At 37.4% G+C, this 144179-nt stretch overlaps 11 protein-coding genes, 1 non-coding gene and 3 pseudogenes across 16 annotated transcripts; 6 read left to right on the top strand and 9 right to left on the bottom strand.

Annotated features, from left to right (window-relative positions):
- Positions 1–852: 852 nt before the first annotated feature.
- On the bottom strand, positions 853–12649 carry LOC116146765 (thioredoxin reductase NTRC). The gene is made up of 10 exons (XM_031432204.1): positions 12377–12649; positions 11418–11625; positions 11207–11312; positions 10244–10509; positions 9390–9669; positions 8394–8501; positions 1932–2018; positions 1669–1773; positions 1454–1584; positions 853–1156 (listed from the first exon to the last, which is right to left on the bottom strand). Exons 1-10 carry the CDS (start codon positions 12630–12632, stop codon positions 1096–1098), a joined length of 1608 nt encoding a protein of 535 aa, XP_031288064.1. The 5' UTR covers positions 12633–12649; the 3' UTR covers positions 853–1095.
- A 19844-nt stretch (positions 12650–32493) lies between these two features.
- Positions 32494–38100, bottom strand: LOC116146845 (annotated as a pseudogene).
- A 573-nt stretch (positions 38101–38673) lies between these two features.
- On the bottom strand, positions 38674–41661 carry LOC116146764 (cyclase-like protein 2). The gene is made up of 7 exons (XM_031432203.1): positions 41166–41661; positions 40816–40860; positions 40078–40150; positions 39717–39814; positions 39488–39558; positions 38963–39099; positions 38674–38862 (listed from the first exon to the last, which is right to left on the bottom strand). The coding sequence occupies exons 1-6, from the start codon at positions 41572–41574 to the stop codon at positions 38974–38976; spliced, it is 822 nt and encodes a 273-aa protein (XP_031288063.1). The 5' UTR covers positions 41575–41661; the 3' UTR covers positions 38674–38862; positions 38963–38973.
- On the bottom strand, positions 40549–40620 carry TRNAW-CCA. The gene has a single exon. It is a non-coding gene; the product is annotated as a tRNA-Trp (tRNA).
- A 15205-nt stretch (positions 41662–56866) lies between the features above and the next one.
- LOC116146842 (cyclase-like protein 2) lies at positions 56867–89778 on the bottom strand. Its single transcript, XM_031432297.1, has 7 exons — positions 89271–89778; positions 89141–89185; positions 88602–88674; positions 59504–59601; positions 58100–58170; positions 57300–57438; positions 56867–57089 (listed from the first exon to the last, which is right to left on the bottom strand). Exons 1-6 carry the CDS (start codon positions 89665–89667, stop codon positions 57313–57315), a joined length of 810 nt encoding a protein of 269 aa, XP_031288157.1. The 5' UTR covers positions 89668–89778; the 3' UTR covers positions 56867–57089; positions 57300–57312.
- LOC116146840 (leucine-rich repeat receptor-like serine/threonine-protein kinase BAM1) lies at positions 66747–67948 on the top strand. Its single transcript, XM_031432295.1, has one exon. The coding sequence runs from the start codon at positions 66757–66759 to the stop codon at positions 67909–67911; it is 1155 nt and encodes a 384-aa protein (XP_031288155.1). The 5' UTR covers positions 66747–66756; the 3' UTR covers positions 67912–67948.
- Positions 72132–74164, bottom strand: LOC116146843 (actin-related protein 2/3 complex subunit 5A). Of its 2 annotated transcripts, none has more exons than XM_031432299.1 (5): positions 74001–74164; positions 73690–73816; positions 73525–73597; positions 73327–73427; positions 72132–72450 (listed from the first exon to the last, which is right to left on the bottom strand). In XM_031432299.1, exons 2-5 carry the CDS (start codon positions 73785–73787, stop codon positions 72315–72317), a joined length of 408 nt encoding a protein of 135 aa, XP_031288159.1. In that variant the 5' UTR covers positions 73788–73816; positions 74001–74164; the 3' UTR covers positions 72132–72314. The 2 variants fall into 2 exon arrangements, with proteins under 2 accessions (XP_031288159.1, XP_031288158.1); XM_031432298.1 differs by having other exon boundaries at positions 72133–72450; positions 73690–73796.
- On the top strand, positions 84835–86610 carry LOC116146841 (receptor-like protein 53). The gene has a single exon (XM_031432296.1). It carries the CDS (start codon positions 84946–84948, stop codon positions 86098–86100), a length of 1155 nt encoding a protein of 384 aa, XP_031288156.1. The 5' UTR covers positions 84835–84945; the 3' UTR covers positions 86101–86610.
- A 5066-nt stretch (positions 89779–94844) lies between the features above and the next one.
- Positions 94845–95963, top strand: LOC116146844 (annotated as a pseudogene).
- Positions 95964–101289: 5326 nt separating this feature from the next.
- LOC116146827 lies at positions 101290–102626 on the top strand. Of its 2 annotated transcripts, none has more exons than XM_031432281.1 (2): positions 101290–102178; positions 102274–102626. In XM_031432281.1, exons 1-2 carry the CDS (start codon positions 101988–101990, stop codon positions 102476–102478), a joined length of 396 nt encoding a protein of 131 aa, XP_031288141.1. In that variant the 5' UTR covers positions 101290–101987; the 3' UTR covers positions 102479–102626. The 2 variants fall into 2 exon arrangements, with proteins under 2 accessions (XP_031288141.1, XP_031288140.1); XM_031432280.1 differs by having other exon boundaries at positions 101290–102205.
- A 1894-nt stretch (positions 102627–104520) lies between these two features.
- LOC116146798 (actin-related protein 2/3 complex subunit 5A) lies at positions 104521–106590 on the bottom strand. Of its 2 annotated transcripts, none has more exons than XM_031432244.1 (5): positions 106396–106590; positions 106085–106211; positions 105920–105992; positions 105722–105822; positions 104521–104845 (listed from the first exon to the last, which is right to left on the bottom strand). In XM_031432244.1, exons 2-5 carry the CDS (start codon positions 106180–106182, stop codon positions 104710–104712), a joined length of 408 nt encoding a protein of 135 aa, XP_031288104.1. In that variant the 5' UTR covers positions 106183–106211; positions 106396–106590; the 3' UTR covers positions 104521–104709. The 2 variants fall into 2 exon arrangements, with proteins under 2 accessions (XP_031288104.1, XP_031288103.1); XM_031432243.1 differs by having other exon boundaries at positions 104522–104845; positions 106085–106191; positions 106396–106589.
- A 230-nt stretch (positions 106591–106820) lies between these two features.
- Positions 106821–134213, top strand: LOC116146776 (annotated as a pseudogene).
- On the top strand, positions 108421–109563 carry LOC116146774. Its single transcript, XM_031432215.1, has one exon. It carries the CDS (start codon positions 108439–108441, stop codon positions 109144–109146), a length of 708 nt encoding a protein of 235 aa, XP_031288075.1. The 5' UTR covers positions 108421–108438; the 3' UTR covers positions 109147–109563.
- On the bottom strand, positions 114950–117275 carry LOC116146775 (probable ADP-ribosylation factor At2g15310). Its single transcript, XM_031432216.1, has 4 exons — positions 116972–117275; positions 116152–116222; positions 115625–115744; positions 114950–115390 (listed from the first exon to the last, which is right to left on the bottom strand). The coding sequence occupies exons 1-4, from the start codon at positions 117117–117119 to the stop codon at positions 115268–115270; spliced, it is 462 nt and encodes a 153-aa protein (XP_031288076.1). The 5' UTR covers positions 117120–117275; the 3' UTR covers positions 114950–115267.
- A 2611-nt stretch (positions 134214–136824) lies between the features above and the next one.
- LOC116146761 (ADP-ribosylation factor 1-like) lies at positions 136825–139600 on the bottom strand. 2 transcript variants are annotated; one of them, XM_031432198.1, is made up of 6 exons: positions 139562–139600; positions 139247–139364; positions 138427–138497; positions 137900–138019; positions 137546–137664; positions 136825–137134 (listed from the first exon to the last, which is right to left on the bottom strand). In XM_031432198.1, exons 2-6 carry the CDS (start codon positions 139329–139331, stop codon positions 137044–137046), a joined length of 486 nt encoding a protein of 161 aa, XP_031288058.1. In that variant the 5' UTR covers positions 139332–139364; positions 139562–139600; the 3' UTR covers positions 136825–137043. The 2 variants fall into 2 exon arrangements, with proteins under 2 accessions (XP_031288058.1, XP_031288057.1); XM_031432197.1 differs by lacking the exon at positions 139562–139600 and having other exon boundaries at positions 139247–139417.
- Positions 139601–144179: the final 4579 nt, after the last annotated feature.

Raw genomic sequence — 144179 nt, 5'->3', positions numbered from 1 at the left:
TGATCACTGAAGGTCAAATATGTAATTTTCCCTCCTTGGATATATTTTCGAAAGCTCTTAAACTCTTAAGAAGAGGTTTCACGAAACCTTGGGAGATATGTATAATAATTCTATAATATTTGTGGATATATAGGTATTTATTATGATAATCTTTAGAGTTTAGACCACTTTCTGATCTTCCCCGATGTCCTACATTAGCTTTGCATCATGGGAAATACAGGTGCACCAGTCATGCATGGCTTGTAGACCAAGAGTGTATATCATCATCTTTTTACATACGATTCTGATATTGTTATTTCTAGGGTCAATACAAGAACAACATGTTAGGCCTTGCGTTTGATTCTCCCTTTCCTGGTGACACCAAGCTAAAGGGTGACCAAGTTCTCCACAAAGTACTTGCAATTCAGCTCCATCATTCCAAATGGTGGGACTTGGTTTGGTTGCTCTATCATGCTTGTTATTACTTCGACGCACTACTCAAGTACAAGGGGCGGGGCGACCATCATCACTATTACGCAAACTTTTTGCCTATCCATTATCATTAATCTCTAGTCTCCAAACCTCAACTTTTTACGTAATCCATTATCCACAACGTCGTATATCCATTCAGTTATAATTTTTTTCTGAAAAATAAGTTATTTGTCTCCTTTATTTTTTGTTCAATAAGTCCTGGCATGGGCACTGTGTGTATCATCCAACTTAATGCTTTCTTCCATTTGCTTAAAGTTATTCGTTCATCAATTGGAATTGGTTACTAACGGAGAGGTTAAGTAATCCAAAAGAATCCGACGCACAGGATTTTAATTAGGCAAAAAGGCAAACAATATATCTGTCAGTAGAATCAATGTGCTCTTATGTGAATCAAATCCCGTAGCTGAACTGAACTCGGCCAAATATACAGGTTGATAGAAATACAAGATCTTACCGTAACAATGCATTCACAACTCTGCATGTGTAATCTACAGTGTAACTGATCGATAGTCGATACAACAAATCTTCTTAAAAATACAAGGCATTATTCAACTATCAATTATGGAAGGAACAAAATTGAATGACAAAGTGATACCATCAGTTAAAATTGAATCTGAATTTCTCTCATTTATTTGCTTCAATGAATTCTCTGTATTCTTTCTTCATTTTGACCCCTGTTACAGACCTGCATCACCAAGCATAGAATGGTCGGCGAAGCTACCATATGTGTCAAAAACATATAAATATTCGACTTATTTCTTATTACTGAAAAGGCAACTGAGCTGATGATATCCATTTCAATCAAGTTTGAAGCAAATATTTTTTATGCTAATTATTAATTAAATCAAGGAATCCTAACGGGCAACAGGTACAGAATGCCCCTCGATCATCAAAGCTATTTGATTTATCGAGTTTACATGGAGCAAAGAAGCAGAAAACAAGCACGGTTAACGAAATAAGAAAGAACAAAAGTTTGGCTAACCTGATCATCTCTTTGTCCTTAAAGAACTGCACACATGGTGTACCCATAATTCCAGCGGCTTCTGCTATCTCCGGATCTTCCTCAATATCGATTTCAACAAAATGTACACTCTGATCAAATTCATCTATCACCTGCCATCCATGAAAGATGGAGCAAAAGTTATGCAAATTTCTTAGTCATTTAACAAAAGAATAATTACAACCATCTTAACGTACCTTGCTAAGAATTGGCTTTAATGTCCTACATGGACCACAAGTTGGTGCAGTATAGAGTACACATATAAGCCTTGGACTTTCATGGTACAATTTTCGTAGTGCATACTGAGGGAGAGAAGAAAAAGAAAACGATTAAAATATATAAGCTTTGAACTAGTCTTAAACAAAAAACCAAAATCAGGAGGATGCCACTTGAAAAGATGTGAAAAAAAGCTAAGAGCTCCTCATATTAGAGCTAGCATCTTGACAAAATGAACACATACCTGGCCCTTATGCTTTGTACGTGATATGTCAAAACCTTCTTGAACATCTCTGTCCGTGAGTTCCTTCTTAGGTTCTTCAGTTTGAGGCTGTCAAATATAAATAAACGAGAGGATTTAAAATAGGATTGGATTATGATACAAACCCCAACAGTACACATTACTATCTCTCCAAAGTCAAAATTTAACTCATAAAAAACTGCTGATTTACATTTCAACTTTCCAGAGCTGACTTCACCATCAGAGAACTAACATTTAACCAAAAGTCAAAATCTAGAATTTTACTCAGCAAAAGGTAAGCTAGAAAAACCTTTTTGTCGTGAATTACCATTTTTTTTTTCCTTTTTGGGATAAGAGACTTTTAATTTTTAACTCACAATTATTTTGAAGTGTCACTGACATAGAAAGAACCATCTTTCATGGACCACAAAAGTAATATGTAATAATTACTCATGCACACTTGATGCAACTGAAGGGCCTTTTTTTTTCTTTTCTTTACTAGTTTTACAATATTATCACAAGTCCCATTCCCAGTACCCTTACTACCCTATGTACAAAACATAATCTAATTTTCAAAGGTAGGTGAAAATTAGAGATTATTGAAGTCTGTCTCTGTTTATGGCATGCTAATTCCATTAAACACTGCACATATACCGCCATGAAACTTATTTCCCATTCATACTTCTAATTTACTCAAAAAAATAAGAAAGGCTCTCAACTTCAAAAATATTTTTTGGCTTTGTCATGCAACAAAGGCTTCTAACATACATCAGGAGTTCCTGTAGCATTCCTTCCCATCCTCAGTAAAGAAAGAACACAGGAACTTATATATCCAGCAATGTTGCCAAATTCATTGCAGTGACCAGTAGAAAGTAGTTAGATTTTACTTGCTGCAACAATATTAGATTTAAGACTCCAACAAATTAAACTTTTTAGATGTATTTATATGACCAATTATAGTCATTATGTCAATAGATTCTAAATGCTCCATGTAGAATATCAATCAATCATCAATGTTGTATTGTACAAGCAAATAAGCAATGCTAGACATTATCAGGCTCCCATTTCAAGGAGTTAGAAAATCAGTTAACTCAAAATCATATGACAATTTGCAAACATAACAATATATCATTAGGCTAACAAGAGCAGAGTTGGATAGTATTAGAAAGTTAGCTACCTGGTGAAACTCAATGAGGAGATTACTCCTCACAAGGTACCTCTCAACGGACAAAGCAGCAACACATCCTGATCCAGCAGCTGTTACGGCTTGTCTCCACTCATGATCCTACTTAGTAAGAAGGAAACTGAATTTATAGAAGGTCAATAAAAGACATGGGCTTTCCCCAAACATGCAGCTTATAAAAACCTTTCACTGAGCTTTCCAGAAGAATTCCCATAACCAGTATCATTTCTTATGACATTGCTCGCATGTAATCAATATCCCACAAAAATATTTTTGTTACTTGGAACCATGAAAAGTAAAAAGTTCCCCATGATTGTAATTCCAGTGCTTCACAGCTTAACCAATAATAATAGAGACGAAATATATTCCTCAAACTTTACTATCATGTAAATCCACCTCGGATGAAGCATGCACACAGAAACATATACAGCAAAAGGGATATATTTAATATTTGGAGAAATGACCATCTAATCTATTCAATTACGCCAATTCAAAATTTAAAGGAATTGAATATACCAAACTTTATTTCAAGGATATTAACTTATCATCACATATAAACAAGAATCAATAAACTAATGGAATTGTCCAAATATGCTAATTAACCCCAAAGTTACATGTGCCATCTGCAAACGACAAAGATAATTTATGTATTTTTCACAAGCATCATTTTTTCCCAAGTTTATGCTAAATACTTTTCAAATTGAAAAAATTTACTTCACTGAATGGCATATTTGTCATAAACTTTATCCGTTATAAACAAGAAATTCATTAAGAAAAATTCAGCCCATGATGCCAACAACATAGAATTCTAAAACACAGTTAATGAATCAAAATCAAATTATCATATTTCTAACATCAATTATGGTCACCAATAGGATTATGTCAATGCGAGACTGTAGGCCTGGATAAACCATTTGGAGCACACAATGGACCTGACAGCCCCAGATAAAAACTAATGGCCTTCATTAAATTAAGATTTGACATGATTACCTGCACATCTCCAGCAGCAAATACACCTTCAATAGAAGTTTTTGCATTACCCTCCTCAACAACTACATAACCTGCGCTATCCAGTTCAACTTGTCCTTCCAACAACTGGCTATTTGGTGAATGACCTATACCATAAAATAAGCCTTTTGCCTCAAGCACAGATTCTTCACCAGTATCAAGTTTTCTGAGTAAGATGCCAGACATTTGGCCTTTCGTATTGCTAACAACGTCAACAGTCTCAGTATTGAAGTGCACGGTGATATTTGGATTATTGAACACTCTGAAACATTCGCGATAATCAACCTGTTAAACAAACATTCAGGGAGTTGAAAACTCAACATACAAATTGTTCATTAGTATCTAATTCATCATTATCAAGGCCGTCACTGAGAAACAAAGAGGAGAAAATAAACACCATGAAACAAATTCAAAAAACAAATAAATAACACTAGTAATAAATGAAAAAATAAGTGAAAACACCACGAAGCCTATCATGTTTTGGTTCTTTTCCCTATAATATACACTTCCCTGTCCCAGCTGATGTAAGTATTTCTAACAGAGCAATCGTGTGGCAGATAAAGTTACTAATCTCTAATTTTGAGAAGATTATAGTCATGAAAATAAAGAACCATTCCAGCATGATACAGACAATTCAAGAAAGAGATTGCACATCAACAGCGCATGGGTAAGGAGAAAACAAATTAATGCATACAGGTGATATCATATAATCAAAGGGAAAATAAGTACTTTACAACAACAAATCTACAATCCTACGGTAAAAATGGAGCTTTAACAACTTCAAAAGAAAAAGATGAGAAAAAAGGAAGAAATAAATGAGTTACGTAATAACTAACCTATCTTGCATTGCTTTTGATGCCCTTAGTTGATCCCTACGTACTAGTAAATGAACATGACGAGCATATTTCGTCAAGTATATTGCTTCCTCTGTTGCTGTATCTCCTCCTCCAACCACAGCAAGAACTTGCCCCTTAAACAGTGGAGATGCTCCATCACATATCGCACAAGCACTGATCCCTCTACTCCAAAATTCATCCTCACGAGGCAACCTCAGCCTTTTTGCAGTGGCTCCTGTAGCATAAACGATGCTGTGGCACTGAACCTGAATGTGAATAAAATCAAAAAAAAAAAAAAAACTATTCATAACGCCATATGAACGAATTAAGTCATTTCAAAGACCAATTAACAACTGATTCCGACCATCAACATCACAAAAGACCCTAGTGCCAAGATTACATGAGATTTAAAACAGGGAAAAAGCAAACCCTCCTTTTATGTCTTTCTCATGAAATCTTAAAAACTAATCAAATAAAGGTATAATTAAAGATATAATGACAAACAAAGTTGGGTTCTACTTGTAATATAAGCAAGAAAATAAAGATTACTAATGACACTTGTGTGTCAGACAACCATGCACACAGTGGTGCCACATATCATCAAAAGGCCCTACCCATGCATTTTGTCACATGGAAGTGTAACGAATGATGGAGTGTCACAAATGTCACTAGCATGACCCTAAAATAAAAGGGAAGTCTATAATTCAGGTAACTCATATCCTAAGCAAGATAAAAGCAATGCTCATTGAAGAATTTGCATCAAAGAAATAGTCAGTAACTTGGTGTCTAGTTCCACTAGCAAATCAAATAAGCTTCAACACTGGAAATGATAACAGTAGTCAGATTACGTGCAAAATTTCAAGCCAAATTGATTATATTTATATACTCAGTGTTTCAATATTATGCAACCACTCCATTATCTACATTGAGAAAAGAAGAAATTGCAGTAAAACAATGTATCACCTTACGTTCGCTACTTTTCACAGTGAAAGGACTGTTCTTAACGTCAATATACTCAACATCTTCTTGGAACAGTTCTGCACCCCAACGTTCAGCTTGCCGTCGCATCCTAGGTAGCAAAAAGGAGTCAACATTCTATCCCACAATCCTGGAAGCTACAAATAAATTTTACATATAAGAACAAGAGAGGAGAAAATTCTTTTTTATTCATTACCTGTCCATCAAATCTGGACCAGTTATACCATCTGGAAAACCTGGAAAGTTCTCTACTTCAGTGGTTGTCATCAACTGTCCACCTGGAACACCACCTACTTGATATCCCTCAAACACCACAGGCTTTAAATTGGCACGAGCTGCATATATTGCAGCTGTATATCCAGCAGGACCTGAACCTATTATTACTAAATTCTCAACACCTTTACCTGCAAGAAGATAAACAAAATAGATAAGAAAATTCTCAATAATACCTATAGTTTTACAACTATTACAAACAACATAAGCAAATTCATTCCTGCCAAGAGACGCTTGTAATCGACATAGGTGCCTAAAAGCATGTGTAGAGAATTAAAATGGATCCCATTGACACTAAAGATGTAACTGAACAAATTACAACCATACATACACGAAAGTTGATGTTACTTCGCCCAAAACAAAGGTAATAATATCCATTGATTAATTAATTTGTATTCTTCTTGATTCAAAATATCATAGAAGATAATAATTGACAGAATAAATCCTTAAACAATCTTCATTCAACTGTCCTGCTTAATAACCAAACTAGTGAAAGTTCCCTTTCAATTATAAAATCATCGTATATATCCTCTAAATTGACAAAAACCTTCTAGAAGTTCCATGAAATTTCTCATCTGTATTTTAACCAAACCTCATAGCATTCCAATTGTCACAACCCCCCTCCATTTTCATAAATTTTACTTATCCGTATACTAGATAAACCTCGCAAGCTCAATGAACTTATCCATAACTGAATAAAAAGTTTCTCAAATCTCGTAACTCCTCTTATTCTAAGTTCTATATTAAACTTTAAAGATTAAATAAGATACCTCTTTACATTATTAAATACAAAAAACAAAAAAACAAAAAGAATATTCACCTGCATTACTCAAACTAGTAAGCATATTCACAGAAATAGCTTATAAATGATTTGAGATAGACCTGGAGAGGAAGGAGCGTCGGTGTCGGCAGAGGAAGCTCTGAGACGGAGAGTCGGAGAGGAGAATGAGTTGAGACGGAGGGAGCGTCGGCGAGTGGAGAAGGAGTTGAGGAGAAGGATAAATGAAAAAATAAGTGAAACACCACGAAGCCTATCATGTTTTGGTTCTTTTCCCTATATATACACTTCCCTGTCCCAGCTGAGTAAGTATTTCTAACAGAGCAATCTGTGGCAGATAAAGTTACTAATCTCCAATTTGGAGATACAAACCCCAACAGTACACATTACTATCTCTCCAAAGTCAAAATTTAACTCATAAAAAACTGCTGATTTACATTTCAACTTTCCAGAGCTGACTTCACCATCAGAGAACTAACATTTAACCAAAAGGCAAAATCTAGAATTTTACTCAGCAAAAGGTAAGCTAGAAAAACCTTTTTGTCGTGAATTGCCATTTTTTTTTTTTTTTTCCTTTTTGGGATAAGAGACTTTTAATTTTTAACTCACAATTATTTTGAAGTGTCACTGACATAGAAAGAACCATCTTTCATGGACCACGAAAGTAATATGTAATAATTACTCATGCACACATGATGCAACTGAAGGGCCTTTTTTTTTCTTTTCTTTACTAGTTTTACAATATTATCACAAGTCCCATTCCCAGTACCCTTACTACCCTATGTACAAAACATAATCTAATTTTCAAAGGTAGGTGAAAATTAGAGATTATTGAAGTCTGTCTCTGTTTATGGCATGCTAATTCCATTAAACACTGCACATATACCGCCATGAAACTTATTTCCCATTCATACTTCTAATTTACTCAAAAAAATAAGAAAGGCTCTCAACTTCAAAAATATTTTTTGGCTTTGTCATGCAACAAAGGCTTCTAACATACATCAGGAGTTCCTGTAGCATTCCTTCCCATCCTCAGTAAAGAAAGAACACAGGAACTTATATATCCAGCAATGTTGCCAAATTCATTGCAGTGACCAGTAGAAAGTAGTTAGATTTTACTTGCTGCAACAATATTAGATTTAAGACTCCAACAAATTAAACTTTTTAGATGTATTTATATGACCAATTATAGTCATTATGTCAATAGATTCTAAATGCTCCATGTAGAATATCAATCAATCATCAATGTTGTATTGTACAAGCAAATAAGCAATGCTAGACATTATCAGGCTCCCATTTCAAGGAGTTAGAAAATCAGTTAACTCAAAATCATATGACAATTTGCAAACATAACAATATATCATTAGGCTAACAAGAGCAGAGTTGGATAGTATTAGAAAGTTAGCTACCTGGTGAAACTCAATGAGGAGATTACTCCTCACAAGGTACCTCTCAACGGACAAAGCAGCAACACATCCTGATCCAGCAGCTGTTACGGCTTGTCTCCACTCATGATCCTACTTAGTAAGAAGGAAACTGAATTTATAGAAGGTCAATAAAAGACATGGGCTTTCCCCAAACATGCAGCTTATAAAAACCTTTCACTGAGCTTTCCAGAAGAATTCCCATAACCAGTATCATTTCTTATGACATTGCTCGCATGTAATCAATATCCCACAAAAATATTTTTGTTACTTGGAACCATGAAAAGTAAAAAGTTCCCCATGATTGTAATTCCAGTGCTTCACAGCTTAACCAATAATAATAGAGACGAAATATATTCCTCAAACTTTACTATCATGTAAATCCACCTCGGATGAAGCATGCACACAGAAACATATACAGCAAAAGGGATATATTTAATATTTGGAGAAATGACCATCTAATCTATTCAATTACGCCAATTCAAAATTTAAAGGAATTGAATATACCAAACTTTATTTCAAGGATATTAACTTATCATCACATATAAACAAGAATCAATAAACTAATGGAATTGTCCAAATATGCTAATTAACCCCAAAGTTACATGTGCCATCTGCAAACGACAAAGATAATTTATGTATTTTTCACAAGCATCATTTTTTCCCAAGTTTATGCTAAATACTTTTCAAATTGAAAAAATTTACTTCACTGAATGGCATATTTGTCATAAACTTTATCCGTTATAAACAAGAAATTCATTAAGAAAAATTCAGCCCATGATGCCAACAACATAGAATTCTAAAACACAGTTAATGAATCAAAATCAAATTATCATATTTCTAACATCAATTATGGTCACCAATAGGATTATGTCAATGCGAGACTGTAGGCCTGGATAAACCATTTGGAGCACACAATGGACCTGACAGCCCCAGATAAAAACTAATGGCCTTCATTAAATGAAGATTTGACATGATTACCTGCACATCTCCAGCAGCAAATACACCTTCAATAGAAGTTTTTGCAGTACCCTCCTCAACAACTACATAACCTGCGCTATCCAGTTCAACTTGTCCTTCCAACAACTGGCTATTTGGTGAATGACCTATACCATAAAATAAGCCTTTTGCCTCAAGCACAGATTCTTCACCAGTATCAAGTTTTCTGAGTAAGATGCCAGACATTTGGCCTTTCGTATTGCTAACAACGTCAACAGTCTCAGTATTGAAGTGCACGGTGATATTTGGATTATTGAACACTCTGAAACATTCGCGATAATCAACCTGTTAAACAAACATTCAGGGAGTTGAAAACTCAACATACAAATTGTTCATTAGTATCTAATTCATCATTATCAAGGCCGTCACTGAGAAACAAAGAGGAGAAAATAAACACCATGAAACAAATTCAAAAAACAAATAAATAACACTAGTAATAAATGAAAAAATAAGTGAAAATACCACGAAGCCTATCATGTTTTGGTTCTTTTCCCTATAATATACACTTCCCTGTCCCAGCTGATGTAAGTATTTCTAACAGAGCAATCGTGTGGCAGATAAAGTTACTAATCTCCAATTTTGAGAAGATTATTGTCATGAAAATAAAGAACCATTACAGCATGATACAGACAATTCAAGAAAGAGATTGCACATCAACAGCGCATGGGTAAGGAGAAAACAAATTAATGCATACAGGTGATATCATATAATCAAAGGGAAAATAAGTACTTTACAACAACAAATCTACAATCCTACGGTAAAAATGGAGCTTTAACAACTTCAAAAGAAAAAGATGAGAAAAAAGGAAGAAATAAATGAGTTACGTAATAACTAACCTATCTTGCATTGCTTTTGATGCCCTTAGTTGATCCCTACGTACTAGTAAATGAACATGACGAGCATATTTCGTCAAGTATATTGCTTCCTCTGTTGCTGTATCTCCTCCTCCAACCACAGCAAGAACTTGCCCCTTAAACAGTGGAGATGCTCCATCACATATCGCACAAGCACTGATCCCTCTACTCCAAAATTCATCCTCACGAGGCAACCTCAGCCTTTTTGCAGTGGCTCCTGTAGCATAAACGATGCTGTGGCACTGAACCTGAATGTGAATAAAATCAAAAAAAAAAAAAAAACTATTCATAACGCCATATGAACGAATTAAGTCATTTCAAAGACCAATTAACAACTGATTCCGACCATCAACATCACAAAAGACCCTAGTGCCAAGATTACATGAGATTTAAAACAGGGAAAAAGCAAACCCTCCTTTTATGTCTTTCTCATGAAATCTTAAAAACTAATCAAATAAAGGTATAATTAAAGATATAATGACAAACAAAGTTGGGTTCTACTTGTAATATAAGCAAGAAAATAAAGATTACTAATGACACTTGTGTGTCAGACAACCATGCACACAGTGGTGCCACATATCATCAAAAGGCCCTACCCATGCATTTTGTCACATGGAAGTGTAACGAATGATGGAGTGTCACAAATGTCACTAGCATGACCCTAAAATAAAAGGGAAGTCTATAATTCAGGTAACTCATATCCTAAGCAAGATAAAAGCAATGCTCATTGAAGAATTTGCATCAAAGAAATAGTCAGTAACTTGGTGTCTAGTTCCACTAGCAAATCAAATAAGCTTCAACACTGGAAATGATAACAGTAGTCAGATTACGTGCAAAATTTCAAGCCAAATTGATTATATTTATATACTCAGTGTTTCAATATTATGCAACCACTCCATTATCTACATTGAGAAAAGAAGAAATTGCAGTAAAACAATGTATCACCTTACGTTCGCTACTTTTCACAGTGAAAGGACTGTTCTTAACGTCAATATACTCAACATCTTCTTGGAACAGTTCTGCACCCCAACGTTCAGCTTGCCGTCGCATCCTAGGTAGCAAAAAGGAGTCAACATTCTATCCCACAATCCTGGAAGCTACAAATAAATTTTACATATAAGAACAAGAGAGGAGAAAATTCTTTTTTATTCATTACCTGTCCATCAAATCTGGACCAGTTATACCATCTGGAAAACCTGGAAAGTTCTCTACTTCAGTGGTTGTCATCAACTGTCCACCTGGAACACCACCTACTTGATATCCCTCAAACACCACAGGCTTTAAATTGGCACGAGCTGCATATATTGCAGCTGTATATCCAGCAGGACCTGAACCTATTATTACTAAATTCTCAACACCTTTACCTGCAAGAAGATAAACAAAATAGATAAGAAAATTCTCAATAATACCTATAGTTTTACAACTATTACAAACAACATAAGCAAATTCATTCCTGCCAAGAGACGCTTGTAATCGACATAGGTGCCTAAAAGCATGTGTAGAGAATTAAAATGGATCCCATTGACACTAAAGATGTAACTGAACAAATTACAACCATACATACACGAAAGTTGATGTTACTTCGCCCAAAACAAAGGTAATAATATCCATTGATTAATTAATTTGTATTCTTCTTGATTCAAAATATCATAGAAGATAATAATTGACAGAATAAATCCTTAAACAATCTTCATTCAACTGTCCTGCTTAATAACCAAACTAGTGAAAGTTCCCTTTCAATTATAAAATCATCGTATATATCCTCTAAATTGACAAAAACCTTCTAGAAGTTCCATGAAATTTCTCATCTGTATTTTAACCAAACCTCATAGCATTCCAATTGTCACAACCCCCCTCCATTTTCATAAATTTTACTTATCCGTATACTAGATAAACCTCGCAAGCTCAATGAACTTATCCATAACTGAATAAAAAGTTTCTCAAATCTCGTGACTCCTCTTATTCTAAGTTCTATATTAAACTTTAAAGATTAAATAAGATACCTCTTTACATTATTAAATACAAAAAACAAAAAAACAAAAAGAATATTCACCTGCATTACTCAAACTAGTAAGCATATTCACAGAAATAGTTTATAAATGATTTGAGATAGACCTGGAGAGGAAGGAGCGTCGGTGTCGACAGAGGAAGCTCTGAGACGGAGAGTCGGAGAGGAGAATGAGTTGAGACGGAGGGAGCGTCGGCGAGTAGAGAAGGAGTTGAGGAGAAGGAGAGAGTGAGGAATATGAGGTGGAGAGAGAGTGAGTGTGGACATAGCAACTCGGTGGTAGTGGTGAGTGTGAGTCGGCACGGTCCCGATTCCGATGCCTATGCCTATCATTGTAGACGCAGCCATTTTGTTTGAGACCATACAATCTTTAAAGCTTGTCTGTTGTAGCACCAGTTAAATGCCTTTCAGGCTTTCAGTTTTTCCTTGAAGTTGTGCACACGCGCTTCTCGTTTATCCCTACTCGCTCGACTACCCATACTCAACAACTCGCTTGGAAAGTATTATTTATTACTCATATTTCTTGATTTTTTTTCTTTTTTTAACTTAAAACAAAATCTTACCATGTATTTATTGTTTTTCGTTTTTTATTTAAAACATAATTATTAAATTAAAATTTTATTATTCTTTATATATCCACAAAAATTAAGGGTTTAATTATAATTTCTTATAAATGTAAAACAAAAATGGGTTTAAATATTATTGTTTTAAAAATATTTATTATATCTCAAATTTACTATTAATTATTTTTTATAATTATTCTCTTTTTAATTTAATTAAACTCATCAATTTTCTTTCTTTTTTCTAATAGTTTGATTGTATTCTTAATTCATGATGCATCGCCATGTTTTAATAAATTATAATATATATATATATATATATATATATTCATGTGATATAATCTTTTAATTGACCTTTTATCCATCCACATTTATTAGAATTTATTGAACTAAGTTAAATACATTCATTTTATGTGTTAGGTAAGTCAATTTGTATATAAAGTTTGTACTAGAAATTTGTATGTATAGAATTTTTGTACTTTAATTACTATAAAATTTATCAATTACTACATTGAGGTCTTAAAAAAATACTAGATATAAACTATAAAAATGAAATTATGGTGCATATAAACTAATTAATTCAATAAATGAGAATAATTTATGTAACAATATAAGAGTAACACTTTTCTATACTCATTTTTTATTTGTAAGATTATATAAGATGAAAATTAATATTTATAGATTTCACATTTATTTTATTAGACTAATATGTAAATATTATTTATTTCAAAAGTTGAGAATATTTGTCTTCTAATTTACGAATGTTAGTATACGTCGTATTCGTATCTATAAAAAAGAAAAAACATTAATAATAGACAATATTCAATAACAATAATAATAAAATAGACTAAAATTAAAACCTGTCCAAATAAATTTATCTGAAAGGCGTACAACTAGAGCGAGTAAACTACCACACTATACACGAGAGAGTGAGCATTTGCCACGTCACAATATCTGTCCAGCCCTTTAGAACATGTACCTCGATTGTAGCGGAATCTGTAGGTACAGAGCCTCGATGAGTCCGAATCTTACACCGTTAGTTTAGGAGATTCATAGCTCATCAACGGTGATTAGCCCTTTACTGTTTGACCATGTAGTAAAAAGTCAAGAAGCCAGCTAAAAGGATAAGCAGGTATGGTTGAGCCACACCTAATTTTCTAACGAACTAGTGGTATTAAAACGGCATCGCTTCGGGAAGCAGTAAGTCTTCGCCACGTAGGACATGACCATTGTGTGAGAGTGAAATTCATGGTGACTTTTGTTAGTCATTTATAAGCCAATAAGGAAACAATTTATACAATTTTTTTAACTTTTTTTGGAAAAATATTATTTTAGGAAAATTATAAACGTGTTTTCTTTCAGTTATAATTCAATACTTAATTATATTAAAAAAATAAAATTAAGAAATTACAGTAAATTAATAAAAGTATTTTCTTTTTCTTTTTAATTTTGNCCTTTTTATAGATGTCCAAAATGAGACCCAAAATCCTAATAATTCGGATACTGATTTCAGAAAATTAAGTGAATGTTCTTATACAAGTCATCTTTCACATGGAGTTTCATCAAGTCAGCCTCATTTCCTTATAATTAATTCCTTGAAGTTTTATTTGCTTCCGCTGCTTACAACATGAACGTGGCATCACTTGGCCTTGAAGGGACGAGAGAACTTTAATGCAAATATCAGTCTTCTCATCTAAAAATTGTTCATCAATACTATTGGGCTATAACAAAATAGTCTTCACGGTTAAAGTATGAACTAAGAATTGAGTTATAAAGAAAGAGTAGCTTTCTGAAGAAGATTTTCCAAGTCTTTTAATATTTTCTCCATTGGATATCTGGGTTCCAATCTGTGAAGGTTAGGCAACGCGTTCACCTTTGACAACTGTACAATCTCTCATTGGCAGGAACCGCCACATATTAACCACCAAATTAAGGCAATGCTCATTTTCGTGTTTTGTGATACTTTGACCAATGTAAACAGCCAAATCTGGTCAATTGTGAACATGAAAGAATCAATAGAAAAACAAAGGCCGAACATGGGTGACGTAGTGAGTTAACTTAACAACAAGGTTAGCATTAGACTATATATCTCAGTTATAAAAACTTAGGTCATAAAGTTTGAAGAAAAATTTAAATAATCATTGAATATCTTCCAAAAACATTAGGCTCAAAATGAACTTTCCGTTGATATATTATGGTCTTATAACTCTTCCTGAATCAAAAGTTATGTTGTTTTAAGTTAGTCTTCCACGTTTGAGCTTCTGATGCTAGGCCCTCTCTAAGAATTCATCTGTTAGACGTTCTATCTATAGTTGAGCAACAAAAGAAATGCTGAAATGTAAGATGGTCATTGATTTTCTAACTGTGATTGAATTAATTACTTGATTTCATTGGGTTATTTAGTATAGAGTAAACGACATGTTCCCACCCGAGGTTTGACAAAATCCAAAAATAATACTACTAGTTTCATTTATTCCAGATTGTCACCCTTGAACTAACAGTGTTAGTCACTGTTGGATTCTGAAGAGGGCAATTACCAAACTACCCTCCCATCTTCGTCTTCTTCTTCATCTCCCCCTTCTTCTCTTCTGCCGCTTCTCTCTCCCTCCCACAACCACAGCCACAGCCACAACCACGCTCCTCTCTCCCTCCCGAAACCCCAAAGTCACCACCACCACCACCCACCGCCATTCCACCCATCTACCGCCATTGCAATCCCTCACCACCACCCGATTTCGGTCCCATTTGGCTCGATCTCGGTTCTGTTGGCCGTCCTCATCATCACCACAAACACCACCACCCTTCCACCTCCAAAACCTCCATTTTCCCCAGCAGTGTTAGAGGGGAAGCAGTTGGTGGAGAGAAGAGAAGAAGAAAGAGAGAAGAAAAAGAGGAGAAGAAAAAGAAGAAGAGGAAGAATCTGGTTGAGAGAAGAGAAGAAGAAAGAGAGAAGAAAAAAGGAGAAGAAGAAAAAGAGAGAATCTGGAAGAGAGGAGAAGAAGAAAAAGGAAAGGAAAAGGGAAAGAGGAGAAGAAGAAGGAAAGCAGTCAACGGTGGTGAGGTGAGAGAAATGGGTTTTAACACTTTTACCCTTAACCTTTTAAAATAAAAGAAACAGTGTTAGATTAAGAGTGGGTATCTGGAATAAATCAAACTAAGGGTATGAACCTAGGATTTCGGTAAATCTTAGGTGGGAACATGTCGTTTGCTCTTTAGTATAAAATAAATGGTACTATTAATAAGAAGGAATGCTTATAAAAATTGAATAGATCCTTTGTCTTTAATGAATTATTGCCGAACGGTAAATATTATTATGCTTTAACTGATCAATTAATTAATTATAAGGATAATTGAATTTGTGTAATTTGTAAGTCGTTAAGCAATTGTGTATATGTTTGATAAATTATAATAATCTAATCAAATTTATTTTTGGACTATGTATTATTATTTTGTGAAATTCACATGGTAATAATACATATATTTAATTATTAGACTCCCTCATTTAAATTATTTTTTCTACAAATTTAATACAAACATTAGAAAGTATTATAAAAGTAAATATTATAAATTTAGATACATTACTTAAAACTATGATTTAAATTCTAACTTTATATACAATCTTGCAAAGAAAAAAAAAACATAAAATTCTCAATAAAAGTAGACGGGGTGAGGGTCCACGGGAGCGGGGATTTTCTTAAGGATCGTCCCTAGCCTTATCCCCGATATTTTCGAGGATTTCCCACCCCATTTGGGCCAGGCCGGGCCGGGGCAAATGCCCATCCCTATATTATGGGATAGATGGGTGCAAGTGAGGAGTGTGAAGAGATCTTGTACTTGGTTCTTTTAAAATCTTTTCATTCTATTTATCAGGTTTCCATTACGGTTCAGATTCAAATGAAAAATTTATTTATATAATTTAGTTATGTAGATAAAGAGATGGTGCTAGAGTTTATTCTCAATTACAGAATTATTTTAAATTTAGAATTAACAGTTCCCTAACAGATAAAAAAATAATAAATAAAATCCGACTTCATGCTGGTGCCACCTCCCTGACTTGAAACGCTATTTTTAAGTTAAATAATGGAGTCTTTCTCTTACTCTGCAATAATTTGAGAATATTTCAATGTCAAACTTATAATTCCATGGATTTAATAAGGCTATAGACATGAATACAGTCGTTTTAGATGAGCTTAATGAAGTTATAATATATGAGCCTGTTTTTTCAGGGTATCCCTCCATAAAAATCCTGTGTTGAAGTTGACAACCACTTCAACAATGAAGGTCGCAACTCGAGGTCGTAGCTCGACACCTCGAGGTCGCACCCCAAGATCGCAACTCAGGGTCATAGCTCATCTGTACAACGCACATGAAGGTGTTGCTATAGGATTCTCTAAGGATTAGAACGTCTAATAGGGTTGGGCTTAAGAATAAGGATCCTAGTTGTATTAAGTTTTTCTTCATAACATAGTATATAAAGACATTATTCTCTTGTATGAATGATAACAAATCATAGTAGATACATTCATTGTAATGAAAGAGGTGTAAAAATATTTCAACAATATTGATTCTGTTAAAAGTAGCTCGGTTTCTGGTGAACCAGGATAATTCGGACGTGTTTTCTTTCTCTTGACTAGTTTGATATTTGTGTGTGGTTATTTGTTTCTTTGATTCCAAAGACTCTTTAGTTCTTTCATCTTGGGACTACTATGGTAGGTATCCTGCGAGCATTTACATTAGTATACCTAACTTAAGAAAAGAAGCAAATGTAATTCAATTTAAATAGAATAAAAGTGTCAAGGAATTTGAAGAAGCAAAATGATTTATTATTATTGAATACATTTCTATATTTTACAGCAGATCACAAACCCACCCAACTTAGCCGGAGGATATGCAACTTGAAAATTAAAGACTTGCAGCAATACTGAAAGATAAGATAATTTGGGTACAACTAAAAGGAATTTACTCACCAGAAAAGGAATACTATTAGTTGAGAATGCATCTTGTTGGTGATCCATCTGAACGTACAAGTTTAATGTCTGTGTTTTCTACCAACCATTTTGCCCCATCTTTCATGAACCCCACATAGCTTGAGTCAAACTCCTTTTTCCCCATAAGCTGCCTGAAAATTAAATTAAAAAGTTCTAATTGATGAGGCAAAGAGGCCTAAGAGGCTTAGCTGACAAACATTGATGTATGAATGTTCATCTAATGCAGTTCCTAATTTGAAATATTACTAAATAAAGTCTGGCTTTTGTGTCTTGATTTAAGCTATTGCTACCTTATTTCCTGGGAGCCCATTATGGTTTAATTTTTACTTGTTCTTTTTTCGGGTGAAATTAAGGTAGTATAAACTATAAAGAAATAATCGGAACTAATTAAGCTCCTATTGCTATATTAAGTTAAAATAGGAAAAAATTATATATTAAATTAAGTGACTTTTGACGCTTTGATTTTATAAGGCTCTTTGTTTAATTAATATACATTAATTATAAAATCAATGAAATTTGATTAATCATTGATAGATAATTGCATCTATTTGTAAGTGTGAAACATCAACTGAAGTATTGGCAGTGGAGGGCGCTTGTGCATAAATATAACGACAATATTACATTTTCAACTCTATCTCACAAACTTTTTCTTACAATTATTCTTTAGAAAAAAAAAAAAAAAAAAAAAAAAAGCTATGAATATACAAAAAATTTAACATAACTGATGGATCATCATCTGATGATAAAATAAAGAAAATAAAAAGATCAAAATTATAAATTCAAGAATAATTCATGTATTGAGGTGAAATGACATCATGGCCACCGTATAAATATGCTATACATGATTTTGGATATATTCCTTTGATTAATATATATTTTTTGTTTGGTTGTTTGAACCAAATTTGCGCACTCAATTTAAAAGTATGATGATAAAACATGTATGAAACGAATCGTAGTGCACTGGACTTTCACCGGTCCCTTGAGCCTGTAATGTTTGGACGTTCCACTAGAATTACCTCAACATGATTCACTATTTTCTTATCAACTTTTTCCTGTAGTGTTACTGCTAACAAGTAATATTACATTTATAAAGAAATTTTACAAAGATTTTTATACAAAGTAATATGGTAAAAAATGAATAGAAGAATGAATTTAATGAGTTTCACTTTTCCATTCATTTTTTGCCATCTCACTTTGTATGAAATTTTTTATAAAATTTCTTTGTAATTATAATATTATTGTTAAATAATATATCTTTCCAGTGAAGTTAATATAGAAAGTAAGAAACCTTTTTCCGAATTTATAGTTTCAAAATCTAAGATTAATTAAATATCATGATGCCCATATTATGGGGACTCCTTTCCTTTGTGGGTTTTGCTTTTAACATGTGTTGCACGTATTTATGGGATATTCTGTCTTAGACGAGGTGTTGCCTGCAACTTGTAAGGCCATAGGAAGGAATGGAATTGCATGAGAAGAAGATTTTCATACAAGTTATGTTCTTATCCCTTGGAACATCAACTAACAAAGCAGGACATGTTGCAAATAAACATGTATAATCAATCAATCACCACTGTTGATGCTTGATTTTGACACCAACGACTCACACGTGCAAAGCGCTAAGCGAACTTAGAAATTACATGTGATATGAAAACATGAAATGAGAAGCGATTTTTAAAGTGGTTCGGATGCTCAAAAGTGAATCCTACGTCCACTGTTGTTGAATTAATAGATGGGTATAGTCAGGTCGTGTGTGGCTAGCTGAGTTACAATCTAGAGGGAAAACAGAGAAAGAGAGAGAGAGAGAGAGAGAGAGAGAGAGAGAGAGAGAGAGAGTGTGTGTGTGTGTGTGTATGCTGTTTTTAGACTAAGATAAGCCAATCCCGTAAATGAGAGGGGAGTCCTCTATTTATAGTAGGAGGACTCAAGAAAATGATTACCAGTCTACAAGTGGGTAGGTGTCATGCAAGTCCTTCCTTGCATCCCATTGGTTATCTGCACGAGAAATATCCTCAAATTGCGTAGGGCTTGGGCAGGTGGACAATCCCTGACCACTAGCAAGCCTGGCGTTCACCTGCTGCACTGACAAGAACCATACCTCTTCCGTCACTATGCAACATGGCAACGTTTGGACGGCATAAAACCTTCCTGAATCCTGATTGGTTCTTGCTGGCAAGGTTCCACGTCAGCCCTAACTTTTTAGGCATAACAGAAGTCCCCAAGTTTTTAAGGTTTAAGGATTGAATCTTGAGAACTTCATGATTATGCCGCGACTTGAATCGTCCCTAATGACGTTCGGTCGAGCTGATTTGAGCTGCAAGGAGGTTACAGCATACGCCTTTAAGGATAGCATAAGCGACCTGAGGTGGCCTTCTCCCACAAGTTCAACGACCTGAATTAAGCCCCACTCAGTGCCACACCGACATGCTTCGAATCTCATCCGCGGTTCATGACCTGAGAATACTTAGCACATTTTTACTGAGAGCAAGGAATCACATCGTCTCGAAACCGATACGCGGCGAAGAGTGTTTTGCCCAAACGACCTCTTTAGATGTTATTCGTTGCGCTTGACAGCTAATTTGTTCAATAAAATAATCTTTATTTTGACAGACATGTCTAGTGCGCAATAAGTGTCAGCCATGCGCATTAAATGCAAATCATGCTTAAACAACATTCTCTTTCCGAGAATTAAATACGGATAAGGGCGCATTTAATGTGGAGGAGATAATCGAGCCGTTACTTGGTTGCTCTAATGGAAGAAAGCGTTGATTAGCACTTTCAAGCGTGGTGGTTACTTCTTCTCGCGGATTGATGACACGTGGTCACAATCAATGGTGAGAAACATATCCCGCCCAAGCGTCGCTTGCCTAGGGAAATCAATTGTCGCTTCTTCCCCCTATAAAACCTCAGACTCGCCTTAGGCTTTGTCACAAAAGTAATACTTTCAGAGAAAGAACAAAGCTCTCACAAAATTAGTCTCCCCTTTTTTCTAGTTGATGCGCACCCTTTGTTACGACAGGAAGTCCATTCCCTGCAGCCAAGAGGTTAGAAGGATTTCTCCTTCTCCTTCGCTTTCTTTTACTATTTTGTTAATAGCTTGACTTGACGATAATGGTGGGTATAAACTGTTTGGTAAACTTTTGTGGTGCGTATTTACGGGCAGTTGTGAGAAGAAGGCTTTTTCTTTCGTAAAGAGTGAAAATTTAAGGCACGAATCCTTGAGGGTTGATTCCTAAGGGTTTTTAGGGTTTTTCTAGGGTTTAAGGAAGGTGCATTTGGGTTTCTTTTGCTCTTTCATGTCATCGTATGGAATACTGTACGAAGACTGAGTTATCTTTGTGTGTCGCCCCTTTTTCAAACCTTAGGAGCGATGGATGCCTCAGCGACCAAAGCAACCGAGGGGACGAGCTCGTAGGCGCCAGACGCCCCAGCAGGTCCCATGTAAGAGATTTTTTCAATGGCCACCCGAGATGAGATACAGAAGGTAGTGGACCAATACGCACTTAGCATGGATGTCTACCAGCACAGAACATATACAACTCAGAATCCCCTAGGGGGAATGGCCGCGATCTCGGAGGCGATCATCAAATGTGGGGCATTGATACCTTTTCACCCCTTCCTTAGATCGATCCTCGACCACTTCAAGATCGCGCCACTGTAATTGACGCCTAATGCATATATGATAGCTATTGTTATGTATATCCCATGTGGCGAGAATGGCCTCGGCCAGCTATCTTTTTACCTCTCGAAGCGATCTACGATCGAGGGAGGAATATTTGGTTACCTCAATAACATCGAGGCCTATGAAACCAAATTTTTCTTTTTTCAGTACGATGGAGTCTGCCAGTTTAGGGAACCCTTCTTTTACTTTACGAATTGTTCCTTTTCCTTCAGTCTTTACTTTCTAACGAACTTTTCTGTCTCATTGCAGGAAATAAGACGACCAGGTTGACGACTTTGACTGATTTCAACCGAATCGTAACATTTGGTAATCTCCCCGAGTAAAGTCACGACGCGAGATTGCTCGTGACTACCGCCAACATGAGAAAATACGGTTTCTTCAATCCCGAAGCGTCTCTAGAACCACCTTTAGTCCATAATTGTCCTCGCACTTAGGATTTCTTTCTTTTTCTTGTAGTGGCTTTTTTTGCTAATCATGCTTTCATGTAGCAACCATGCCGCCCATAGTTCTGAGGCCGATGACGAGGACTAGGGGGTTCATTTTTCCCCGGGTCACCCTAACTGAGCTAGCCGAGGCGATCCCTGGCGATAACCCCGCAAGAGGGATACAAATGGGTGCGCGAACACCCTCAGAACGACAAGGGGAAGCTTCTCGGCCCGTGGCTACTCACCTCCCCAAGCAGAAAACTATGGGCCGAAAAACTAAGAAAAAGAAGCAGTTGCAGGCTAAAGAATCAGAGTTTAAGCCAGGGGACTTAAGGGTGTAGCCCAGGAAGTCTCAACCTTACCAAGCTTTCCACTCGGGGGCGACTCTGAGGCCTGCACCTGGCATTTCGATGATCCCTCAGCACTCGTGAAGAAGACAAAAGGAGACTGTAATTGCCTGAAGGAGAGCAGACAAACCACCGGTCGGCGAGATGCCTGTTCATTTGGGGGCAGACACACCTGTGTTGGACTCCATGGGACAACTCCCATAACAGTTACAGTCGGTGGTGTATACCTTGTTAGAGTGCCAACTTGCCACGGCTTTTGAGGAGTTTGTGGCCTCCCAACCTGCGAACCTAATGGCTACAGTGCTCCAGCTACAAAGCCAGGTAAGACAGCTCGTTCTTATTGAGGACTTCCCAATATCGGTTGGTTTTCATACCCTTTATGATTTTTAGGAAAATGGAGGTTAACCTTTGTTTCTTTTCTCATGCAGTCTCTGCTCGCCCTGCATATGGCCCAATAGAAGACCAATCTGGACTTTACTAAGAGGCTCCACAAGCTAAAGGAAGAGAATGCAAAGCTGAAATAGGACTTCGTAGCTCTAGACAAAGAGGCAAAAACGTATCAAATCCAGGTGAATCAATACCTAGTAGAGATAAACTTTGCCCTTCGCACAATAGAGTTCCAGAAGGTTGAGTTTGAGAAGAGAGACGAAGAGAACAAAGAGCTCCAAAGGATAATGGCCAAACTCAACAAAGAGTGTGGCGAGAAAGAGCAGGAGCTGAAGGTAAACTTTGAATGAGCCATGAAGGAAAAGGAAGAGAGAGCTCGATTGTGGGAAAATTTTGAGAGGCAGAAGAGAGCACTAGAGACGGACCTCGAGTTTTCCCAAAGGCGGGTTGCTTCATTAACTGATCAAATGAAGCGGCAAAACCTTGAAATCGAGAGGAAGGCCGCTGACTGGGCGATTCAGACCATTTACAGGTTACGACTAAGGAACCCGGGGATGGACCTCTCCGACCTCCCGATCGAATATTAGAACATCCTTGCTTTCATGGCACAAGTTGATGATGATGCCGAGGAGGAAGAGAGACAAGAGCCTCCTCCAAAGGATGACCAGTCGGAGGAATATGTCCTAGAGGACCCAACAGCTGATCGGATGGTCGACGACCAACTAGGGGATACTGAGGTCGCACCCGCAGGGCCTGGAAGTGGAGACCAATGATCGTTTATCCTGTTTCTGCACAACTTTGCTTTTCACTCTATCTTTGTATTACTTAACTCTTTTTCTTTTGGCTGCTCACTGTACTTATTCTCATTACTTATATAAAAGGAATATTTTTAGCCATTTGTGATAGCACTTACAATTTCGAGTACTTCACAAGACTAATGTTACATATTCGAATAGGAAACTTGTAAAAACATTGCAATGAACAAGATCATACAAGACAAATTTGTTTAAGAGAATGATCTTATTTACAAAGGTTACAAGGAAAATTTTTACAAGTAAAGGAAATGAAAAATTAAGAGCAAGTTCGGAAATACTAGTAATAGGGGCGAAGATGCTCATCATTCCAAGCTCGCGGTACTTCGGAACCGTTAAGCCTTTTGAGGTAATACATTCTTGGTCATATTACCTTGGCGATGCGGTATGGACCTTCTCAGTTAGGTCCTAGTACCCCCGCACTTAGTTCACTTGTACAGAGAAGAACTTTTTTTAGAACCATGTCGCTGACCTAAAAGTCTTTTCTCCTGACCTTAAAATCGAAGAACCTTTTTGCATGCTGCTGGTAGGATGATATCCTTAACCGAGCCTTATCATGGTATTCTTCAACTAAGTCTAGACTTGCACGCAGAAGTGCATCATTGTCTATTTCATTGAATATGTAATGACTCTCTTTCTAGCTAGTATACTTCGTAAAATAACAGTAAAACTCACTATATATATATATATATAAGAAAATATACATATAAATGAGTATAAAATTATGGGCCCATATTAAATTTTTTTTATATACAAATCTTTACATAATATAATAAAGTATCAAAATAGTAACTCGATAGTTTTACCCAACCCTTCCGCTGCGTGATGTTCCAAGTGACCACATCTCACCTGTTACTTGCAAAAACATTAAAAACAACGGGGTGAGCACTAATTGCTCAGTAAGTAAACCTGCTATGCTACCCTTCTCTCACCATTGCTTAAATTATGAATTTCTTTCCTTACTTCACACTTCCCCATTCTTCTCTATTCTTTCTCTACTTTTACTCTATTTTTCTCTCTGTTCTTTTTCTGTTTTCCCTTTTGTTCTTTCTCTGTTCTTTCTCTATTCTTTTTCTATTCTAATTTCCCAATACTCAGATAATGGGCATGGTATTATGCATATATGATGCAAATGCACAAATGCATAAAATATGCATTTTCTTTTCTGTTCTTATTTTGTTTTTCTTTCTTTTCTATGCTTCTTTCTTTCTCTTCTTTAGAAATAGTATGGCCCAGAAATATCACTTGATCCAGCCAAAACTCACACTTAAAAAACTTGGCAAACAACTTCTTTTCTCTCAACCGCTGTAGCACAAATCTTAAGTGTTCCTCATGCTCCTCTCTTGACTTAGAATAAACCAAGATGTCATCAATAAACACCATTATAAATTGATCAAGACAATCGTGAAACACGCGGTTCATTAAATCCATAAAGACTGTTGGGCCATTGGTTAACCCAAAAGGCATCACCACAAACTCATAATGCCCATATCTCGTCCGAAAAGCAATCTTGGCAATATCTTGTTCTGCCACTTTTACTTGATGATAACCCGACCTCAAATCAATCTTTGAAAACATTGCTGCTCCTTTTTTACTGATCAAATAAGTCATCTATACGAGGCAACGGATACTTATTCTTCACTGTCACTTTATTCAACTCTCTATAATTTATACACATCCACAAGAATCCATCTTTCTTCTTCACAAGCAAAATTGGAGCTCCCCAGGGAGAATGACTGGGTCAAATAAAACCCTTATCTAGGAGTTCTTGGAGTTGCTTCTTCAATTCCTGATGCTCGGTTGGGGCCATTCGGTAAGGTGCTTTAGAAATTGGTGCGATCCCTGGTGCCAGTTAAATACTAAATTCTACTTCTCTTTCTGGAGGTAAACCCGACAAATCTTCCAGAAATACATCTAAAAACTCCCAGACTACTAGCACATTCTGAATCTCTAGTTGTGGGACATCATTATTGTGCACTACATGGGCAATGTACCCAAAACACCATTTTCTTAACATCTTTCTAGCCTTTATACTACTGATTAACATACTCAACTTATGGCCCTCTCCAAAACTAAATTTATCTCCGTCATCAAGATTAAATCTTGCTTTCTTCTTCCGACAATCAATTTCTACTCCATGCCTCCCTAGGAAATCCATGCCCAAAATAACATCAAAGTCAGGCATATCTAACACTATCAAATCAATTGGTAACTTCCTTCCATGGATCACTACGAACTCCCTGGAAGCATCTCATGGGCCACTACACTAACCCCATCAGGTAATTCTATCTTAATAGGCTGATCTACTACAACAGGTTTCAAACCTAATCTTTCTACCATTCCATGAGTAATAAAAAAATGTATAGCTCCAGAATCAATCAATGCATAAAGAGGAACTGCATGAAATAATAACTGACCAATAATTGCGGATGGACTGGCCTCTGCTTCACTCTATGCCACGGTAAACACCCGGACATTTGTACCTCTGGAATTATGTGTTGCGGGTGCTGGAGGGGCTTTACAATCTTTCATCAAGTGCCTCAGCTATCGACACCTATAGCATACATTTCGGCCTAATTCCCTTAAACACTCCCCCGGGTGCGTTCTCGCGCACTTAGGACATGGGGGGAATTCAGTAGTTCTTGGTCGTTTACTCTGCCAGTCTCTTCTGTTCTTCTTAGGTTGGAATCTCTTCTTGTTCCTCACTTCCTTGTTTCTTGAAACATCATTTCTCTCTCTCGGTAGAGCGAGAGATGGGTCACTTGGTACTGTTATTGATGGTCTCGCTGAGGTGAGCTTATTTACAAATATTTCTACCCTTAAAGCTCGCTCTAAAGCTTCACTATAAGTATGAGGGGGCTCAGCTCCTGCCATCACATCATGGGCTATTTCTGGTTTAAGCCTATGAACAAACTTATCTTTTCTCAACTCTGGTGTGTTTACTATACCGGGTGTGAATCGTACAAAAGAGTTAAATCTTACATAATACTCTTTTACTGTACTAGACCCTTGCTTCAAACTGATAAACTCTTAAATCTTCTCATGAACCCGATCCACTGTTCTATATTCAGCCTCAAACAATCTTCTGAACTCTTCACGTGTCATAGAAGCTAAATCGTGGGTATCTTCCATCAATTCCCACCGAATTCAGGCATCACCCCGAAATAGAAATCTTGCATACCGTATCTTTTCTCTATCCATCATGGGAAAAAGTGTTGTCGTGCATTCCACGGACGTAAACCATTCCTCTGCCTCTAATGGGTCCGTGGTACCCCTAAATTCGGATGGTTGGTGTTGGCTTGGCAGTCCATAAATAGGCTCAATACGGTTCTACACTGTCGGAGGTACCGGCCTTTCTCTTTCTTCCTTGGTGGTCAATACACGAATGGGGGTTTCACCTCTCCCTGGTATAGCTCTCCCCTGACTCTCTACTAACACTTGTTATACAATACTATGAATTCTTGCCTCATCGATGGTAGGAGGAGTAGGTTCTGGCGGGTTGGAAGTTTCCCCTGCAGTCATCGTATTCTTACTACCTGCTCAGGTTCTATGTCTCATCTACAAAACAACTACAGTTAAATCAACTCAAATAACTTACCTACTACTATATGTAATAAAAGAAATAATCTTACAATGGTCGGCTACCGAATGTCAGCGCGGCAGGAGGGGCACACTGTCAAATCCTAAAATCTTTGCTCTGATACCAAAAATGTAATGACTCTCTTTCTAGCTAGTATACTCGTAAAATAACAGTAAAACTCACTAAATATATATATAAGAAAATATACATATAAAAGAGTATAAAATTATGGGCCGATATTTAATTTTCTTTATATGCAAATCTTTAAATAATATAATAAAGTCTCAAAATAGTAACTCAACAGTTTTGCCCAACCCTTCCGCTGCGTGATGTTCCAAGTGACCGTATCTCACTTGTTACCTGCAAAAACATTAAAAACAACGGGGTGAGTACTAATTGCTCAGTAAGTAAACCCGCTATGCTACCCTTCTCTCTCCGTTGCTTAAATTCTAAATTTCTTTCCTTACTTCACACTTCCCCATTCTTCTCTATTATTTCTCTACTCTTACTCTGTTTTTCTCTCTGTTCTTTCTCTGTTTTTCCTTTTGTTCTTTCTCTATTCTTTCTCTCTCTGTTCTTTCTCTATTCTAATTTCCCACTACTCAGATAATGGGCATGGTATTATGCATATATATGATGCAAATGCACAAATGCATAAAATATGCATTTTCTTTTCTGTTTTTCTTTCTTTTCTGCTCTTATTCTGTTTTTCTTTCTTTTATGTGCATCTTTCTTTCTCTTCTTTCTTTTCTTTCGATTCTTTCGATTCTTTGTTTTCTTTCTATTCTTTCTTATTCTTTTCTTTTCTTTCTTATTCTTTTGCCGATCGGACTTGGTTGAGGCATGGATTCAGAACATTGGCCGTGTGAGTGTATTCTTCTTTCTTGGGTACAACCCTCATCCACATGTACTCTTATGGACCGTACCAATTCTTATTTCTTATTCTTAGGCCGCTCACTAAAGGCGACGTGCATGCGTGGAAAATTCTTCTTGTCACTCACGGGTTCCCCATCGCAACAACTTTTTCTTCTTTTTTTATCTTTTTACACTTCTTTAAATAAAAATTCAGATTTGAACTTCTTTAATATTCTCATTTCTTTCTATTTACTCTTTAACATTCTTTAGTGCTTTTTCATGCTCTTATGAGTATATATGCATGTAGATGGTTTCATGCTTATAATTCTTTCTAAATTCACATGTTTAAATGCAGTTATGCAATATGGAATGCAAACATTTCATTCGCTACCATCTAAAAACTCATCTCAATATAACACATAATCATACTTATACATGCACTTCTCTTTGACATTTCATCAAACAACTTATGTGCACAAAACAACTCTAATTTGGCTACACTTCTATCTCTTTTTTAAGCCACCAAAAATTTGGTATAACATCCTCCATATTTAACGCCAAACCTGTCCAAAATGTACACTCCAAGATTTTTACTTCTATTCTTCCAAATTTCATCCAAACTCACATCAAATATCAAATATACCAACACTACTTCTCATGGATAAGTTCTAATCATCATTCAACACCAAATCCATCAACAATTCTTCATATAAAACACATATATATGCATAAAAGGAATTCTCTACACTATATTACTTAAATCATACTTAGGGTAGGATTTACTTACCTTATATGTGAGCAATCCGACACTTTAAAAAATCTTCTTTGAACCAACTCTCTTTCTATTAAATCCTATAAACACAAATCATCAAAATTCAACACTTTAAAAATTAAAACTCACTTCTTGGTGCAAGGATCTTACCTAAGGATGCTTGGGATTGAAAATCCACTTAAAAGTACCCAAAATCTATGAATTTCCCTTGAAGAAGAATTGAAGAAATTGAGAGGATTTGAAGGTGAAGGTGGCGTGAAAATGGATGAAGAATGGCTAGGGTTTCATTCTTCAATTCTTGATATAACATATTATTATTGATAGTTTCTCATTTTGCCGTTGTACTTTCTATTAAATTCCATCTATGTCCCTTAGTCAATTACCAAAATATCCTTATTTTTATTAACTTCTCCATGTTATTCTATCTCTTTTCACTCCCAACTTTTTCAACTAATTATGAGTGAAAAGACCATTTTACCCCTAATGAAATTTTAAGGCATTTTCTTCACACTTTTTTTTCAAAATAACTTTAACAAAAATCAACTAAGGGTAAAAGGGCATAAGTAAAGCTACGTACCTCGATGTGGGCATTACAGAATAGGTCTCTTTAGAGTGAACCAGTCCCTACTTCCACTAGGATCATAGCCTCGCAGCCATACGCTAGCAAGAAGGGCGTTTCTGAAGTAGAGGTTCTCGGAGTTGTTCTATATGCCCATAGAACTTCTGGGAGGTCGTCGACCCAATTACCCTTGGCAGCACCAAGCTTAGCCTTCATAGTGTGCTTAATGGTCTTGTTGACAGCTTCAACCTGACCATTGGCTTGCGATCTTGCGAGTGAGGCGAACTTTTTATAGATCCCCAGCTCATCGCAAAACTACTTGAATTCCTCATTGTTGAACTGCTTCCCATTATCAGAGATGAGTGTATGAGGAACTCTGTAGTGGCACACTATGTTTTTGAAGATGAAGTCTTTGAGCTTCTTGGTAGTGATCGCGGCCAATGGTTCAGCCTCAACCCATTTGGTGAAGTAATCTACCGTGACCACAACATACTTGGCACCCCCCTTTCAGGCAGGCATGAGCCCAATAAGATCAATTTCCCATATGGAGAATGGCCAAGGGTTGGTTATTGTTGTCAGCTGGTGGGAAGGAGCTTGCGGTATGTTTGTGAACCGTTCGCACTTGTCAAACTTTTTTACAAAATTAAAAGTGTCTTCCTAAAGTAGAGGCCAATAGTATCCTTGACGGATAATTTTGTTGGCGAGGGATCGTGCAGTAGTGTGATTACTATCGCACCATCCCTTCATGTATCTCTCTCATGACATAGTCTGCTTCTTCGTCGGTTACACATCGGAGGAGAAGGGCGCTAAACCCTCGCTTGTACAACTGATCTCCTATAAGTGTGTAATGAGCAGCTCTGGTCTGCAAGATTTTTGCCTCAGTCTTGTCACTGGGCATAGTCCCATTTCGAAGATACTGAATGATTGGAGTCATCCAGAAAATTGACTTTGTTGTAGCTACGGTCTGCTCGGGCGAGCTGATACTAGGAATCTCTATGTACCGAACTAGAATACTTTCTGGAACATCTGAGTCTAGCGACAAGGCTATTCTTGCCAAGGTGTCTGCGACAGAGTTAATGTCTCTCGGAATCTACTTGATCATGAAGTGCTTGAAAGACTCGAGCGCAGCCTTAGCTTTCTTCAGATAGTTGATCATGTTCTCTTCCTTGACTTGATATTCTCCCAAGATCTGATTGACAACCAGCTGGGAATCGCTATGAATACTGATCGTGCTTGACCCTATTTCTCTCGCCAATCTCAAGCTAGCGAGCAGAGCTTCGTGTTCGGCCTTGTTGTTCGTAGCTTTGAACCCAAATTGAAGAATTCCATGGATACGAGTCCCTTCGGGACTGAGGAGGAGAATACCTACCCCGACTCTTTTCCTGTTCGAAGAACCATCGATATAGAGGCTCCAGGTTGATAAGTTTTGAACGATTTTCTGGGTGGCTTCACTGGCTCGTTGCTCGGATTCCTGATTTGGTTGGTACAAGAATTCTGAAAGGAAATCGGCAATAACCTGCCCTTTGATGGTTGCTTTTGGTTTATAATGCAGATCGAACCAACTCAGTTTCATTGCCTATTTGAGTAACTTACCCGAAGCTTCCAACTTATGAAGAACTAGCCTGAGCGGGTAGTTGGTCAAAACATGGATTGTGTGGGCATGGAAATAGGGTCACCGTTTTCTGGAGGCAATCAGTAGGGCATAAGCTAACCGCTCTATTTCTGGATACTGCATCTCGGCATCTAGTAGTCGCTTGCTTGCATAATACACTGGCCATTGAACTCTGCCCTCTTCCTGAATGAGAGTTGTGCTGATCTCACGCTGAGAGACGGACAAGTATAGGAGTAGAATTTCCTCAGGGAGACACTTGGATATGAGAAGTGGCTTTCCAAGGTGTTCTTTTATGTTCTAAAAGTCTACTCGCACTTTGGAGTCCATTCGAACTTTTTGTTGGCCTTGAGTATATTAAAAATGGCAAGCAATGATCTATTGCCCTTGATATGAAGCGACTGAGAGCCGCTATTCTCCCATTTAGACTCTAAACTTATTTTCAGTTGGTCAGACTTTTCATATCAAGGAGAGCTTAGATCTTCAAGGGGTTGATTTCTATTCCCCTCTAGTTAACCATATACCCCAGGAAATTTCCCGAGGATACTCTGAATGAGCATTTGAGAGGATTGAGCTTCATTCTGTACCTTCGGAGTACGCTGAACATCTCATCGAGTGTATTATGTGATTTGAAGCGACATGCGACTTAACCAGCATGTCATCAACATAGTCTTCCGTTGATTTTCTGATCTGCTCAGAAAACATACGGTTAACCAACTACTGGTAAGTTGCCCTAGCGTTTTTTAGGCTGAAGGGCATGACCTTGTAGCAATACAACCTCCGATTTGTAACGAACGAGGTATGCTCTTTGTCCGATATGTACATTAGAATCTAATTATATCCCAAGTAGGTATCCATAAAACTGAGCAGCTCGTGCTTGGAGGTAGCATCGACTAGCTGGTCGATTCTTGGCAAAGGAAAGTTGTCCTTCAGACAAGCTTTGTTGAGGTCGATGAAGTCAACGCAAGTTCGCCACTTGCCATTGGGCTTCTTTACTAAGACTAGATTTGCAACCCAGCTTGGGTAAAACGCCTCTCGAATAGACCCGTTCAAAAGGAGCTTATCTACCTCAATTTTCAAGGCAGCATAGTGCTCATGGTCCATTGTTCTTCGACCATACTGTCAATGTTTAGTGCATGACATATGACGTTCGGGCTGATCCTGATCATGTCAACATGAATCCATGCAAAAACGTCGACATTCTCTCTGAGGAAGCTTGTCAGGTCTTTAGCGAGCTGAGGGTTGAGATTACTCCCGATTCTCTACACTCAGGTTGGCTCGTTTTGATCGACTAATACCTCAGATAAGTCCTCGACTGGCCCACTATGAGGGCACTCTTGGATGCAAGGATACATGTTATCCTTTATTGGGTCGGGCTATGACTCGATCCTACTGATCGCCATTGCTTGTTCGGGGATGCCTATTGGCTTTCCTTTTCCCTTGCACTATTCTTATGTAGCAGTCGCAAGATTCACGTTGAGATACGTTTACTTCCCCTATCCCTGTCGGGGTAGGGAACTTCATTTTCAAATGGTAAATGGAGGTGACTGCCTTGAAATTTCTCAGTAGAGGTCGTCCCAAAATTCCATTGAAGGCGGAGGGATAGGCTACCACAAACAATTCCATCATTTTGGTCACTTCGTCGATTTCACTCAGTGTGACTGGGAGTAAGATCATTCCCCCAGGAATTTGATGATCCCCAGTAAAACCATAAAGAAGGATGGAGGTAGGCTTCAAGTCTGCCTCGTCTAGTTGCATTTTCTCGAAAGCTTACTGAAACAGGATATTCACGACGATTCCATTGTCCACCAACATTTTGTGGACCTCGTACCGGCCTATTTCAGGCACAATGACAAGATCATCCTCATGGGGATGATGCAATCACACCATATCTTTCTTAGAGAAGGTGATCTCCTCTTCCTTGCGAACTTTAACGGGTCGCGACGCCGTGCTCATTACACTCACAGGGTCATGACGGGCTTCCTAAGCATACCTCTCCTAGACACCTCAAGAATTCCTCGCGAGGTGTGGTTCTCTGAAGATGATCCCTACACAATAGAATTCCTACACAATAGAGTCACTTGCAACCACGACGCTTCTTTCTTGGTTCCTCTTGATCCTTCACTCGAACAGGAGTCGGGCCATCAACATACTTTTTGAAGTGCCTCTGCTTGATGAGGTCTTCGATTGCCTGCTTGAGAGCCCGACACTCATCAGTGTGATGCCTATTATCCCGATGATAGTGGCAATACTTTTTATTGCTTCTGGTTGAGGGGGGATTCTTCATGGGCTTTGGCTCTCCGAACAAGCTGGCCTCCTCTGACTTATCCAGGATAGCCAATACTGAAGAATTCATAGGAGTGTATTGATTCTTGTCGCGATCGCGATGAGGAATTGGGGCATAAGATTTCTTAGGCTCAAATCGTTGCTTATTTCCTTTCTGCTGATCGTCATTAGCCCATCTGCGATCAGTCCTCCTACTATTCTCCCCCTGGTTTGGAACACTGCTCGAGGGACCGAGGTCATGGCGATTGAGAACGGCCACGAACTTTTCAATTCTGAGGTATTTCTCAGTGAGGTTGTAGAAGCGAGTGAGGGAAACATCGTCCTCGGATTACAGTTCCTTCCACAAATCTATTTGCGGGAGAACTCCCATGATAATAATAGTCCGAACGGACTCTTCGGGAGTATGAGCCACTTTGTGGAGTTCCCTATGGAACCTGTCTATGTAAAACCAGAGAGATTCATCCCTCTCCTGCCGTATGTTGCTCAGATAGCTCAACAGCATTGAGAACTTTATGTTCGCCTAGAAGTGTCTTAGGAACGATGAGCTCATTTGATGCCATAAGCTGATTGATCCCGCGGGAAGCGACCTGAACCAACATTTGGCATGGGCAGTTAGGGTTACTACTAAGCAACGATATTTGGCCAAGTCGGAGACTTGATGGAGTTCCATGAGGTCATTGAACTTGTACAGGTGATCCTGTGGGTCTGAATTCTCATCGAATGCCCGCATGTCGGGCATTCTGATTCTCAATAGGAGAGGGACAACTAAAACTACTAGAGAAAAGGGAGACGCCTCTATGACCTTCCCACGCTCATTCTGTTGAGCCTTAAGCTGATCCAATGCTCGCTGTAGTTCCTCAATCTGAGGCAACTCTAAGGATCACTTTTCGCAATGTGGATTCGACCCTCATGGTTGCAGTTGAGGAAAGACCGCAAACTGGGCTCTTCCTCAACTCAGCCGGTAGCTCCGACAAACCTTGACACACGCTAGCTAGAGCTATGTGAAGGCATTGAATGATTTGGGAAATTTTCCCAATCTCCACAGTGGTCCAAACCAACCCGCAAACGATGGGGATTTCCCACATGACGACGATTGAGGTCATCATTTCGGCAATATTGGGAATCTCCCTGCCTTGCACTTTTATGGGAGTGCCCATGCGACGTGACATGGGACGGCTCATTTTGTGACATGTCATCGAGTCGTAGTGCCACAGGTATTCTACCCGTTGCACGATCGATATTCGCTGGTCCCTCGAAGCTCTTTGGTCCACTGTTTGTCACTTATTTTCCCCTTCTTTAGCGCACTATAGTGTACGTAGTACGGGCTACAGTAGTTTTTGGCCGTGGCACCACTTCATTGGATTCTGGTGGCACAACCTGATCCAAACGGTCTAGCCTTTGGCTAACTGTTTAGAGAGTATTATTGAACCTCTCCAGGTAACTCATTATGGCTGGATCGAGTCGTGAGCCTAAAGGAATATCTGTCATAATACTTTGTTGGACTGGCACACTTCGGGAGAAGTGTCCTCCTGTACCTAGGGGATTTCCTCATTGTCAAAGTCGGATCGCTCAGGTTCGAAACCGCGAGCCATTTGCTGATTGGTAGGACCGATTAGTCAAAGGTTTCTAATGAAGAGCATATACTAAATCGGGCCCTCCTTTTAGCGCCAAACTGTTGATGCTTGATTTTGACACCAAAGACTCACACGTGCAAAGTGCTAAGCAAACTTAGAAACTACACGTGATATGAAAACATGAAATGAGAGAATAAATGAGAAGCAATTTTTAAAATGGTTCGGATGCTCAAAAGCGAATCCTATGTCCACTGTTGTTGTATTAATAGATGGGTATAGTCAGGTCGCGTATGGTGAGCTGAGTTACAATCTAGAGGGAAAACAGAGAGAGAGAGAGAGTGTGTGTGTGTGTGTGTGTTTGTATGCTGTTTTTAGACTAAGATAAGCCAATCCCGTAAATGAAAGAGGAGTCCTTTATTTATAGTGGGAGGATTCAAGGTAATGATTACAAGTCTGCAAGTGGGTAGGTGTCGTGCAAGTCCTTCCTTGCATCCCATTGGTTATCTGCACGAGAAATATCCTCAAATTGTGTAGGGCTTGGGCAGGTGGACGATCCCTAACCATTCGCAAGCCTGGCATTCACCTGCTGCACTAACAAGAACCATACCTCTTCCGTCATTGCGCAACGTGACAATGTCTGGACAGCACAAAACCTTCATGAATCCTGATTGGTTCTTGCTGACGAGGTTCCACGTCAGCCCTAACTTTTTAGGCATAACAACCACCAACATACAAAGAAAGGAAATTGCATAAAGCAATAAGCTATACTAACAAAGATGATGCTTGAAATGCGTTTGTGGTTAAAAATTAAATACCATTAAGCACTTCAAGGTCAAGCGTATCAACATCAAAACCAGCGTTATAGTAATGATCAAACATGTGACTAGGCGCATTAACGTGAGTGCCAGTTTGCACAAACATTTCGATTCAGAAGCATTCGCAAGCGAGCCATTCTTGATGGTTGAAAGTGGCCATAGGAACTGGCCAAGACCCTCGGGAACATTTTGCCATCGGCATACACTTTTCTCCCCTCGGGAACCCGGACTGGATCACCTTCAGCAATTAGTATGCACACCCAGATGCTTAGTGGTAGGATTTTGTAATTTTTGTTCAATGCTGGTTTGAGTTAATTAAGAGTTGTTGCAGAGTAATGGAGCTTCATTTCATAGAGTGACTAGTGCCTTTTTCTTTAACTTACGTATTAACGATCAATCATAACGTTCAATCCGGATTCCCAATATTGCGTATTGGAAATCAGATAAGCATTTGTATTTTACTGATCCATCCCTATCAGCTCTATAAAGAACCAATCGCCGAAACTAGCGTTTATATCTTGAAGTATGTTTCGTCAAAGTAATCAGTGGCGGAGACTAGCCTTTGTTGAAGTGTGTTTCATTCTATTGATTAAATTTGGATAGAGGGCAAAAACAAGCATGCGTTTGGATTCACATGGAAAACTCTATCAGTAACATTGAGCTATTTACGAGTTTAATAATCAGAATTTTAAGTCCTTTAGTTGATGGTTACTCAACGAACAACAAAAAGAATTCAAAAACAGATGACCCCATATGAATTGAAATAAAAGAAAAAAACATTATTAAGAATAACAGCGGCTAGATGAAAAAGATGATACTAATAAAACAAAAAATTCTTTCACTAGGATGATCTCCTGAAGCATTTGCATTGACTTAGTGGTTAAGTATAGACAAAAAACTTCTCAGCTCAAAACCAAAATTAGTGAACCAAATTCTTTCAATGAATAACATGGAAAGCCCAACCAATCAAAGAAATTTGATTACCTTGCTGGCTAGGAATTCATGATGAGCTGAAGCTGCATCAACATAGGCTGCAACTGATAAGTAATCAAGTCCTACATTTCATGACAGACAAAATGCAAAAGTGCAACCGTTTAGTTTTCTGAAAAAACAATTCAAAGGAAAGAGAAAAGTGAAATAGAAAAGCAGTCCCAAATTCTCTCAAATGCATTCAATTGAAAAACTTCTAATATGCCGACGAGTATCCAACATAGACTCGATGCAACAACAAAAAGGAAAAACGCAAGTAATGTCTTTTACATGTTGCCCTGGATCAACTAAAGAGAAAATGTTTGACTTACCAACAAGTTTAATGTCTGTTTTCTACCAACCATTTTGCCCCATCCTTCATGAACCCCACATAGCTTGAGTCAAACTCCTTTTTCCACATAAGTTGCCTGAAAATTAGGCAAATTGATAAACCCAAACTCCTTTTGTTGAAATTAAAAATGTTCAAATTGATGAGGCAGAGGGGCTTTAGATTCCATCTCAGCTAGTGAAGGACATTGTCTTCCAGGTATCATATTGACCTACGCATAATCCAACTGTCTCAATACAGACAATGTAATTGACACATCAATATTGTCAATGTTGAAGACCATAGCAAATGTTGCTGCAAAATTTCAAACATAACAAACTGGAAGCGTACAAATTTATGACACAGAATTATTTCTTACATAAACTATACTTTTATATCATCCAACACATAGATGGTGAATCAACAAAAATATCACTTCTGTATTAGTTACTATCTGTATTAATGTTCTGAAAAGCAAGCGAATTTGGGAATGTTTAAGGACATCATAACTTCAGCTTGAGAGGAAAACATGTTATCACAAAATCTAACCAGAACTAGAAGATACAAGACAATATTTTATAACTGGTTTAGAAAGGAGATTTTGTTGAGGTGTACCTAGAAGCTGTAAATTTAAGCCTAGCCCTCTCCACAATAGCTTTATGTCGTTGAAATGCCACACAATAATAATCAACAAGTACAATGTTGAAGTTTAAACGCAAAGATCCATTCGAAATAAATACCAGTTATGTTCCTCCCTTGGAACATCAACTAACAAAACAGGACCTGTTGAAATAAAAATATATAATAAATCATCAATAACACATAAACAAGGATAAGCATAAAGAGCAAAAGATAACATCAAAATAAAAAAATCCAGGGATGAAATAATCAACGAAGAATATAATGCATAAAAGAACAAAACGAAAGGTGTTTGAGGTTATGATTTGTACCATTAAGCATTTCAAGGTCAAGAGTATCAACATCAAACCCAGCATCAGAGAGTTAACAAACATGTGGCTGGGCGATCAACATGCGTGCCAGTATGCACAGACATTTTCATTTCAAAGCATTGGCATTGAGGATTCTTGATGCTCGCAAGGGGCCATAAAAAATGGCCAATCCGTCCTTAGAGTCCCATGAAGGCAAGTCCTTGGTGACCCTATGGCTAGGCTAATATCAAACAGTCTCGCCATTAGCATATACTTCTCTCCGCCAGGAGCTGGAACTGGGTCGCCTTCAGCAGCCAGAGGCCGGCTAGTACAATGCAGATCATCTCGATGCATGATAGACAGCGCGCAGTAGCTGGATTTTCATGGTTACTTAAGAGTTGAGGTGAATTGTTGTCAGCATTTTTTTTTTTATTTTTTTTTATTTTTTTGAGTTATGATGATTTTGATAATAGTAAATTGGTTTTATAGAGTAGGGACAAGAGATTAATAATGAAGTATTGATCAACATTAAAAAGAACAGCAATCGCCAGTAGCAGCTCTATTTAATCGCCAGTTGTGAAAAACTGAAGATCAGTTTATTGCTAACACTAACTGTTAGGTGTCCGAAAATATTAATGGTACCCTTATTAACCAACTTAAAAATATCGGTATCATTTTAGGAGTCAATTTTTTCGCTTTGCCATACATGCGATGTTCAATTTAAAACTTGATCTTCGGTTCTGTTCCGTTTCCCCACGTTTTCTCCCTTGATGACTTTGAAAAATTTAGGATTATATGCAGCATGTCTTCCGTAGAGAAACTCGTTAATTGGGTCTTAAAATGAGAGAGAAGCTTGGGGAGAGAGACAGTAACCTTTACAGTAAAAGCAAATTATAAATATACCTTTTATTTATATATATAAGAGGGGCAGTTAGACACTAAAACTACAATTATTTAAGCCTAAAGTATACAGCACAACCATGGATTCGTAATTTACTCATCACAACAACGAAAACCCATTTCAAACAACTGAAATGTTGATTGTATCACACACTATACTGAACACAGAAACATGATCTTCTATAATGTCTTATCCCATGCTCCTCATTCTGATTTCTGCAACAAAATATTGATTGAAAGAAATACGTTATGAATAATAATTAACTTCCATTTCAAACACACTATAAATATATCAAATTATTTCTGAAAAACTCACAAGGGAAACTCTCATTTAATGAGAATGCATCTGATTGGTGATCCCTCAGCACCAAACAACCTTAGATGTAAGCAATGGACAGAATATAGTCCTGCTGGCACATCATCGAGTTTAAGCGCCTCCACCAGAATGATTTCCTGAAGAAGATGACTAATTTTAGTATCCGCAAATTTACGAGTCTTAAGTCTTAACCTTTGATCTATGTATGTGCTCTTCAGATTAAGGTCATTACTCAACAGTCAATTACCCTCAATCAAACCAAAAATGGACAAGAGAAAATACCCAATTCTCAAAAAACAGTATAAACAGGTTAAGAGCTGATTATATACTTCAAGCCCATGAAGTGGCGAAGCCATGGCCACCCCAGGCTCCAGAAATTTTTTAAAATTTAGCATTGAAAAAAACCATTTTACCCACCCCAACTTTCGAAAGGAACACTTTAGCCCCTTTAAGTGTAACTTCCTGCCAATGGGGACATTTGACATCAGTAAAAGAAGCCTAAAGCATCGGAAATGATTTTCTTACCCTGCTTTCCAGAAATTCATAATGAGCCGTAAGTAGATGATCAAAGGAAGCAACGGACAAGTAATCAATCCCTACAATATTTCACAATTGTAAAATGTGTTACTACTTTTGAACTCTTTCCCGACAACAATTCAATCATAAACTTTTCAAACACACATCTGCAAAATGTATTTAGACACATGGTTAACTGAAACTTGTTAACAGTTGAGAGGGTCCAGCGATATCTTACCAACAAGTTTGATGTCAGTGTTCTTTGCCAGCCATCTTGCCCCATCTTTTGTAAATCCCACATAGCTTGTGTCGAATGCTTTATTAAACATAAGCTGCCTGAAATTCAACTACATTTTGCTCAAATATATTTCAGTTATAACTAATGCTGTGATTCAGTGCTCTTTTATGCTTAAACTCGAGGAAAAGTAAGAACAATCCCAGAAACACATTTAATTGACAAATAAAAAAGAGCAGGGAATATAAACTCTTTTTCAAGCAAACTCATGGAGACATGTGATATCATATTCCAAATGTATTAACTGAAAGATGCTAATTAAAATGTTCCCCTAGAATTGCAATGTATTTATTGAAAAAAGTACCTGTCTGTGTTTAGCGTTCTGAAAAGGACGCGAGTTACTCCTTTGGGAATATTCAAGGATTCCATAACTTCAGCTGTAAGATCAAAAATGGATATAAATAACTGAAGAAAAGCAGAAGCTACAACATATTTTAGTTATTCAGCAGAGTACAAGGGAAACCACTGTAAATGCAAGTGAATATTCTGCACTTAAAAAATACTGTATACAAACTGATCTTACCCACAATGAGTAGAATGATGAAAATGAAAAGTCAATGCAATTAATAGTAACCCATGTAATGAAAATAACATTGATATGTATGCGCAAAATGAACACAGGTATGGAAATGTTGTCATCTAATGACTTCAATCAAGCTTTGAAGCAAACTTTAGACCAATTAAACCTACACTTTCCCCTCAAATATTACCACATATATAGGGAGGGCTCTGCAATTTAGTTTTTTTTTTTTTTTAGAAAAAAAAAAAAAGAGATTGAACCCGACTTGAATCGACCACGCAACCTTCTAATCTGGAGTCAGACGCGCTACCATTGCGCCACGGATCCACTTCCGTATTCTTCCCCTTTCATTTGTTATGTTCAGGATCTAATTGTTAGTGTGCTCATAGAAAGTAAAACTTCAATTTGCGGTAGCAATCTAATCTGTACCCAGTGAATGTAAGACAGATGCTACTTCGTTTAATCAATCAACAGACTGCTACCAGAAGCGAAATAAATAAAATAGGGTGTCAAAGAACCTACCAGTTATGTTCTTATCTCTTGGAACATCAACTAGTAGCGCAGGACCTATATTTATTCAAACAAGATTAACATCATCACCAAGACGATCAAAAATAAATAAATAACACTGATAAATAAAAAAGAAGGAAAAGGAAAAGGAAAAAAAAGGACAGTTAAGTGAGGCAGAGCTAAGAAAACTCTTTCACATGAAATTGCGGGTGGTTATGGCTTGATTAAGTTGTCACTACTTATATCATCACTTATTTTATTAGTTTTATAAACTTGAACTTATATAATAATCTGCTTATATCAAGAGTAAGCTTCAAAAGCAAAAACTCAATAAGTTGAACGAAGAACGCAAAATTTATTACCATTCAAGACATCCAAGTCAAGAGTATCAACATCATAACCAGCGTCAAAATAATTATCAAACACGTGGCCAGGAGCATCCACGTGTGTTCCGGAATGCGCCGTAATCTTCATCTCGGAGATGTTAACATCGGACCCGTTCTTCATGTTCACAGGCAGCCACAGAAACTGCCCCAGTTTCCCGTCTTTGGTGTCATACGACGGCAACTCGCTGGTGTAACGATGGCTTATGTCAAATATCCGGCCACCGCCATATACCTCTCGCCGAACCGGCTTCGGCACTTCGTTTGACGATAACGAGCACTCGGGAACTTTTGGGTATGCATCGCTCGTGGCGAAGGTGATTATGAGTTTGAATGAAAGTAAAGTGAAGAAGAAGAAGAAGAAGAGTTTGATGGTGGTTTTGGCCATTATTGGAGGTTGGTTTGTTGGTTTGTGAAGAGGATACTGCTAATTAATTTTCTTGTGAGAGATTAGTGGCACATAAGAATGAAGAAGGTAGTATATATTCTTTTCAAGTGAGAGAGAGAGTACTATGATAGTGATAGACTGATGATTCATAACCATAAGTTTTTAAAGTTAGCAGGACAGTGACAAAATTATTTAGAACACAGAAGAAGATGGATACTGAAATAAGTAAGGTGATAGTTTGATACTAATATGTCATTTACATCACATCTAAGTGGAGTAGTGGACAATTTTAAGATGTCATTTTGTGGAATTTAAGTGGATAAATTGGTAATTTAAAAAAAAAAAGCATTTTATATACATCCTATTATATAATTTAAGTGGATAAACTAGTAATTTAGTAAAAATTTTAAATTTTTATAATTTCATTGGATGAATTGCTAATATAGTTGTTGTGCGTGGTTTTTCTGCCAAGCTCGGGCCAACGCGAGGATATAACTCGACCTAGAACAACCTTAGTGACTATAATTGATTGACCCAGCATAAACTCGTTGAGCCGTAGCTCGACCGAGCATAAGCTCGTTGAGTTGTAGCTCGACTCAGCATAAGCTAGTCGCGAACAACCTGAATGATCATTCAATTGATTCCCAAATAACCTCAGATCCCAGATATTACAGGAATGACCAGATTAGCAGCAATCTTTACGCAATCATAGCGCCCAATCGCGAGAATATCGAAGTCGCAGTTCCAATCAATTGTAATCTCTTTATTTTCGCTCTTTCCTTTATGTAAATCTTGTATATATATATCTCCTAAAACGATGAGGAGGGGGATACAAAATCTAGATTAAAAACTGCATTGTAAGCTCTCACAGCATATAAACAAAACACAGTAGATGTAGGCCGTTAACTTCGCTGAACCACTTTAAAAGTTCTCTTTGTCACTTATTTTCGAGCATTATCATTCACCCATCGCTGATTACTCATAATCACGCACACATCAGTTCCGATCCTGACAAGGTCGATCGAATCTCGCTGGTTGGTGCAAATTTATGTATCAACATTTTGGTGCTAGAAGGAAGGCTTTCGCCACTATTTCAAAGATCCCAGCAAACGTTCACTGCAATTTACCTATCCTAAGACCAAAATGGTGTTCACCAGATCAAGAACTACCACCGTAAATCACGAGAACATGGAAGCTGCCCACCAGGAGGTGCAACAAGAGAACGCTGGACGTCAACCATTGGCGCGGCTCAGCACGCCGCGAACAATCAGAAAGCAAGGACATCAAATCCCAAGAACGGCCAGCTAATGGAGATGAATAGAACAATGGTTGCATAGGCGGTGCAACAGAACGTGGTTGTGTAACAGAACGTGGCTGAGCTGAGGAACCAACAACCAGTCATCCAAAACACCGACCAGCCGCGTTTCACAAATGTTACCCCAACAGGTATGAATTCTACAGGTCAACAATTCGTTTCGTCGCTGCTAAGGGGCGATCAACACTGCCAACCTCGCAGGAAACTACTCACGCATGAGCGAGAGTCTCGCGAGCAAACAAACCTCAGAAGGAGGCCGGGGAAACAATGGTTGAGGGAAAGTAAAGGCGACAGACACAATAGAGAAGCTCAGTTGTATCCCCAGCGTTAGCATACCGGTTTTAACCCACGCCCAAGGCGAGATCGCTCTTCGTAGGCTCACGAAGTGAGCCATGTGTGTTATTCTACCAATGACAGACGTTCTGGTTATGACTGACGTCGCAAACAACGCACTATGAGCATGATAACACCTACCAACCCAGCCATTATGACTCGACCTCGCGAATCCACGCACACATTGGAGAAGCTTCGCAAGCAACAGACTTGCGAACCCACTTGCTCAAGGTATAGCTTAACAAATCCAACCAAGGGAACCAAAATGAAGACCTAGATTGCATGCAAAAGATCCTCGACAATCTAAAAGCTCACCAAAATAACCTGACAGAAGAAATAGTAAGTTCCCCCTCTACGGAGGAAGTTCGCTAGGCCCCACTCCCACAAGGATTCAAGGCACCAAAAAGCAAGTTCAATAGGAAAGGGGACGCCAAAGATCACCTCGACAACTTTAATGACCTGATGGAGCTGCACCATGTCAATGACCTAGCGAAATGTCGGTGCTTCACAGTCACATTAGTCGGACATGCCAAGAGGTGGTACAAACGGCTCAAGGCGAACTCCATCAACTCTTGGTAATAATTCTCCACACTATATCTGTAACAGTTTCAGGTGAGGTGACAGTTCACAATGTTGCTTAACTACTTGAGCAACATTCGCCAAGAGCGCAATGAATCGCTAACCTCGTATTTGACGAGGTTTCCAAACGAGCAGGCAAAGGTCGTTGATGCCCCTGAAGAATCCATTCGGACTCTCCTAATCACAGGGATTAGGCCCAACACGGAGCTGCAGAAAGAGGTCCAAAGCGAAGACCATGTGAGCCGGGCCAAATTCTACCAAATGGCTGCAAAATTTGAACGAGTAGAAAGCTCGTTAGCGACATTAGCCAGAAGCTCGACACAAGGGGCCTCAGACAAGAGACAAGATCGCCCCTCGGATAAGTGTGGGGGCCAAGACTGCAGCGATAGGGATCGTAACAGATTCCCAAAGAAACAAAGAATAGATAACCACAGAAACAGACAGCCTTTCTGGCGATATGCAGAGTACACCCCCCTTACTCAAGACATCGTCCACATCTTTGAGGTATCCCAAGAGGTGAAAAGGTTGCCCGCTTTGGAAAAAATAAGGAGGGCTCCAAGAAGAAGAGATCGACAAAAACATTGCTGGTATCACAGGGATGTCGGGCACAATACAAATGATTTTTGGGCTCTAAAGGACGCCATCTAGGACCTCATAAGAAGAGGTTATTTGAAAGAATTTGTTAAGGCAGAACCACCTCGAGAGAATCCTAGCGAGCAAAATAACCTGGTCCCAAGCCAAATACGGACCTCGGATCAGTAGAATCTGCCAAACCCCAATGAGGTCTTTGTGAATATAATCTATGGAGGACTGGATACAGCAGGAAGCTCGAGGCAAGGCCGCAAGCAATACGCTCGGGAGGCTAGAATGAACTTGGTCCCTCGAGTAATGAGTTGCAAACAAAAGCCGCCCAAGCGGCCCAAACAAGAAAGCGAGGTAGTGGGGTTCACAGTCGATGAGTGCGAAACATCCCCTCGTCACAATCATGACGCAATTGTAATCGTAGCGAGGATTGGTAATGCTGTCAATAAACAGTCCCGTATACGCAGCGGAAACAAATAAAATAAAATACAAAGATCGTTTACATGAGCCAAGATCAAAGGTATAATTTTACAATTCATATTAAAGTAAGAATCTGCAGAAATTAATAATCTGTGTTTAGAAACCATACGCACGTTGGAGGCTCCTCCAAATTTGTCGACGAATGTTTTGCTACCGATCTAAGTGTATGATCGAACCTGCGTAGTCCACACGAAGACAATCTCAAAAAGAACTAAGGAAGGATTTGCTAGATCCTCCTTAGCCTTAAGAATCAAGAAGACAAATCAAATGAATTGATTTTGGGCAAAAATTGGATTCTGTCGTGGGACTGTAAAATGGGGCTGTGTGTTTTTGTTTTTCTAAGAAAAAATCTTAATAAAAAATCACACACTTTTCTTTTTATAATAAAAACATTTTGCCCTAATCCCATACGAAATAGGCTTGGGCTCCAACCCAAACGCCCCATGTTGCCAAACACTCCCAATTTGATTTATTTTATTTTCCATCATTATCTCAATTAAAATCAATTAATATATATTAACATTTAACAATAATGATAATATATTTAAATATGTGCGAACACACATTTAAACGTAATTTCACTTATTTAATTTTTCTAACAAATTAAATAAAGGCTACGACCTCAGCAAATTTAATTGCACTGTGAAATTACCAAAATACCCTTTCGCCTTAAAAGACGAAAACGCCCTTCTTTCTTCTTGCATCTTAAATTGTCTTCTATGTGTGTGACCCTTAGGCTCCTCATCATATCGGCAGTTTAGCTACGCGATTAACACCAATTAATCGTCTCACTAATACACAGACCAAGATTGGCCCTAGCAAGGTATCATGGCACCCGATAGATTCGAATTCAGCAAAGTACTACTTGTCACGATATGGTTACCGTGCAATTCGAACCTTTCATATACGTTATCTCGACGAGACGAAGGCATGAAATAGTGTCAACCTTCGGTTATCTTGATATTATTTATTAGTTTCTAGACCAATGACCCTATTATAAACTAATAGAGCAACAACTCAATCCCACTGTGGCCAAGTTTTAGTGTCATGCGCATATACTGAATTGCGCCGTGAGTAACTTTCTCCCATACCCGGGAGGGATGAATCCTCTGTCAATCCACCATAGTCTTGATACACTCCTTGATGCTGCTAATCACCACTGTATTGACAGCTCTGAAAAGAACTACGTTAGGCTAGTGTCAAACTACACCAATCGGTGCACAAGGTACTCCAGTGATCTCAAGCTAAGGATCACATGCACCACCATTCGTTAGAGGATTTGTTCATAGACACTAGGGTACCCTCCATATGGAATCCCGTGGGTCAGTCCAGTGAACTGCTACGGTGTAATCGTCTACAGCAAGCACCCATGTGTTGCACCAAGTTGTCACCCAAACAACCTTAACAAGTGAGATCAGTCACTGCCTTTCGACAGGGTTGTTCAACACATGATAGCCTTACCGTATTATCTGTGCCCTTACTTCAGAATAATACTAAGGTTACGGACGTTTCTAGAATGGCCACCATTGTGCTCATAAGGTTCTCACTATCAAGATTTGAAACACTTGATACCCTCGTCACGGTTTACCATTCTAAGGACATATATCAATACATATTGCAATAATAAGATTAAGCGATATAGAATAAAATATTTTATTGATTAATGAACATTATTACAAAGAGTCAATTTACAATAATTGATTGGCTCTTGGGCATCTACTCTAACAAATGCAAGAGTATTAAGGGTTATGGTTGACAACGGGAGCACGGCGCAATTATTTTTTGGGAGCCTTCCAGGGAATGGGATTCACAGAAAAGAATCTACGAGTATGCCCTTTGCCGCTCTATGGGTTTCGGGGATAGCCTGGTTCAAAGGTTCTATCACCTCCCCATAACTCTAGTGGCCGAAACAAAGGTCAGAAATATGATGTCTGAATTCTAGTGGTGGACGTCCGACCAACATATAAACGTCAGGCTTAAGGCCAATCCTGGATGATTCGAGCGTAGTCACATCAGTGCACTGCCAAGCAATGAGATTTTTTACTCCCAGGGGAGTCACGATAGTCAGGAGCTGCACTAAAGAATCACAAAAATGTTATAAACGCCGCACATAAATGGACACACCCAAAGACCATGATCATCGCAGAATTCAAGCCAAATCCCAGACCACTAGAAGACTCTATAGATCCTTTCAGTCACAAAGAGGAGTCTGCTGCAGGACCAACCGAGGAGCTGATAGGAGTAAGTCTTAGCGAGGAGGATCCAACTCGCATACTGAAGATCGACACCAGCTTAAGTAGAGTGATGGTCGATAATCTGGTTGAGTTCCTGAAAAAGAACCTCGATGTATTCTCGTGGATGCACGTTGATATGGTCGAGATTAACCCCGAAGTGATATGCCACAGGTTAAACCTCGACTTAGAGGCTCGACCAATAACAAAGAAAAGAATGGTCATGGATGCAAAGCACTCTCAAGTGCTCAAAGATGAAGTCGACAAGCTCTTAGAAATCAACTTCATCAGGGAAGTCAGGTACTCGGACTGGCTCGCCAACCCAGTCCTAGTCAAGAAGCCAAATGGCAAGTGGCAGACTTGTGTCAACTTCACGGATCTAAACAAAGCCTATCCAAAAGACAGCTTTATCGATCAGCTTGTAGATGCGACTGCGGGAAACACACTACTTAGCTTTATGGATGCGTACTCATGATATAACCAGATCCTGATGTACCAGCCCAACAAAGAGCATACTTCTTTTATTATTAACCGTGGACTTTATTGTTACAAGGTTATGCCATTTGACCTCAAGAACGCTAGCGCGACCTACCAACGCTTGGTGAACAATATGTTTGCCAATCAAATCGACCATTCCATGGAAGTATACATCGACGATATGCTCGTCAAATCAAAGGTCGTTGAAAGCTATATTGAGCACCTGGGGGAAATGTTCGACATCCTCAGAAAGTATCAAATAAAGCTTAATCCATTTAAATGTGCTTTCAGAGTGAGCTCTGGAAAATTCCTAGGCTTCCTCCTAAACCAACGAGGTATAGAAGCTAACCCGGAGAAGATTCAGGCTTTGGTCGACATGAAAATCCCAACTGGCATTAAACAGGTATAGAGTCTGACTGGATGTGTGATCGCACTCAGCAGGTTCGTTTCCCGAGCCACGAACACGTGTTTACCATTTTTTGAGACCTTGAAGGAGAAGAAGGGTTTCAAATGGACAAAGGAGTGTGAGAGAGCCTTCCAGGGGCTGAAAGAACACCTCAGGCAACCCCTTGTTGTTAAAGCCCATCCAGGGGAGCCACTACTATTGTATCTATTGGTATCCAAATCCGCTGTCAACGCGGCGTTGGTACGCGAAAAGGGAGGAATACAATGGCCCGTGTACTATGTGAGCAAGAGACTACTCGACGCAGAGACAAGATACCTAGAGATGGAAAAGCTCACCTACGCCCTTATTGTTGCCGCTAGGAAGTTGAGACCCTATTTCCAAGCACACTCCATCCATGTGCTGACGAATTTCCCTTTAAAGAAAATAATACAGAAGCCCGAGGCATCGGGCAGATTGATCCAGTGGACAATGGAGATGAGCCAACACGACATTAAGTACGTCCCAAGGACGTTGATCAAAGGCCAAGCCATGGTAGACTTTATATCTGAGTTCTCTTATCAACCAGACGTCGAGCCAAGCACACCAGAGATAGATACGTTGGAAGAGATTGAGCAACAAACACCTAAAGTGACGACTTATGGCTATGGACTCTGTATATAGATGGCTCCTCGAATGAGAGGGAAGCAGGAGCGGGCATCTTGCACGAAAGTCTGGAGGGAAATCCAATCAGGGCCGCAGTAAGGTTCGGGTTTGACGCCTCCAATAACGAAGCTGAATATGAGGCATTGCTAGCAGGTCTTCGTCTCGCCAGAGAAATAGGGGCAGAGTTCATCAAGATCTATAGTGACTCGCAGCTCGTCGTTCATCAAGTTACCGAGAAGTACCAGGCAAAGGGAGACATGATGGCATCCTACCTCCAGTAAGTTGAAACCGAGCTCGGACAGTTTAGATCCTTTACCATCCATCAGATCCCAAGGGAGAGAAACTCGTAGGCAGATGCATTAGCTTGTCTGGCCTCTGCAATGAAGAATGAGAAAGCCGATTCAATCCCAGTTAAATTCCTCTCGAAATCAAGCATCTCCACTTCACAAGATCTAATGTTAGCCATAAGTCAAAGGTATAGCTAGATGGATGCAATCATCGTCTACTTGAAGGATGTCACACTGCCAGAGGACACAACCAAAGCTAGAACACTCAACACAAAAGCAGCTCGGTACATGCTCGTCAACGATAAATTGTACAAGCGAGGCTTCAATGTACCATTGCTGTGATGTATTAACCATGAAGATGCAAATTATGTCCTAAGGGAGATACATTAGGGCATTTGTGGAAACCACATAGGGGGCAGATTCTCTAGCTTACAAGGTGCTTTGCCAAGGATACTATTAGCCGACGGTTTATGATGATGCGGCAGACTACATCCGCAGATGTGATAGATGCCAGAGATTTGTAAACATTCTGCGAGCTCCCCCGCAAGAATTTACCACTCTGACAAGCCCTTGGCCATTCATGATCTATGGCATCGACCTTATTGGCCCATTGCCTCAGGGAAAAGGGGGCGTCAATTCGTTGTCGTCACTGTAGACTACTTTAACAAGTGGGTGGAAGCCAAGCCATTGGCGACAATAACGTCGAACAGGCTGAAAGATTTTGTCTATAAGAGCATCATTTGTCAGTTTGGAATTCTCCACACAATAATAAACGATAATGGAAAACAGTTCGACAGTGAAGACTTCAAGACCTTCTGCGAGCGGCTCAGCATCAAAAAGAGTTTCACAGCCGTCTACCGACCTTAGGCCAATGGACAAGTAGAAGCTGTGAACAAAGTAATCAAGCACACCATAAAGAAAAAGCTCAACGACCTTAAAAGGAGGTGGGTCGACAAGCTGCCGGAGGCTTTGTGGTCTTATAGAACGATTGCCAGGAGCTCAATGGGTGAGACCCCGCTTTCTTTGTCTTATGGATGTGAAGCAATGGTCCTAGTTGAAGTGGAAATTAGTTCTTTCCGGAGAGAAATCTTTGAGGAAGAAGCTAACGAAGACCTGCTCCGCCTGAGGTTAGACCTGATCAAAGAACATCGGACTAAATCTTAGTTAAGGCTCGCCTCTTATCAGCAGCGGGCCAAGTGGTATTTTAACACCAAAGTTAGAAACAAAGACTTTGAAGTGGGCGACCCGGTTATGAGGAAGGTTGTCCAGGGTACCCAAAACCTGAACTTGGGGGCATTGGGACCTAGGTGGGAAGGTCCCTTCAGAATCTCTGAAAAGCTCGCCCTAGGATTTTTCCACCTGGAACGCCTCGACGACGAAGCAATAATGCGAGCTTGGAACACCGAGCACTTACAAAGGTATTACCAATAAGCAGTTCGGGTTCTATTTATTCTTGTCAACTACATTTGTTGTAAGGCTATTTACGACTAAAACACTTGATCAATAAGAGAGATATTATTCAGTACTTGCTTTGTTCATAATTTATATTTTTTAATTCGTCGACAATTAAGTACCGATCAATAAATCGTGACCTACACGATGAAATTCCAAAACAAGACTCGGAGTCAAGAGTCTTGGAAAGGCAGCTTACTTCAAAAAAGTCACGCCAAAATCCAACTCTTTAAGGATAAAATATCCTAAATCAACGAAGTTAAACTTGAGTTTTAAATCAAGGAAAAAACACGTCGAAGGAAATCGACTCTAGGCCAGCAACCAAAGAACTAGAAAGTGACAGTAAAGTCTAAAATCAAAGTTTATCATCGCATCAGATTTCCGTGCATAATTCGGGATTGAAAATCCTAGGTCAACGAAGTTAAACTTGGAAAATTCCAGGAAAAAGCTCATCAAAACAATCGTCCTTAAACCGGTGACAAAAGCCCAAAAAGGACGACGAGTCCGAAATCGATGCCAAACGTCACATAAAGATTTTTTTGAAAAAAAAATCTAAAAAGCTCCCAAAGAAGCGAACTACGCATGACTTGGAGCAAAATTCAGAAAGTCCGATTAGGACGAATTAAATGACTCCGTAGAAATGAAACAAGCATTGCTCAAACAAGAAACGTTAAAAAATGTTATTTCATTAATAGAAGTTTGGTTACATTCAAGCAATAAAAAAAAAAAAAAAAAAAAAAAGAACAACAACAAAACAAACAAAGAAAAGACTTAAGTTTCTTCAGGCTGATGGGGGAGTAGGGCGTTCGTCCTCAACCTTATGTCCAGGAACCTCACTCGAAAGGACTGTGGTCAGAGGGTCCGGGTCTTCGACCTCCAACTTGGGACCAACCTCCTCGCCACCTTTTCCTGGCCTTCGTCGACATTCCCAAAGTCATCTGAGTACACATAGGTTATCCCTTAGGCTTTGACCTTAATCCTTTTGACCTCCTTCTGATAAGCTCGCAAAAGGAAGGAAAAGTCGATCGACGGATGAGCCTCCCGTAATTTCTACACAAGGAAGACCGATGTCTCACAGGATCGGGTGGTGACGGCTTCGTCCAGCTCCTCAATCCTAAGCCTAAGTTGCTCGGCCTCAGCTTCGACATTTTGCCAACCTACCATTTCCTGGGTAAGATCGAGCGAAGCCTGCTGGAATTTGGCCTCCCAACTCACTCGCTGCTGCTTTCTGGGCCGAAGAAAGCTTAGAGTTTAGCTTGCTATTGGCTTCTCATTGTTGAGCCAAACTCTGATCGGCCTTCGCTGCCTTGGCTTCAGCCTTACTCCGAGTAGCCTCGTTCACCTTGAGTTTGTCAAGGAACTCCCTTTCCTTAACCCCAAAGGTCGCAACTTCCTCCCTAAGGCTCTCAAGCTCGACTTGCCTAGCCTTTTTCTCCTTCTCCGCTACCTCGGCCCTAGCCAAGACATCCTCATTTACCGTCTCCACGAGCAACCATCCTTTGTGAGTTCCCTCCAAGGTTTGGCCGCATTCTTCATACAGCAGTCGGCTTGTCATGGCAGCCTAAAAACGAAAAGGTGAGAAGCGAGCAAGAAACAAGAATAGCATTCAAAAAAAAGGGAAGCAAGCTATCAGTACCTTAGTCGCATAGCTGCAGGTTAACGCCAATATCTGGGAGGGAGTTGAGTCCCTAACAGCCTCGAATGTCCGTGGGGTGATGCAATCTCTGGCCACTGCAGCCCTAACACCGATATGGTTAGAGGGTTGGTCGATCAAAGCGTCAACTTCAGCCTCGTTCGCTCCACCTGTCCCCCCACCCTTTGGCTTGGACAGGTCAGGTCTACTCCCCCGTGGAGCAGCTACCACACCCGCATCTTTTTCCCGAGCCTTAGGGAGCCTGGTGGCGTTCTTCCTCGAGCCATCGTGCTGCTCGGGTGCTTTACCTTTTCTTGAGCCTACAGTTGGCTCAAACATCTTTTTTGCTGGCCCCTTAGGGTGCCTGGTGGCGCTCTTCTCACCAACCGCCTTAGAGGCAGTCGTGGATTTCTTCGTGCTTGGGCCCTCCGCCAGCTTGCCTCCAGCACACTTCGTGTCGATGACATCCGCGGGCTGTTTTGTCACCGAAGCAGCCAACGCCTTCTAAGCAGTCGTCAACGCTGTTGTTTCTTCTTAAAGCCCTTAGATTTTTCACCCCACATGTCTGCGAGGAAAAAGGAAAACAAGTTAACGATCAATTTGCGCAGGAAATCAAACGCAAGCATGCAACAACTTGCCTTTTTTCCAAGAGCGCTAACAATATGGCTTCGTCCCTACAAAAGCTATACGTCTTTAGATGAGAAAGCGTAAGAAGCTCATGGACGTTGCACGAACTATCGAGAAGATCGCTGAAACGATGCAGCCTTTGCAAGCTCATCGCAGGGAGATAGTTCTACTCAACGTTAACTGCAATAAAAAGAAATTTGGTTAAATAATGAAGCAAAGTTTGAAATTTGTCCTCACGTACACGAGCGACCAAAGTCTTACTCACTTTCAGAGCGAAGACACCGCTCGTCCCAGCTTCGTAAAAGAAGAATTGGGAGTCCTAGTGCGAGACCTTCTTCGGGACATCGATCAGCCCATTGAAACGTACCTTCCTCACCTTAGAAAGGTAGTATGACTGGCCTTGCCGCTTTTTGAGCCTGTATAGGTGTACAAGCTCTTCGACGGACAGCTCGCCTAGCTCAGCGATCATGTACACGATGTATACCCGGTAATGATCAAGTAGGAGTTGGCCGTTTGTTGGAGAGGAGCGATGTCGAATTTCCTCAACACTTTATCGATGAAAGGGTGCGGGGGAATGGATACCCCGCACTTAAGGAGACTCTCGGAAGTCGCCACCTATCCGGCTACAAGGTTCTTCCAAGAGTGTTCCCTCGAGGCCATCAGGTTGAGCTGCGGCGCATAGGCCGCTTTGATGTGTTCAAGATCCCCAAGGGTGATCAAGGATTGGAGCTCTTTCCATAGCCTGTGAATTGGAGACGGCAGGGATTGAGCCAGTTGGATCGAAGCATAATCGGACAAACCCGCAGCATCGGGGTCCGAGCTTCTAGCAACGAACTCTTCAGATATCTCGAGGGACACATCCCCTAATACTGCCAAGCCAACCAGTGAATCGAACATTCGATCTATTGTGCGACTGCTAGATGAGGACATGGTTATAGCTCGACTCTGGGTACCTGAAAAAAGAAGCGAACATGTGTTAGAGCTCGAACAACTCAGCGACCATACCACATTTGCTTCCATCTCAGGCACCCAAAATAACTCGCGCAACATGACAAAGTCACGCGACCTACCCAAGACACCGGCGACCATCGCGATTAAACTCCTTTAAAACCCGAGACCGCTAGAAACGCACCCCAAAAACCCTACTAAAATCTCAAAATGCCTAATATGGCAACTACAACAGCCACCCTTTAACACAAAAGTCAAAAAAATGAGTAAGGAAGAGAAAGAAATCTTACTGAATTAAAGAACCGCTTTGAGAACTCGTAGGAAAGACCACCGCGACGACGTAAGTGTGATGGCAAAGAAAAGGAAGAGGGTGGAAGAACTTTTAGAATGACTGTTCTGAATATTCGCCACCTTTTATAGTGATTTTTGCATGGAAGACGAAAGGGCGAAGTTCAATCTTGACCATCGACTCACAACCAATCCTAGCCCTTCATTCGTTGAGCAATCTCAGCCCTTGGACATGGCCATGTGTCGACCATCGACAAGGTGCGAAGAACCATCGTAAATGATAACCGTCACCGCACGACGTCTCAATTTCGCCCGTGAATAGTTGTCATTGACCACGCCCGACGTACCTTAATTGACAAAGGCTGGCGCATTTAATGCGACACAACCACGCGGAAATTACATGTATACCCTGACTTTTTATATTCTGAGTTTTGACAGGTGGCGCAGGTAATAATGTCTAAGTGTGAAGAACGTCAACCAGACGTAAAGTCAGCCGTGGAAGCTCGATCGAGCATGCTTTCAAAGACTCACTATTGAAGCCAAGCTAGGCATCAGATCAAGCGATAGTCTTCAAAACCCGTAATGAGCATCGAACACTGAGGGGTAGATGTTATGCGTGGTTTTTCTGCCAAGCTCGGGCCGACGTGAGGATATAGTTCAACTTAGAACGACCTCGGTGACTATGATTGATCAACCCAAGATAAGCTCATCGAGCCATAGCTTGACCCAGCACAAGCTAGTCACGGACAACCCAAATGATCATTTAATCGATTCCCATATAACTTCAGATCCTAGATATTACAGGAATGATCAAATTAACAACAATCTTTGCGCAATCATAGCGCCCAATCACAAGAATATCGGAGTCGCATTTCCAATCAATTGTAATCCCTTTATTTTCGCTCTTTTCTTTATATAAATCTTGTATATATATCCCCTAAAACGATGAGGAGGGGGATACGAATTCTAGATTAAAAACTACATTGTAAGCTTTCACAGCATATAAACAAAACACAGTGGACATAAGTCGTTAACTTCGCCTAACCACTTTAAATTTTCTCTTTGTCATTTATTTTCTTGCATTACCATTCACCCATCGCTGATTACTCGTAATCACGCATACATCAATTCCGATCCCAATAAAGTTGATCGGATCTCACTAGTTGGTGCAAATTTTTGTATCAACAATAATAAAAAAATTCAAAAATTTATAATTTAAGTGGATAAATTGGTAATTTGTAAAAAAATTAAAAAATTTACGAAGTCGAACTACCAAAAAGGCATAAAATAATGGATTTCACGCTCACCGTGTAGCTCAAAGCCTCAAAAGTCAAACCCACGGCTGCAAGGTTAAGAACTTGCGCTCTACCCACTGAATGTAAATGGGCTTATTGTTGATAGTAACATTTGTATTATATTGGACTTTATCAGTTTATCTACTTGGCCGTTTATGACAGTTTGAACTAAAAGACACCCACAAAATTTTTTTAAAATATTCTACCACCCTATATTATCTTCCTTTTTTTTTTTTTTTTTTTTTTTAAGGATGATCTAAGATATCCAAGCCAATTTACATGTGTTTCAACTATTCTCTCGAGGCTCTAAAACTACACTAGATTATCAATTACTCCAAGAAAAGCTTCAAAAACCATATATAATACTTTTCAAAAATCTTACGATTATACTTCAACCTTGTACGAGTGTATATAGTGAATCCCTAATCTAAGAGTGAGTGAGAAATTGATAAATATAGTCGAAGGTTCCATAATTGTGACTTTTTTTATTTTTATGATAAGATTTTTCCCTTATCATTGCAGTGTATAATGTAGATTTCTTCTTAGAATCATTGAAGGCGCCTTACATAACAGAATAATAACATAGCCATTCTAACATGTTTATCTTAATATACTTTTCACCNTTTCAACTATTCTCTCGAGGCTCTAAAACTACACTAGATTATCAATTACTCCAAGAAAAGCTTCAAAAACCTTATATAATACTTTTCAAAAATCTTACGATTATACTTCAACCTTGTACGAGTGTATATAGTGAATCCCTAATCTAAGAGTGAGTGAGAAATTGATAAATATAGTCGAAGGTTCCATAATTGTGACTTTTTTTATTTTTATGATAAGATTTTTCCCTTATCATTGCAGTGTATAATGTAGATTTCTTCTTAGAATCATTGAAGGCGCCTTACATAACAGAATAATAACATAGCCATTCTAACATGTTTATCTTAATATACTTTTCACCCTCCTTGTCTATACATAACTAATTGTTAATTTTTTTTTTATTTTTTTTTTCTTTTAATCTTCCCTATTGAAGATAATGTAATAACCATCACTAGTCTTCAACGTTATGACCCACTAATCACAATTAGTGGGGTTAGCCGAGCCGAGCCGAGCCACTATCGGCTCGATGAAAGTTCAAGCTCAGCTTGGCTCAGCTATAGTGTCAATCCAAATTCAAGCTCGCCAAAACTTGGCTCAAAGAGCTCAAGCTCATTGAAAATGTGGAAAAGTAAAGAGTCTTTTGGTAAGCTCGAACTCGAATTTACAATGTCGAACTCGAGCTCGACACTGTAGCAAACGAGTCGAGTTCGATTAGCCCAAAGCTTAGCTCGAGTCGGCTTGTTTACACCCACTTCACAATTAATTTCAATCTTACGTTCTATTTAAATAAAGATCAATCTTAAAAATATCTCCTCATCCAAAGAAATATTCTTCTATAATCAGGTAAGAACTCCTCTCTTAAAAGATCTCAAATTAGAAACTTCTCTCTTCCCAACACCCCTTGTCTTATTTCTTCTTGCTACTGAGAATTGACAAACCCACCAAAATAAAATATTGAAATGGCTCTAATAAACTTCTTCTGCACTGCCTTCACTCTTCATATTCTTAGGCTCTTGTTTTATGTTGGGCTTATGCCCCTTGTTTCACGAAAAATAAAAATAAAAATCCAGAGGCAATTAGAAGTTGGCCAAACATTGATATGAAGATAATGGTAAAATGGCCAATAAATAGTTAATGTACTAGTGACCAAATTAAAGCCACCTACAACAATCTACGAGCATGTCAAATAAGTTTAGTAAGTTAATTATAATAAACCTATCTACATATATTTATATTCGAAACTCTACTTCCCCATTTAAAAAGATGATCTACACTCAATTACACAACCATTTTTCACACCCACTTATTCCATCCAACGCCTCCTCATCCTGTCATTCTTCCTGCCACAATTTAATTAAAATGTCATTTTAGTTATTCCATTCCAAACACAATACACATCACATTACATGCAGATAGAGAGGTCAAGCAAAGCAGAAAGAAACAAGACTGTTAATGGTAGGAAACACTGGGTTTGTGTTGAATAGTAAAAGTAATTTCAGATAACGTGGCTATCAAGCATTTAAGACGAATCACAATGCTTGAAAACTCACCTGGAAAAGATTATCATTTAATGAGGATGCATCTGATTGGTGATCCCTCTGCACCAAGCAACCTTAGATGTAAGCAATGGACAGAATAAATTCCTGCCGGCACACCATCAAGTTTAAGGCCTTCCACGAGAATGATTTCCTGAAGAAGACTTGCATTATTGTTGATTGATGAACATTAATGCTAGTTTTTCCCCTTGAATCCGGAAAGTGGCTCTAAAACATTAACTTCAAATCATAGAATAATATAATATGGAAATAGTGGAAAATGGAAATCATATATCGAAAGTTTTGTCAGTAACAGTGTTCTTTCACAATTGTAGAATGTTCGGTAGCCCACGTCTGTGATGGCACTAATTCATCTTTCAATCATATATTTAAAAAATGTTTCTAAGGTCTTTAGGAATCAAAGTTGAAAGTTTTCCTACCAAAGATGCATTCTTACCAAGTTTTAGGGTTCAATTGTCTTCATCAGTAACCAGAACAAAGTTAATCCAAGATTCTCAGCATGAAATTGGTCAAATTAACCAAAATGAAAGCAACATATGTAATTCATGGCTAAATAAATCCAACTATTGAACACCACAAGTTACATCATGTTGGAGTTTGGTGCAAAAAAATTAACATTATATGATAGCACAAAGACAATAGCAAATTCAAGGGCTATAACCAATACTATATCTTATAAGTTATAACTATAAATAATTCGAATGTGATACAGAAATAGTTTAAAATATAAACAGCAAAATGGTCTCAAAAAAGTAAAAGAAAGAAGTCTATAGCATCAAAAGTGAATGTCTTACCCTGCCCTCCAGGAAGACATAATGAGATGGAAGTAGATCATCATAGGCAGCAACAGACAAGTAATCAATTCCTACAATTCACAATAGACAAGTTTCTGAGCCTTGCACATCACTGAAATGTAGATAACACAAACAGGGGAGGTTCCAGGGTTTTTCCTCACACCAATTCCAACAATACATGCTATAGACTGAAATGGTTGCACTTTAGAATAAATTTAAAGGGTTAGCATAAAATCATAAAGGAAAATCAGCATAAAGCACATCTAGGTTATGTATTATTTATCAAGATTCCATTAATGTAATATGTAATCTGAAGTAGTAATAAACTGAAAAGTAGAAGCCGAAAGTGCTTAAACATGAGAAGTAACAAAATTGCATATGCATCACAAGTCACAACTGAGAAGAAGTCAAGGGTTCAACTTCACATTTCTGGAAGATGAAGAGGTTCATGAGCAGAAGGAAAAATAAGATAGCAGCCATGGCCATGATTTTGCAAAATTATAAACCTTTTCCAGTAGAAATTTAATAACAAAATAAACCACTCACTCACATGCCTTCCTAGTAGAAACAAGTCAAAGCATCATGCCCAGCAGCTACTTGTTATACACACAAACAATGAGGATATATAAGAATCAAAATAGAACATCTTGAGAATCTTGAGATTGTCAGTTGACTTACAACAAACACCATTGGTTATGCTAATTCTAACATAATGGTACGAACAGATGGTACGAAAAGGACTGGGGTCATGCCAAACAAGATTGGACTGTGATACAAATGACATCTCAATATTAAAGAGAATACGGGTGTCAGTAAAGCAAATAATGTGATGGTCATTAATTAAAAGGAATTAGGATGTTAAAGAGTAATTTGGCAATGCATGGTGAGTGAAACCAACTCCATACAATTAGGACCAAATGGAGCTGATCACCTGACTTACAAGTTACATCTGAATGTAATAGAATCAAGGTATGATTGAGACAGACCATCAGCATATGAAAGAATTGCCGTAATAGCTCCTAATGGATAGTGCTGCCCAAGGTTGAGTATAAAAGTTTTTCCTAACTCTTTTTTCTACACACCCATTGGATGTTACCCCAAAGAAAAGAAGAGAAAAAGAGATTTACCAATCATGAGCTAAAGCTGTCAGAGCAAAGATCCTACAACAGTTTCACGTATCTTTTTATGCAAGAAAATGAGCGCATGTATGCAAGAATTCAGTTGCAAATAACTTTTGGTAAGAAACCAAGTAACAGATAATACACACTCATAATACATAATCATATATAAATACGAGAGTGGTTTTTAAAACAGTTTCCAATTCACTGAAACAGCATTGAAATGCATATGAAGGTATTCCCTAGATATATAGTTGCAAACTATTGAAGAAAATCTATATCTCACCAACAAGCTTGATGTCAGTGTTTTCCACCAACCATTTTGCTCCATCCTTCATAAATCCAACATAGCTTGTGTCAAACTCCTTTTTAAACATTAGCTTCCTGAGATTGAACTAAACATTACTTCGCAATTCACATATAATTTCTTAGCATTAGAAACATTGTTCTGATTCACCAATATTTCACACTCCTTGTAACAATTTAAATGAATAGTATAAGGTTTAGGCAAAACCTTTTTAAGGTCATATAATGTTGGCAGACCTCTTATTGGTTAACAAAGGAATTGTAATCATTTCATGACAACATAGTTGATAGAGAGAATAAAGAAAACATTTTTAAAAAAAAAATTAAAAAATTAATAAAAAAAGCAGAGTCAAGCAAGTTTTTTTATAAGCAGCAGTAAAAAGCAAGTTTTAGGTACCTAATTAGCATATGCATGTAAAAATACCACAAAAACCATTTCTTACTGCATTTCCAATGGTGCTTTTTAAAATAAAGAGCATCTTTCATATAAATAAAGGGCATCTTCATTAATTTTTAAATATAAAGAACAAAATTTTTATTCAAATCCAATGGACTCTTTAAATTTTAGAAAAGAGAATATGTTTTTTCAATAAAAAAACTTAATAGGAGAGATAAATAATAAATAAAATACATAAAAACTTGTAATTTATTGTTTAAAATTAGGATAGAGAGTGAAATTTGACTCTCTAGATGTGGAGAGTCAAACTCACTCTTTAATTTATATTTAAAGAATAAAGAGTCTATTGAAGTCTTATTTTTATGGATAAACTCTTTATAATAAAGAGTTTGAGTCATATAAAGAGTCATTTGGAGATACTCAATAACTAAAAATTAACATGGTCCAAAATAAATGGAAATATAATTGATAAAAAATTTACCTGTCTGTATTTAACGTTCTAAAAAGCACACGGCGTACTCCCCTCGGAATATGTAAAGACTCCATTACTACAGCTGTCAAAAATGGATTTGTTCATAACAGACTAGCAAGAATCAAAGAAGAATAGAACACGAAATACTCTTATCATTTATCAAAGAGTACTGTTACACATACAAAGTGTCTACGCAAACTCATAGAGCACTAATGCATTGTTACCAGATCATCTACTTAATTTAATTCATTTATTTTCAAATTATACTGCTCTAATCACACCATGTCACATTGGTTGCATAAGTTAGTTTGGACAGAGGGTTTGTGTGATTTTTAAACAGCTTAAAAATATGTTCTGCAACAGGGTGAATATGCATAATTTAGGCACATAAGCACACAAATTATTGTCGTATTAAAAGGAAACTTATTTGAACTTTGTCACTGAAACTAACCAAGCATCATTTCAATAGCTCAAAAAAAGCCTTCAACACGAGAAGCAAACCAAACTTTTTTTTAAAATGCAGAAAGAAGCAAAAAATCTACCTACCCGTTATGTTTCTTATCTCTTGGCACGTCAACTAAGAGCGCAGGCCTGCACATAGTACTCTTATCAAACGCATAGTAATCAAAAACAAAATCACAAAACACAGTGTTCAACCAACAACTAATTAATCACCGTTTAACACGTGCAAATCAAGAGTATCAACGTCGAAGCCGGCATCAAAATAATGATCGAACACGTGACCAGGCGCATCCACGTGAGTTCCAGTGTGCGTCGGAAGCTTCATCTCCGAGTTGTTAGCGAGAGAGCCGTTCTTAATGCAGCAGCAGCCATAAGAACTGCCCAGCCCCTCCGTCTTGTCCCAGGATGGCATGTCCTCCGTATAACGGTGGCTGATGTCATAGATTTGGCCTTCACCGTAAATCTCTCTTCGGACCGGCTTTAGTTCCCCGGATACAGCGCAATCACTGTTGTCAGCGCCGGGATTGTCGGATAGGCGGTGTTTGCTGCACGGTGAGTGTGAGTGAAGTGAGGAGAGTAGCAGAAACGAAGTCGTTTGGGCCATGATTCGGAGTTTACTGTTGTTCAAGCGTTGAAAGAACGGAGAGAGCGAAAGGATATAACAAAAATTATTCTTGCTGTGATTAGATTATAATTATGTTATTAACATTTGATTAAGAGGATAAGTTTGTTTTCTTCTAGGACTTATCATTCTTAAATTTGTTTTCCAATATAATTATTATTTTATGCTAAGATATATATATAATCTTACTCACTCTTCTTATTCACTTCTCTTACTTTAAAATATTCATTTTATTCATTTTTCCATTGTGTCCAACAAAAGTAAATAAGGCTAACATACTTTATAATATTCATAAAATTCACATATTGCTCACAAAATGCTGAATCAATTTGAGTTTGAGCTTTCCAATACTTAGACTCACAAGCTTACCCGAACTTGACACAGATATGGCAAATTTTGAAATTATTAAGAGCATATGAAATTTACTGTTCTTCCTTCTAAATCATATCAAAATGTAAATAAATCGAATTTCAATTCGAGAAACCCTAAATCCCAATTTCCTAATTTTCTCAACCACTAATCTCTAACTCTCTCCGAGACCGCCGTGACTCCATTCAGTATTTGTACCATAACAAATGTTTTTAATATGGAATTAGAATTGTTTTGTAAATATGTATTTGTGCCATAAAATAAATAATAAATAATTTAGCTCTTGTACTTTTAGTCGAAGCTTTGGGCTGCTCCGAAAATGTTATTAGACGGACCGGTAGCACCATTTGGTGGTCCAAGTGAGTTGCAGAGGAATGTGAATATATTATGGCGGGATGGGTGAGTTTGGGTCAGTTCTATAGCCCAATATGCAAAAACGTAACATGGCTTACTAACAGAGATAATCTCATTCTAAGTACAAAACCCTGTTGGTCAATATGATTTTAAAACTTCAAGAACTTATGGATTTTAGCCCCTTCAGTTTATTAGAACTCCCCTTATGAGATACCAATTTCCAGTTTTTTTTTTTTTTTTAAAAACCCCACTTAATGTTAAATATCTTTTAAAACTTAAAAGGTCCTTTTTTTTTTTTTTAATACATTTCCTTTAGATTATCGCTCAAACTTTTGTAAATTCTTAGAAAAATCCAGATAATATTTAAACCTTAAAGTTGATCTTTTTTTTTTTTTTTTTTTTTTTTCATTTTTGACAGAAAAAGAATCATAAGTTTTCATAAATTCAAACCCTAGTTGTTGTATAAAGTTTGGGTTTTGTGTTGTCCATTCATTCTTCAAGTTAAACGTGTCATGGGCTAAAATTGTAATTGCATATCAACATTTAAGCCGAATATTTATGTTGATTAGCACACGCGTAATCATTATCTTATTATTAAGTTATTTGTTTTGAGAAAATAAAAATATTTGAAGGCGTAAAAAAAAGTTTATTCAAGGTTTTAAAAACCGACTCGATCGGTCTAACAAGGACCCCGGGTTCACAATGTCAACTGTTCACAACTTATTAAAGCAAACTCTAGATTTATAGACGGCAATTGGCGAGTAATTGGTGGTTGGGATGTTGGAGCTTTTGAAGAAGAAGGGCCACTTAGTCGAAAATTGGCGATAAAGGTGATTTCCAATGAGTGAAACGACTGGAAATCGTAAAAATCGCGTGGCAGTAACAACGGGTTGTTGTCAATGATTGACGAGGCAAACGTGGGTGGGGTGAGATGGGTTTTGGTCAAAAGGCTAAGGAGAGTGTTTTTGTGGTGATGGGGAGTGTTTTTTATGCCAAAAACAAACCCTATTTGGCCAGGGTTGTCAACACTAGTGGTTGCATTTGGGCTGTGTTTGTTAGATTTTAAAACTATATAGATTGATGTGTAATTTTGAGGGCTGTGTTTGCTGAATTCAAACCTTTAGACATGTTAATGACGCTGGTTTGACTTCCCGACCAAACCGTTCAACCTGAGACTCTACCACTTTGCCGAGTTTTACCCCGGGCCAAGTTTTAAAATCTTGGTTTATTTATACATTAATAATGTAATTAATCATAGAACAAACACATGCATACAAAAACAATAATATGTCGAAATTAAGAAAACGATAGATGAAAATTGTACAAATATATAGTTATTATGGTGTATGGAAAAAGAATAATGATTAATGAATGAATGTGGAGGTGGTTGTAGTTTTGTGTGTGTATAACAAGCCGTGATAATGAGATTAAAGAAAAAGAGAACCTCAAATTCAAACCTTGTGGTTGAAGCTAAAGTATCAAGTAGTGGAGACAGTAGTAGTGGGGCATGAAGTTGTGAAAAATTATCAACTCTTTATCTTCTCCACTTTACATCTTACACTTTTATGAAAAAGTTTGTTTATGGTTGATTTCCAAACAGAAGGATGTGGCGTAGCACCACTCTGTTGTTAAATTATTGCCTATTGTTTTCATTTTATTGCACAAAAATTTAAAAACAAAAGTAAGAAAAATTATGCAATAAAAACAAAGAAAAACTACCTATAAATGATTCAATAGAGATTCTTAGATGTATTATTCATGAGGTCATAAATTTAAGTTCTTTCTTTGTTGTTATTAGGGGTAGCCATCGAAACTTTTACCCGATCAGTAGTTCTAGGGTCTCGACAGATCAGTTGAAACACGCGTAAACTGATCTAGACACCTCTGATTATTAAAAAAAAAAAAAAAAAAAGGAATAAAACACTATATTGGGTGACCCCATTTTGGAACATCACAAAACGTTATTTAAACAAAAATTGATTTTAATATTCCGAAAAATGTGTGTAAGGCTTTTTAAAGAACATTTTTAATGATAAAGTTCTAATTTTATATTGAAAAGAGTATGAATAGGAAATTAAATACAAAGAGGATTAGAAAAAGACAGCTAGCTTCCCGGTTGTATTTGCTAATTGCGACAGTTGTTAATTTGCAGTAATTAATATGATATACTAATCATATGTTTAGGTAATATTTCAAATACGTTATATATATGTATCCTGCAAACAATGATCTTCAATCTGCCAATCATTCTTAAAAAACTGAGTCACTCATGCCTCAATTAATGTCCCATATATAAATAAACAAATACTCTGCAACTCACGCATCACCATGATTTTGAATACAGTTTATTTTTTTAATTTAATTCGCCTGTTATAATATGAATATTATACTTAAGTCTATATATATATATATATATATATAACATTACTCATACATCATTTTCATACAATATTTCTTATACAATATTATATGACAAGATATGATTGGTTAATTTAAAGTTAAAATTAAACTTTCATCCAATCATATCTTACCACATAATGTTGTATGAGAAATGTTGTATGGGAATGATGTATGTGTAGTATTTTTCATATATATATTGCTAATAGGATGTTTGAATCAACTTCTATGCATATTTTTGGTAACCGAAATGTTCGGAATACACATTTTTGATAATCGGAGTGTTCGAAACAACTTGTGCTCACCTTTTTGGTAATCGAGATATTCGGACTAACTTGCGTGTATCTCAATTAATTTTCGTGGTCCATAAAATATTCTACAAACCCAGAAGACCAGATAAGTCACAATGTGATAAATGACACCCAAAACTCAATAAACAAAACAAATCTCTTTAACAGCTAGACCAACTCCTTGAGATACTAAGTTTATATTTCATTATCTTATTTATAGAATTATTCCATGTATATATATATAGCCTGTTGGTATAATTATATCAATTATCTTACTAAGATTGCTTTAAATTAGATAATTTATTTAGCTATACAATTATAATAATAACATAACCTATCAATCAAACCAAATAGATTCCTTTCAACATATAAATACAATAAATTCATCAAAATTATTGTATTTAGATTAGATTAATCAACTTAAACAAATTGAATGATTTTGAGCGTTGTTTATGTTTATGTTATGCTCTTGTTATACCAAATCCATCAATACATAAACTCCAATACTCTTAATTAAATAATTTATAGCTTCCCTAGTATTGTATTTGATATCCTTTAATATCTATAATATGTTTTCTAATATTTAGAAAATACTTGATTAATTATGTTGAATAAAAAATAATAGTAAGAAAAATAAAACTATAAAAGATCCGTGACCAAAACAATGCATTAGGCTAAACTTATATGGTGACATTAATTCAATCAACCAAAATGAAGAGACATGCATTAGGACATCCCTTAAATAAATATCTTATTTATATATAATGTACATAGACGAATAGATCAACCAAACCCTAACTTTTTAAATACCCAAAAACATTATTAAATAAAGCCAGAACGACTTACACATACCCAAGGTTTGTCGAAATAACAAGTTGGTACTCAAAAGGTTTTGAAACGATAAATAGGTACCTTCTGTCATGTTCTGTTAGTGATTTTCGTTTGATAATAGTGAAAAGACTAAAATGCCCTTGAAAGTTTAGTATTTTAGCTTTTTATAATTTTAAAAATTTCTAAAAAACCGCCTAGGTTTGCTAATTTGACTAAATACCTCAATATATAAAAATTTTATACAATAACAAAAACACCCCCGCCACCCGCAGTGCCAGATTTCGGCTACCACCACCGGAATCTGGCCGAAAAATTGTGTTACGACACAGACCCGTCGGATCTGTGTCATAACGCGTCGATTTGGCCTTTTTCTGCCTTGACGGTCAGATCTGGCCGTAGATCTGGCCGGAAAATGCTAGATCGACGTGTTACGACACAGATCCGACGGGTCTGTGTTGTAACACAATTTTTCGGCCAGATCTAGCCGTAGATCTGGCTTTTTCCGGCCAGATCAGCCACAGATCTTGACGAAAAATGTCAGATCTACGCGTTACAACACAGATACGACGGGTCTGTGTCGTAACCCAATTTTTCGGCTAGATTCCGACGGTGGTTGCTAGGATTTAGCACTGTAGGTGGCGGAGGTATTTTTGTTATTTTATAAAATTTTTATATATTAGGGTATTTAGTCAAATTAGCAAACTTAGAGAGTTTTTTAGAAATTTTTAAATTTATAAAAAACTAAAATATTAAACTTTCAAGGGCATTTTAGTCTTTTCACTATTATCAAACGAAAATCACTAATAGAATATGATAGAAGGTATCTATTTATTATTTCAAAACTTTTGGATATCAACTTATCATTTCGACTGTCCGACCTTAAATAAGTGTATAAAATCCCCAAACCCAAACCCAAACCCAAATCAAAGTCCCATTTCTGATTTCACACCTTCTCTCTACAGTACACAAAACAAAAAACCCATTAAAATCCAAACTAAACTCTCCAAACCTACCAAAACTTTTAAAAAATCAAATCAAAATGCAAACTTCTTCCATCTTAATCTCTCTCTCCCTTCTTCTTCTGCAATTCTTTTCATCTCAAGCCATCACTTCCTCACAAGACATCTCAGCTCTCAAAGCTTTCAAGGTCGCCATCAAGCCGACTTCAATACCGCCGTGGTCCTGCTTAGCCTCCTGGGACTTCTCCACCGACCCATGTGCTCTCCCCCGTCGCACCCACTTCATTTGCGGCCTTACCTGCTCTTCCGACTCCACTCGTGTCACCCAACTCACTCTTGATCCCACCGGCTACTCCGGCCAACTCACCCCTCTCATTTCTCAACTCACTCAACTCCTTATTCTCGACCTCGCTGATAACAATTTCTTCGGTCCTATTCCAGCTTCAATCTCCTCTCTTTCCAATCTTCAAACCTTGACTCTCCGATCCAACTCCTTCTCCGGTTCCGTCCCTGACTCCATAACCAAGCTCAAAAAGCTTGACGCTTTAGATGTTTCACACAATTCTCTATCTGGGTATCTCCCTAAAGGTTCATATTTAATATCAAGTTTGAGAAGACTTGATCTGAGTTACAACAAACTCACCGGTTCATTACCAAAACTACCTTACAATCTACTAGAACTTGCTCTGAAGAACAATTCTTTATCTGGGGTTATCTCAAAAACACCCTTTGACGGTTTGTCTCAGCTAGAAGTAGTTGAACTCAGTGAAAACTCATTCACCGGGACACTTAAAGCTTGGTTCTTTCTTCTACCGTCAGTTCAACAGGTGAACTTGGCGAATAACAAGTTGACAGGTGTGGAGATCGCGAAGCCTTTGAATGGTAGCAGCGACTTAGTGGCAGTTGATCTCGGGTTCAACAAAATCGAAGGGTACTTGCCCGAAAATTTGGCTGATTATCCGCTTTTATCGTCTCTGACAATGCGATACAACCGCTTACGTGGCACCATCCCAATGCAATACAGTCAAAAGAAGTCGTTGAGGAGATTGTTCCTGGATGGGAATTTCTTGATCGGAAAACCACCAACGGGGTTCTTCTCCGGTGACGTGGAGGTTTCCGGTAGCTTGGGGGATAATTGTCTCCATGGATGTCCAGGTTCTTCTCAGCTCTGTAATCCTTCTCAGAAATCTTACTCTGTTTGTAAACAAGCTTATGGTGGAAAACCGAGGTCTTAGAGTCAGAATCTCAGTGAATACTATGACTTGTGTTTTAAGAAAAAGAAAAAAATAATTTGTATTGAAAAGATTTATTATAAGTAAATGAGATATAGAAAGTTGTATAATTACAATTAAATTAGATTAGTTGTTTGATGATATGATCCCTTCATCTTGAAGTTAAAGGGGAAGTTTTGTCGCATTTTGGGTGAAGGTGGAGATCATAAAAAGAAGATGTTGACAGTAACACTTCTGATATTAAATAATAGTTTGAAAAAAAGGAAAACAGTTTTCAGATTCATCACAAGACGAGTGAAAGCAAAGAAGCTCACATGGAAAAAAGTATTCAAACTCTTCTCATTTCTCAAGAAAATGAGGAGTCTATAAATTATTAAGCAGAGTGTGAACAGTTTCTTTGAAATGTTTGTGTAAAATGTGTGTCGTTTTCTTTGCGTTTTATATGCATATTTTGCCTTGGATCCTGACAACGTCAGGGAAAACTGTTAATATTTTTTAATGGGGGTATGATGAAAGCATGATGCTACATATGTAGAGGATATCACATTTCAGAGATTAAAGAAATAGACTGCAACAGGTGCCATCGTGTGGTGTGAAATGTCTCAATACAAAGGAGTCGGTACAGATTTATGACTTTTCCTCTGAAATGTCTCAATACAAAGGAGTCGGTACAGATTTATGACTTTTCCTCTGTATTATAGAGCTTTCCAAGCCTATTATTCACCATTTTAACAGTATATACCAGTGTTTTAAAACCAACTCGAGGTGAAACCTGATAAAATGGTCGGTCCTAGATCAAACCGGTATCTAGTAGTTTGAAATCTAACAAAATACTCCTAAAAATTAAATAAGTCTATAAGTTTAAAATCTTGTAAAAACATCTCAAATACTATTATCGGCATCGACAAATAGAGCATGTTTCCAGCAGCAACAACAACACTCTTTTCAGTCTCCTAACTAAAACTCATTTCACCCCTCCCTCGTTCACCACCCCAATCGCCAGCAACAGTGGGCTTTTTCCAACGACATAATTTTGTAATTTTCGATTAATTCACTCATCGGAAATCATCGTCGTCACCACCCTTGCACTCATCAACCATTCCTTTTCAAAAGCTCTAATATTCCAACATTCAATTGTTCACGGATTGATATCTTAATTTTTAGGGTTTTCAATGAATAAGAAAACTTGTAACCCGACCCGATGAAGGCTTCGACCCTGGATCTTGGGTTTAATCGACTGGGCTAGGCTAGGTTTTTAAAACACTGGTACATACCACATAAATTCCCAATCCTAGTCAGTGGAAAAAGTAAATCTAGAGTATTAATTAGATAATACAATAGAGGATCAAATTTAAACACGTGTATTAACGCCCCACGTATATAACATTTTAAAATAAGAAGACATGATCACAAGATGGTAGTAGAATCAAACGCACTAAAAAAAATATATTTTGAAAGTAACTTTTGCTTTCTCTTTTACCCTCTGTATCATTGATTTAGGCATTTTCTCAATGAAAACGCTTTTAGGAGCTAAAGAAGGTGGCGGTGGCGGTGGCGGTGGCTCAAGAAAGCAAAAGAGAGAGAGGTAAAAGCAAATTTACTTTAGCAGGAGCATAAATAAATGCAGGTCGTCCACATTCCACAATGAGTGGAGAATATTAGATACCCCACTCAAGTCCTCCGTAAATCAGCTGTCAGCAACTGGAAATAGAGACTGTGGCCCATCTCAAAGCAACCAAAGAGATCAATGTCAACTGTAAAAGCAAGATAAAATCTTTAAATGAACGCCTACAAGTGCACATGTTCTTGCCTAATCCAACCAAACCATGTGCCCTTAACAAAAAGCAAGGCACAAAATTGGGTCATTCACTATTATAACTCCTTAAACAATAGCGTACGAGTACTCCGTTCAGTGCACTTTTTTAAATACTATTATGGTTTTTTAATCAAGTTAAATAAAAAAATATATTTATTTTAATATTTTTAAAATTCTATTATATTTTATTTATCTTATAAAATATTAATAATTATCTTTTTCGTAAAAATAATCCAAATATATTTTTTAAAAATACTATTATAAAAATATCCAATAATAAGCCAAATGAAGCCATTAAAGAAGGAAATAAAAAGAGGAGGAAAATACCTGTGATTGTAAGAATTCACAACTATGTTTCTTGTCTCAATTAATTCGTTTAAATCGATTGATGCAATTTAAACAATCCCATTCTGATAGCACATTTCCAAGAGTTCGAATTGGGATTTTAAAATATAATTCAATTGATCTGGTCAATAGATTTTCGAAAAGTGAAATTATTATGTCGGGTCCTTTCGTTTCACTATTTTCATCTTATCATATCCCACTATCATATCTTAAAAAATAAAAATAAAAGTGTTTATTTTAATATTATTCAAAATTTAATTCAACTCAAAATATTTAACAATTATTTTTCCTAATAAAAGTTTTAAAATTAACAAAAATACCCTCACCCATCCAATAATTGCTAGCAGCCAGCTACCATCGTTGGACGATGGTCGAAAGTCGTTAGAATGGTATACGATCGGCTATCGACACACAACCGGCCAAATCTAGCCCGTCTTGTGTCGTTATGACGTCAAGGATCGATGATGGCAACAACGACGACGATAGCTGCTGGCAGGTGATAGTGGCTTAGGTGGATGTGGGTGTTTTTGATAATTTTAAAACTTTTATTGAAAAAGGTAATTGTTAATATTTTAAGTTGAATAGAATATGATTGGATTTAAAAGAATATAAAAACAAACACATTTTTCATTTTTTAGGATATGATAGTGGAATAAGATAGTCTTAGAATAGGAAAACAAACGGAGTCGATATTATTCTAAATTATGAACTGTAAGAATTTATTCGATTCATATTAGCATAAAAAGTTAGCTAGTTCACTATCCAATTAATGCAATCCAACATGCACCTCAAATAATCCCTCAGACCCTGAAACTATCGACTGGATAAGAGCTTCAGTGACTACCCCTATTATCATCCAAGGAGGGACTCGAACTCAGGACCTCTTGAATAATACATCCAAAAATCTCTATCGAACCGCTCGGTCACCCAAAGATAATTTTCTAATAAGTTTAATATACGCCCTACACAAATTAACAAATCTAAATAGACAACACCTGAATAATTGAATTGAGGTGTCTTAAACAATGCACAGGTTATTAATTCCAAAAATGGAAAACTTTAAGATAACCTTTTTGAGCCAAGTTTTCCCTATTTATTAATATTCAGAAATTGATGGGCCCATTTGATTATTTAGAATATAACCCATTTTAAAAAAAAATATATATATATCTTGGAGTCCCAGATTCAGTTCTTTAGACTATAGTGAGATTCTTTCAACTAGATCTCTATCGACTAAGCTGGCAAGATCTTTATCTTAATTATAATAATGGTTTCTAATATCATTTTTCATATATAATATATTTGGTTTCCCTAAGAGACAACTGTTGAGCATTGATATTATTTTATAACAATAAGATATATTAATTTAGGAACATAGATGAAGTTTGTTAGGAGACCGAAGCATCCTGAAAAGGTACAAGCTTTGAATTTCTACGCAAGTATTGTTTCAACTAAAATCTCAAATGTGACAAACACCAGCTGTCAAGATGCTTATTCTTTTAACATTCCCCAATAGTTCATCTTAACGTAAACCCTATATTCGATGAGCATCTATGAATCAGCTACATTGTTTATTTATTTTTTATAACGAAGAAATTTCTCTACCACCGTCTGATTTGCTCGAGATAAAGCTTAAATATGCATAATGCAGACAAGATTTTTGTATCTTATATGAAGAGTTCCAGCTTGCTTTAAGAAAATTAACCCAACCAACCACAAGGAAGGCAAAATCACAAGCAATGTTGGAAAAAGTCCTTAAAATAGCGGCTAATCTCACATCATCCCAGTTCAAAATTACTCTCTCATGTCTCTTTTTCTTAAAACCGCTTATTGCAATGATCTAGGAATTCATAAACATTTCAAATCAGTTAATAAAATAAACTTACAGGTGAAGACCTCAATGCAGACTGCAGACAGTAACTTGTTTCTCTTCCTCTGTTAGAGGGTAACTGCAGACGGCAACTGACCAAAAGGAAAAGAAAGAACTTGCAAGTGGCTTGCAGCATGAAGATTTAAGGAATCAAAAAAGTGCTCAAGGAAATATGAAACAGAAATAATTGATATCATATCAAGTAAACTTCCAAAGGGAAAAAATATTTTGAACAAGTAGAAAGCTTCTGCACAGAGTGTCAATGAAAATTTCACAATTACAATGGTGAACTATAATCTGCATTGGTCATACATATAAGAACAAAAACATGGGCAGGTGATTCCTTAGAAGTTTATATTTTAGGAGTAATGAAGATCAAACTGTATTCACCGTGTCTGCAAGGCAGCGGAGTATGCATCCCAAACCAGCTCTTTCAGTCAGCTTATCATGTATTCGCAGGCATTGGTCACAAGTGGGGCGATCTCCTGTAGACAAACCCCTATAAAGGTACCTGTAGATCACGATCCGTGACAAGATTTGGAAATTGTTACAATCCTTGAAACAATATACAACACTCAGCAACACAAAAGTCCATAAAACCTGCAAAATGCTAGAAAGGTCCTCTATGGGGTATGTTATAGCAAGAATCATTACATTCTTTTCAAATCTCCCCAAAGTTTATATTAGATGAAGTTAATAAATAAATCCAAGAGAATTCTAGCTCCATGAAGGATCTCATAAATTAATTTCTATGATGAAAGAATAAAAATCACTCGTGCTGCTAGTGATTCTTCTGCCAGTAGATTTTCTGAACTGAATCTAATTAAATTGAAATTCCACCTCATCACATCACCACATTCTACAAAGTAAAACAGCCAAGCCAACTCTTCCCAAAAGGACGCTACGTTCCGAATTAGGACCATAAATACCAAAGAAATACAAGACAAAATCATACTAACCCCTATGTTTGACTAACAAAGAATTGTATCTTGTATAAGCTTCTTGCAAAGAAATAATCTTATCCACCTGACTGATTACCACATTTCACTAACTCATACAAGAAGTAAATATTCATATAAAGTAGCAGATACTCTGCAACAGAATAAATCTACTAAAGCACGAATATGGCTACCACAACAACTATGCCAATGTTGTTGGATATACCCGATACTCGATTATAAAACATACATGAACACTAAGATTTCTCAATTACCAAGCCAAGCTATGACAAGTGCGAAATAGAAACAACTATAGCCTGAATTAGCAACAAATGTATAAATGCAGCTACAGAAACTACATAGACAACACAGCGAGACTAAACTAACTGCAAAAACATAATTAGAATAAGTGATATAGATCAAACAAATTAAGAAACGAAAGGACTTACTTCATTAGAATATCATAGTACTCAGGATCCAAAGAAGAGAACATGCCATCGACATCTTTAATAGCCATAATTGCCCTATGAACCACTATCCAATTTGCTGACTGCAAAACCAAAACCAAACCCCCAATTCAATCCAAGATGACAATCATAATTAAAAAAACAACTGCCAAAAAGGGCAAGGAAGGAAATGTAGACAACCTTGCACCGCTCGTCTTGAGTCTTGGGAGGTGAGCCTTCGAGGGCAGTTTTAAGAGCCTCTACTGGCTTAGACCTGATCTTGAAATTCCAATATAAGCGTTAGTGTTAGGGTTAGGGTTTTGTTCTTAAAAATTCTATAGATTAAGAAAGTTAAAAAGATGTTACTGTTTTAGTAAGCTTTCGATCTTGCGAGATTTGTGTTCGATTCTCGTGATAATTGCCTCTGCATTGTCTGCTTCAACAAATTCCTCGCCTCCCGCCATTCTTTTTTACTGTTCTCAAATCACACCACCTTAAATTGCGAAAGATAGAAAACTAATAATAATAATTTGGCAGCCAGACATATCCCTTGAACACAAATTCCCCCAAAAAATCGTCAAACCGTATCACAATACATCTTACAGACATTTCATTTAACATTTTGAATACAACAAAATTTAACAAAGAAACAATCTTACGTTGGAAGATACACATACCTAAGATTGGACGATGTTGGGGTTGTTTCTTGATTCCCTTATATGAAAATGCGTAAGATTTCAAATCGGAATTTAAGTTAGAGAGCTCAGCCAATTTAAAATTTTCAAAGAATTGCCAGCAAAATCAATGTAGTCCTTTCGGGAGTGGCAGATTATTTCGAATTTGCCGATATGAAGTCAGAACTTACAAGTAAGTCTTTGTAAAATTAGCCACTCATACAGTGTTGAAGAAAAAAAAATGACCACCAAACTTTAAAATTTTCAGAATAGCCAAACTATAAACTAAAGTACAATATTAGTGTCTGGAGCAGGTGCACCCTCACAAAAATACATAGTGCGGAAGGGTATTATGGTCCTTACAAGGTGTCAATATGGGTTACTTCTCACATTTATTTTTGAGTAGATAAACTAATACCTCCGAACAACGAGCAGCGTAAAACCCCTGCCGTTCTGAGAGTTTTGATTACATAATAATAAACCCTAATATTTTTTCTAACTTCTCAGACGAATAACTTCGTTCTCACTCCAAGTTACGAACATGGGCAAGTCTAGTGCTAGGTAAAAAAGGTGAACTTGGCGAATAACAAGTTGACAGGTGTGGAGATCGCGAAGCCTTTGAATGGTAGCAGCGACTTAGTGGCAGTTGATCTCGGGTTCAACAAAATCGAAGGGTACTTGCCCGAAATTTGGCTGATTATCCGCTTTTATCGTCTCTGACATGCGATACAACCGCTTACGTGGCACCATCCCAATGCAATACAGTCAAAAGAAGTCGTTGAGGAGATTGTTCTGGATGGGAATTTCTTGATCGAAAACCACCAACGGGGTTCTTCTCCGGTGACGTGGAGGTTTCCGGTAGCTTGGGGATAATTGTCTCCAGGATGTCCAGGTTCTTCTCAGCTGCGTAATCCTTCTCAGAAATCTTACTCTGTTTGTAAACAAGCTTATGGTGGAAAACGAGGTCTTAGAGTCAGAATCTCAGTGAATACTATGACTTTGTTTTTAGAAAAAAGAAAAAAAATATTTGTATTGAAAAGATTTATTATAAGTAAATGAGATATAGAAAGTTGTATAATTACAATTAAATTAGATTAGTTGTTTGATGATATGATCCCTTCATCTTGAAGTTAAAGGGAAGTTTTGTTGCATTTTGGGTGAGAGGTGGAGATCATAAAAGAAGATGTTGACAGTAACACTTCTGATATTAAATAATAGTTTGAAAAAAAGGAAAACAGTTTTCAGATTCATCACAAGACAGTGAAAGCGAAGAAGCTCACATGGAAAAAGTATTCAACTCTTCTCATTTCTCAAGAAATGAGAGTCTATAAATTATTAAGAGAGTGTGAACAGTTTCTTTGAAATGTTTGTGTAAAATGTGTGTCGTTTTCTTTGGTTTTATATGCAATTTTTGCCTTGTACTGTTTTGATATTTTTCATGGGGGTATGATGAAAGCATGATGCTACTTGTGACGATTTTTTTTTTTTTTTTTTTTATAATAACGAGATTTGTCTGATGAACAAAGTGAAAGGATATTACATTTCAGGATTAAAGAAATAGGCTGCAACAGGTGCTATCGTGTGGTGTGAAATGTCTCAATACAAGGTGTCGGTACAGATTTATGACTTTTCCTGTCTGTAGTGTTATAGCTCCAAGCCTTTATTCACCATTTTAACAGTATACAACTTTTAAAACCAACTCGGGTGAAACCTGATAAATGGTCGGTCCTAGATTCCCCAGTGGATCAACCCGGTATTCAAAGTGAAATCTAAGAAAACACCCCTAAAAATTAACACAAAACTACAGACACAAAAAAAATTTGTACGAAAATATGTACCGGCCTACGTGTATTAGGTGCCTGATTTTTCTTTCAATTTTTTCTAGTGAACGGCCGTCCATCAAATATGGACGATCGTTCACTCACATGGACTCCCATCAATATTATGTGGACGGGGTCTACATACCAGGGAGGGCGTCCCATTTAAAAGACGTCCATCCATTAATAAAAACAATAAAAAAATTTACAAAACTTAGGGACGTCGTCCATCCATTATGGACGACCATCCATCCCTTAAGAAGATCAGTTCAATGGATCATTCAGTCAAAACCCGAGTTTCGATCGCTGATATGCTTAGAAAATCAAGACGAAGATATTATTCAAGAGAAGAATGTAGTGGTAGTGCAGGATCATCAAAACAACCAGAAGAAACCGGCAAGTCAATGAATATTTTTTTTTTTCATGACAGTATATGTAAAGCTTTGAGTATGTGCTTTTTGACAGATAACTGGATGCTAGTCATAGATATGGATATCGACTGGCGTCGATTGTTTTTTTTTTTTATATTTACATATGGACGGGCGTCCACTCCTACGGACGTCGTCCAAATGAAGGAACGGCCATACCTAAATGTTTTTCAATTTAAAAAAAAAAATTGTTATTTTTTTTTCATATTTGGGTCAAGGATGGGGTCATTATTTGTGGGTGCCGTTTCAAAGTAATGGACGACCGTCCCTAATATTTTACAAATTTTTTTATATTTTATTTATGGACGGACGTCTTTAAATGGGGACGCCCTCCCTGGTATATGGACCCCCGTCCATATAATATGGACGGGAGTTCATGTGAGTGAACAGCCGTCCATATAATATGAACGGCCGTCCATATAATATGACGGGAGTTCATGTGAGTGAACGGCCGTCTATATTTAAGGACGGCCATTCACTAGAAAAAAATTGATAGAAAAATCAGGCGTCTGGTACACGTAGGCCGGGACATATTTTTGGTGCAAATTTTTCGGGTCCGTAGCTTGTTGAAAAATAATATAAGGTTTATAAGTTTAAAGTCTTGTAAAAACACCCCAAACACCATCATCGGATCAGCAAATAGGGCTGTTTCCCAGCAACGACAACATCCCTTCAGTCTCTGAACAACCCATGTCACCCTCCCCGTTCACACCCCAATCGCCGACAACAAACGGGCTTTTTTCCGACGACATAATTTTGTAATTTTCGAGTAATTCACTCATCAGAATATCGCCGTCACCACCCTTGCACTCACCCCACCATTCTTTTTCAAAAGCTCTAACATTCCAACATTCAATTGTTTATAGATTGATATCCTAATTTTAGGGTTTTTATAATAAGAAAAATTGTAACCCGACTCAATGAAGGCTCCGACGTGGGTCTTGGGTTGAATCGGTCGGGCTAGGCTGGGTTTTTAAAACATGGTAATACCACATAAATTCCCAATCCTAGTCAGTGGAAAAAGTAAATCTAGAGTATTAATTAGATAATACAATAGAGGATCAAATTTAAACACGTGTATTAACGCCTACGTATATAGACATTTAATAAAACTTAAGAAGACATGATCAAAGATGGTAGTAGAATCAAACCCACTAAAAAAAAAATTTTGAAAAGTAACTTTTGCTTTCTTCTTTACCCTCTGTATCATTGATTAGGCATTTTCTCAATGAAAACGCTTTTAGGAGCTAAAGAAGGTGGCGCGGTGGGTAGCTCATGAAAGCAAAAGAGAAGAGAGGTAAAGCAAATTACTTTAGCAGGAGCATAAATAAATGCAGGTCGCCATCACATGAGTGGAGAAGATACCCCACTCAAGTCCTCCGTAAATCAGCTGTCAGCAACTGGAAATAGAGACTGTGGCCCATCTCAAAGCAACCAAAGAGATCAATGTCAACTGTAAAACAAGATAAAATCTTAAATGAACGCCTACAATGCACATGTTTTGCCGAATCCAACCAACCATGTGCCCTTACAAAAAGCAAGGCACAAATTGGGTCATTCACTATTATAACTCCTTAAACATAGCGTACGAGTATCCGCTTACTAGACTCTTTAAATACTATTCTGTTTTTAATAGAGTTAACAGAAAAAAATAATTATTCAATTTCTCAAATTTATATATTTTATTTATCTCATAAAATATTAATAATTATTTTTCTTTATAAGATAATTCAAATTTTTTTAAAATACTATTCAAAAATCATCCAATAATAGTCAAATAAGCCATGAAGAAGGAAATAAAAGAGGAGGAAAATACCTGCGATTGTAAGAATTCACAACTATGTTTTGTCTCAATAATTCGTTTTAATCCTTGATGCAATTTAACAATCCCATTCTGATAGCACTTTCCAAGAGTTCGAATTGGGATTTTAAAATCTAATTCAATTGATCTGGTCAAAGATTTTCGAAAAGTGAAATTATTATGTCGGGTCCTTTTGTTTCACTATTTTTCATCTTATCATATCTACTATCATATCTTAAAAATAAAAATAAAAGTGTTTATTTTAATATTATTAAAATTTAATTCAACTCAAAATATTTAACAATTATTTTTCTAGTAAAAGTTTTAAAATTAACAAAAACACCCTCACTCATCCAATAATTGCTAGAACCGCTATCACCGCTAGACGATGGTTGGAAGGTGGAATGGTACACGATCGGCTATCGACACACAACCGCCAGATCTAGTCCGTCTTGTGTCGTTACGATGTCGGGGATCGACGATGGCAACGACGACACGATAGCTCTAGCAGGTGAGTGGCTTAGTGGATGGGTTGTTTTTGATAATTTTAAAACTTTATTGAAAAGGTAATTGTTAATATTTTAGTTGAATGAAGAATAATTGGATTTGAAAGAATATAAAAACAAACACATTTTCATTTTTTAGGATATGATAGTGGAAAAGGATAGTCTTAGAATGGGGAAACAAACCAGAGTCGATATTATTCTAAATTATGAATGTAAGAATTTATTTCGATTCATATTAGCATAAAATGTAGTCTAGTTCACTATCCAATTAATGCAATCCACGCACTCAACTAGAGGTGGAAAATTTGGGCCGGGTTAGGGGGTCAACCCTAACCCGGCGTCGAAAAAATGCGGGTTAAACCGAACTGCCAAGATGGCGGTTCGGGTTGACCCTAACCCGGCAGCACCTTGGCGGGTCGGGTTGCACAAGGCAACCCGCAGGGTGTTTTGTCTCTTTTGCAAGAGACCTGGTGTGCAACCCAAAAAATAAAAAAAATTATATTTTATTTTATTTTTCAAAAATTACCCTTTACCCTTGAATATAGCCGTTGGAGGGTCTTTTTCGTCATTTTCTTTCCATTTTTTCCTATAAGTTGCCCTAAACTCTCACATTTTTCTCACAACTCAAATTCTCTAATCTCTAATCTCTCAATTATTCATTTATTATTTTTGCAATTTGCTCATATTTAATTTTTATCAGTTTTTCATTTTTAATTATATTTCCAATTTTCCAAATTCCAATTTCCATACTCCAATTCTCTTTCTTTAATTTTATTTCTTCTACATCAATTTTTTTTTTCAACTAATAGATGATATTTCTCTCCCATCAATTACAATGATGACGGGAAACTACTATCTAGTTCTAATCCCGCTGATTTTACTAATATTAAATAGGAGGAGATTCAAATAGTCCCGCTTTCCCATTCTAGAATCCGATACACCTCAAACTATGCCCCATTCCAACAGCCTCCGGGGGTTCTAGAAGTCGCCTCGTAATCGTCGTGCTCGTCAAACTTATCTCAAGCTGAGGCGCGGATCATCTACTGCGTCGGAAGCAAAAGACAGACATACATCGGACGTTTGGGCGCATTTTGACAGTTTTACGAGACAAAAATGACGTTCAAGTAAAGAAAGCGAGATTGCAATACTGTGGAAATATTATAAAGCTGAATCAGGTAATGGTACTAGGATTTAAAAAGCATGCTATAACATATTAATTAACATGGAATAGAGAAAACAATCAAACTCAAAAACTATTCTGATGTATATATGGAACAGTAGCTTTATATATTGTTGTAACTGATCAACTATTAATATGGCTGAAGATAAAATTTTAAAGATTTGTCAAAAATCATTTTTTCCAAGATTTAAAAGTTATTCTAAAACTTCAACTAGAAATGATTTAATAAATTGTTTAAAAAAATGAAATTAGAATTAAAAAATAAATGCATACTTGTCATGTTAGTGTGGCTCTAACTGCGCTATTTGGAGTGGTAGAGCTAAACAAAATTATATTTATGTGAGTAGTCATTATTTGATAATGAATGTAAATAAAATAGTCTTTATTAGGATTAGATTATGGTGTTGATCAAGTAGTGAACAAATTTATAATAAAATTATTGAAGTTTTAGAGATTATGATGTGTTATTAAGGGATAAGTTTAAATTCAAATAATGCAAGTTAATAGTAAAGCTATAGATTATTTTCAAAGTAATTATCCTTTATATAACAATTTGAAGTTTTTTCACCAAGTTGTGCATGCCATGTTATTAATTTAATTGTGAAAGTGGTATGAAAATAATTAAAGAAAATATTAATAGAATTAGAGATTGTTTAGTGGATTACTAGTAGTAATAAAAGAAATGCTGAATTTCAAGACGCTTGTATAAAATCAAATATGTCTCCTAGAATTTTGCATAGACATGTCTGTTAGATGGAATAATACTTATTTAATGTCTGATTCAGTTTATCTTATGCTAATTAATAGTTATTTTATAGCCAATAATAAGGTCCTCATTATTGGTTGAAAATGATTGAAATAGCTAAAGTATATTCATTTTTCTTAAAACTTTTACCAATCAACTTTACAACTTTCTAGTGTGTATTATCCTATTAGTTCATTGGTAATACATCAATATAAAATTTCCAAGTTATTTATAAAAAACAAAGACAATGTAATTTAAATGCATCAATAAAGGCAATGGATTTTTTTTTTTTTAAATATTGGAAAACCATTCATTTCTTTATTGTTTAGGTGTTATTGATCCTAGAATAAATTAGACAGTTTAGAAAAGGGTTTGACAATTTATGTGAAAATTTACAAACCGAAGGATATGCCAATCAAATAGGGAGTAGAAAATACACTTTTGAAGTATATTTCTAGTATGAAACAGGTATGGGAACCCGCAAGAGGCGAAACATCCGGGAAGGGCATCAGAAGAAGAAACAATGAAGACTTCTACTTTTGGGGTGCACTGAATAGGCCGAAGAGGACCCGAATCCGAAGCACAACCTCCTCTTCAGAGGCTCCACCAACAACAACAACTACTACTACTAAGTATTGTCTCCTGCAGTCGCAGAGTAATGAGCTTCAACAATATTTGGCAAACCCTGAAATGTTACCAGTAATCCACAACAGGAACCAACATTGATCTCTTAGCTATTTTAGAGCCAGAAAAATATTTTTTCCGGATTATCAAGACTGTCTTAGATGTTTCGGTTTTCTGTCTCAACCGTTTCATCCGAACAAACATTAGTGCAAGTGAAAGAATTTTAATGAAAAGGACTAAACTACATCACAAATGATGAGTCCTCACATGTCTTCGAGATTAGGAACGGTCGCGCATCAAGGTCAATACGAGGTGTCGACGTACTTTAATAGAATCATTTCAATTTTGTTACATACAGATGATACGAGTGGGGAGGTCCTAGTGAATCCCAAAATTAGTTGTGTTTGGTAAATTGTAATTTGTAAATTAATTGTCAATTATTGCACTCTTTTTCCTTACAAAGGTGTGTCTATTGGGTTCTATTGGTGAGGTTTTTTTTAACGAGACAATAATTATTGTAATTTCTTATTTTATTTTTAATAAATGAATAAATTTTAATTTTCTTATATTACAATTTTAATGTTTAAAATTGAATTAATATTTGTAATGTTAACAAAAAATTTAATTTAATTAATTATTGATATTTGAAAAGAAATTAACAATTAACTAAAAACAATTACATTATAAATTATAAATTATTCATTTGAAAGTTAATTAAACATTAAACTTAATAAAATAAAACAAAACAAAATTTAAAAAAAAAAAATCAAAAGCGGGTTAACTCGGCGGGTGGGTTGGCGGTCCAGGTTGGACCAGCCAATTCTCTAATGTTGGCGGGCCTAACCCGACCGCCAATGTCGTCGGGCGGGTCAGGACCGACCGCCATTTGCAAGCAACCCACCGTGGGTTGGGTTGGGTTGGGTTGGCCGGGGTGCGGTTGCTTTTCCACCTAACCTCAACTAATCCTCAAACCCTGAAACTATCGGCCGGATAAGAACTTCAATGACTATCCCTCATATCATCAATGAGGGACTCGAACTTTTGACCTCTGAGTAATACACCCAAAAGTCTTTATCGAACCGCTCGGTCACCCAAAGATAATTTCTAATAAGTTTAATATACGCCCTCACAATTAACAAATTTAAATAGACAACACCTGAATAATTGAATTGAGTGTCTTAAACAATGCACAGGTTATTAATCCCAAAAATGGAAACTTTAGAATCCTTTTGAGCCAAGTTTTCCCTATTTATTAATATCATAAATTGATGGGTCCATTTGATTATTTAGAATATAACCCATTTTAAAAAATATCAGTTCTTTAGACTATGTGAGATTCTTCAACTAGATTCTATCGACTAAGCTGGCAAGATCTTTATCTTAATTATAATAATGGTTTCTAATATCATTTTTCATATATATTTTGGTTCCCTAAGAGACAACGTTGAGCATTGTATTATTTTATAACAATAAGATACATTAATTTAGGACATAGATGAAGGTTGTTAGGAGACCGAAGCATCCTGAAAAGGTACAAGCTTTGAATTCTACGCAAGTATTGTTCAACTAAAACTCAAATGTGACAAATACAGCTGTCAAGATGCTTATTTTTACATCTTCAATAGTTCATCTAACGTAAACCCTATATTCGATGAGATCTATGAATCAGCTACATTGGTTTATTATTTTTATAACAAGAAATTTCCTACCACCCTCTGATTTGCCGAGATAAAGCTTAAAATGCAAATGCAGACAAGATTTGTATCTATATGAAGAGTTCCAGCTTGCTTTAAGAAAATTAACCCAACAAACCACAAGGAAGGCCAAAACAAGCAATGTTGGAAAAAGTCTTAAAATAGCGGCTAATCTCACATCATCCCAGTTCAAATTACTCTCTCAGTCTCTTTTTCTTAAAACCGCTTATTGCAATGATCTAGATTCAGTAAACATTTAAATCAGTTAATAATAAACTTACAGGTGAAGACCTCAATGCAGACTGCAGAAAGTAACTGTTTCTCTTCCTCTGTTAGAGGGTAATGCAGACGGCAACTGACCAAAGGAAAAGAAAGAACTTGCAAGTGGCTTGCAGCAATTAACAGCTAGACCAACTCCTTGAGATACTAAGTTTATATTTCATTATCTTATTTATAGAATTATTCCATGTATATATATATAGCCTGTTGGTATAATTATATCAATTATCTTACTAAGATTGCTTTAAATTAGATAATTTATTTAGCTATACAATTATAATAATAACATAACCTATCAATCAAACCAAATAGATTCCTTTCAACATATAAATACAATAAATTCATCAAAATTATTGTATTTAGATTAGATTAATCAACTTAAACAAATTGAATGATTTTGAGCGTTGTTTATGTTTATGTTATGCTCTTGTTATACCAAATCCATCAATACATAAACTCCAATACTCTTAATTAAATAATTTATAGCTTCCCTAGTATTGTATTTGATACCCTTTAATATCTATAATATATTTTCTAATATTTAGAAAATACTTGATTAATTATGTTGAATAAAAAATAATAGTAAGAAAAATAAAACTATAAAAGATCCGTGACCAAAACAATGCATTAGGCTAAACTTATATGGTGACATTAATTCAACCAACCAAAATGAAGAGACATGCATTAGGACATCCCTTAAATAAATATCTTATTTATATATAACGTACATAGACGAATAGATCAACCAAACCCTAACTTTTTAAATACCCAAAAACATTATTAAATAAAGGCAGAACGACTTACACATACCCAAGGTTTACCGAAACGATAAGTTGGTACCTAAAAGATTTTGAAACGATAAATAGGTACCTTCTATCATGTTCGGTTAATGATTTTCGTTTGATAATAGTGAAAAGACTAAAATACCCTTGAAAGTTTAATATTTTAGCTTTTTATAAATTTAAAAATTTCTAAAAAACCCCCTAGGTTTGCTAATTTGACTAAATACCCCAATATATAAAATTTTTATAAAATAACAAAAACACCCCCGCCACCGACAGTGCCAAATTTCGGCCACCATCGCCGGAATCTGGCCAAAAAATTGTGTTACGACATAGACCCATCGGATCTGTGTCGTAACGCGTCGATCTGGCCTTTTTCGGCCTCGACGACCAGATCTGGCCGTAATCTGGCCTTTTCCGGCCAGATCCTCCACGGATCTGACCGGAAAATGCCAGATCAACGTGTTATGACACAGATCTGACGGGCCTGTGTCGTAACGTAATTTTTTGGCCAGATCTGGCCGTAGATCTGGCATTTTTCGGCCAGATCAGCCACGAATCTTGCCGGAAAATGACAGATCTACATGTTACGACATAGATCCGATGGGTCTATGTCATAATCCAATTTTCCAACCAGATTCCGACAGTGGTTGCTGGGATCTGGCACTGCAGGTGGCGGGTGTGTTTTTATTATTTCATAAAAATTTTATATATTGGGGTATTTAGTCAAATTAGCAAACCTAGGAGATTTTTAGAAATTTTTAAATTTATAAAAAACTAAAATATTAAACTTTTAAGGGTATTTTAGTCTTTTCACTATTATCAAACGAAAATCACTAACAAAACATGATGAAAGATATCTATTTGTTGTTTCAAAATCTTTTAGATATCAACTTATTATTTTGATAAATCTTGGGTATGCGTAAGTCGTTCGCATTGAATAAATGTATAAAATCCCCAAACCCAAACCCAAGTCAAAGTCCCATTTCTGATTTCACACCTTCTCTCTACAGTCTACACAAAACAAAAAACCCATTAAAATCCAAACTAAACTCTCCAAACCTACCAAAACTTTAAAAAAATCAAATCAAAATGCAAACTTCTTCCATCTTAATCTCTCTCTCCCTTCTTCTTCTGCAATTCTTTTCATCTCAAGCCATCACTTCCTCACAAGACATCTCAGCTCTCAAAGCTTTCAAGGCCGCCATCAAGCCGACTTCAATACCGCCGTGGTCCTGCTTAGCCTCCTGGGACTTCTCCACCGACCCATGTGCTCTCCCCCGTCGCACCCACTTCATTTGCGGCCTTACCTGCTCTTCCGACTCCACTCGTGTCACCCAACTCACTGTTGATCCCACCGGCTACTCCGGCCAACTCACCCCTCTCATTTCTCAACTCACTCAACTCCTTATTCTCGACCTCGCTGATAACAATTTCTTCGGTCCTATTCCAGCTTCAATCTCCTCTCTTTCCAATCTTCAAACCTTGACTCTCCGATCCAACTCCTTCTCCGGTTCCGTCCCTGACTCCATAACCAAGCTCAAAAAGCTTGACGCTTTAGATGTTTCACACAATTCTCTATCTGGGTATCTCCCTAAAGGTTCATATTTAATATCAAGTTTGAGAAGACTTGATCTGAGTTACAACAAACTCACCGGTTCATTACCAAAACTACCTTACAATCTACTAGAACTTGCTCTGAAGAACAATTCTTTATCTGGGGTTATCTCAAAAACACCCTTTGACGGTTTGTCTCAGCTAGAAGTAGTTGAACTCAGTGAAAACTCATTCACCGGGACACTTAAAGCTTGGTTCTTTCTTCTACCGTCAGTTCAACAGGTGAACTTGGCGAATAACAAGTTGACAGGTGTGGAGATCGCGAAGCCTTTGAATGGTAGCAGCGACTTAGTGGCAGTTGATCTCGGGTTCAACAAAATCGAAGGGTACTTGCCCGAAAATTTGGCTGATTATCCGCTTTTATCGTCTCTGACAATGCGATACAACCGCTTACGTGGCACCATCCCAATGCAATACAGTCAAAAGAAGTCGTTGAGGAGATTGTTCCTGGATGGGAATTTCTTGATCGGAAAACCACCAACGGGGTTCTTCTCCGGTGACGTGGAGGTTTCCGGTAGCTTGGGGGATAATTGTCTCCACGGATGTCCAGGTTCTTCTCAGCTGTGTAATCCTTCTCAGAAATCTTACTCTGTTTGTAAACAAGCTTATGGTGGAAAACCGAGGTCTTAGAGTCAGAATCTCAGTGAATACTATGACTTTTGTTTTAGGAAAAAGAAAAAAATAATTTGTATTGAAAAGATTTATTATAAGTAAATGAGATATAGAAAGTTGTATAATTACAATTAAATTAGATTAGTTGTTTGATGATATGATCCCTTCATCTTGAAGTTAAAGGGAAAGTTTTGTTGCATTTTGGGTGAAGGTGGAGATCATAAAAAGAAGATGTTGACAGTAACACTTCTGATATTAAATAATAGTTTGAAAAAAAGGAAAACAGTTTTCAGATTCAACTCAAGACGAGTGAAAGCGAAGAAGCTCACATGGAAAAACGTATTCAAACTCTTCTCATTTCTCAAGAACATGAGTAGTCTATAAATTATTAAGTAGAGTGTGAACAGTTTCTTTGAAATGTTTGTGTAAAATGTGTGTCGTTTTCTTTGTGTTTTATATGCATATTTTGCCTTGTTACTGTTTTGATATTTTTTCATGGGGGTATGATGAAAGCATGATGCTACATATGTAGACGATTTTTTTTTTTTTTTTTTTTATAATTTAACGAGATTTGTCTGATGAAACAAACGTGAAAGGATATTACATTTCAGAGATTAAAGAAATAGGCTGCAACAGGTGCTATCGTGTGGTGTGAAATGTCTCAATACGAAGGTGTCGGTACAGATTTATGACTTTTCCTCTGTCTTATAGTGTTATAGCTTTCCAAGCCTATTATTCACCATTTTAACAGTATACAACTTTTAAAACCAACTCGGGGTGAAACCTGATAAAATGGTCGGGTCCTAGATTCACCAGTGGATCAACCCGGTATTCAAAAGTTTGAAATCTAAGAAAACACCCCTAAAAATTAACAACAAAACTACAGACACCAAAAAATTTGTATCGAAAATATGTACCGGCCTACGTGTATTAGGTGCCTGATTTTTCTATCAATTTTTTCTAGTGAACGGCCGTCCATCAAATATGGACGATCGTTCACTCACATGGACTCCCATCAATATTATGTGGACGGGGTCTACATACCAGGGACGGGCGTCCCCATTTAAAGGACGTCCATCCATTAATAAAATACAATAAAAAAATTTACAAAACATTAGGGACGGTCGTCCATCCATTATGGACGACCATCCATCCCTTAAGAAGATCAGTTTCAATGGATCATTCATGTCAAACCCGAGTTTCGATCGCTGATATGCTTAGAATAAATCAAGACGAAGATATTATTCAAGAGGAAGAATGTAGTGGTAGTGCAGGATCATCAAAACAACCAGAAGAAACCGGCAAGTCAATGAATATTTTTTTTTTCATGACAGTATATGTAAAGCTTTGAGTATGTGCTTTTTGGACAGATTAACTGGATGCTAGTCCATAGATATGGATATCGACTGGCGTCGATTGTTTTTTTTTTTTTATATTTACATTATGGACGGGCGTCCACTCCTTACGGACGTCCGTCCAAAATGAAGGAACGGCCATCCCTAAATGTTTTTCAATTTAAAAAAAAAAATTGTATTTTTTTTTCATATTTGGGTCAAGGATGGGCGTCCATTATTTGTGGGTGCCCGTTCAAAAGTAATGGACGACCGTCCCTAATATTTTACAAATTTTTTTATTATATTTTATTTATGGACGGACGTCCTTTAAATGGGGACGCCCTCCCTTGGTATATGGACCCCCGTCCATATAATATGGACGGGAGTTCATGTGAGTGAACAGCCGTCCATATAATATGAACGGCCGTCCATATAATATGGACGGGAGTTCATGTGAGTGAACGGCCGTCTATATTTAATGGACGGCCATTCACTAGAAAAAAATTGATAGAAAAATCAGGCGTCTGGTACACGTAGGCCGGTACATATTTTTGGTGCAAATTTTTCGGTGTCCGTAGCTTTGTTGAAAAATTAATATAAGTTTCTATAAGTTTAAAGTCTTGTAAAAACACCCCAAACACCATCATCGGCATCAGCAAATAGGGCCTGTTTCCCAGCAACGACAACACTCCCTTCAGTCTTCTGACAAAACCCATGTCACCCCTCCCCCGTTCACCACCCCAATCGCCGACAACAACGGGCTTTTTCCGACGACATAATTTTGTAATTTTCGATTAATTCACTCATCAGAAATCATCGCCGTCACCACCCTTGCACTCACCAACCATTCTTTTTCAAAAGCTCTAACATTCCAACATTCAATTGTTTATAGATTGATATCCTAATTTTTAGGGTTTTTAATTAATAAGAAAAATTGTAACCCGACTCAATGAAGGCTCCGACGTTGGGTCTTGGGTTGAATCGGTCGGGCTAGGCTGGGTTTTTAAAACATGGTACATACCACATAAATTCCCAATCCTAGTCAGTGGAAAAAGTAAATCTAGAGTATTAATTAGATAATACAATAGAGGATCAAATTTAAACACGTGTATTAACGCCTCANCTCAATAACTAAAAATTAACATGGTCCAAAATAAATGGAAATATAATTGATAAAAAATTTACCTGTCTGTATTTAACGTTCTAAAAAGCACACGGCGTACTCCCCTCGGAATATGTAAAGACTCCATTACTACAGCTGTCAAAAATGGATTTGTTCATAACAGACTAGCAAGAATCAAAGAAGAATAGAACACGAAATACTCTTATCATTTATCAAAGAGTACTGTTACACATACAAAGTGTCTACGCAAACTCATAGAGCACTAATGCATTGTTACCAGATCATCTACTTAATTTAATTCATTTATTTTCAAATTATACTGCTCTAATCACACCATGTCACATTGGTTGCATAAGTTAGTTTGGACAGAGGGTTTGTGTGATTTTTAAACAGCTTAAAAATATGTTCTGCAACAGGGTGAATATGCATAATTTAGGCACATAAGCACACAAATTATTGTCGTATTAAAAGGAAACTTATTTGAACTTTGTCACTGAAACTAACCAAGCATCATTTCAATAGCTCAAAAAAAGCCTTCAACACGAGAAGCAAACCAAACTTTGTTTTTAAAAATGCAGAAAGAAGCAAAAATACTACCTACCCGTTATGTTCTTATCTCTTGGCACGTCAACTAAGAGCGCAGGCCCTGCACATAGTACTCTTATCAAACGCATAGTAATCAAAAACTAAAATCACAAAACACAGTGTTCAACCAACAACTAATTAATCACCGTTTAATACGTGCAAATCAAGAGTATCAACGTCGAAGCCGGCATCAAAATAATGATCGAACACGTGACCAGGCGCATCCACGTGAGTTCCAGTGTGCGTCGGAAGCTTCATCTCCGAGTTGTTAGCGAGAGAGCCGTTCTTAATGCTAGCAGGCAGCCATAAGAACTGCCCGAGCCCCTCCGTCTTGTCCCAGGATGGCATGTCTTCCGTATAACGGTGGCTGATGTCATAGATTTGGCCTTCACCGTAAATCTCTCTTCGGACCGGCTTTAGTTCCCCGGATACAGCGCAATCACTGTTGTCAGCGCCGGGGATTGTCGGATAGGCGGTGTTTGCTGCGACGGTGAGTGTGAGTGAAGTGAGGAAGAGTAGCAGAAACGAAGTCGTTTGGGCCATGATTCGGAGTTTACTGTTGTTCAAGCGTTGAAAGAACGGAGAGAGCGAAAGGATATAACAAAAATTATTCTTGCTGTGATTAGATTATAATTATGTTATTAACATTTGATTAAGAGGATAAGTTTGTTTTCTTCTAGGACTTATCATTCTTAAATTTGTTTTCCAATATAATTATTATTTTATGCTAAGTAATATATATAACCTTACTCACTCTTCTTATCCACTTCTCTTAATCATCTTTGTTAAAATATTAATTTTATTCATTTTTCTATTGTATTCAACAAAAGTGAATAAGGTTAGTATCACTCTATATATATTAACAAAATTCACATAGGCGCGTCAAACAATCTAAGTCGCTCACAAAACGCTGAATCAATTTGAGTTTGATTTCCAATACTTGACTCACAAGCTTACCCGAACTTGACACAGATATGGCAAATTTTGAAATTATTAAGAGCATATGAAATTTACTGTTCTTCCTTCTAAATCATATCAAAATGTAAAATAAATCGAATTTCAATTCGAGAAACCCTAAATCCCGAATTTCCTAATTTTCTCAACCACTAATCTCTAACTCTCTCCGAGACCGCCGTGACTCCATTCAGTATTTGTACCATAACAAATGTTTTTAATATGGAATTAGAATTGTTTTGTAAATATGTATTTGTGCCATAAAATAAATAAATAAATAATTTAGCTCTTGTACTTTTAGATCGAAGCTTTGGGCTGCTCCGAAAATGTTATTAGACGGACCGGTAGCACCATTTGGTGGTCCAAGTGATGTTGCAGAGGAATGTGAATATATTATGGCCTGGATTGGGTGAGTTTGGGTCAGTTCTATAGCCCAATATTGCAAAAACGTAACATGGCTTACTAAACAGAGATAATCTCATTCTAAGTACAAAACCCTGTTGGTCAATAAATGATTTTAAAACTTCAAGAACTTATGGATTTTAGCCCCATTCAGTTTATTAGAACTCCCCTTATGAGAATACCAATTTCCAGTTTTTTTTTTTTTTTTTTTTTAAAAACCCCACTTAATGTTGAAAATATCTTTTAAAACTTAAAAGGTCCTTTTTTTTTTTTTTTCTAATAAATTTCCTTTAGATTATCGCTCAAACTTTTGTAAATTCTTAGAAAAATCCAGATAATATTTAAAACTTAAAGTTGATCTTTTTTTTTTTTTTTTTTCATTTTTGACAGAAAAAGAATCATAAGTTTCTATAAATTCAAACCCTAGTTGTTGTATAAAGTTTGGGTTTTGTGCTGTCCATTCATTCTTCAAGTTAAACGTGTCATGGGCAAAATTGTAATTGCATATCAATCATTTAAGCCCAGTATTTATGTTGATTAGCACGCGTAATTGAGTTTGAAAATCATGGATGACATATAATAGTGACTCATAATTTGAGTTTTTTCCACAATCTAGAATTATCTTATTATTAAGTTATTTGTTTGAGAAAAATAAAATATTGAAGGCGTAAAAAAAAGTTTATTCTAGATTTAAAACCCGCCCCGATCGGTTAACGAGGACCTCAGGTTCACAATGTCAACTGTTCAACTCTATTAAAGCAAACTCTAGATTTATGATGGCAATTGGCGAGCAATTGGTGGTTGAATGTTGGAGCTTTTGAAAAAGAAGGGCCCATTAAGTCGAAAAGTGGCGATAGAGTGATTTCCGATGAGTGAAACGACTGGATAAAAATCGCGTGGCAGTAACAACGGGTGTTTGTCGACGATTAACGAGCAACGTGGGTGGGTGAGATGGGTTTTGGTCAAAAGGCTAAGGAGAGTGTTTTTGTGGTAATGGGAAGTGGTTTTTGCCAAAACAAACCCTATTTGGTCAGGGGTCAAACACAGTGGTTGCATTTGGGTAGTGTTTGTTGGATTTTAAAACTATATAGTTGATGTGTAATTTTGAGGGCTGTGTTTGCTGAATTCAAACCTTAGACATGTAATGACGTGGTTTGACTTCCCGACCAAACCGTTCAACCCGAGACCCAACACTTTGCCGAGTACCCCGGGCCAAGTTTTATTAAATCTTGGTTATTTATACATTAAGAATGCAATTAATCATAGAACAAACACATGCATACAAAAACAATAATATGTCGAAATTAAGAAAACGATAGTGAAAATGTACAAATATATAGTATTATGGTGTATGGAAAAAGAATAATGATTAATGAATGAATGTGGAGGTGGTTGTAGTTTTGTGTGTGTACAACAAGCCGTGATAATGAGATTAAGAAAAAGAGAACCTCAATTCAAACCTTGTGGTTGAAGCTAAAGTATCAAGTGTGGAGACAGTAGTAGTGGGGCATGAAGTTGTGAAAAATTATCAACTTTTATCTTCTCACTTTATCTACACTTTTTGAAAAGGTTTGTTTATGGTTGATTTCCAACAGAGGATGGTCGTAGCACCACTCTGTTGTTAAATTATTGCCTATTGTTTTCATTTTATTGCAAAAATTTAAAAACAAAGTAAAGAAAAATTATGCAATAAAAACAAGAAAAAACTTACCATAAATGATTCAATAGAGATTCTTAGATGTATTATTCATGAGGTCATAAATTTAGTTCTTTCTTTGTTGTTATTAGGGGTAGCCATCGAAACTTTTACCCGAAAGTAGTTTAGGGTCTCGACAGATCAGTTGAAACACGCGTAAACTGATCTAGACACCTCTGATTATTAAAAAAAAAAAAAAAAAAAAGGAATAAAACACTATATGGGTGACCCCATTTGGAACATCACAAAACGTTATTTAAACAAAAATTGATTTTAATATTCCGAAAATGTGTGTAAGGCTTTTTAAAGAACATTTTTAAGATAAAGTTCTATTTTATATTGAAAAGAGTATGAATAGGAATTAAATACAAAGAGGATTAGAAAAGACAGCTAGCTTCCCGGTTGTATTTGCTAATTGCGACAGTTGTTAATTTGCAGTAATTAATATGATATTTAATCATATGTTTAGGTATATTTCAAATACGTTTATATATGTATCCTGCAACAATGACCTTCAATCTGCCAATCATCTAAAAAAAATGAGTCACTCATGCCTCAATTAATGTCCATATATAAAAAACAAATACCCTTCAACTCACGCATCACCATGATTTTGAATACAGTTTATTTTTTTTTTATTTAATTCGCCTGTTATAATATGAATATTATACTAAGTTTATTTATAATATATATATAATAATATATAATATATATATTGCTAATAGGATGTTTGAATCAACTCTATGCATATTTTTGGTAACCGAAATGTCTGGAACACACATTTTGGTAATCGGAGTGTTCGGAACAACTTGTGCACACCTTTTTTTTGTAATCGGATATTCGGACTAACTTGCATGATTTCAATTAATTTTCGTGGTCCATAAAAATTTACAAGCCCAAAAGACCAAATAAATCACAATGTGATGATGACCCCAAAAACTCAATAAACAAAACGAATCTCCTTAACAGCTAGACCAACTCCTTGAGATACTAAGTTTATATTTCATTATCTTATTTATAGAATTATTCCATGTATATATAATTATAGCTGTGGTATAATTATGATCAATTATCTTACTAAGATTGCTTTAAATTAGATAATTTATTTAGCTATACAATTATATAATAACAAACTATCAATCAAACCAAATAGATTCCTTTCAACATAAATACAATTAATCATCAAAATTATGTATTTAGATTAGATTAATCACTTAAACAAATTGAATGATTTTGAGCGTTGTTTATGTTTATGTTATGCTCTGTTATACCAAATCCTCAATACATAAACTCAATATCTTAATTAAATAATTTATAGCTTCCCTAGTTATTGTATTTGATACCCTTTAATATCTATAATATTTTCTATATTAGAAAATACTTGATTATAGTTGAATAAAAAATAATAGTAAGAAAATAAAACTATAAAAGATCCGTGACCAAAACAATGCATTAGGCTAAACTTATATGGTGACATAATTCAACCAACAAAAGAAGGACATGCATTAGGACATCCCTTAAAAAATATCTTATTTATATATAACGTACCTAGACGAATAGATCAACCAAACCCTAACTTTTTAATACCCAAAAACATTATTAAATAAAGGCAGAACGACTTACACATACCAGAGTTTACCGAAAGATAAGTTGGTACTAAAAGATTTTGAAACGATAAATAGGTACCTTCTATCATGTTCGGTTAATGATTTTCGTTTGATAATAGTGAAAAGACTAAATACCCTTGAAAGTTTAATATTAGCTTTTTATAAATTAAAAATTTCTAAAAAACCCCCTAGGTTTGCTAATTTGACTAAATACCCCATATATAAAAATTTTTATAAAATAACAAAAACACCCCCGACACGACAGTGCCAAATTTCGGCCACCATCGCCGGAATTTGGCCAAAAAATTGTGTTACGCATAGACCCATCGGATCTGTGTCGTAACGCGTCGATCTGGCCTTTTTCGGCTCGACGACCAGATCTGGCCGTAATCTGGCCTTTTCCGGCCAATCCTCCACGGATCTGACCGGCGAAAAGCCAGATCAAACGTGTTATGACACAGACTGACGGGCCTGTGTGTAACGTAATTTTTTGGCCAGATCTGGCCGTAGATCTGGCATTTCGGCCAGATCAGCCACGAATCTTGCCGGAAAAATGACAGATCTACAGTTACGACATAGATCCGATGGGTCTATGTCTAATCCAATTTTCCAACCAGATCCGACAGTGGTTGCTGGGATCTGGCATGCAGGTGGCGGGGTGTGTTTTTATATTTCATAAAAATTTTATATATTGGGGTATTTAGTCAAATTAGCAAACCTAGGAGATTTTTAGAAATTTTTAAATTTATAAAAAACTAAAATATTAAACTTTTAAGGGTATTTAGTCTTTCACTATTATCAAACGAAAATCACTAACAAAACATGATGAAAGATATATTTGTTGTTTCAAAATCTTTTAGATACAACTTATTATTTTGATAAATCTTGGGTATGCGTAAGTCGTTCGCATTGAATAAATGATAAAATCCCAAACCCAAACCCAAGTCAAGTCCCATTCTGATTTCACACCTTCTCTCTACAGTCTAACAAACAAAACAAAAACCATTAAAATCCAAACTAAATCTCCAAACCTACCAAAACTTTAAAAAAAACAAATCAAAATGCAAACTTCTTCCATCTTAACTCTCTCTCCCTTCTTCTTCTGCAATCTTTCATCTCAAGCCATCACTTCCTCACAAGACATCTCAGCTCTCAAAGCTTTCAAGGCGCCATCAAGCCGACTTCAATACCGCCGTGGTCCTGCTTAGCCTCCTGGGACTTCTCCACCGACCCATGTGCTCTCCCCCGTCGCACCCACTTCATTTGCGGCCTTACCTGCTCTTCCGACTCCACTCGTGTCACCCAACTCACTGTTGATCCCACCGGCTACTCCGGCCAACCACCCCTCTCATTCTCAACTCACTAACTCTTATTCTCGACCTCGCTGATAACAATTTCTGTCTGATTCCAGCTTCAATCTCCTCTCTTCCAATCTTCAAACCTTGACTCTCCGATCAACTCCTCTCCGGTTCCGTCGACTCCATAACCAGCTCAAAAGCTGACGCTTTAGATGTTTCACACAATTCTCTATTGGGTATCTCCCTAAAGATTCATATGTAATGTCAAGTTTGAGAAGACTTGATCTGAGTTACAACAAATCCACCGGTCATTACCAAAACTACCTTACAATCTACTAGAACTTGCTCTGAAGAACAATCTTTACTGGGGTTATCTCAAAAACACCCTTTGACGGTGTCTCAGTAGAAGTAGTTGAACTCAGTGAAAACTCATTCACCGGGACACTTAAAGCTTGGTTCTTTCTTCTACCGTCAGTTCAACAGGTGAACTTGGCGAATAACAAGTTGACAGGTGTGGAGATCGCGAAGCCTTTGAATGGTAGCAGCGACTAGTGGCAGTTGATCTCGGGTTCAACAAAATCGAAGGGTACTTGCCCCGAAATTTGGCGATTATCCGCTTTATCGTCTCTGACATGCGATACAACCGCTTACGTGGCACCATCCCAATGCAATACAGTCAAAAGAAGTCGTTGAGGAGATTGTTCTGGATGGGAATTTCTTGATCGAAACCACCAACGGGGTTCTTCTCCGGTGACGTGGAGGTTCCGGTAGCTTGGGGGATAATTGTCTCCACGGATGTCCAGGGTCTTCTCAGCTGTGTAATCCTTCTCAGAAATCTTACCTGTTTGTAAACAAGCTTATGGTGGAAAACCGAGGTCTTAGAGTCAGAATCTCAGTGAATACTATGACTTTGTTTTTAGGAAAAAGAAAAAAAATATTTGTATTGAAAAGATTATTATAAGTAAATGAGATATAGAAAGTTGTATAATTACAATTAAATTAGATTAGTTGTTTGATGATTGATCCCTTCATCTTGAAGTTTAAAGGGAAAGTTTTGTTGCATTTTGGGTGAAGGTGGAGATCATAAAAGAAGATGTTGACAGTAACACTTCTGATATTTAATAATAGTTTGAAAAAAAAGGAAAACAGTTTTCAGATTCAACTCAAAGACAGTGAAAGCGAAGAAGCTCACATGGGAAAAACGTATTCAAACTCTTCTCATTTCTCAAGAACATGAGTAGTCTATAAATTATTAAGTAGAGTGTGAACAGTTTCTTTGAAATGTTGTGTAAAATGTGTGTCGTTTTCTTTGTGGTTTTATATGAACTTTTTGCCTTGTACTGTTTTGTATTTTTCATGGGGGTATGATGAAAGCATGATGCTACTTGTGACGATTTTTTTTTTTTTTTTTTTTTATAAATAACGAGATTTGTCTGATGAAACAAAAGTGAAAGGATATTACATTTCAGAGATTAAAGAAAATAGGCTGCAACAGGTGCTATCGTGTGGTGTGAAATGTTCAATACGAAGGTGTCGGTACAGATTTATGACTTTTCTCTGTCTTATAGTGTTATAGCTTCCCAAGCCTTATTCACCATTTTAACAGTATACAACTTTTAAAACCAACTCGGGTGAAACCTGATAAAATGGTCGGGTCCTAGATTCCCAGTGGATCAACCCGGTATTCAAAAGTGAAATCTAAGAAAACACCCCTAAAAAATTAACAACAAACTACAGACACAAAAAAAATTTGTACGAAAAATATGTACCGGCCTACGGTATTAGGTGCCTGATTTTTCTTCAATTTTTTCTAGTGAACGGCCGTCCATCAAATATGGACGATCGTTCACTCACATGGACTCCCATCAATATTATGTGGACGGGGTCTACATACCAGGGACGGGCGTCCCCATTTAAAAGACGTCCATCCATTAATAAAATACAATAAAAAATTTACAAAACCTTAGGGACGGTCGTCCATCCATTATGGACGACCATCCATCCTTAAGAAGATCAGTTCAATGGATCATTCATGTCAAAACCGAGTTTCGATCGCTGATATGCTTAGAAAAATCAAGACGAAGATATTATTCAAGAGGAAGAATGTAGTGGTAGTGCAGGATCATCAAAACAACCAGAAGAAACCGGCAAGTCAATGAATATTTTTTTTTTTCATGACAGTATATGTAAAGCTTTGAGTATGTGCTTTTTGGACAGATTAACTGGATGCTAGTCATAGATATGGATATCGACTGGCGTCGATGTTTTTTTTTTTATATTTACATTATGACGGGCGTCCACTCCTACGGACGTCGTCCAAATGAAGGAACGGCCATCCTAAATGTTTTTCAATTTAAAAAAAAAATTGTTATTTTTTTTCATATTTGGGTCAAGGAGGGGTCCCATTATTGTGGGTGCCCGTTCAAAGTAATGGACGACCGTCCCTATATTTTACAAATTTTTTATATATTTTATTTATGGACGGACGTCCTTTAAATGGGGACGCCCTCCCTTGGTATATGGACCCCGTCCATATAATATGGACGGGAGTTCATGTGAGTGAACAGCCGTCCATATAATATGAACGGCCGTCCATATAAATGGACGGGAGTTCATGTGAGTGAACGGCCGTCTATATTTAAGGACGGCCATTCACTAGAAAAAAATTGATAGAAAAATCAGGCGTCTGGTACACGTAGCCGGGACATATTTTTGGTGCAAATTTTTCGGGGTCCGTAGCTTGTTGAAAAATAATATAAGTTTATAAGTTTAAAGTCTTGTAAAAACACCCCAAACACCATCATCGGTCAGCAAATAGGGCTGTTTCCCGCAACGACAACACTCCCTTCAGTCTCTGAACAACCCATGTCACCCCTCCCCCGTTCACACCCCAATCGCCGACAACAACGGGCTTTTTCCGACGACATAATTTTGTAATTTTCGTAATTCACTCATCAGAATCATCGCCGTCACCACCTTGCACTCACCCCACCATTCTTTTTCAAAAGCTCTAACATTCCAACATTCAATTGTTTATAGATTGATATCCTAATTTTTAGGGTTTTTAATTAATAAGAAAAATTGTAACCCGACTCAATGAAGGCTCCGACGTGGGTCTTGGTTGAATCGGTCGGGCTAGGCTGGGTTTTATAAACATGGTACATACCACATAAATTCCCAATCCTAGTCAGTGGAAAAAGTAAATCTAGAGTATTAATTAGATAATACAATAGAGGATCAAATTTAAACACGTGTATTAACGCCTACGTATATAGCATTTTAATAAGAACTTAAGAAGACATGATCAGAAGATGGTAGTAGAATCAAAACCCACTAAAAAAAAAATTTTGAAAGTAACTTTGCTTTCTTCTTTACCCTCTGTATCATTGATTAGGCATTTTCTCAATGAAAACGCTTTTAGGAGCTAAAGAAGGTGGGCGGTGGTAGCTCATGAAAGCAAAAGAGAAAGAGAGGTAAAAGCAAATTACTTTAGCAGGAGCATAAATAAATGCAGGTCGTCCACATTCCACAATGAGTGGAGAATTAGATACCCCACTCAAGTCCTCCGTAAATCAGCTGTCAGCAACTGGAAATAGAGACTGTGGCCCATCTCAAAGCAACCAAAGAGATCAATGTCAACTGTAAAAAACAAGATAAAATCTTAAATGAACGCCTACAAGTGCACATGTTTTGCCGAATCCAACCGAACCATGTGCCCTACAAAAAGCAAGGCACAAAATTGGGTCATTCACTATTATAACTCCTTAAACAGCGTACGAGTATTCCGCTTACTAAGACTCTTTAAATACTATTCTGATTTTTTCAATAGAGTTAAGCAGAAAAAATACATTTATTCAATTTCTCAAAATTTATATATTTTATTTATCTCATAAAATATTATATAATTATTTTTCTTATAAAGATAATTCAAATTTTTTTAAAATACTATTCTAAAAATCATCCAATAATGAGTCAAATAAAGCCATGAAGAAGGAAATAAGAAGAGGAGGAAAATACCTGCGATTGTAAGAATTCACAACTATGTTTTGTTCAATAATTCGTTTTAATCCCTGATGCAATTTAAACAATCCCATTCTGATAGCACATTTCCAAGAGTTCGAATTGGGATTTTAAAATATAATTCAATTGATCTGGTCAATAGATTTTCGAAAAGTGAAATTATTATGTCGGGTCCTTTTGTTTCACTATTTTTCATCTTATCATATTCTACTATCATATCTTAAAAAATAAAAATAAAAGTGTTTATTTTAATATTATTTAAAATTTAATTCAACTCAAAATATTTAACAATTATTTTTTCTAGTAAAAGTTTTAAAATTAACAAAAACACCCTCACTCATCCAATAATTGCTAGCAACCGGCTATCACCGCTAGACGATGGTTGGAAGTCGTTGGAATGGTACACGATCGGCTATCGACACACAACCGGTCAGATCTAGTCCGTCTTGTGTCGTTACGATGTCGGGGATCGACGATGGCAACGACGACAACGATAGCTACTAGCAGGTGAGTGGCTTAAGTGGATGGGGGTGTTTTTGATAATTTTAAAACCTTTATTGAAAAAGGTAATTGTTAATATTTTGAGTTGAATAGAATATAATTGGATTTGAAAGAATATAAAAACAAACACATTTTTCATTTTTTAGGATATGATAGTGGAATGGGATAGTCTTAGAATGGGGAAACAAACAGAGTCGATATTATTCTAAATTATGAATTGTAAGAATTTATTTGATTCATATTAGCATAAAATGTTAGCTAGTTCATTATCCAATTAATGCAATCCAACGTGCACCTCAACTAGAGGTGGAAAATTTGGGCCGGGTTAGGCGGGTCAACCCTAACCCGGCTCGAAAAAATGCGGGTTAAACCCGAACTGCCAAGATGGCGGTCTGGGTTGACCCTAACCCGGCAGCAACCCTTGGGCGGGTCGGGTTGCACAATGGCAACCCGCAGGGTGTTTTGTCTCTTTTGCAAGAGACCTGGTGTGCAACCCAAAAAATAAAAAAAATTAATATTTTATTTTATTTTTCAAATTACCCCTTTACCCTTGAAATATAGCCGTTGGAGGGGTCTTTTTCGTCATTTTTCTTTCCCATTTTTTCCTATAAGTTGGCCCTAAACTCTCACATTTTTCTCACAACTCAAATTCTCTAATCTCTAATCTCTCAATTATTCATTTATTATTTTTTGCAATTTGCTCATATTTTAATTTTTATCAGTTTTTCCAATTTTTAATTCATATTTCCAATTTTCCAAATTCCAATTTCCATACTCCAATTCTCTTTCTTTAATTTTTATTTCTTCTACATCAATTTTTTTTTTCAACTACAATAGATAGATATTTCTCTCCCATCAATTACAATGATGACGGAAACTACTATCCTAGTTCTAATCCCGCTGATTTTACTAATATAAATATAGGAGGAGATTCAAATAGTCCCGCTTTCCCATTCTCAGAATCCGATACACCTCAAACTATGCCCCCCATTCCAACAGCTCCCGGTGGTTCTAGAAGTCGTCCTCGTAATCGTCGTGCTCGTCAAACTTCATCTCAAGCTGAGGCGGGATCATCTACTGCCGTCGGAAGCAAAGACAGACATACATCGGACGTTTGGGCGCATTTTGACAAGTTTTACGAGACAAAAAATGACGTTCAAGTCAAGAAAGCGAGATGCAAATACTGTGGAAATATTTATAAAGCTGATTCAGGTAATGGTACTAGTACTTTAAAAATGCATGCTAATAAACATATTAATTAACATGGAAATAGAGAAAACAATCAAACTCAAATAACTATTCTGATGTATATATGGAACAGTTAGCTTTATATATTGTTGTAACTGATCAACTATTAATATGGCTGAAGATAAATATTTTAAAAGATTTGTTCAAAATTCATTTTTTCCAAGATTTAAAAGTTATTCTAAAACTTCAACTAGAAATGATTTAATAAAATTGTTTAAAAAAATGAAATTAGAATTAAAAAATAAAATGCATACTTGTCATGTTAGTGTGGCTCTAACTGCCGATATTTGGAGTGGTAGAGCTAAACAAAATTATATTTATGTGATTAGTCATTATTTTGATAATGAATGTAAATTAAATAAGTCTTTATTAGGATTTAGATTAATGGATGTTGATCATAGTAGTGAACAAATTTATAATAAAATNTTGTTATGAGGTGGACACGCAGCTGGCAATTGGTTACAGAATAAGAATTAAATCAGTATATAAAGAAGCTAGGGGAATGAGGGAAGGCATTGATATATTTCCATAGGCTATTTGGGAGGTCCCCCAGCTCCTCGAACTGCTGGGAAACTATCCATTGTTTCTTGTTTCAATCAAATTCTACTTAACACCAGCTACTGTTTACTTTGATTGTGCACTCTTTTGGTCGTTGTATTGTGTGTGTTGTTGTGATTGTATGTTGTGCAGGGAAGTTCCATCAGAGTTCCATCATTGCATTTATATGGAAACTGAACATTTAAGTTTTATGTCAACACAATAGTATGAAAATGTTTTAACTTATTATGATCTAGAAAAGATACCATGTTCATTTCAAATTTAGTTAAGACCTAATAATCTTGGTATTCTTTCATTTTTAATTTTTCATTGTTGAATTTGTTAACCTTTGGGGACAATTCAAGGGGATGAATACGATATGTCTGCAGTCTATGAAGTATGAAACAGCACCCTTTCATAAACTTTTTGACAGTGGTTAGCTTTGGCGTTATTCTGTTTTTTGGAATTCTTCTGTTATGTATCATTATGGTTGTATATGTGTATTTTAATCTTTGAACATGGTAGTTCGTTTTTCTATTGGATACTCATTTTTTTTATTATGTTCTATGGAAAAGCTTATGCTTCACATTACTACCTCCCATGACTGCTAGTAGTTTGCTAAAAAAGTATTTCATTTCTAAACAGAAGAAGAAACTTAGAAGCCGGCAGAAGAAATTGAAAGCTTATGACCTCTCCTCTCTCTCAGAGTTCCTTCCTGAACTGAAATCTCCTCAGCAACCAATTGCAGCAACTGATTTCAAGCTGAATTGCAAGTCTAGGAAAAAACTAATGTTTGTGCTTCATTTCATTATTTTAAGGTTGTTGTTCAGTTTTATTGCACATGTACTTTTCTGTTATGACCTTGATTAATGTATATTCTGATCAGATTGAAGGAAGGGAAACAGTTGAGTACGGTTCTCAACCATCCTGCTTTCCAGGTGGATCCACTGGCTGCCATTCATCAGCACTTGGAGAGCACAGCACCTGTTTCAGATGAGAAACCAAAGAAAAAGACAAGCAAAACTGCAAGGAAGAAGAAAAAGGGGGATAAGTCGAAGACTTCATCTGAACCTCAATCTATGGATTTCTGACTTGATGTATGGACTTTCATTCTTTCATGAGCCAAAACCTATTCATATTTTTTGTTGTGAAAAGGTTATGCTGATCAAATTTTGTATATGATTGATCTTATATGTCGACTTATTAAAATAGTAGCATGGTCTGCTCCATTCTAGAGAAGCTTTCTGTTGTCAATGGGTTATCTTTATCCTGCTTGGATTGAAATATCAATGAAGAAGAATATATGAACGCAATTTCTTACTGCAGCCCCACTATAAATTTCAATACATTGTATTGTTTGTGAGCTGGTCCCCTAATGATTTGCATCAAATTTNTTTTAATAAATGAATAAATTTAATTATTCTTATATTACAATTTTAATGTATTAAAATTGAATTAATATTTGTAATGTTAACAAAAAAAATTTAATTTAATTTAATTATTGATATTTGAAAAGAAATTAACAATTAACTAAAAACAATTACATTTATTCATTTATAAATTGTTAATTATTCATTTGAAAAGAAATTAACAATTAACTAAAAACAATTACATTTATAAATTATAAATTATTCATTTGAAAAGTTAATTAAACATTTAAACTTAAATAAAATAAAACAAAACAAAATTTAAAAAAAAAAAAGTCAAAAAGCGGGTTAACTCGGCGGGTTAGGGTTGGCGGTCCAGGTTGGACCAGCCAATTCTCTAATGTTGGCGGGCCTAACCCGACCCGCCAATGTCGTCGGGCGGGTCAGGACCGACCCGCCATTTGCAGCAACCCACCGTGGGTTGGGTTGGGTTGGGTTGGGCCGGGCGGTTGCTTTTCCACCTTTAACCTCAACTAATCCCTCAAACCCTGAAACTATCGGCCGGATAAGAACTTCAATGACTATCCCTATTATCATCCAATGAGGGACTCGAACTTTTGACCTCTTGAGTAATACACCCAAAAGTCTTTATCGAACCGCTCGGTCACCCAAAGATAATTTTCTAATAAGTTTAATATACGCCCTACACAAATTAACAAATTTAAATAGACAACACCTGAATAATTGAATTGAGGTGTCTTAAACAATGCACAGGTTATTAATCCCAAAAATGGAAAACTTTAAGATATCCTTTTTGAGCCAAGTTTTCCCTATTTATTAATATTCATAAATTGATGGGTCCATTTGATTATTTAGAATATAACCCATTTTAAAAAATATCAGTTCTTTAGACTATAGTGAGATTCTTTCAACTAGATCTCTATCGACTAAGCTGGCAAGATCTTTATCTTAATTATAATAATGGTTTCTAATATCATTTTTCATATATATTTTGGTTTCCCTAAGAGACAACTGTTGAGCATTGATATTATTTTATAACAATAAGATACATTAATTTAGGAACATAGATGAAGGTTGTTAGGAGACCGAAGCATCCTGAAAAGGTACAAGCTTTGAATTTCTACGCAAGTATTGTTTCAACTAAAATCTCAAATGTGACAAATACCAGCTGTCAAGATGCTTATTCTTTTAACATTCCCCAATAGTTCATCTTAACGTAAACCCTATATTCGATGAGCATCTATGAATCAGCTACATTGTTTATTTATTTTTTATAACGAAGAAATTTCTCTACCACCGTCTGATTTGCTCGAGATAAAGCTTAAATATGCATAATGCAGACAAGATTTTTGTATCTTATATGAAGAGTTCCAGCTTGCTTTAAGAAAATTAACCCAACCAACCACAAGGAAGGCAAAATCACAAGCAATGTTGGAAAAAGTCCTTAAAATAGCGGCTAATCTCACATCATCCCAGTTCAAAATTACTCTCTCATGTCTCTTTTTCTTAAAACCGCTTATTGCAATGATCTAGGAATTCATAAACATTTCAAATCAGTTAATAAAATAAACTTACAGGTGAAGACCTCAATGCAGACTGCAGACAGTAACTTGTTTCTCTTCCTCTGTTAGAGGGTAACTGCAGACGGCAACTGACCAAAAGGAAAAGAAAGAACTTGCAAGTGGCTTGCAGCATGAAGATTTAAGGAATCAAAAAAGTGCTCAAGGAAATATGAAACAGAAATAATTGATATCATATCAAGTAAACTTCCAAAGGGAAAAAATATTTTGAACAAGTAGAAAGCTTCTGCACAGAGTGTCAATGAAAATTTCACAATTACAATGGTGAACTATAATCTGCATTGGTCATACATATAAGAACAAAAACATGGGCAGGTGATTCCTTAGAAGTTTATATTTTAGGAGTAATGAAGATCAAACTGTATTCACCGTGTCTGCAAGGCAGCGGAGTATGCATCCCAAACCAGCTCTTTCAGTCAGCTTATCATGTATTCGCAGGCATTGGTCACAAGTGGGGCGATCTCCTGTAGACAAACCCCTATAAAGGTACCTGTAGATCACGATCCGTGACAAGATTTGGAAATTGTTACAATCCTTGAAACAATATACAACACTCAGCAACACAAAAGTCCATAAAACCTGCAAAATGCTAGAAAGGTCCTCTATGGGGTATGTTATAGCAAGAATCATTACATTCTTTTCAAATCTCCCCAAAGTTTATATTAGATGAAGTTAATAAATAAATCCAAGAGAATTCTAGCTCCATGAAGGATCTCATAAATTAATTTCTATGATGAAAGAATAAAAATCACTCGTGCTGCTAGTGATTCTTCTGCCAGTAGATTTTCTGAACTGAATCTAATTAAATTGAAATTCCACCTCATCACATCACCACATTCTACAAAGTAAAACAGCCAAGCCAACTCTTCCCAAAAGGACGCTACGTTCCGAATTAGGACCATAAATACCAAAGAAATACAAGACAAAATCATACTAACCCCTATGTTTGACTAACAAAGAATTGTATCTTGTATAAGCTTCTTGCAAAGAAATAATCTTATCCACCTGACTGATTACCACATTTCACTAACTCATACAAGAAGTAAATATTCATATAAAGTAGCAGATACTCTGCAACAGAATAAATCTACTAAAGCACGAATATGGCTACCACAACAACTATGCCAATGTTGTTGGATATACCCGATACTCGATTATAAAACATACATGAACACTAAGATTTCTCAATTACCAAGCCAAGCTATGACAAGTGCGAAATAGAAACAACTATAGCCTGAATTAGCAACAAATGTATAAATGCAGCTACAGAAACTACATAGACAACACAGCGAGACTAAACTAACTGCAAAAACATAATTAGAATAAGTGATATAGATCAAACAAATTAAGAAACGAAAGGACTTACTTCATTAGAATATCATAGTACTCAGGATCCAAAGAAGAGAACATGCCATCGACATCTTTAATAGCCATAATTGCCCTATGAACCACTATCCAATTTGCTGACTGCAAAACCAAAACCAAACCCCCAATTCAATCCAAGATGACAATCATAATTAAAAAAACAACTGCCAAAAAGGGCAAGGAAGGAAATGTAGACAACCTTGCACCGCTCGTCTTGAGTCTTGGGAGGTGAGCCTTCGAGGGCAGTTTTAAGAGCCTCTACTGGCTTAGACCTGATCTTGAAATTCCAATATAAGCGTTAGTGTTAGGGTTAGGGTTTTGTTCTTAAAAATTCTATAGATTAAGAAAGTTAAAAAGATGTTACTGTTTTAGTAAGCTTTCGATCTTGCGAGATTTGTGTTCGATTCTCGTGATAATTGCCTCTGCATTGTCTGCTTCAACAAATTCCTCGCCTCCCGCCATTCTTTTTTACTGTTCTCAAATCACACCACCTTAAATTGCGAAAGATAGAAAACTAATAATAATAATTTGGCAGCCAGACATATCCCTTGAACACAAATTCCCCCAAAAAATCGTCAAACCGTATCACAATACATCTTACAGACATTTCATTTAACATTTTGAATACAACAAAATTTAACAAAGAAACAATCTTACGTTGGAAGATACACATACCTAAGATTGGACGATGTTGGGGTTGTTTCTTGATTCCCTTATATGAAAATGCGTAAGATTTCAAATCGGAATTTAAGTTAGAGAGCTCAGCCAATTTAAAATTTTCAAAGAATTGCCAGCAAAATCAATGTAGTCCTTTCGGGAGTGGCAGATTATTTCGAATTTGCCGATGTGAAGTCAGAACTTACAAGTAAGTCTTTGTAAAATTAGCCACTCATACAGTGTTGAAGAAAAAAAAATGACCACCAAACTTTAAAATTTTCAGAATAGCCAAACTATAAACTAAAGTACAATATTAGTGTCTGGAGCAGGTGCACCCTCACAAAAATACATAGTGCGGAAGGGTATTATGGTCCTTACAAGGTGTCAATATGGGTTACTTCTCACATTTATTTTTCAGTGGATAAACTAATACCTCCGAACAACGAGCAGCGTAAAACCCCTGCCCGTCTGAGAGTTTTGATTATATAATAATAAACCCTAATATTTTTTCTAACTTCTCAGACGAATAACTTCGTTCTCACTCCAAGTTACGAACATGGGCAAGTCTAGTGCTAGGTAAATTTATAACAATTTTTGGTGGATTTTTAATAAGTTTGTGGTTTCATTTGCCGCCACATAAAATTTGCTTAGCTTGCTTTTTATTTTTTCATTTTTTATGATTTTTTATTTGAATGTTTGATGCAGAGCCGAGTCATCAAGTAAAGCGGACCGTAAATTCGAAAAGAAACTAGAATTTTATGCCAGTAAGTTTGAATTCTTCTTGATTATATTCAATGTAATGTATACTCTATTCGTGCATGATTATTTGTTGATATTAGAAATTTACAAAAACCCATTTGAGTTTGATTGAAACACTCCACATTGAATGCTTTTAATATCTATGTTAGTATAATTCTTGTGTGTAGTAAAAGCAGTCTATCTAATATTATTGCTTCCATTGAATAAAATTATTTTTGTGATGCAGAGGTTAGAGATACTGTTGCCAAAAAGGCTATTACTAAGGTGATCTTTCAAATTCTGTTTCTTTGTTTATCCTACTAACTCTAATTACTTGATCTTGTAGTCTTATATTTGTCAAGGATTCACTACTTTTCTCATTGGGAAGTTGCAGTTGTTGCATGTTAGACCACCTGTACACAAGGTCTACAAAGCCAAGGGCAGGAAGAGGAATAGAAATTAGGGTGATGAGGTGTGAGTTGTTAGGAGAGTGTGTGAGTTGGTTAGGAGAATGACGGGGTGTGCAATGGGTGTGAGTTTGTTAGAACAGAGAGAGATTATTGTTATGAGGTGGACACGCAGTTGGCAATTGGTTACAGAATAAGAATTAAATCCGTATATAAAGAAGCTAGGGGAATGAGGGAAGGCATTGAGATATTTCCATAGGCTATTTGGGAGGTCCCCCAGCTTCTCGAACTGCTGGGAAACTATCCATTGTTTCTTGTTTCAATCAAATTCTACTTAACACTAGCTACTGTTTACTTTGATTGTGCACTCTTTTGGTCGTTGTATTGTGTGTGTTGTTGTGATTGTATGTTGTGCAGGGAAGTTCCATCAGAGTTCCATCAGCTTGGTATCAGAGCCAGATAACTAACAGGCCCACGCTGGGGAATGGTCAAATCAAAAATGGAAAACTGGATGGAGAGTATGGAAAAAGAAATGAAGTCGGTAGTGGAGGACATGAGTTCAGTCAAGACTGACATTGGCAGTCTCAAGGAGTTCCTAACCGAGATGAGAGAATTAATGAGAATGAGAGATGAGAGGGATGAAAGACGTGACCGCGAGAAAGGGAAGTCCCAGTCAACCTCAGGGGATCAAGACAGTGGTTACGATAGGGAACAAGGCCAAGAAACAGACGGGAAAAGTGAGGAGGAGGAGAAGAAGGGCCGGAAACTTGAGCTCCCAATTTTCAATGGAGAAGACCTCTTTGGATGGACATTTCGAGCAGATTGTTATTTTGCAATTAACAGATATGGGTCATCGGAGATGGTGGAGGCCGCGGCAGTATGTATGGAAGGCCGAGCATTGAACTGGTACCAATGGATGGAGGGCCGAGAGCCTTTCAAATCGTGGGAAGAGCTTAAGGCAGCCGTAATCGCAAGATTCTGGCCGTCGTTCCAAGGATCTGCACATGAAGCGTTGGTGGCGCTGAAGCAAAACTCCACCGTGACTGAGTACAGAGAAGATTTCGAATCCCATACGGCACCGGTGAAGGATTTGGGGAAAGAATTATTGATGGGTGTTTTTGTTAACGGGCTCAAGGAAGAAATTAGAGCTGAACTGAGATTGTTAAGGCCCAAGTCCCTTGAGGATCTGATTGAGCAGGCCCATCGTGTGGAGGAAAAAAACTGGGTCATGGATAGATGTCGGCCCAAGCCTTTCAAAACCCAGGGAGCCAAAGAGAGTTATACCCGAGTGTCCAATAGCCCAGATCTGACCCGACCCGACCCGCATGGTGGTCCAACCCAGCAAGAGTACCCAGTAGCCCCGACTCGACCCGACCCACGTGGTGGCCCAACTCATCAAAACTATCAGAATCCAGCCAAAACGCGTCATCGCGTGCACCCGATAGGAGAGAGAGAGCGCCGAAGAATGGAGTTACGGGTTTCCGAGGAGGTTCAGGGGGAACTTTCCGGCGATTATCTGAAGCAGAAATTCAGTTTAAACGGGAGAGGGGGCTCTGCTTCCGATGTGACGAGAAGTTCGGGCCTAATCATTGCTGCCGAAGTAAATCCTTACAGATTTTGTTAGCCTGGGAGGACGATGCGGCCGAGGAGAGTGAACTTCCACCGGGAAATGACGAAATCCCTAACCCAGAAGGTACTGACTTGGCTCTTTCCTTAAATTCCATTGTGGGTATTACGTCCGACAAAACCCTGAAGGTAAAGGGGCAGATTGGGAAAGCCGATGTGGTTGTGCTGGTTGACAGTGGGGCGTCACATAATTTTATTTCGCAAGAGTTGATTGAAAGGCTGGGTATTGTGGTGGAAAAGGGTAAGCTCTTTGGGGTAATGGTGGGAAATGGAGTCACAGTGAAGGGAGAAGGGGTGTGTCGGCAAGTTTCTCTGGATGTACAGGGGATTCAGATTAGACAGGATTTTTTCCCTTTTGAGTTGGGAGGAGCTGACATTGTTTTGGGGGTGACATGGCTAAGTTCCTTAGGGGATGTGTGCGTCACCTGTAAAATTACCATTAGGTTCTAAGAATTTATGGAAAGAGTTAGTTTACAAGGGGATCCACTTTTGTGAAGTCAAAGGTCTCCCTGAATCCATGTTGCGGTCCATTAACAACGCCGGGGAAGGATTCCTGGTGGAGTTTTTTCTATGAAAGAATTACTACCCCAAGGGGGAGGTTGAGTGTCATCCTGATGTTTGGGCAGTTTTGGATCAATCCGCACCTTTTCGACCACCAACCAAACTCCCTCCACATTGCACCCACGCCCATACCATTCCCCTCAAAGATGTTCCAACCCCTAACATTAGACCCTATAGGTATCCATATTTCCAAAGATGAAATTGAAAAACTGGGGAAGAGATGTTGACAGCCAATTTATCCAGCCTAGTACCAGTCCATTTGCTAGCCCAGTGTTATTATCAAAAAAGGATGGTAGTTGGAGGTTTTTGCGTTGACTATTGGGCCTTCAACAATAACAATTCCCGACAAGTTTCCGATTCCCACCATCGAGGGTTTGCTAGACCAATTGGCAGGGGCACCATCTTTTCTAAGCTGGATCTCCGGTCAGGATACCACCAAATCAAAATTAAAGATGCGATATTCCCAAAACTGCTTTTCGGACACATAAGGTCACTAACGAGTTTCTGGTTATGTCGTTCGGTTTGACCAACGCACCTTCTACATTTCAGGCACTAATGAACAACATCTTAAGCCGGTTTTGCGCAGGTTTGTACTGGTGTTTTTTGAGATATTCTGATATCAGCTCGGACTTCAATCCCACATCACACACCTCGGCAGTCTTTAGGATCCTGGACGAGATGAACTGGTGATGATGATAAAAAAAATTTTTGTTCGGGCAGCCCAAACTGGAGTATTTAGGTCACCTATCTCGGCTGAAGGAGTCGAAGCTGATCCTAAAAAATTGAAGCAATGATTTCATGGCCCAACCACTAATGTGAAGGCCTCCGGGGATTCTTGGGATTAACAGGATATTACCGCAGATTTGTAAAAGGGTACGGCGGTATAACTCAACCCCTCACACGGCTCCTGAAGAAAACACTCCTTTAAGTGGGATTCAGAGGCCCAGCAGGCCTTTAATGCATTAAAAGTTGCTATGACTACGGTCCCAGTCCTGTCACTCCCAATTTCAACTTACCATTCGAGATTCCACCGATGCCTCGGGCTACAGCATGGGGGCTGTCTGGTTCAACAAAACCGATCCAAGCTTATTTGAGTAAGGCTTTCTCCCCCAAGCACAACAAAAATCAGTCTATGAGAGGGAATTAATGGCCGTTGTGTTCGCAGTGCACAATAGCCCTTGTTGGGAAAAGTTCATCATCCGATCAGATCAGAGGAGCCTCCAATTCCTAAGGACCACGTATTAAGACCCCAGACAGCAGAATGTTTGTTTAAATTAATGGGGTTTTCGTTTAACATCCATTATAGGCCGGACCACCAATAGGTCCGTGCTTTATCCCGAGAGATGAGGAACCAGAATTCTCTCTTTGTCATTGGTTCAGTTTACGGAATATGAGGAGTTGGCAAATGAAGCCCATCAAGATCCCAAGCTTAGACAGCTGATTCAAGATTTGGTTTTGGCTCCCCAGCAGACCCAAAATAGACTAAACATGGCTGCTACTATACAAAGAAGGTTGGTTCTGGCTTCAGACTCACGGTTTGTCCCAAAATTGTTAACTAATTTCATTCCAGTCCATTAGGGGGTCATTCAGCTTCTTTCGAACGTATAAGGGTTGCCAGTAGTGTTTACTGGTAGGAATGAAGAAGAGCTGTACAGACTTTGTTAAAACATGTTCCATCTGTCAAATTAACAAACATTCAGCTCTGAAACCTGCAGGGTTACTCCAGCCCCTGCCTATCCCACTCAAGCATTTGACGAGTTGACAATGGACTTCATTGGGCCCCCAAGGGCAGATTCGATAGCATTTTGTGGTAGTGATCGGTTGACTAAATACGGCCATTTTCTGCTCTTGTCACACCCTTATCAGCCAAGATGTGCACTGGTATTCATAAAAGAGTGGTAGCTTCATGGTTCCCAAGTCCATCATTTCCGACAGGGACAACTCTTTATGAGTCACTTTTGGCAGGAGATTTTCAGGACAGCCAACAGCTCTGAAATTAGTTCCCTATCACCCGCAAACGAGGCGCAATCCGAATGTGAATAGTGCTTAAGCATACCTTCGCTGTTTCTGCAGTTCCAAGCCCCAGCAATGGCCGAATTGTTACCATGGGCAGAATTTTGTATAACACAACGTATCATAGTCCGCCAAGTTGACACCCTTCAAGGCTTGTACGGACGTGACCCTCACACTCTTCTTAGGTTACCGACTGCCCCTCCCAGGTCGATCAGTTGAACCACAAGATTCGTGAACGAAATGCCATCCTTCAGAGCTCAACCAAACCACCTGGAAGTAGCACAAACTCACATGAAGAGCAAGCAGACCGCCACCGATGGGATGTCCACTTTTCCCCAAGAGACTTTGTGTATCTTCGGCTCCAACCCTACAAATTTAAATCCTTGGCTACTCGACTGAATGAGAAACTTATCCAGTTTTATGGGACCCTTCCAAGTCTTGGAGAAAATTGGTCAGGTGGCCTACAAGCTGAATTCCCACGAACCACCCGTTCTTCACCCGTTTTCCATGTTTCTCAGTTAACACCGCCTTCATAGCTCAGTACCCTTACAACCTCCTGCCCTCCTTTCTCACGGATGACCTGGAACTACATTTCAGCCGGCAGAATTGCTGTGTGCGCACCCTTTTGGATGGATCCCTGAGGTTTCTCATCCGTTGGCAGGATCTGCCTGCTTTTGATGCTACTGGGTCTCAGGAGTATACGCACAATTTCCTCAATTCCACCTTAGACAGGTGGCACTTAAGAGGGGGGGGGGGGGGGGGGGGGGGGGGGTGGGTGGGGATGGATATGTTAGAACCACTTACACAAAGTCTACAAACCAAGGGCAGGAAGAGGAATATAATTAGGGTTGAGGTGTGAGTTGTTAGGAGAGTGTGTGAGTTGGTTAGGAGAATGACGGGGTGTGCAATGGTGTGAGTTTGTTAGACAGAGAGAGTTATTTTATGAGGTGGACACGCAGCTGGCAATTGGTTACAAAATAAGAATTAAATCAGTATATAAGAAGCTAGGGGAATGAGGGAGGCATGATATATTTCCTAGGCTATTGGGAGGTCCCCCAGCTCCTCGAACTGCTGGGAAACTATCCATGTTCTTGTTTTCAATCAAATTCTAACTTAACACCAGCACTGTTTACTTTGATTGTGCACTCTTTTGTCGTTGTATTGTGTGGTTGTTGATTGTATGTTGTGCAGGGACGTTCCCTCAGATTTCCTCATTGCATTTATGGAAACTGAACTTAAGTTTTATGTCAACACATAGTATGAAATGTTTTAACTTATTATGATCTAAAAGATACCATGTTCATTCAAATTTAGTTAAGACCTAATATCTTGGTATTCTTTCATTTTTAATTTTTCATTGTTGAATTGTTAACCTTTGGGGACAATTCAAGGGATGAATACGATATTCTGCAGTCTATGAAGTATGAAAACCACACCCTTTCATAAACTTTTGACAGTGGTTAGCTTTGCGTATTTGTTTGTGTAATTCTTCTGTTATGTATCATTAGGTTTTATGGTGTATTTTAATCTTTGAACATGGTAGTTCGTTTTTCTATTGATACTCATTTTTTTTATTATGTTCTATGGAAAGCTTATGCTTCACATTACTACCTCCCATGACGCTAGTAGTTTGCTAAAAAAGTATTTCATTTCTAACAGAAGAAGAAACTTAGAAGCCGGCAGAAGAAATTGAAAGCTTATGACCTCTCCTCTCTCTCAGAGTTCCTTCCTGAACTGAATCTCCTCAGCCAAGCACTGCGCAACTGATTTCAAGCTGAATTGCAAGTCTAGGAAAAAACTATGTTTGTGCTTCATTTCATCATTTTAAGGTTGTTGTTCAGTTTTATTGCACATGTACTTTCTGTATGACCTTGATAATGTATATTCTGATCAGATTGAAGGAAGGGAAACAGTTGGTACGGTTCTCAACCTCTGCTTTCCATGATCCACTGGCTGCCATTCATCAGCACTTGAGAGCACAGCACCTTTTTCAGATGAGAAACCCAAAGAAAAGAAAACAAACTGCAAGAAGAAGAAAAGGGGTATAAGTCGAAGACTTCATCTGAACCTCAATCTGGATTTCTGACTTGATGTATGGACTTTCATTCTTTCGATGGCCAAACACCTATTCATATTTTTTGTTGAAAAGGTTATGGCTGCAATTTTGTATATGATTGATCTTATATGTCGTATTAAATAGTAGCATGTTCTGCTCCATTCTAGAGAAGCTTTCTGTTGTCAATGGGTTATCTTATCCTGCTTGGATTGAATATCAATGAAGAAGATATCGAACGCAATTTCTTACTGCAGCCCCCTATAAATTTCAATACATTGTATTTGTGAGCTGGTCCCCTAATGATTTGCATCAAATTTCCTAATCAAATGCTTTGAAACTAGGACTCCAAGATGCTTACTTCAAAGTCCACAATCCTGAATACAGAAATTGTTAGGAATCTAAACGTCATTGTTTGTGTGATCAATTTTCTGTCATTGATTTCAGTAGCATCATTCTTTAAATGCAAAAAAAACGTCAGAGATAATTAGATGACTGAATTTATATGCTGGTAGTTAAAAATCTATGTATGTAGTTTATGTGTATCTCGCTTAATCAACTAAATGTATGCACAAAGGGCAGCTTGAAAAAAATTATTTTACAAGCTTGCTGATCAATAGGGATAAGCAAGTGCCATGGAACTTCATTTGTGCGGATTTTCGAGCTTATCGACTGCGATATTTAGCATGGATTATATACATGAAGGCCTTATTTAAATGGTAGAATTACAGCTATCTTTACTCCTTCTTTGTTAGAGAAACCAGGAATGAGCTTATTATTTGCCTCACAGAGATTGTGGTGACCTTTAAGTGGTAAATGATGGCCTTATTTAAAAGCTAGAATTTGAAGCCATCCTAATCAATCCCTTCTTTGTTAGAGAAATTAGGAATGACTATTGATTTGCCTTCACTAATACTAGCGGATGGCCTTTTAAGTGGTAGATCTTGAAGCTATCCTATCCAAACCCTTCATCTTTGTTAGGAAACTGGAATGAGCTGTTAGCATCCTTCACTGTGATATGTTGGATAGCCAATCAAGTCCCTCATAAAGCCCTTGGCCGGAGGTTGCAGAAGTACTCTGGATATCCTATAAAAAGATATTCACGAAAGCCATCAATCAATCTATTTTTATACTGTCTGATGTGTAACTGTTATGCGAGCCGATTGAACCTGCTGCACAACTTGAGACATTAGGTAAATACATTACAAGTTTTTTGCTTCTTTGATATTCTGCTGAATTCCATACCATATACCCCAAGAGGAGACAAATGAACATAACAAGGGGGACCCCCGTGCTAGAATTGTAAAACAAACCATGTAAGAACAAAGAAGAAAGAAAGTACAGAGCGTAGTATAAAAATACAAGCTTCAAAGTCAATCAAAATAAATAAAAAGAATAATAGAATGAAACCAGATTCCAAAATATAAACACAGAAGCTTGTAGGCTACTAATTGTAGTATTTCAACTAAATGGAGGTCGTAGAAGGTAAATTTTACCAGTGACGTTGGCCGAGAGAGTAAAGCCCAAGTTTATCAGCAACCTCAGAAGCAGGCATGGCATCCGAAAAATCTTGCTTGTTGGCAAAGACAAGCACAGTTGCCCTGCTTAGCTCATTCTGCATAATTGGAATGAAAAGCATGTCTTTCTGTTCAAATAAAATCACTGAAAATACAGAACATATTACACCGGAGAGAAACCTAAGTGATTATTTTTTTTAGACTCTATAGGCGATTTAGAAAGGAAAAATGAAGGGAACCCATCGAAGTGCTCAAGAAATTCCAATGAAAGCTTGTTCTTGTATTGACAAATGAAAGTTGAAAAGTTGATTTTCACAACATTGAGTACTAACATCACCCAGAATCCGATGTAGCTCATTGCGGGCTTCTGAGATTCTTTCTCTGTCTTTGCTATCCACTACAAAGATAAGTCCTAGAGTGTTATGAAAGTAATGTCTCCATAATGGCCGAATCTGTTCAGTAAATTGGAAGAAGATGCACCTCAGTTATAATATTACTAACCCAATCGCAAGATAATAATCAAACTTTACACTTCCTTCTTTTATTGTCTTTTTCATCAAGGAAATGCAACCACAACTACATTGCAGCAATCAATATCAATCAAACGAAGTATTCAACTTGTTTTAAGAGGAAATTATACTTTTGTGGGAACAAAACTAATCTTTTGAACATTTTAAACATTAAATAACAGTATTCTTGTTATTTCCTTGCTTTTCTGTGGCTTGTACGTTTCTTTGAAACTTCAGTTCACCTTTCGTCGAAATACTATTATAAGATTTGTTTGATTGAATTCCGGTTAACTACTGGATCAAATCTTTATATGTATATAATGAAGCAAATGACATTAGCTTATGTTTACCTGACTTTGACCTCCTACATCCCAGACAGAGAAGCTTATGTTTTTGTACTCAACAGTCTCTACATTAAAACCTGGCATGGAACATAAACAAAACAATGAACCAAATTAGATGGTAAAGTTCAAAGGGAATGAATTTTAAACGAATTTTTTTTGGGTGGAGCATCTTAAAATCACAATTACTTATGTAGAAAGCTGTCCCAGAAGCTCTGAGTATACCGAGCCTATAATCACAATGAGTTAATAGCAAACGAAATTATTGTTCCTTGACCATTTTCGGTTATTGGGTTAGTTTTCTATCACTGCTATAAAGCTGAGTCTGCATTTTCCAAATCAGATGGTTATATTTCTCAATCTTATTCTGACTGGCTCCTACGGAACCAAAGTCGAAAAGATGGAGAAAAATCATTCACAACCACTAATGAAGGATTCCTCGAAAAGTTAATGATTAGTTTAGTAATCCATTTTAGAAATCGAATAGATTTGATCTTATACCTAAGTGAGGAAGGTAATAAAAAAATAAAGAAGATGAGTTCTTCTTTACTTTTATCACTTAGAAGCCATGCGAAATGAGAGTCTCATGCACAGTTTTAGATGAGAAAGAAGTGAATAAAAATGAGAATCTCATGCACAGTTTTAAAGGAGAAAGAAGTAGATAATTTTCTTTTCGACTCTGACTCTGCCACTTATTTGTATCCGGGGCAGCCATGGATACCCAAATATGAGAGATATGAAAAACCGACATAGTAAGAGAGATACTGAACAATGTAGAGAAGCCAAAGAAATTATTAAATTTAAGAGTTTGTAACGCATATTAACATACCGACTGTTGGTTCAGTTGCAACAATTTCTCCAAGCTTCAGCTTGTATAGAATGGTTGTCTTCCCAGAAGCATCAAGACCCACCATCAGAATTCTAATTTTACACTGGGGGAAAAACCTCTTTGCAAGTCGAGATATATGTTTACCCATACCACAACAAACAAGAAGAAAAATTTCAGGTGATAAACAACTTTATTTCAAGAAGAAAGTAGAAACATGAAATTTTTATTTTTCCTGCAGAACAATTATTGATGGACCCAGGGTGACTAAATGAGACAAACGAAGGACTAAGGGTGGGCAAAAAGTTGCTCTCTTACAGCGTTTTAGTGGGACTCAGGAAGTAAGCCCGTTGGAACTTGGAAGTACTGATGGCGACGAAGCAAAATGGAATGGTTCTGGAATATCGCCACTCTTACAGTGTTGAAGAATAAAAAAATGACCACTTAAAACTTTAAAGTTTTCAGAATAGCCAAACTATAAACTAAAGTACAATATTAGTGTCAGGATAGCCGAGTGCTTCTCACATTTATTTTTCAGTTGATAAACTCATACCTCAACGACGGGTCATTTTATTAAAAGGTCACATAAAGTTGAAATTTAATTAAAAGGTCATATAGTTTAAAAGTGTTAAATAAATAATCTTGTCATTTATTAAGTTTAATTAAATATGATTAGGGGTTAATTATGATTAATGAAGTATCGTGGAATCTTTTAAAAATTATAATGTGTCCCTAAAGAACCAAAATTCTTACAAACAAACCCAAACACCTTCTTCTTCTTCCTCCTACCTCATTAACACATCCCTCCTGTGGTTGTAAACTTCGTCTACGTCTTCTTCTTCTTCCTATACATCTTCTTCTTCCTCCGTCCTATACATCTTCTTCTTCCCGCCATTAACACTATCTTCTTCCTCTGCCGTTAACATCTTTTCCGCCACAGATTCTCCTTCTCCTCCTGACATTTCATCCAGGTATGTGTATCTCCTATTTCCATTTTATATTTCGATTTACAAAGATTTAAGGATGGATTGGGTTTGAGTTATAATTTTGATTTAGTTGTTTAGGTTGTTGGGTTGTATTTGATGTAATGGAAGTTGAAAGGAGTGAAATTTGTTCAATATTTTCTTGCATTGTGGATCGCTAAGGGCGGTAACACCGATTGTAGGTGGAGATAACTGAAAATGTGTTATGGACATGATGGATCGCTTAAGCGATCTAGCATATGATAGAAGATTGCTTAAGTGATCTACTAAAAGTTTGGTGTATAGCAGCATATTGATTAAACGATCAGGTAAATGGCATAAAATTGCTTAAACGATCAGACTTATTTATATTGGATCGCTTAAGCAATCCATTATATCGCTTAAGACATTTAGTAAATGATATACCAGATCACTTAAACGGTACACCAGATCGCTCAAGCGACTTTGCAGATGCTTTTTAAAATCTTTCAACCCTTAATACATCAATTAATAATATTTTTTTTATTGCATTATAGGTACTTGGCTATTATTAGACATGGGACAAGTTGTTTTGGGTGTTGAATATTTTGCTAAGTGGGTGGAGGAAGAAAGTTGTTGGAAGTGGATTGGGAAGAGGAAAAAAGTTATATCAATTGCTGTGAGCATAGAGGTTAGTTTTGATGAGTTGATTGATGAAATAATTAGAAGAGGTAATTTGAGTTGCTCATGTAGCGATATAGTTGTGAAGTATGTTTTAAGAAGAGTTTCTGAACATTATAAGGTACCTTCTGCCATATTAAAGTTGGATGAAAGTGTGAAGTTATCTATGATTGATGTGGTCGATAATGGTTCGAGACCGATTTTAAGGTTCTTTTTTTTTTTTTTTTTTTTTGTTTGGTAGAATAAACCATTGGAAGTTGGTTCAAAGGAAGGGGATAATGAGGAAGTTGGCGGAGATTTGGTTGGTTTTAATTTGAACTACAAGGGCACTGATTTGTTAGTTGAAAAATCAAGAGTAGGCGGTGATTTGGGTGGTGAGGAGGACATTGTAGAAGAGGTTGGTCATGTGCGACTGAATGAAAATGTTGAGGAGGAGGACCCCATACATGTTCCCGCAGATATAGAGATTCCTTTAAATAAAAATTATACAGAAGGTGTAGTTTATGAGAGAGAGAACACTATGGTTGTTTATGCAGGTTTAGATGGGGCAATTGCAGGTAATAGTGAATCAGCTCATGTTTTTATAGATGGATCGGAGTTGGGCATAGGGTATTTATTTGACAACAAAGAGGAAGCGGTGAGGAAGCTGCCGTGAGAGGTAATTTTGAGTTCATCACCAAAAAGTCTAATTCATCGGTTGTGACGGTTGCATGTTGTGACCGAAAATGCAAGTGGCGGGTTTATTGTAAAAGATTGGCAGAGTACAAAAAATTTATTCTTAGCATATATACTCGTGAGCACACATGTGGTTTGGGACATATTTCAGGTGAGCATCGACAAGCCTCCGCTGATGTTATTGGATAATTTGTCAAAAGTCAGTTCTTTGAAGGGAAAGGTCCATCTCCTAAAGACATTCAGAGACTTGTGCAAACAAAGTTGGGATGTGCTGTTAGTTAGTGGAAATGCTGGAAAGGGAGACAACATGCACAAGATTTTGTGAGGGGCACATGGGAGCACGAGTACGTAGTATTAGAAGCGTACCGTTATATGCTTGAGTTGAAAAACCAAGGTAGCAAGACGCCTTTGAAGTGAGACAAGATTATGATGTTTAAATATTTTTTTGTTGCTTACGGTTCTGCTATAAAGGGTTTTGTAAACATGAGAAAGGTGTTAGCTGTTGATGGTTGCTTTTTGTTGGGAAACTATGGAGGTACATTGTTGGTGGCCACTGCACAGGACAGTGAGAATCACACATATCCCGTTGCATGATGTGTGATTGACTCTAAGAATGACAAGTCATGGACTTGATTTTTTCAGCAATTACGTACGATAGTGCCTGACAGTGACGAGTTGTGCATAATATCCGATAGGCGCAACTCTATAAAGAAGGGGATTGCCACTATTTACCCTCAAGCACATCACGGATTCTGTATGAGGCACCTTGGTGAGAACATAAAACAAAAGTGTAAGTGTGCTGGCCTTCTTTAGACATACTATATGGCAGCAAAAGCTTATCGGGTTGATGAGTTCAAGGAACACTTCCGGCAAATTCGAATCAAGGATGATAGAGTTGCTAAGTATCTTGAGCATGATGTTGGTTTCGAGCGATGGAGTAGAGCTTACTTTCCTGGAAGAAGGTTTGATGTCATGACCACGAACATAGCTCAGTCCATAAATTCAAAGTTGTTAATAGAAAGAGAGTTTCCAATAGTTGCCCTTTTTGATGCAATCCAGAGGACATTGTCACGGCGGTTCCATGAGCGTCGTACGGAGTCAGATAACTTTTTTACAACCCTTGTTCCATCAGCTAAAAAATTATTGCGAGAACATATGGAACTGTCAAATGCATTGTTTGCCTATCCTCTTACTGCTCAAGAGCTCACCATGCGTGGCTATGGTCCAGATGCCTTAGTTAACATTGTTAGTAAAACTTGCAGCTGTAAAGTGCTTTACATTCAATGTTTACCTTGTCCTCATGCACCAGCAGCACTGAACCACCAACGGAAGCTAGATTTTGGTTCAAGAATCTACATGGAACTTTGCTCCCCTCTCTATCTAGTTCCTCTAGAAGAGTAGTGGGGAGAGCCACTAGAGTTGGCTGACATTATCGTCCATCCGCCATTCAAGAAGACAGAAAATGGGAGAATAAGAGTTAAGCGTATTCCATCAGCCTCTGAGGTTCCCCAGAAGATGAATAAGTGCTCAATTTCAAGCAACCTGGCCACAAGAGAAGCAGTTGCTAGAATCAAACACATACAGATCCAGAAAATTATGTTCGAAGAAGGATGAAATCGAGAGAGTTGCTTAGGCCAACTGTTGAGGAGTTGTTGTTTTCAATTTTTGATGTTTTAAATTTTATTGTTACCTTGAATAAATCATCCTTTATATTTAGTATTCTTGTTACATGGCCTAAATATGTGTTGGTGATTTTAGTTTGGAATTAGGTTGTCAAATTGAAGAGAAAGTATGGAATTAATATGTGTTGGTAATTTTAGTTTGTCAAAATTCAGGAGAAAAGTTGGAAAAAATATGTATTGCCCATGATCGCTTAAGTGATATATAAGCGACTAGATATATCGCTTAAGCGACAAAGGGTTTTTCATAAAGGATCCCTTAAGCGATAGCATAAATTGCTTAAGTGATCGCGCACCTGGGCAGACCTTGATTCTGTCCAGGACATGATCGCTTAAGCTACCTGGTGTAAAAGTGAAGAATCGCTTAAGCGATAACATAAATTGCTTAAGCAATCGTGCATCTAGGCAGATATTGATTTTGCCTCATACTTAGTTGCTTAAGCGATTATCGATCGCTTAAGTGACCAAGGGTAAAAGCAAAGAATCGCTTAAGCGAGATTGTAAATTGCTTAAGCGATCGTGCAATTGGCAGATCTGGATTTTGCCTCAGACTTGATCGCTTCAGTGATCGTAGATCACTTAAGCAACCAAGGGTAAAAGCAATGAATTACTTAAGCGAGATCGTTAATTGCTTAAGCGATCGTGCAACTGGCAGATCTTGATTCTGCCTCGGACTTGATTGCCTAAACGATCGAGGGTAAAAGCGAAGAATCGCTTAAGCGATAACATCAATCGCTTAAGCGATCGTGCATCTGGACAGGTGTTGATTCTGCCTCAGACTTGATCGCTTAAGTGATTTTGTATCGTTTAAGTGACCAAAGGTAAAAGCTTAAATCGTTTAAGCGAGAAAGGGAATCGCTTAAGCGATCGTGCATCTGGGCACATATTGATTTTGCCTTGTACATGATTGCTTAAGCGACTAAGGGTAAAAGTACAGCATCGCTTAAGTGATCCTGATTCTTGCTTGTAAGTGATCGCTTAAGCAACTAGACGTCATCGCTTAAGTGATTAACTCTGAACACACTGGATCGCTTAAGAGAGACCTAGGATCGCTTAAGTGATCCACTGTACTCGACCTTTATTCTGCCTTTGACAAGATCGCGTAAGCGATTTATTATCACTAAGGTGACTAAGGCTAAATAGACAGGATCTCTTAAGCGAAACAATAAATTGCTTAAGCGACCAAGGGTAAATAGACGAGATCGCTTAAGCGACACCTTGTATCGCTTAATTTACTTCAATATTTCTTTTCCAAGTTTATGGACCATGTTTAATATAAACATAAAATAACTAATTTAATTAAAATATAATCATAGTCATGGTCCACTGAACTAATCATACACCTTATATGTTTAATATAGACGTAAACATTCAACACCATATATGTTTAATATAGACGTAAAAGAACTAATTTAATTTAATATAGTATAATTTAATTTAAAAAAAAAACCGATTAAGTGATGTAAATAATCAAATCAATTGACACAAGACAGATCGTGGTCCACTGAACTAATGGTACACCTTATATGTTTAATATAGACGTAAACATTCAACACCATATATGTTTAATATAGACGTAAAAGAACTAATTTAATTTAATATAGTATAATTTAATTAAAAAAATTAGATTAAGTGATATAAATAATCAAATCAATATGGGACAAGCCGTCATCGCTTAAGTGATCTAGTGTTGATAAGCTTTCATCGTTTAAGCGATAGCATTAATTGCTTAAGCGATCTTGTGAAAGGTAATAAAAATAATCGAATACACTAGATCGCTTAAGAAATTTCATTTTTCGCTTAAGGATCCTGTGTATTTAGCCTTAGTCGCTTACGTGATTTGGTGCCATTGCTTAAGCGATCACGTACAAGCAAATCTTAAGATCACTTAAGCGATACTTCACTTTTACCCTTGGTTGCTTAAGTAATCCATAATCACTTAAGCAATTAAGTCCGAGGCAGAATCAAGATTTGCCTAGATGCACGATCACTTAAGCGATTTATGTTATCGCTTAAGCGATTCTTCGCTTTTACACTTGGTCACTTAAGCGATCGACTCCTAGGCAGAATCAAAATCTGCCCAGGTGCACAATCGCTTAAGCGATCCATTGCTTTTACCCTTGGTCGTTTAAGCGATTGACGATTGCTTAAGCGATCAAGTCCTAGGTAGAATCAAGATCTGCCCAGGTGCACGATCACTTAAGCGATTTATGATATCGCCTAAGCGATCCTTTGCTTTTACCCTTGGTCACTTAAGCGATCAAGTCCTAGGCAGAATCGAAATCTGCCCAGGTGCACGATCGCTTAAGCGATTTATGGTATTGCTTAAGTGAATATTTGCTTTTACCCTTGGTCGTTTAAGCGATCATGTTCGAGGCAGAATCAAGAACTGCCCAGTTGCACGATCGTTTAAGTGATTTACGTATTGCTTAAGTGATTCTTCGCTTTTACCCTCGGTTGCTTAAGCGATTTTAGATCGCTTAAGCAATCAAGTCCAAGGTAGAATCAATATCTGCCCAGATGCACAATCACTTAAGCGATTCTTCGCTTTTACACTAGGTCGCTTAAGCGATCGAGTCTTGGGTAGAATCAAGATCTGCCCAGGTGCACAATCACTTAAACGATTTATGCTATCGCTTAAGCGATCCTTTATGACAAACCCTTTGTCGCTTAAGCAATATATCTAGTCGCTTATATATTGCTTAAGCGATCATGGGCAATACATATTTTTCCAACTTTTCTCCTGAATTTGACAAACTAAAATCACCAACACATATTAATTCCATATTTTCACCTGAATTTGACAACCTAATTTCATCAACACATCAAGGCCATGTAATAAGAATACTAAATAAACTCAAACTCAAAAGAGGGAGAGAAATACTGAATTGCTTTTGTATTAATCTGAAATGTGTCAATTACATTCAATGACAACATTATGTACAACAAATAAATCTCCTATATACACCAAAAAAAAAAAAGGCAGGGCCGGCAGCCTCCATCCTCCCTTTTCATCATTCTCTTCAACCACTTCCGCATCCTCCAAAATTATGCGGCACACCTTCAGCATCAGCATCACAACCTAAGTATCAACAACCTCACACCTAACAACACCAGCTGATCCAATTCAAGACAATCCAATTATTCAAGACAACCTAACAAGACAACATCACGTAAACTACAAAATTCTAAGTCCAACTTCCATACCTTTTGATGACAGCATCAACAATGACTTGGATTGAGTTCTAGTCAGTCAAAAGGGATCCACATGCCCATGGAAGCAATCAACAACCCAACGCTCTCGACAGTTGCTCATTGTTTCGTCATTCAAGCCATCCATCGAGGTGTTGGTCATGTCGAACTCAATAAATTCAGTGCATATGCCCCACAATCAGTGCTACAATAGGAAGAAGACATTAGCATTAGAATAAGCTTATAGAACAATTGTATTATATAAGTTTTATACAAAATTTACCTTGAGTCATTTGTTGGGATAGGAAGGTGCTTGAGTGGCCACTTTTCTGTCAGCACTTCGTCACTAAAGTGCTGAAACATCCCGTTGTCATGCAACAGCCGTGGGAACAATACAGACAGTGGCTCCAACTCCATCTCCAACTGCCTCTCTCGACAAATAGTTGGGTTACAGTTAAGGATCTTTAGCAAGCCCTCCTCTAGAAGCGCGATGATGGTTATCCAGTGCATATACTTGATATTGATGATGCAGTAAACTCTTTTAACCTTTGCCCAACTGTGACCATGTTTGGGCCTTTCACCCTATTCATACTGCATGATCCTGTCATCAAACTAAAAATCATAAGGGACGCTGTCGAAGTCATCTATGCCCAATCTTTTTCGCTTGCCTCATCTTGCTGCACCTCTACCAATGACCTTTTTCATTAAAGTGTCATATGTTGTTACTAGCATTTGGCCAAAGGCTGCATCGGTGATGGTATAATCGGGATATAATATATCACCATTACTGCTTTGTCGTAGCCTCATGAGTGCCAATACCTCATTGGTGTGCTACATCAAATAAAAAAAACATGATAAGTATACAATACCTCATGGAAAACATAAGCAAAAATAAGGAAAAATAACTCACCGAGTCGTCAAGCCACCTGCAAATCGTCAATATCTTTTCAAACCAGTCCCGGGGATAATCCCTGGTCTTGTACTTCACATGGCCATCACTTCTAGTTTCATTATAATAGGCATAGAAGAGTTTTTTATTTTCCTCCTCTATTGGCCTATACAAATCGACCTTTAACTCCTCCATTTTTGCTTACCCACTTCCTCCCCTTTCCTCCATTTGCACATCCCCGCTTCCTTTGCTTCCCACCTCACCCTCCTCCATTATCACTTCCATACTTCCTCCAGCAACCTCCTTAACCTCCTCCATTTTCGCTTCTCCACTTTTATGGACTTCCTCAATTTTTTCCTTCATTTTCCTCTTCTTTCCATACGTTACTATGGTGTAAGGAGATTTGACAAACTTACTCTTTCGGCTCTCTCTTTTCAGCCCAGGTTGCACTTTAACCGCTTTCAATATTACACCAACTTCCTCCTCCACCCTACCAACTTTCTCTGCCACCTTATCAACTTTCTCCTCCACCCTTTTCATTTGCTCTTCCATCTTCTCAAACCTCTCATAAACGGCTGTTATAAAACTCTCAAACATACCATTTATGAGGTCAACCACCTCATTCTCCTGACCCCGATGCCTCGACAAAGCAGCACTTGTTGTATTGGTTTGCCAATTGGGTGGAGGCGTACGGATCTCTTCCTCCTCCTCCTCCCTCCCGCCCATCGATTGGAGCTTCATCATCCTCGGTGTCAACAACATTCTCAAGCAGTGGCCCTGCAACTGCACTCACATGCGTGACCCTTTCTAGGTCCTATATTAGGCAGTTTATCCCTTCATCTGCTTCATCTTCCAATACTTGGAAGGATGTAACATACTCCTCTCCCGCTTCACCTTTAGTAGCGGTGAGGAAGGGATGAACGACTCCCTGCAATAAGAAACAAAATCAATCAGATTTAAGCCACATTTTAAAGCAAGTGCATATTCAAAAGCTTAATCCTTTAATCTTACCCGAGCCGCTTGAATTTCCATGTCTATTTTGTCGTAATCCCAATGGGTACACTTCTCGACGTGCCACCACAACATCCTAGGAAATTGTGGTCGCTCATCCGAAGTCTTCATCCTCCCCCACTCGCCTTAGCCAAGACAGGGACAACCTCATACATCCAAGCCTACATTGTAAAAAAACAGTCCATATCATAATTAAAACACATATAATACAAAAAATATAACAAAAAGCTATTAATATTTACCTGTATTGCCCATGGGAAGCCAAACAAATTGTACGTGCTCGGTCTATTCTTCTCAACCGATTGGGATTACTTTAACGCCATGTATTTTCCTTGCAGGGAGTCCATGGTTAGCTAAAATGATACCCATCCCCATGGATAAGCATTAAAGAAGTCCATGTTGCTTGCAAACTTCACCAAATCCATATTAACGACTTTTGTTGAGTTAGAAGCCATTAGGATCGAATGCACGAACCATAGCAGGCACATTTTGAACCTCTCTGAAGAGGTATACCCACCTTCTTCTAACATGTCCTCTAAATCGTGTCCCATAATAAACACTTACACCCCAAAACCTTTCTAGCCAAGTTTTTCCCTCCCCACGGATAAGCATTAAAGAAGTCCAAGTTGCTTGCAAACTTCACCAAATCCATATTAACGGCTTTTGTTAAGTCAGAAGCCATTAGGATCGAATGCACGAACCATACTAGGCACATTTTGAACCTCTCTGAAGAGGTATATCCACCTTCTTCTAACCTCTCCTTTAAATCGCGTCCCATAATAGACGCTTTTGTAACAGCCCCCTCCAACTAGGTACCCTCTAAGTATTCCATTAGGATGGAATATTAGAGAATTCATGTCTGGAAGGTTGTGTAGTTTAAATCGTAAATCCTGGTTACAAACATGTACTATATGAAAATAAATAAATAAAAACTTCTCTTTATATTTACGTTACTTTCNTCTACAACATCACTAAACTAAAACTCAATCGAAGCATCGATTGAAAAGCAAGCATTGTTACACATTCACTAAACTAAAACTCAATCGAAGCATCAATATTACCTCCACCACCATCATCAACTACATCCATTCATTCATTGTTACAAACTAATAATATAAACAATCACTCAATTAAAACCTCACCAACGTATGAATTAAAAAACTTTCATTTCACACTCCAAGCACAACCAACAAACATTAGTATCACACATAACAACTTCAAGCACAACCAAATGCAAGCCCTACAGGGCTGGCCATGCACAGTGTGCATAGCGCGCGTAGCACTACGCGCGCTATGTGTGACCAGCCTTGCCAATATGCAGGGCAGCCCTCCAGCTCCCCTATTCCGCCACCTCCTGCCATCCCCAGCCCATTAAACTCCTAGAAACAACCTCCCTCCGGCCTCCCTTGCCTTTCCCCATCCTCTGGAACCCAAACAAAGCCACTCCACCAATGCCCGCTAATTGCTCAACAAAATGCCACAACCACCATAATAATAAAACCAACTACATCTCCCCCACATTCGCACAAATCAATCCATTTTTTTAACCAATTAAAAAAAAAAAAAAAAGTAAAAAGTGTACCATTTCTTCACCGATGTCCTCTCCTCACCTGAATTCTCGCCAACATCCTCCTTTTCAGAATCGTTTTTCGATTGTTCTCTCTGTTCTGAAGCCGCTATCGTCTCCTCTACCTGTGGATTACCTTCACTTATCGGATGATCCACTGGAGCGTTGTCTTCGATAGCCTTTGAATTGCTGGCACCACTGGAGTCTAGGATTCAAAGTGGGGTTGGGTTTTCCTCTTTGTGAATGTCAACCATGGTTTTGTGTAAGGAAGCTTTAGGATTAAATTTTTTTTTGGAATTTAGGCACTGTGGTTGCCGAAAATCGCAGAGAAACAAAAGTCTTGGTCGGTCGTTTTTTGCATATATCGTTCAATTAAGCAATTTTGAAGGGTGGGGACTCATTTTCAAATTTCAAAATTTAAACAACTTTTGTTAATTATGATTTTACTGACATATGTTTAAATCTTTTAAGTTTAACCCATTTTACATGTTTAATGAATTCTAAATATGCCACGTCAGCTTTTCTAAATTAAAAAAAATTCAAAAAGAATTTCAGGGTCATTTTTTTAAATGCAAACTTGGGATGTCTAGGGAGTTAAATTTCCTCAACAAGGACCAGCATAAAACCCCTGCTGCCTCCGCGAGTTTTCATTATATAATAAAAAACCCTAATCTTTATATAACTTCTCAAACAAATAACTTCAGTCTTACTCCAAGTTACGAACATAGACAAGTCAAGTGCTAGGTACATTTATCACAACTTTTGGTGGATTTTTAATAAGTTTGTAGTTTCATTTGCCGCCAGATAAAATTTGCTTAGCTTGCTTTTCAGTTTTTATGTTTTATGATTTTTTATTTGAATGTTTGATGTAGAGCCAAATCATCAAGTAAAGCGGACCGTAAATTGGAGAAGAAACTAGAATTTTATGCCAGTAAGTTTGAATTCTTCTTGATTATTTGCAATGTAATGTATGCTCTATTCATGCATGATTGTTAGTCGATATTAGAAATTTACAAAAACCCATTTGAGTTTAATTGAAACACTCCACATTGAATGCTTTTAATATCTATGCTAGTATACTTCTTATTGTGAAGTAAAAGCAGTCTATCTAATATTATTGCTTCCATTGAAAAAAACTATTTTTGTGGTGCAGAGGTTAGAGATACTGCTGCCTCCTTGACTGCCAGAAAGGCTATTACTAAGGTGACTATCTTTCAAATTCTGTTTCTTTGTTTATCCTACTAACTCTAATTACTTGGTCTTGTGGTCTTGAATTTGTTAAGGATTCACTACTTTTCTTATTGGGAAGTTGCAGTTGTTGAATTTACATGGAAACTGAACATTTAAGTTTTATGTCAACACAATAGTATGAAAATGTTTTAACTTATCATGATCTAGAAAAGATACCATGTTCGTTGCAAATTTAGTTAAGACCTAATAATCTTGGTATTCTTTCATTTTTAATTTTTCGTTGTTGAATTTTTTAACCATTGAGGACAATTCAAGGGGAGAGGAAATCCCAAATTGATACCTGATTGCATTTATCTCAAATTCCTACCCTTAAACTAACACCGTTAGGGACTGTTATGTTCTAAAAAAGATGTAGCAGCTGCAATTACCAAAATGTCCTTAAACCAGCAATTTAGGCTGGCTGGTGGAAGATGATCGGTGAGTAACCAAATTGACAAGATTTTGCAAAACTTCCCATCTTCACGACCAATTTTTGGGCGTTTTTGTCATCAGAAATCTGGGCCGCCAACACCGTTCGACCCTTCATCAGCGCCTCTTCAAACCCATACCACCTCGTCACCTGATAATTCATCGTTTGCCGATAAAGCCCAACGCTTTTTCGTGCAAACAGCTACTTTGTAGCAGCTTTTCAGCCGTTTTATCAATCGAAAATCTTCACCGTCACCACCATTTGATCCCTCATCATCTCCTCTTCAAAAATCCATACCACCTCATTGCCTAATCACTCACCATTTGCTGGAAAAGCTTGCCGCTTTGTCACACAAACAGTCACATTGCAGCAACTTTTTCGATTGTTTTGTCATTCAAAAATCTTCACCGCCACCACTATTCGATCCCTCATCATCTCCTCTTCAAAACCCTTCCCATCCTTTTGCTTGATCACTCACCATTTGTTGGAAACGCCCACCGGATTTTCGCGTAAACGATCACATTGTAGCAGCTTTTCCAGTAATTGATGGTCGGAAATCTTCAATGCCACCACCATTCAATCCCTTATTATATCCTCTTCAAAACTTATACCACACCGTCGCCTGATCACTCACTGTTTGCTGAAAAAGCCCATAGCTTTTTTGTGTAAACGACCACATTGTAATAACTTTTCATGTTGTTTTGTCAGCCGAAAATTGTCACCACCACCATTCGATCCTTTATCATCTCCTCTCCAAAATCCATACCACCCTGTCGCCTGATCACCTATCATTTTTCGGAAAAGCCCATGCTTTTTCACACAAATGGCCACTTTGTAGCAGCTTTTTCGGAGTTTTGCCAATTGGAAATCTTCACCGCCACCATTATTCAATCCCTCATCATCTCCTCTTCAAAGCCCATACCACCCCATCGCTTGATCATTCACTGTTTTTCGGAAAAGCCCACAACTTTTTCACCAAAATGCCCACTTTGCAGCAACTTTTTTGGCCGTTTTGTCAGTCAAAAATCTTCGTTGCCACCCCCATTCGATCCCTCATCATCTCCTCTTCAAACCCATACCACCTCGTCGCCTAATCACTCACTGTTTTCCAAAAAAGCCCACCACTTTTTTGCACAAACGGCAACTTTGCAGTTGCTTTTCTGATTATTTTGTCAGCCGAAAAACTTAATTGCCATGACCATTCGATCCCTCATCATCTTCTCTTAAAACCCATGCCACCCCATCTCCTGATGACTCACCGTTTGTTGAAAAAGCTCACCACTTTTTTTTTGCCAACGACCACTTTGCAGTAGTTTTTTCGACCATCTGGCAAGTCATAAATCTTCACCGCCACCACCATTTAATCCCTCATCATCTCCTCTTTAAACCCATACCACCCTGTCACCTAATCACTCACTGTTTGCTGGAAAAGCCCACCATTTTTTCAAGCAAACGACCACTTTCCAATAGCTTTTTCGACCATCTTGTCAGTCGAAAATCCTCACCACCACCACCATTTGATCCCTCATCATCTCCTCTACAAAACTATACCACCCCGTCGCTCAATCACTCACCATTTTCTGGAAAAGCTCACTGTTTTTCGCGCAAATGGCCACTTTGTAGCATCTTTTTGGGCTATTTTATCGGTCAGAAATCTTCACCGCCACCACCATTCAATCCCTCATCTTCTTCTTTTCAAAACCCATACACCCTGTCGCCTAATCACTCACCATTTGCCAGAAAAGCCCACTGTGTTTCGTGCAAACGGCCACTTTGCAACGACTTTTTCTATTGTTTCGTAAGTCAGAAATCTTCACCGTCACTACCATTCGATCCCTCATCATCTCCTCTTCAAAACCCATACCACCCTGTCACCTGATCACTCATCGTTTCCTAGAAAAGCCCATTGCTTTTTCAAGCAAATAACCACTATGCAACAGCATTTCTAGCCATTTTGTAAGTTAGAAATCTTCACCGCCACCACCATTCGAACCCTCATCATCTCCTTTTCAAAACTGATACCACCCTGTCGCCTGATCACTCACCGTTTGCTGGAAAAACCCATTGCTTTTTCGTGTTAACAACCGCTTTGCATCTGCTTTTCCAACCGTTTTGTCAGCCGAAAATCTTCACCACCACCACCATTCGATCCCTCATCACCTCTTCTACAAAACGCATACCACCTTGTCACCTGATCACTCACTGTTTACTAGAGAAGCCCACCAATTTTTTGAGCAAACAGCCGCTTTGCAGTAGCTTTTCTGGCTATTTTGTGATTCAAAAATCTTTACTGCCACCACCATTCGATCCCTTATCATCTCCTCTTCAAAACCCATGCCACCCTGTCGCCTTATCACTCACCGTTTGTTGGCAAGCCCACCACTCTATCGCTCAAACATCCGTTTTGTAGCAGCTTTTACGACCGTTTTGTCAACTAGAAATCTTCAATGTTACCACAATTCGATCCCTCATCATCTCCTTTTCAAAACCCATACACTTCGTCACCTGATCACTCCCTGTTTGTTGGAAAAGCCCATTGTTTTTTTTTTGTGCAAACGACCACTTTGCAACAGCTTTTTTGGCTATTTTGTCAGTTGGAAATCTTCGCCGCCACCACCATTTGATCCCTCATATTTCCTCTTCAAAATCCATACCACCACGTCGCTTGATCACTCATTGTTTTCCATAAAAGCCCATCGCTTTTCACACAAACGACCACTATGCAGCAGTGTTTTCGACTGTTTTGTCAGTCAAAAATCTTCACCACCACCAGCATTTGACCCCTCATCATCTCCTTGTCAAAACTCATACACCCCGTCGCTTAATCACTCACCGTTTGCTGGAAAAGCCCATTGCTTTTTCGCGCAAACTACCATTTTGTAGTTGTTTTTCTGGTCATTTTGTCAGTTGAAAATCTTCACCAATACCACCATTTGATTCCTCATCACCTCCTCTTCAAAATACATACCACTTTTTCGCTTGATCACTCATTGTTTGCTAGAAACGCCTACCACTTTATCATGCAAATGGCCACTTTGCAGTAGCTTTTTCGTTCGTTTTGTCAGTCAGAAATCTTCACTGCCACCACCATTCGATCCCTCATCATTTCCTCTTCAAAACCTATACCACCCCGTTGCCTTATGACTCACCATTTGCCAGAAAAGCCCACCAATTTTTCGCACAAATGGCCACTTTGCAGCCACTTTTTCGGCCGTTTTGTCAACCAAAAATATTCATTGCCACCACCATTCGAGCCCTTATCATCTCCCTTTAAGAATCCACACCACCCCGTTGTCTGATCACTCACTGTTTACCAAAAAAGCCCACCGCTTTTTTGCACAAACAACCACTTTGCAACCGCTTTTTCGACCGTTTTGTAGGCCAGAATTCTTCACTACCACCATTATTTCATCCCTCATCATCTACCACCCTGTCGCTTGGTCACTCATCGTTTCCTGGAAAAGCGCACCGCTTTTTCACACAAATGGCCACTTTGCTACCACTTTTCCAGTCATTTTGTCAGCAAGAAATCTTTACCACCGCCACCATTCAATCCCTCATAATCTCCTCTTCAAAACCCATACCACCTCGTCGCCTGATCACTCATCGTTTGCCAGAAAAGTCCACCGCTGTTTTGCGCAAACGACAACTTTACAGACGCTTTTCCTGTCGTTTGTTGCCAAGAAATATTTGCTGCCACCACCATTCACTCCCTTATCATCTCCTCTCCAAAACCCATACCACTTTGTCACTTGACCAGTCACCGTTTGCCGAAAAAGCCCACCGCTTTTTCGCACAAACGACCACTTTGCAGCCCCTTTTTCAGCCCTTTTTTAAGCCATAAATCTTCACTACCAGCAGCTTTTAAATCCCCATCTATTTGGTCTACAAAACCCTCTCCTCCTTTTGCCTCATTTGCTCACCAGTTGTCAACCCTAAACTTTTTTTCTTTTCCTCTGGCGTCCCCCCAAAAGCAGGAGAGTTGGGAATGGTTGGGGGATGATGGAAACCCAGAAAAACACCCACTATCAGTCCAATAAACGCAACACAACACTCCAATAGCAACAACGAACACAAAGCTACCAAAAATTAGCCTCCAAAAAGCTCCAAATCGATCAAATTAGAAAACCCAACAACGAGAGGACAGCGTTTCACGACCAACGATCGAAGGGAAACCAGGTGACGGGTTTGAGGGGTTTTGTATAGCAGAGGCCAGCGACTGGGTGAGTGGCAGAAGATTTGATTTTGGCTATCGGATTTGGTCGGTATTTGACCTAGAAAGACAGGAGACGGCCGGCGAAAACGATGGAATCTAGGCTAATTTGAGGTGGGAAAGGGTTGGATTTGTGAAACGGAGTTGATTTTGGCCGGTTTTGGTATGAAAACTGATCAGAATTGACCTGAACCGGCAGGCATCGGCGCCAGCACTTCTGGCCAAAAAAGGGGCAATTAGGCTAAGAAGGACTATTTTGACACTTTTACCCTTCAATGGTTAAAATAAAGAAAACGATGGTAGTTTAAGGGTGGAAATATGGAATAAATGCAACCAAGGGTATCAACTTAGAATTTCGTTAAACCTCAGGTGGGAACATGTTGTTTGCTCCATTGGGGGATGAATACCATATGTTTGCAATTTGCAGTTTATGGAGCATGAATCTGAAGCCACACGTACAGCACCTTTTAGTTTTATTTTTTTGCACATCTACTTTTCAGTCATGACCTTGATTAATGTATATTCTGATCAGATTGAAGGAAGGCAAACAGTTGAGTACGGTTCTCAACCATCCCGCTTTCCAGGTGGATCCACTGGCTGCCACTCATCAGCACTTGGAGAGCACAGCACCTGTTTCAGATGAGAAACCAAAGAAAAAGATAGAAAAAACTGCAAGGAAGAAGAAAAAGGGAGATAAGTCGAAGACTTCATCTGAACCTCAATCTATGGATTTCTGACTTGATGTATGGACTTTCATTCTTTCAAGAGCCAAACCTATCTATATTTTTGTTGTGAAAAGAAAGAATGAGCCAAACCTATTCATATTTTTTGCTGTGAAAAGAAAGAATAAGCCAAACCTATTCATATTTTTTGTTGTGAAAAGGTTATGCTGATCAAATTTTGTATATAATTGACCTTATATGTCTACTTATTAAAAATAGTAGCATGGTCTTTGTTGTAGATTTCGCAAGTGTACAAAATCATGCAAGTAATAAAGTGTAAGAATACGGATGTCGAACCCAAGGGAATTACTAATATCAAGTATCACACTAACCTATCTTATTGTTATTTGATTAATTAGATTTTCAGAATAATTCAATGAAAAATAAAACAACTTAGAAACAAAACAAAAACAAACTTTTATTAATAATTTAGTAGGAAATCAATACGACTAAACCTAGGGCATAGATTTCACACCAATTTAATCATATGCATTGACAATTATCGTTAACCCAATTAAGCTTATTCTAAAGACCAAACTCCCAAATATTTTTCCTAACTTTCTCTTGAACAATTAACAAATTAACTCCTAATTACTAACCCGAATTATCTCTAATCAAATTTAAGTAATGGGAGATCATTAAGTTGATCTATAGAATTTACCAGAGCCTTACAGATCGCGGTAACTTATCTCTAGCGTTCGCTCAATCTATTGTTTTATTACTTTAGACTAATTAGGTTTCATCTCTCGATCTCAACCTAACCCAAAAAATTATTCAACTCTAGGGCCCTTAAGAATTGAAAACTTTAAGCGCAATAATAAAACTTAAAACAAAACTTAATAAAAATTAGCAACAAATAATTCAATGCATATTCATAAAATTGGGCTACATCTTAGGCCTAGAAAATAAAATTAGTTCATACTTTCAGTAATAAAAGCTATTGTATTCATAAACATGAGTATAAGAAAGAGTAGAAAAACTTCTCTAATTGGTGACTCAAAATTGCAGGAATTTGCAATCTCCAAAGAGCAGCTGAACTTCTCTCCCTTCTAATCTCCATAAAAATCAGCTAAAGACATCTATTTATACTCATTGGGTTTTAGGGTTATGATTCCCACTATCCCAATCACTTTAAAACTCTTAAAACAAGAAATACACGTCATAAATTTAATGTAAAAAATGTCCAGAATCACAGTTGTGCCACGGCATTGTGCCTAGGCATAGTTGATTCAGCCCCAGAACTCGAAATCTTGACAAGACGGTGGTTTTTGAGCATGATAACGTTCGAATCCTGCCAAGTGTTAAACATATGAATTATAGCCATTTGAATCAGATTTCCAAAGGTTCAAGAATCATCTCAATCCAAAATCTACAGCTCAAGTTATTGTCGAATTACTGTTGCATGTTCAAAACTGGAGTATTTTCCAGGATTTTTACTTTAACTTCAAATCGCCCTAACTTCTTCGTTTCAGCTCCGAATCACGAACCATTTGATTCTTGTCGTCCTATATTCCATCGATATAACCTTCATCTGAATATCATCTTTAAGAACCTGAAAACACTTGAAACATACCCGTGATCCCATAAAAGACATTTATGAAATAATTAAATTAAATTTCACAAATTAAACACATTTTTCCACAAATAATCCAATTGAATCACTAACAAAATATGTATTTTCAAGCTTTTATCATAATGCTCCATTCTAGAGGAGCTTTCTGTTGTAAATGGGTTATTATCTTTATCCTGCTTGGACTGAAATATCAATGAAGAAGAATATATGAACGTAATTTCTTACTGCAGCCCCACTATTTTTTTTTTCAATACACTGCATTGTTTGTAAGCTGATCCTCTAATGATTTGCATCAAATTTGCCTGAATCAAATGCTTTGAAACTAAAGACTCCAAGATGCTTACTTCAAAGTCCACAATTGTGAATACAGAAGTTGGAGAAATTGTTAGGAATCTTAAACGTCATTGTTTGTGTGATCTGGAACTATTAAATGATTAAAAGGATATCACTTGCTTCTGTTTTCAGACAAACTGTAGGCTCTTTCTTATACTTTCTCATCTTGTTTATGTATTTCACTCATTATGTGCAAAGATTCAAATGACGTAATTATTGTTTGATATGGGGCCTGGCACCAACAGGAGAGACCACGTGCATACAACATGCCCACCTTCCAGACCTATGTCAATCTCATTTAAGGTAGTTCTCCTCAACATCAATTTTCTGTCATTGATTTCAGTAGCATTGTTCTTTATCAAATGCAAATAAAACGTTAGAGATAATTAGATGACTGAATTTATGTATGCTGGTAGTTCAAAATCTATGAATGTAGTTTATTCTGTAATCTCTGCTTAATCAACTAAATTGTAGGCACAAAGGGCTGCTTAAGAAAAAAATTCTGTTTTACAAGCTTGGCTAATGGCTGATCAGCATAGGGATAGGCAAGTGCCATTGGAACTTTCATTTGTGCGAGATTTTCAGAGTTTATCAACTGTGATATTTAGCATGGATTCATCATACATGAAGGCCTTATTTTATTAGTAGAATTTACAGCTATCCTTATGCCCTTCGTTTTTGTTAGAGAAACCAGGAATGAGCTTATTATTTTTTCTTCACAGAGATTGTTGGATGACCTTTAAGTGGTACATGATGGCCTCATTTAAGAGCTAGAATTTGAAGCCATCCTAATCAATCCCCTTCTTTGTTAGAGAAATTAGGAATAAACTATTAATTTGCCTTCACTGAGATACTAGCGGATGGCCTTTTAAGTGGTAGATTTTGAAGCTATCCTAGTCAAACCCCTTTATTATTTTTAGAGAAACTTGGAATGAGCTGTTATGCATCCTTCACTGTGATATTGTTGGATAGCCAATCAAGTCCCTCATAAAGCCCTTGGCCGGAGGTTGCAGAAGTACTCTGGATATACCTATAAAAGATAATTCACGAAAGCCATCAATCAATCTATTTTTTATACTGTCTGATGTGTAACTGTTATGCGAGCCAATCAAACCTGCTGCACAACTTGAGACATTAGGTAAATACATTACAAGTTTTTTGCTTCTTTGATATTCTGCTGAATTCCATACCATATACCCCAAGAGGAGACAAATGAACATAACAAGGGGGACCCCCGTGTTAGAATTGTAAAACAAACCACGTAAGAACAAAGAAGAAAGAAAGTACAGAGCGTAGTATAAAAATACAAGCTTCAAAGTCAATCAAAATAAATAAAAAGAACAATAGAATGAAACCAGATTCCAAAATATAAACACAGAAGCTTGTAGGCTACTAATTGTAGTATTTCAACTAAATGGAGATCGTAGAAGGTAAATTTTACCAGTGACGTTGGCCGAGAGAGTAAAGCCCAAGTTTATCAGCAACCTCAGAAGCAGGCATGGCATCCGAAAAATCTTGCTTGTTGGCAAAGACAAGCACAGTTGCCCTGCTTAGCTCATTCTGCATAATGGGAATGAAAAGCATGTCTTTCTGTTTAAATAAAATCACTGAAAATACAGAACATATTACACCGGAGAGAAACCTAAGTGATTATTTTTTTTTAGACTCTATAGGCGATTTAGAAAGGAAAAATGAAGTGAACCCATCCAAGTGCTCAAGAAATTCCAATGAAAGCTTGTTCTTGTATTGACAAATGAAAGTTGAAAAGTTGATTTTCACAACATTGAGTACTAACATCACCCAGAATCCGATGTAGCTCATTGCGGGCTTCTGAGATTCTTTCTCTGTCTTTGCTATCCACTACAAAGATAAGTCCTAGAGTGTTATGAAAGTAATGTCTCCATAATGGCCGAATCTGTTCAGTAAATTGGAAGAAGATGCACCTCAGTTATAATATTACTAACCCGATCGCAAGATAATTATCAAACTTTACACTTCCTTCTTTTATTGTCTTTTTCATCAAGGAAATGCAACCACAACTACATTGCAGCAATCAATATCAATCAAACGAAGTATTCAACTTGTTTTAGGAGGAAATTAAACTTTTGTGGGAACAAAACTAATCTTTTGAACATTTTAAACATTAAATAACAGTATTCTTGTTATTTCCTTGCTTTTCTGTGGCTTGTACGTTTCTTTGAAACTTCAGTTCACCTTTCGTCGAAATACTATTATAAGATTTGTTTGATTGAATTCCGGTTAACTACTGGATCAAATCTTTATATGTATATAATGAAGCAAATGACATTAGCTTATGTTTACCTGACTTTGACCTCCTACATCCCAGACAGAGAAGCTTATGTTTTTGTACTCAACAGTCTCTACATTAAAACCTGGCATGGAACATAAACAAAACAATGAACCAAATTAGATGGTAAAGTTCAAAGGTAATGAATTTTAAAGGAATTTTTTTTGGGTGGAGCATCTTAAAATGACAATCACTTCTGTAGAAAGCTGTCCCAGAAGCTCTGAGTATACCGAGCCTATAATCACAATGAGTTAATAGCAAACGAAATTATTGTTCCTTGACCATTTTCGGTTATTGGGTTAGTTTTCTATCACTGCTATAAAGCTGAGTCTGCATTTTCCAAATCAGATGGTTATATTTCTCAATCTTATTCTGACTGGCTCCTACGGAACCAAAGTCGAAAAGATGGAGAAAAATCATTCACAACCACTAATGAAGGATTCCTCGAAAAGTTAATGATTAGTTTAGTAATCCATTTTAGAAATCGAATAGATTTGATCTTATACCTAAGTGAGGAAGGTAATAAAAAAATAAAGAAGATGAGTTCTTCTTTACTTTTATCACTTAGAAGCCATGCGAAATGAGAGTCTCATGCACAGTTTTAGATGAGAAAGAAGTGAATAAAAATGAGAATCTCATGCACAGTTTTAAAGGAGAAAGAAGTGAATAATTTTCTTTTCGACTCTCACTCTGCCACTTATTTGTATCCGAGGCAGCCATGGATACCCAAATATGAGAGATATGAAAAACCGACATAGTAAGAGAGATACTGAACAATGTAGAGAAGCCAAAGAAATTATTAAATTTAAGAGTTTGTAAGGCATATTAACATACCGACTGTTGGTTCAGTTGCAACAATTTCTCCAAGCTTCAGCTTGTATAGAATGGTTGTCTTCCCAGAAGCATCAAGACCCACCATCAGAATTCTAATTTTACACTGGGGGAAAAACCTCTTTGCAAGTCGAGATATATGTTTACCCATACCACAACAAACAAGAAGAAAAATTTCAGTTGATAAAAAACTTTATTTCAAGAAGCAAGTAGAAACATGAAATTTTTATTTTTCCTGCAGAACAATTATTGATGGACCCAGGGTGACTAAATGAGACAAACGAAGGACTAAGGGTGGGCAAAAAGTTGCTCTCTTACAGCGTTTTAGTGGGACTCAGGAAGTAAGCCCGTTGGAAGTACTGATGGCGACGAAGCAAAATGGAATGGTTCTGGAATATCGCCACTCTTACAGTGTTGAAGAATAAAAAAATGACCACTAAAACTTTAAAATTTTCAGAATGGCCAAACTATAAACTAAAGTACAATATTAGTGTCAGAATAGCCGAGTACTTACATTTATTTTTCAGTTGATAAACTCATACCTCAACGACGGGTTATTTTATTAAAAGGTCATAAAAAATTCAAATTTAATTAAAAGACCATATAGTTTAAAAGTGTTAAGTAAATAACCTTGTCTTTTATTAAGTTTAATTAAACATGATTAGGGGTAAATTAGGATTAATGAAGTATCTTGTAATCTTTTAAAAATTATAATATATCCCCAAAAAACCAAAATTCTTGCAAACAAACCCAAACACCCTCTTCTTCTTCCTCCTGCCACATTAACGCATCCCTCCCCTGGTTGTAAGCTTCGTCTACATCTTCTTCTTCTTCTTCTTCTTCTTCTACTGCATCTTCTTCTTCGTCTACATCTTCTTCTTCTTCCTATACATCTTCTTCTTCTTCCTCCGTCCTATACATCTTCTTCTTCCCGCCATTAACACTATCTTCTTCCTCTGCCATTAACATCTTCTTCACCACAAATCCTCCTCCTCCTCCTCCTGACATTTCATCCAGGTATGTGTATCTCCCCTTTCCATTTTATATTTCGATTTACAAAGATTTAAGGATGGATTGGGTTTGAGTTATGATTTTGATTTAGTTGTTTAGGTTGTTGGGTTGTGTTTGATGTAATGGAAGTTGAAAGGAGTGAAATTTGTTCAATATACATTGTGGGTAGCTAAGGGTGGTAGCACCGATTGTAGGTGGAGATGACTAAAAATGTGTTATGGATATGATGGATCGCTTAAACGATCTGGTATATAGTAGAAGATTGCTTAAGTGATCTGCTAAAAGTTTGGTGTATAGCAGCAGATCGCTTAAACGATTAGGTAAATGACATAAGATTGCTTAAACGATCAGACTTATTTATACTGGATCGCTTAAGCGATCCATTATATTGCTTAAGCCATCTAGTAAATGATATACCAGATCGCTTAAGCGATACACTATATCACTTAAGTGGTACAGTACCAGATCACTCAAGCGACTCTGCAGATGCTTTTTAAAATCTTTCAACCTTTAATACATCAGTTAATAATATTTTTTTTCTTGCATTATAGGTACTTGGCTATTATTAGACATGGGACAAGTTGTTTTGGGTGTTGAATATTTTGCTAAGTGGGTGGAGGAAGAAAGTTGTTGGAAGTGGATTGGGATGAGCAAAAAAGTTATATCAATTTCTGTGAGCACAGAGGTTAGTTTTGATGAGTTGATTGATGAAATAATTAGAAGAGGTAATTTGAGTTGCTCACGTAGCGATATAGTTGTGAAGTATGTTTTAAGAAGAGTTCCTGAACATTATAAGGTACCTCTTGCTATATTAAAGTCGGATGAAAGTGTGAAGTTATCTATGATTGATGTGGCCGATAATGGTTCGAGACCGATTTTAAGGGTTTCTTTTGTAGATAAACCGTTGGAAGTTGGTTCAAAGGAAAGGGATAATGAGGAAGTTGGCGGAGATTTGTTTGGTTTTAATTTGAACTACAAGGGCATTGATTTGTTAGTTGAAAAATCAAGAGTAGGTGGTGATTTGCGTGGTGAGGAGGACACTGTAGAAGAGGTTGGTCATGTGCGACTGAATGAAAATGTTGAGGAGGAGGACCCCGTACATGTTCCCGTAGATGTAGAGATTCCTTTAAATATAGATTATACAGAAGATATAGTTTGTGAGAGAGAGAACACTATGGTCGTTTATGCAGGTTCAGATGGGGCAATTGCAGGTAGTAGTGAATCAGCTCTTTTTTTACGGATGGATCGGAGTTGCACATAGGGTATTTATTTGACAACAAAGACGAAGTGGTGAGGAAGCTAAAACTTGTTGTCGTGAGAGGTAATTTTGAGTTCATCACCAAAAAGTCTAATTCATCGGTTATGACGGTTGCATGATGTGACCGAAAATGCAAGTGGCAGGTTTATTGTAGAAGATTGCCGGAGTCCAAAAAATTTATTCTTAGCATATATACCTGTGAGCACACATGTGGTTTGGGACATATTTCAAGTGAGCATCGACAAGCCTCCGCTGATGTTATTGGACAATTTGTCAAAAGTCAGTTCGTTGAAAGAAAAGGTCCATCTCCTAAAGACATTCAAAGACTTGTGTGCAAAGAGTTGGGATGTGCTCCTAGTTACTGGAAATGCTGGAAAGGGAGACAACATGCATAAGATTTTGTGAGGGGCACATCGGAGCACGGGTACGTAGTATTAGAAGCGTATCGTTATATGCTTGAGTTGAGAAACTAAGGTAGCAAGACGCCTTTGAAGTGGGACAAGAATATGATGTTTAAATATTTTTTTGTTGCTTACGGTTCTGCTATAAAGGGGTTTTGTAAACATGAGAAAGGTGTTGGCTGTTGATGGTTGCTTTTTTTCAGGAAAGTATGGAGGTATATTGTTGGTGGCTGCTGCACAGGACAGTGAGAATCACACATATCCCGTTGCATGATGTGTGGTTGACTCTAAGAATGACAAGTCATGGACTTAGTTTTTTCAGCAATTACGTACGATAGTGCTTGACAGTGACAAGTTGTGCATAATATCCGATAGGCACAACTCTATAAAGAAGGGGATTGCCACTATTTACCCTCAAGCACATCACAGATTATGTATGAGGCACCTTGGTGAGAACATAAAACAAAAGTTTAAGTGTACTGGCCTTTTTCAGACATACTACATGGCAGTAAAAACTTATCGAGTTGATGAGTTCGAGGAGCACTTCCTGCAAATCCGAATCAAGGATGATAGAGTTGCTAAGTATCTTGAGCATGATGTTGGTTTCGAGCGATGGAGTAGAGCTTGCTTTCCTGGAAGAAGGTTTGATGTCATGACCACGAAAATAGCTAAGTCCATAAATTCAAAGTTGTTAATAAAAAGAAAGTTTCCAATAGTTGCCATTTTTGATGCAATCCAGAGGACATTGTCATGGTGGTTCCATGAGCGTCGTACGGAGTCAGATAACTTTTTTACAACCCTTGTTCCGTCAGCTAAAAAATTATTGCGAGAACGTATGGAACTGTCAAATGCACTATTTGCCTATCCTTTTACTGCTCAAGAGCTCACCATGCGTGGCTATGGTCTGGATGCCCTAGTTAACGTTGTTAGTAAAACTTGCAGCTGTAAAGTGCTTGACATTCAATGTTTACCTTGTCCTCATGCACCAACAACACTGAAACACCAACGGAAGCCCAATTTGGTTCAAGAATCTACATGGAACTTTGCTCCCCTCTCTATCTAGTTCCTCCAGAAGAGTAGTGGGGAGAGCCACTAGAGTTGGCTGACATTATCATCCATCCGCCATTCAATAAGACAGAAAATGGGAGAATAAGAGTTAAGCGTATTCCATCAGCCTCTAAGGTTCCCCAGAAGATGAATAAGTGCTCAATTTCAAGCAACCTAGCCACAAGAGAAGCAATTGCCAGAATCAAACACATACAGATCCAGAAAACTAGGTTCGAAGAAGGATAAAATCGAAAGAGTTGCCAAGGCCAACCGTTGAGGAGTTGTTGTTTTCAATTTTTGATGTTTCAAATTTTATTGTTACCTTGAATAAATCATCCTTTATATTTAGTATTCTTGTTACATGGCCTAAATATGTGTTGGTGATTTTAGTTTGGAATTAGGTTGTCAAATTGAAGAGAAAGTATGGAATTAATATGTGTTGGTAATTTTAGTTTGTCAAAATTCAGGAGAAAAGTTGGAAAAAATATGTATTGCCCATGATCGCTTAAGCGATATATAAGCAACTAGATATATCGCTTAAGCGACAAAGGGTTTTTCATAAAGGATCGCTTAAGCGATAGTATAAATCGCTTAAGCAATCGCGCACCTGGGCAGATCTTGCTACCTTGGGTAAAAGTGAAGAATCGCTTAAGTGATTGTGCATTTGGGCAGATATTGATTTTGCCTCATACTTAATTTCTTAAGCGATCGTCGATCGCTTAAGTGACCAAGGGTAAAAGCAAAGAATCGCTTAAGCTAGATCGTAAATCGCTTAAGCGATCGTGTAACTGGCAGATCGGGATTCTGCCTCAGAGTTGATCGCTTCAGTGATTGTAGATCGCTTAAGCAACCAAGGGTAAAAGCGATGAATCGCTTAAGCGATTGTGCAACTGGCAGATCTTGATTCTACCTTGGACTTGATTGCCTAAGCGACCGAGGGTAAAAGCGAAGAATCGCTTAAGCGATCGTGCATCTGGACAGGTGTTGATTTTGCCTCAGACTTGATCGCTTAAGCGAGAAAGGGAATCGCTTAAGCGATCGTGCATTTGGGCACATATTGATTTTGCCTTGTACATGATCGCTTAAGCGATTAAAGGTGTAACAATTACTTTCTTCTATCATATTCATAATATAGATTAATAAAAAGACAACATAATTATCAAAACAGTTGGGCCCAAAAATTTTTCTTTACTTAATAATTACATTCTTTTCAAAGTAC

Source organism: Pistacia vera, unplaced genomic scaffold (genome assembly GCF_008641045.1).
Source record: "Pistacia vera cultivar Batoury unplaced genomic scaffold, PisVer_v2 Contig483, whole genome shotgun sequence".
NCBI lineage: Eukaryota > Viridiplantae > Streptophyta > Magnoliopsida > Sapindales > Anacardiaceae > Pistacia > Pistacia vera.
The sequence above is the reverse complement of the archived record's forward strand: the minus strand, read 5'-3'. Positions and strand labels throughout refer to the sequence as shown.

Coding starts and splice junctions, on each gene's coding strand:
- LOC116146765 (XM_031432204.1), bottom strand. CDS start 12,632: ATGGTCTCAAACAAAATGGCTGCGTCTACAATGATAGGCATAGGCATC. Junction 2,019..8,393: donor TCCTCATTGAGTTTCACCAG/GTAGCTAACTTT, acceptor TATATTTGACAG/CCTCAAACTGAAGAACCTAA. Junction 1,157..1,453: donor AAGGACAAAGAGATGATCAG/GTTAGCCAAACT, acceptor TTGGTGATGCAG/GTCTGTAACAGGGGTCAAAA.
- LOC116146764 (XM_031432203.1), bottom strand. CDS start 41,574: ATGGCCAAAACCACCATCAAACTCTTCTTCTTCTTCTTCTTCACTTTA. Junction 39,815..40,077: donor AGAACGCTAAACACAGACAG/GTACTTTTTTCA, acceptor GTTGAATTTCAG/GCAGCTTATGTTTAATAAAG. Junction 39,559..39,716: donor CACTGACATCAAACTTGTTG/GTAAGATATCGC, acceptor GAAATATTGTAG/GGATTGATTACTTGTCCGTT.
- LOC116146840 (XM_031432295.1), top strand. CDS start 66,757: ATGCAAACTTCTTCCATCTTAATCTCTCTCTCCCTTCTTCTTCTGCAA.
- LOC116146843 (XM_031432299.1), bottom strand. CDS start 73,787: ATGGCGGGAGGCGAGGAATTTGTTGAAGCAGACAATGCAGAGGCAATT. Junction 73,598..73,689: donor ATCGAAAGCTTACTAAAACA/GTAACATCTTTT, acceptor TTTCAAGATCAG/GTCTAAGCCAGTAGAGGCTC. Junction 73,428..73,524: donor CTCAAGACGAGCGGTGCAAG/GTTGTCTACATT, acceptor TTGGTTTTGCAG/TCAGCAAATTGGATAGTGGT.
- LOC116146841 (XM_031432296.1), top strand. CDS start 84,946: ATGCAAACTTCTTCCATCTTAATCTCTCTCTCCCTTCTTCTTCTGCAA.
- LOC116146842 (XM_031432297.1), bottom strand. CDS start 89,667: ATGGCCCAAACGACTTCGTTTCTGCTACTCTTCCTCACTTCACTCACA. Junction 58,171..59,503: donor CACTGACATCAAGCTTGTTG/GTGAGATATAGA, acceptor TGTGAATTGTAG/GAATTGATTACTTGTCTGTT. Junction 57,439..58,099: donor ATGTCTTCCTGGAGGGCAGG/GTAAGACATTCA, acceptor AGTCTTCTTCAG/GAAATCATTCTCGTGGAAGG.
- LOC116146827 (XM_031432280.1), top strand. CDS start 101,988: ATGACTGCTAGTAGTTTGCTAAAAAAGTATTTCATTTCTAAACAGAAG. Junction 102,206..102,273: donor CTTCATTTCATTATTTTAAG/GTTGTTGTTCAG, acceptor TATTCTGATCAG/ATTGAAGGAAGGGAAACAGT.
- LOC116146798 (XM_031432244.1), bottom strand. CDS start 106,182: ATGGCGGGAGGCGAGGAATTTGTTGAAGCAGACAATGCAGAGGCAATT. Junction 105,993..106,084: donor ATCGAAAGCTTACTAAAACA/GTAACATCTTTT, acceptor TTTCAAGATCAG/GTCTAAGCCAGTAGAGGCTC. Junction 104,846..105,721: donor TACTATGATATTCTAATGAA/GTAAGTCCTTTC, acceptor CGTGATCTACAG/GTACCTTTATAGGGGTTTGT.
- LOC116146774 (XM_031432215.1), top strand. CDS start 108,439: ATGGAGGGCCGAGAGCCTTTCAAATCGTGGGAAGAGCTTAAGGCAGCC.
- LOC116146775 (XM_031432216.1), bottom strand. CDS start 117,119: ATGGGTAAACATATATCTCGACTTGCAAAGAGGTTTTTCCCCCAGTGT. Junction 115,745..116,151: donor ATGTAGGAGGTCAAAGTCAG/GTAAACATAAGC, acceptor TTTACTGAACAG/ATTCGGCCATTATGGAGACA. Junction 115,391..115,624: donor TACATCGGATTCTGGGTGAT/GTTAGTACTCAA, acceptor CCAATTATGCAG/AATGAGCTAAGCAGGGCAAC.
- LOC116146761 (XM_031432197.1), bottom strand. CDS start 139,394: ATGGGTAAACATATATCTCGACTTGCAAAGAGGTTTTTCCCCCAGTGT. Junction 137,665..137,899: donor TACATCGGATTCTGGGTGAT/GTTAGTACTCAA, acceptor CCCATTATGCAG/AATGAGCTAAGCAGGGCAAC. Junction 137,135..137,545: donor TCTCTCGGCCAACGTCACTG/GTAAAATTTACC, acceptor TATCTTTTATAG/GTATATCCAGAGTACTTCTG.